The sequence below is a fragment of the Pseudorca crassidens genome, chromosome 8 (assembly GCF_039906515.1).
Source record: "Pseudorca crassidens isolate mPseCra1 chromosome 8, mPseCra1.hap1, whole genome shotgun sequence".
Taxonomy (NCBI): Eukaryota; Metazoa; Chordata; class Mammalia; order Artiodactyla; family Delphinidae; genus Pseudorca; species Pseudorca crassidens.
Genome location: NC_090303.1, coordinates 2,139,732 through 2,263,584, shown reverse-complemented (window position 1 = coordinate 2,263,584; position 123,853 = coordinate 2,139,732). Strand labels below are relative to the sequence as shown.

The 123,853-nt window shown below is 41.7% G+C and overlaps 2 protein-coding genes and 1 non-coding gene across 5 annotated transcripts; all 3 read left to right on the top strand.

Annotated features, from left to right (window-relative positions):
* The first annotated feature begins 2,260 nt into the window (after positions 1-2,260).
* On the top strand, positions 2,261-42,093 carry SUN3 (Sad1 and UNC84 domain containing 3). Its single transcript, XM_067745513.1, has 10 exons — positions 2,261-2,406; positions 6,373-6,434; positions 15,264-15,367; positions 19,457-19,497; positions 20,518-20,689; positions 21,968-22,052; positions 29,403-29,518; positions 30,578-30,745; positions 40,860-40,952; positions 41,974-42,093. Exons 1-10 carry the CDS (start codon positions 2,261-2,263, stop codon positions 42,091-42,093), a joined length of 1,107 nt encoding a protein of 368 aa, XP_067601614.1.
* LOC137229625 (U6 spliceosomal RNA) lies at positions 16,745-16,851 on the top strand. The gene has a single exon (XR_010945779.1). It is a non-coding gene; the product is annotated as a U6 spliceosomal RNA (small nuclear RNA).
* Positions 42,094-47,618: 5,525 nt separating the features above from the next.
* Positions 47,619-77,440, top strand: HUS1 (HUS1 checkpoint clamp component). Of its 3 annotated transcripts, none has more exons than XR_010945344.1 (8): positions 47,620-47,828; positions 48,444-48,571; positions 48,672-48,848; positions 57,362-57,469; positions 58,708-58,782; positions 63,030-63,129; positions 71,247-71,390; positions 75,761-75,880. XR_010945344.1 is itself a non-coding variant. In XM_067745628.1 (8 exons), the coding sequence occupies exons 1-8, from the start codon at positions 47,777-47,779 to the stop codon at positions 77,130-77,132; spliced, it is 843 nt and encodes a 280-aa protein (XP_067601729.1). In that variant the 5' UTR covers positions 47,624-47,776; the 3' UTR covers positions 77,133-77,440. The 3 variants fall into 3 exon arrangements, 2 of the variants coding, with proteins under 2 accessions (XP_067601730.1, XP_067601729.1); XM_067745628.1 differs by lacking the exon at positions 71,247-71,390 and adding an exon at positions 77,050-77,440 and having other exon boundaries at positions 47,624-47,828; XM_067745629.1 differs by lacking the exons at positions 71,247-71,390; positions 75,761-75,880 and adding an exon at positions 77,050-77,440 and having other exon boundaries at positions 47,619-47,828.
* Positions 77,441-123,853: the final 46,413 nt, after the last annotated feature.

Below are 123,853 nucleotides of genomic sequence, written 5' to 3'. Positions count from 1 at the left end.
CATTTTGTATCTTTTGAATTTGGGACCATTAGGTAAAAAATCAGGAATCTTGGGATTTCTTGGGATAGGTCTATACTTCACAGAGTTAAAAAGAAAATTAGTGGGACTTCCCTGGTGGTCCAGTGGTAAAGACTTTGCCTTCTAAGGCAGAGGGTGTAGGTTCGATCCCTGGTCCAGGAGTTAAGATTCCATGTGCCTCATGGCTAAAAAACCAAAACACATTTTAAAAAGTAGCAATATTGTAGCAAATTCAATAAAGACTAAAAACAGTCCACATCAAAAAAATTAACCAAAAAAAAAGAAAATCAGTGAATTATATACTAGCACTTACAAATTTACCCTGAAATCAGCATAGCAAAGACAGAAAAACCAAAAAAGAGAAAAAAATCAAAAACAAGTACGAAGGGACAGTCGAGCGCTATGGAGAATAAAACAATAGGAAGTCACAAATGTCAGCAGGTGGGCCTTCATAAGAAAAGAGCCACAGAGGAGGAGCTTCAAGATGGCGGAATAGGGCTTCCCTGGTGGCTCAGTGGTTGAGAGTCCGCCTGCCAATGCAGGGGACACGGGTTCATGCCCTGGTCTGGTAAGATCCCACATGCCGCAGAGCAGCTGGACCCGTGAGCCATGGCCGCTGAGCCTGCGCGTCCAGAGCCTGTGCTCCGCAACGGGAGAGGCCACAACAGTGAGAGGCCCACGTAGGGTAAAAAAAAAAAAAAAAAAAAATGGGTGAGTGAATTGTGATGTGTGGACAAAAAATGTTGCCAGCCATTCCAGTAAACAAAGAATATTGCCGCACCATCAGGCTACTGCGGAGAGGATCTGGGATGGAGAAAAGCAGGACACTGGCCCTAGATAGCTGAGGTGCAGATCAAAGGAATGATTTCAATGAGCCCAGACTCTTGCATCTTCCCATACATAGAAAAGCACTAAATTCATTAACTTGAGATGTCTGTTTTTTGTGATTAGCAGTAATCTTTTGATGTTCTACTACATGTTTGGGTTTTTTGTTTTAAAGTGTTTTTTAGTTAAGGTACATTTTTTTTTGTTTTTTTAAAATAAATTTATTTATTTAATTTTGGCTGTGTTGGGTCTTCATTGCTGTGCGCAGGCTTTCTCTAGTTGCCGTGAGCTGGGGCTACTTGTTGTGGTACATGGGCTTCTCATTGCGGTGACTTCTCTTGTTGTGGAGCACGGGCTCTAGGCACACGGGCTCAGTAGTTGTGGTGCACGGGCTTAGTTGCTCCGCGGCATGTGTGATCTTCCCGGACCAGGGCTGGAACCCGTGTTCCCTGCATTGGCAGGCGGATTCCTAAACACTTTACCACCAGGGAAGTCCCTAGTATTTTATTTTTTAAAAAAAAGTACTGAAGGGCTTCCCTGGTGGGGCAGTGGTTAGGAATCCGCCTGCCCATGCAGGGGACGTGGGTTCCAGCCCTGGTCCGGGAAGATCACACATGCCGCGGAGCAACTAAGCCCGTGCACCACAACTACTGAGCCCGTGTGCCTAGAGCCCACGAGCCACAACTACTGAGCCTGCATGCCACAACTACTGAAGCCCAAGCGCCTAGAGCCCATGCTCAGCAACAAAAGAGGCCACCGTAATGAGAAGCCTGCACACCACAACGAAGAGTAGTCCCTGCTCGACACAACTAGAGAAAGCCCTCAAGCAGCAACGAAGACCCAATGCAGCAAAAATAAATTTTAAAAAGTACTGAAGCAAACACAGTGAAACATTGATTTGTTGTAGCAGAATAGTGGGTATGGCGACTTCCCTGGCAGTCCAGTGGTTAAGACTCTGCATTTCCACTGCAGGGGGCACAGGTTCGATCCTTGGTTGGGGAATGAAGATCCTACATGCCGTGAGGCATGGCCAAAAGAAAAAAAAATTAATAAAAAAAAATTGAGAACAGTGGGTACGGGTACCCTGGCATTTCCTGGTATGTTTGGGAGATGCTGCCGTAAAGCACTGTGATGTACACTCAGGACGTGTGCTGGCTGGTGGAGGGGGCCGCGTGCACCCGCTGCGTGGGGCTGGGCCATTGTGATGCGTCACAGAAGGTGATGCAACAGAAGAGCCCGAGGCATCTCAAGGTTTGTTCACTCGGTTTCCTCCTCGAAGGACAACCACCTGAGAAGTAAGAAGACAAAACCCAAACCAACACAAAGCGCATTATGGATCGCATCATGTTTTCTATCAAGTAGCAAAGAGACAGCGGACGGTATTCCATCTACCAGCAATTTGTTCCTCGTGGGGAAAATGAGTGGAAGACCCAGGTCGAGGTGGAGCGCCTGGCTCTTCAGGGCTCCTTCTGAGGAAGCCAGCAGCGGCCCAGGCAGGAGCACTGTGCTCTCCGAGCAGGAAAACCCTGACGCCAGCGGGTGCATACTTGCAGGGGGGATTCGGTAAGATCTGGTGGTATACGTGTCACGTGTCCTATGTGCTCTGTTCACCTGGAAAATAACCCTCCTTTATAGAGAAAGCGTCTGAAGTTTCTCTGAATCCCAGTACTTTCTGTGGACTGCTGTCTTCTTTCTACGGCAGGGTTTTTAGGTGAATTGCAGCAAGTGGGAGACAAGGGTTATAAAAGAGAAGACATTCTTTCTTAATGTCACTTTGGCAGCAGTGTGAAATTATGTGATTGTAACCTGCAGCATCTCCGGTCATTCGTCAGTGGCCTCTTGCCCGGTCTCTGTCATGTGCAGTGTCCAGCGCTGAGCTTTACGACTCTGGACACAGAGGGCATTTGTTACGTCCTTGGGTGAGAATTGACTACACAGGCTGTTAGTGGGTACACATTTTGAGCTAATAACTGTCTCCTCTAGTTAGAGCACGTGAGGAGACAGCAGGAAAGCCCCGGCCACTTGGGTGGCCCAAAGACCCAAGACCCTTCACCTGCCCCCTTGGAGCTGCCTGCTGGGAAAACAAAACAAAGAGTAATGAAGTAACCGTCCCCATGGTAACAGCTAAGGTTTAATCAAAAAGCTTAGTTAACCTTTGGTTAATGAGGTATGTGGTAATTTTCACTAAGCCAGTCCCTCGGGAGGGGTCCATGACCTGAGTAACTCTCTTTAGACAGTGGATCCGCCAGGTGACCAGTGAGATTTCAAGGTGGTTTTAAGACTGCACGTTTGGAGAAGAGGGCTGGGAAGACCTTCCTCTCTGTTGCTTTTAGCACATTCTCACCACCCTGGATGGACAATAGACATGATTGCTTTTTGTAGATGGATAAGCCACTTAAAGATTCTACATGGGGGGAATTAGGTGGCTCATTCTGTAGAGGAACAAAATTTGCCCCCTCCCCCATAAAATATGTCTCTTTGGCATGAGGGCTCATTTAGGCCGATTATTTTGAAGAAACAGAAGACTCAGGAGGTTCTTTTTACCTTCCCCTTAGCTGTGTAAAGAACTGAGATAAAGGGACCGTCCCTGGAACAGAGCTATCAGCAGGGAGGGATGTCTGCAAAGAATTGGGGCAAGGGGTGGGGACTGGCAGGGCCCAGACATCAGAGTCCACTCTGTGTCCCACTGTCTCTGCTTTTATGTACCAGACACTTGCTTTTCCATCCCCATGTGAACTGCCTCCCTCCCCTCTGAAGTCCCAACCCTGACCTCCTCTTCTGCCTTTAGCTGAAGATGGTAGTTGAGGTGAGGGTCTCAGCCATCTGGGCGAGCGACTTCGTTTTCCTGGCTTCCCTCACACGTACCTGTTATAAAACTTGTGTTTGCTTAATCTGTCTCAGGTCCATTTAATTCTTAGACCAGCCAGAGGAACCTAGGAGGGGAGAGGAAAATGTTTTCCTCCCTGACAGTCCTGAGTCTATACTCCCCGCGGGGTTTGAGCTGCTTCGGGAGCTGTCAGGTTACAAGCCCAATGGACAATCCAGCTCAGGAGCAGATCCCTGAGGGAGTAAATCTGTCCATTTGGTCAACTAGCTCAAACGAATTCAGGAAATCTGTTTCCTGTCTGGTTCGCATAATGTTAAACAGCAATGTTACTTTCTGTGGCCTGGGGTTTTAGGGTAATTACAGCAAGTGGGGGACAAGGGTTCTGAAAGAGAAAGACATTCTTTTTTAAAAAATGCACTTCGGCAGCAGTGTGAAATTATGACAGTAAACTGCAGCCTCTCGAGTCATTCATTTGTCAGTGGCCTCTTGCCCGGTCTCTCTCGTGAGCAGGGTCCAGCACTATGAATGAAGCAGCTTCCAGACTTGAGGTCCCTTGCTCAGCCATTCTTCATTCGCCTGGAGCAGGGAATTCTGCCTTTCTGTTGATGGAAACTAGCTCATAACAGGTCAAAACCCCAAACTCAAACTGCTCAAGGGACTTGCTGAAACTCAGGCCCAGCAGTGTCATAGGGGCGGGGCGGGCAGCAGGCCGTTGCCGCCAGACTGTGGGCACACGTCCGTCTCCAAGGGTCCGAGGGACCTGGTCCCCATTTGCGTGGCCTGAGGAGGCTGAGGGCCGGCTGGGTCCTGGGCACCTGGCTCCCTCAGTGATGATGGCTGGGCAGGTCTGGGAACCTGGCCCTGTGGGCACTGCCAGCTGAGATTCCTCAGCGGGGCCTGGGCACTGGCAGGAAGACCCAGACTGTGTGCTGGATGAGCGCCCCCTGGCAGGGTGACCGGCCCGCACAGGGACCCCCGTCCCCTCAGCCATGGCCTGGACCTCGGAGGGCGAAAGTCAAGACGTGGGACCTGAACAAGTAAGATGTGGGGTGATGATGCCGCAAGGGCGCATGGAGAAGGAATTTAATGCCTGTCTTTCTCTTTCTTGTCTACGACCTTTAAGAGCATTACACCTTTAGATAAAAACTTGCAGGACAGAGGATAACATTTGTTTTGATGGAGGTTTATAGGAACATCGTGACCTGACCTTCCCGGACAGCTGTGAGAACAAAGGCTCTGACACCAGGAAGCCTGCAGCCCTTTCCTACGAAAGGGCTTTGCTGAAAGGCTTCAGGGAGTTCTGGGGTTTTAAGGCGTGAGCCACCCGTCTCCTTCATCGGCCCTGAAATAAAACTTTATCTGCTCCACGCTCCAACGTTTCTGTTTCGTCTGCCCTCACTGTGCATCGGGCCCACAGACTTGCGTTCAGTAACAACGCCCTCTTTCCTAAGTTGTGACTCAGTGCCTCCCCTGCTACGTCAAGGTGCCATCTGTAATTAATGAGTGATTCATCTTTACCTAGTTTTTCGTACGTTTTAAATAGAAATTTCAGTCTGCCACCTTAGAGTACTTTGTCCCAAAGCTCCTAGCCTTCTGTCTTAACGAGATTAGCCTATTTTAGCCATTGTCTTTTTTTTTCTTTTTAAACAATCTTTAAAGTTGGATGTGAAAAGGTTATAACTGGGATCACATTGTAAAACTCTTTGGAAAAATCTACTGCGGCTGACTGTGCACAGACTCTACCACCCAGCAGTTCCTCTCTTGGGAGTTCACCTAAATGAAATACACACGGTGCGTTCATCAAAAACCACGGACAAGAGCGCTCACAGCAGCATCGTTCGTAAGACTGTAACGGTGTTGTGCATCACGGCCCCTAATGCCCACCAGCATTAGGATGGTACCCGTCTGTGCACTCACACAGTGGGGTACTCTGCAGTGATAAGAATGAAGGGGCTCCAGCCACGCAGCGTGAGGCCATGGATGGCTCGCGAACATTCAGAGGATCAGCCACACATATGTTCCGTTTACGATTCTTCCCAACCAGGAAGCCTACTCAGTGGGCACAGAGCCTGGGAGAGAGGTGCCCTTCAGGGGCGGGAAATGCAGGGTCTGATGGGGGCCCAGAGGGGCTGCTGACCAGCCGCCGTGCTCTTTCCTTGTTCTGGGTGAAGTTACATGGATACGTTCATTTTGTGAAGGTCCACTGAGCTGTGTGATGGTTTGTGCTCTTTTCTGTGTGTATGTTGTACTTCAATAAAAAGCGGGAAAGAAGGTTAGGATTGCTTTCAAGAATTTTATCAGATAGTTGCTCATTGTCGTAGTTCTTTAGCTGAATACCGAATTTCCACAAAATCAGACTCTGACTTTTCTTTTTTCTCTTTGGCTCACACTACATTGCAGGCCTCTAAGAAAACAGACCTCTGTTTTCTTCTTTATAAGCATTTATAGGCATAAAAACATGGAACAGCATGACAGTAATGTGTGTGAAAGAGAGGGGTGTGTATGTATGTGTGAATATGTATATGCACCAGCCTGCATACTGTTTTCCCTCAATTTCACAGATAGTGGATTAGGAATTAAATTAACTCACATACTCAGCCTAGTCCTGTTTCTTTACTTGGTTGTAGAGGTTAAAGTTCAAATTAAAGGTTAAGGGTGGTGTGTTGTTAAATTCTTTTTGCTGTTCTTCTTCTTCTTTTCAGGTTAACTCGATCATGGAAGACTGTCACGAGTGTGGTGTTTATACTGACATTTCTTCTTCTAGGTGAGTCCTCCTAAATAATGATCCTTGAAGCCATTTCACAGGATGTGTGTGGTGAGAGACATCACAGTGGAATGACTCACATTTGTAATAAATGCCACAGGAGCCTGGAAGCGACTGCACGCTCTTGAACCATTCCTTTTTTTTTTTGTCTTTTATTTCTGATCGTAAAAGTAATATGGGCATCTTTGTGAAAACTTAGCAAGTACTTTATTTCTCTTAGAATCACAGTTTAAAATGAAAGAAGTTGCTGTGAAGTTAAGAATCCTTTATATTTTTATTGCAAACACATACAATTGACCTTTCCTAAATCTGGGTGACTCATCTTATGGGATTTTGACAACCAAAGGCTCTGGCTTATCATAGGATTCTTGAAGAAATGATGGAGCATGCAGTTTGCAGTTTTCTGACTGTAAATATCACCCATCACAAACCCTAGCACACCGGAAACCTGCTCTGTGGTATGCAGACAACCTGAAGTGTAGACTGCCCATGAAAGAGTTCCACCCAGTTCCACCACGAAATGCTGTTTTACATGGCACTGGGGGCTATTTAGCTGGGACTGCATGCAGATACCTGGACCGAGGGCTCTGTGAAGCTTGTACCAGCCTTCCTTTAGCCGCATCTTAGTGCCCTGAGCACCCACCCCATCTCAGCAGACCTCTAGACTAGACTTTGAACATTCCAGTTCCTACCGAGAACTGCACGCTGCCTGGCTCTGCTGCTTCCAGCTGTCTGGTCTTCATCTCTGCTGATTTCAGTCTGTGAACCTCAGGGGGCCGCCCCCGCACCCCCGACCCCTTGCTGCTGCCCGCCCCTGACTCATGAACCCTCTGTGATGAGATTTCCCACAGCTCCTCCCTAGCCCCATGTACAGTGATCCACGTCTGCTCTTCTTAGGCTCCACCTCCCTGCCTGTGTCAGGAACACGCCATGTGAACGGTAGAACTATTTGTGCTCAGGATTTTCCTTGTTTTGGAAATGAATACCCTATATTCCTTTGATATCTTTTAAGATACATCTTCACAGTGCATGCAAACTTCTTCTTTGTCTTTCCCCACTGTAAGCTTGCCCACTTGCCCACAAAGGGGCCAGATCCATTTTAGACACCACTGATGTGTGAATGATTTCAATGGAATTAAAGTGGACTCAGATCCTTTTTTTTTTTTTAATTTATTTTCGGCTGCATTGGGTCTTCGTTGCTGTGCACGGGCTTTCTCTAGTTGCAGCGAGCAGGGGCTACTCTTCGTTGCGGTGTGCAGGTTTCTCATTGCAGTGGCTTTTCTTGTTGTGGAGCACCGGCTCTAGAGCGCAGGCTCAATAGTTGTGGCACACGGGCTCAGTAGTTGTGGCTTATGGGCTCTAGAGCGCAGGCTCAGTAGTTGTGGCGCACGGGCTTAGTTGCTCTGCGGCATGTGGGACCTTCCCGGACCAGGGCTGGAACCTGTTGTCCCCTGCATTGGCAGGCGGATTCTTAACCACTGCGCCACCAGGGAAGCCCCTCAGATCCTTTTTTTTAATCTACTGGGGTGAAATCCACATAATATAAAATTAACCATTTAGAAGTGAACAGTTTAGTGGCATTGAGTGCATTCACAGTGTTGTACAACTACCACTTCTAATTCCGAAACATTTTCATCAACCCCAAAAGAAACCCCACACCCATTAATCAGTCACTCCCCATTGCCCCTCCCCTATCCCCTGGCAACCACCAATCTGCTTCTGTTTCTAAGGATTAACATGCTCTGAATGTGTCATATAAACGGAACCATACAATGGATGGCCATTTTTGTCTGGCTTCTTTCACTAAGCATCATGTTTTTGAGGCTCACCCATGTTGTAGACGAATAAGTGCTTCATTCCTTTTTGTGGATGAATAATATCCCATTGTATGAATAGACCACAACTTGTTTATCCAGTCAACTCTGGATGGGCATCCACTGCTTCCACCTTTCGGCTGTTTGAATAGTGCTTCTATGAACATGCGTATACATGTACTTGTTTGAATACGGTAAGTCCTCTACATACGAGCCTTCACGTTGTGGACTTCCAAAGATTTGAATGTACGTTCACATGTCCAATCACATAACTTAGTTCACATGTCTGGTGTACATTGTCATGTGTGTGCATCCTCTATAAGTGGTTGTGCTTTTGTGTACTATACAGTACTGTATAGAGTACTGTAGGACAGTATCTTTATTTCTTGCCTGTTCCCTCGATGCCAGCCCCTGTATGCCAGCTGTTGTACTACTGTACTTTTCAAGGCACTATACTGTAGAATTTAAAATGTTTTCTTTATTTTTTGTGTTTGTTTGTTTTTTATGTATTTTTTGTGTGAAAAGTATTATAAGTATTTGGACTTATGAAAAAATTGAACTTATGAACTAGCTCTCAGAACAGAACTCGTTCACATGTAGTGGACTTACTGTACCTCTTTTCAATTCTTTGTGTTATATTCCTACTAGCAAGTTGCTAGGGAGGAATTGCCAAACTCTTTTCCAGAGAAGCTGCACCATTTCACTTTCCCACCAGCAATGTATGATGGTCCCAGTTTCCACACATCCTCACCGACACTTGTTATTCTCCATTTTTTAGGATTGTAGCCATCCTGGTGGATGTGAAGTGCCGTCTCATTGTGGTTTTGATTTGCATTTCCCTAATGATTGATGTTGACTAATATTGAGCCACTTTTTATGTGCTTGTTTGACATCTATATATCTTCTTTGGAGAAAGTCTCTTCTAGTCCTTTGCCCATTTGATTGGGCTTTTGTCTTTTTGTGGTTAGACTTGTAAGAGTCCTTTATATTAATATATTCTGGATATTAGACCCTTCTCAGATATATAATTTGCAGCTATTTTCTTTCATTCAGTAGGTTGCCCTTTCACTTTTTGAGTAATGTCCTTTGATGCACAAAATGTTTTAATTTTAATGGTGTCATATCTAAGAATCCATTACTAAATTTTCGGTCATGACAATTTACTTCTATGTCTTTTCTGAGAGTTGTATGATTTTCACTCTTATATTTAGCTCATTGATCCATTTTGAGTTAATTTTTGTATATAGCATGAAGTAGGGATCCAACTTCATTTTTTAGCAAATGGACATCCAGTTATCTCAGCATCATTTGTTGAAAAGACTATATTCCTCATTGAATGGTCTTGACACCCTTGTCAAAAAATTCAATCAGCCATAGATGTATGGGCTTATTTCTGGATGTGAAATTCTATCCCATTGGTCTATATGTCTATCTCTATGCCTGGACCACATTGCTGGAATTTGACAGGGATTGCTTGAAATCTATAGACAGTTTCAGGTAGTATTCTCATCTTAACAATAGTAAGCATCCTGATTTATTTACATCTTTAAAAAATACCTTTCAGCATTCTTTTATAGTTTTCAGTTTAGGTTGTAAAATGTGTCTCCTGTAGGCAACATATAGTTGGATCATGTTTTTTTAATCCATTCTGGCAGTCTTTATTTTGATTGGAGAGTTTAATCCATTTACATGTAAAGTAATTACTGATAAGAAAAGAATTCCGCCATTTTCCTATTGTTTTCTCTGTCTTATTCCTTGTTTGGTCCTCATTTTATTCATTATTGCCTTTTGTGTTTAATTATTTTTTGTGTTTTTTTTTCTTGGCTGTGCCGCACAGCATGTGGGATCCTAGTTCCCTGATAAGGGATCAAACCTGCACCCCATGCAATGGAAGCACACAGTCTTAACCACTGGACCACCAGGGACGTCCCTGTAGTGTACTGTTTTGATTTTCTTCTCATTTTGTGGATATGTTTTAGAAGTTTTCATGGGGACTACCCAGGAGATTACAACTAACACTCTGAATTCATAAAATACAGCCTGAATTGGTACCAACATAACTTCAACAGCACATAAATACTCTGCTCCTATACAGCTACATCCCTTCCTCTTTTATGCTGTTGTCAAAAATTACACCCTTTTTTTTAACACCTTTATTGGAGTATAATTGCTTTACAATGGTGTGTTAGTTTCTGCTTTATAACAAAGTGAATGAGTTATACATATGTTCCCATATCTCTTCGCTCTTGTGTCTCACTCCTTCCCACCCTCCCTATCCCACCCCTCTAGGTGGTCACAAAGCACGGAGCTGATCTCCCTGTGCCATGAGGTTGCTTCCCACTAGCTATCTATTTTACATTTGGTAGTGTATATATGTCCATGCCACTGTCTCACTTTGTCACAGCTCACCCTTACCCCTCCCCATATCCTGAAGTCCATTCTCTAGTAGGTGTGTGTCTGTATTCATGTCTTACACCTAGGTTCTTCATGATCTTTTTTTTTTCCCTTAGATTCCATATATATGTGTTAGCATACGGTATTTCTTTTTCTCTTTCTGACTTACTTCACTCTGTATGACAGACTCTAGATCCATCCACCTCACTACAAATAACTCAATTTCATTTCTTTTTATGGCTGAGTAATATTAAATTGTATATATGTGCCACATCTTCTTTATCCATTCATCCAATGAGGGACTCTTAGGTTGCTTCCATCTCCTGGTTTTTGTAAAAGAGCTGCAATGAACATTTTGGTACATGACTCTTTTTGAATTATGGTTTTCTTAGGGTATATGCCCAGTAGTGGGATTGCTGGGTCGTATGGTAGTTCTATTTGTAGTTTTTTAAGGAACCTCCATACTGTTTTCCATAGTGGCTGTATCAATTTACATTCCCACCAGCAGTGCAAGAGTGTTGCCTTTTCTCCATACCCTCTCCAGCATTTATTGTTTCTAGATTTTTTGATGATGCCCATTCTGACTGGTGTGAGATGATATCTCATTGTAGTTTTGCTTTGCATTTCTCTAATGATTAATGATGTTGAGCATTCTTTCATGTGTTTGTTGGCAGTCTGTATATCTTCTTCGGAGAAATGTCTGTTTAGGTCTTGTGCCCATTTTTGGATTGAGTTGTTTGTTTTTTTGTTATTGAGCTGCATGAGCTGCTTGTAAATTTTGGAGATTAATCCTTTGTCAGTTGCTTCATTTGCAAATATTTTCTCCCATTCTGAGGGTTGTCTTTTGGTCTTGTTTACGGTTTCCTTTGCTGCACAAAAACTTTTAAGTTTCATTAGGTCCCATTTGTTTATTTTTGTTTTTATTTCCATTTCTCTAGGAGGTGGGTCAAAAAGGATCTTGCTGTGATTTATGTCATAGAGTGTTCTGCCTATGTTTTCCTCTGTGCGTTTTATAGTGTCTGGCCTTACATTTAGGTCTTTAATCCATTTTGAGCTTATTTTTGTGTATGGTGTTAGGGAGTGTTCTAATCTCATACTTTTACATGTACCTGTCCAGTTTTCCCAGCACCACTTATTGAAGAGGCTGTCTTTTCTCCACTGTATATTCTTGCCTCTTTTATCAAAGATAAGGTGACCATAGGTGCGTGTGTTTATCTCTGGGCTTTCTATCCTGTTCCATTGAGCTATATTTCTATTTTTGTGCCAGTACCATACTGTCTTGATTACTATAGCTTTGTAGTATAGTCTGAAGTCAGGGAGCCTGATTCCTCCAACTCCATTTTTTGTTCTCAAGATTGCTTTGGCTATTCGGGGTCTTTTGTGTTTCCATACAAATTGTGAAATTTTTTGTTCTAGTTCTGTGAAAAATGCCAGTGGTAGTTTGATAGGGATTGCATTGAATCTGTAGATTGCTTTGGGTAGTAGAGTCATTTTCACAATGTTGATTCTTCCAATCCAAGAACATTTTATATCTCTCCATCTATTTGTATTATCTTTAATTTCTTTTATCAGTGTCTTATAATTTTCTGCATGCAGGTCTTTTGTCTCCTTAGGTAGGTTTATTCCTCGATATTTTATTCTTTTTGTTGCAGTGGTAAATGGGAGAGTTTTCTTAATTTCATTTTCGATTTTTCATCATTAGTGTATAGGAATGCCAGAGATTTCTGTGCATTAATTTTATATTCTGCTACTTTACCAAATTCATTGATTAGCTCTAGTAGTTTTCTGGTAGCATCTTTTGGATTCTCTATGTATAGTATCATGTCATCTGCAAACAGTGACAGCTTTACTTCTTCTTTTCCAATTTGGATTCCTTTTATTTCCTTTTCTTCTCTGATTGCTGTGGCTAAAACTTCTGAAACTATGTTGAATAAGATTGGTGAGAGTGGGTAACCTTGTCTTGTTCCTGATCTTACAGGAAATGGTTTCAACCATTTTTCACCATTGAGGACGATGTTGGCTGTGGGTTTGTCATATATGGCCTTTAATATGTTGAGGAAAGTTCCCTCTATACCTAGTTTCTGCAGGGTTTTTATCATAAATGGGTGTTGAATTTTGTCGAAAGATTTCTGTGCATCTATTGAGATGATCATATGGTTTTTCTCCTTCGATTTGTTAATATGGTGTATCACATTGATTGATTTGCATTTATTGAAGAATCCTTGCATCTCTGGGATAAATCCCACTTGATCATGGTGTATGATCCTTTTAATGTGCTGTTGGATTCTGTTTGCTAGTATTTTGTTGAGGATTTTTGCATCTATGTTCATCAGTGATATTGGCCTGTAATTTTCTTTCTTTGTGACATCTTTGTCTGTTTTTCATATCAGGGTGATTGTGGCCTCATATATTGTATCCACTAACATAGATCTATAATTATTTTTATGCATTTGTCTTTTTAATCATGCAGGAAATATAAAGAGTTACGAAGCAAAAATACAATAATACTGGCTTTTATATTTACTTATTAAAACTTATAGTTGCCTTTACTGGAGATATTGATTTTCCAGATGACATTGACTCTCTAGTGCCCTTTCACTTCAGCCTGAAGGAGTCCCTTTAGCATTTACTGTAGGGCAGGTATTCTGGCAATAACTTCTTCAGTTTTTGTTTTCTGGGAATGTCTTAATTTCCTCTTCATTTTGAAAGATAATTTGGGTGGATATAGAATTCTTGGTTGGCATGTTTTGGTTTTTTTTCCTTTCAGCATGTTAAATATGTCATCCCACCAACTTCTGGCTTCCATAGTTTCTGATAATATTCAGAGATCTGATAATATTCTTATTAAGGATTCCTTGTACTTGACAAGTAGTATTTATCTTGCTCTTTTCAAGATTCTCTGTCTTGGACTTGAGGACACAGTGGGGAAGGGGAAGCTGGGATGAAGTGAGAGAGTAGCAATGACATATATACACTACCAAGGGTGGGAGGGAGGCTCAAGAGGGAGGTGATATGGGGATATATGTATACATATAGCTGATTTACTTTGTTGTACAGTAGAAACTAACACAACATTATAAAGCAATTATACTCCAATGAAGATGTAAAAAAATAAAAAAAATTATCTGTCTTTGACTTTTGACTGACTGATTATAGTGTGTCCTAGTATAAGTCTCCTTAAGTTTATCCTAGTTAGAGTTTGTTGAGCTTCTTGGATGCGTAGATTTATGCTTTTCATCAAATTGGGAAGTTTTCAGCTATTATTTATTCAGATATCTTTTGCTCTGTCTTCTTCTGGGACTCCCATAGTGTACATTGATAAGTTTGAGGCTGTTTTGCAGGTCTCTCAAGCCCTGTGTACTTTCTTTATTCTTTCTCCTCCTCATCATCATACTTGATAATTTCAATTGTTCTGTCTCTGAGTTCATTGATTCTCTCTTTTGCCTACTCACATCTGCTGTTGAGCCCTTTCAGTGAATTTTTTCATTTCAGTTATTGTACTTTTCAGCTCCAGAATTTGTATTTGGTTCCTTTTATAATTTTTCTATTGGTATTATCATTTTATTCATACTTCATTTCTTTGGTTTTCTTTAGTTCTTTGTCCATGGTTTCCTTTAGTTTTTGAGCATATTTAAGACAGATGGGTTATAAAGTTTTTTTCTAGTTAGTCCAATGTTTGGGCTTCCTCAGAGATGTCATGGCCAGTTTATATCTTGAAATCTTTCAACAGATATTGCAGCCTCCCAGAAAACTGTTCTAGCCCAAGGGAGTGGGTAGAAACAAAGGTCAGCCTCTGCACCAGCTAATCAGGGGAACACTAGGCAGGTCAAAACTCAGAGTCACACTAGTTGAAGAACAATGTCTGTATTAGACCCCTGGCACAACAGCTGCACCAGAAACATTGGCTGCCATCTGCACAGCCACTGCCACCATTCTGGGGAGTGGGAGATGGTAGGGCAAGTGAGCAATAATGCCACACTGTTCTCTTTCCAAAACTAATCTGCCCTTTTCTTCAGTCCTCTGGTTGCTGTAAGTTTGAGATTAGATTTCAGAATTCCAATAAAGTTGGTCCTGTTAGTCTTTGCAAGCTTATGATTGTTTCAATGAAGGAACACGTTTTTGAGCCCCTTATGCTGCCATTTAAAATTATTGTCACCCAAGAATCTGATATAGCTTCCCTGCTTAGAGAAATCTCTATTAATATATGTTGTCCACAAAAATTCAATTAACAATCAGGTTAAGAAGGAAAAAGAGGAATTTTATTCAAGGCAAACTGAGGATTATATCTCAGGAGACAGACTCTCAGTAGTTCTGAGAACTGTTCCACCTGTTAGAAGTCGAAGGCACATATACATTTTTGAGACAAAATCTCATACGTCAAAATGACATGCTGATATTTATATAAAGTTCACTCCCGTCTTTGAGGAGCCCTGGTTAATGTGTAATGCAGATGCACACTGCATATTAGGCAGGGAGGGAGAAGGCCCAAATGGACACAGAAAGAACTTAAATTTTTTTTTTTGTCCTGCCTGAAAATATAAATTTTGTTTCATCAATGTAAAATATCTTATAACTGTTTCCAGATAAACTATTTAATCAAAGTCAATCTTTTCCTTAACAGGATTTAGAAATCACATGAGGCTTAAAGAAAAAGAGTTTCCTCAAAAATCCAGACAGTTTTATGCTGTAATTGCAGAATATGGTTCACACCTTTACAATTACCAGGTGATGTTTTGTTAAATCACTTTGTATGTCACTCATTTAAAATCTAATACACTAGATTTGTGATTCATTACCCTTTCTTTCTTCCCTGTTTCTCCCTTTTGCAATGGCAATGTCTATCCTATGCTGCTATGTTTGAAAGCAGTTAATGTGTTTGATTTCACAGCCTCATAGCTGGAGGGGAATTTGCTTCAGGATGAATTGTACCTGGGGTCTCACCCATATATGACTTGGATGACATTTAGTTGAGGCTTTGGACTTTAGACTTTTAAGTTGATGCTGGAATGAACAAAGACTTTTGAGCTGTTGGGATAAAATGGATGTATTTTGTATGCAAGAAGGACATTAATTTGGGGGGCCAGGGTTAGAATGTCATAGGCTGAATATTTATGTCCCCCCCCCCCAATTCATATGTTGAAACCTAACCCCAGGTATTAGGAGGTGGGGTCTTTGAGAAGTGATTAAGTCATGAGGGTGGAACCCCCATGATTGGGATTAGTGCCCGTTATAAAAAAGATAGCCCAGGGACTTCCCTGGCAGTCCAGTGGTTAAGACTCCACAGTCCCACTGCAGGGTGTGTGGGTTCGATCCCTGGTCGGGAAACTAAGATCCTGCATGGCACATGGTGTGGCCAAAAAATAAAAAAAGATACCCCAGAGGGTTCCCTGCCCTCTCTCTGCCATGTGAGGACACAGTGAGGAGACACTGTCTATGAACAGGAAGTGGTTCTCACCAGATACCAAATCTGCTGGTGCCTTGATCTTGAACTTCTGTCTCCACAACTGTGAGAAATAAACTGTTATTTATAAGCCAACCAGTCTCTGGTATTCTGGAGCAGCCTGAACAAAATAAGCCAGCACCCCAAGGGAAGCTTCAGCACATGGAAAATGGCAACTAACACTTCAGTTAACCACGGCCTGGAGCTGTGGACAGAATGGCCTCCCATCTGTCCTGAAGCTAGTTAGAGCAAAAGGGACTGAGCCTGAGACCAGACACTGGTGTCCTCTCTCTGGTGCACCCCAGCACTCCAGATGTTACCTTGTTTGTCCTATGCTTTGGCCTCTGAAGATGAGAGAAAGGAGGAAGGACAGGAGCTTCAGTCAAGTCAACCACTGCTCCACAGAAAGAAGCAACAGACCAATGAACTCCATCCAGTCAGTGACCTTGGACCTGAGCTTGTGCCCTCTTCCCTGGAAGTTATAAGGTTTAAAATTAGATAACTTGTGGCAGTTTTGTTATAAAAAAAAAAAAAAGTACTGACCACGTGGGGCATTTGTGAACACTTGCATCCAATTTGTCACAGCTCGAAGTATTGGAGCCACATTCTCAGAATCTGACTGAGCCACATTCTCAGTCGACATTACCTGTAAAAACAAAACAGTGCTCACCGAGGCAGTGCACATACAAAAAGTGGACCAGTACAGAGAAGATCAGCAAGGCCCCTGAGCAAGGATGACTAGCAGATTCATGAAGGCTTCCGTATTTTTAAGAGTAAAATAGTTAACAATGACTAACAAGGCTGTGACCCTGCCCACAGCTGTTTCTCTGCCTTTTCTACTCAGCCCTGTCATTTCTCAGGAGGCTGTTGATTCCACACCTGTCCAGTTGACTGCAGATGCCAACTGGTCCTCCTTCAATGGGCATGTTTTGGGTCAGGCAGCAGGTGTTTCATCAGGAGCTCTGTTGGAGATGCTGTGCAGTCCTACTGAAGGCACTGGACATCTGTCCTAACCTTCCATGGGGCTCTGTACACCTGCCCGGAAGGAAGCTCCAGAAAGGTTCTTAGGAGCCCCAGCACCATTCTTATCACAGGACCCTCGTGGAAGGGATGGATCACCAGCCGTACCCAAAGCAGCCTCTGCTGCATCTTTGAGGTTTTCATTTTTCCCTGTGGATGCCAACCCATCTTTCACGTGTTATCTTCCTTTCCCAGTCCTTCTTTTCTCTTCACGTTCATTTCCTCACTTTTTTTTGGTCTGATGGCTTTTTATTTTTTAATTTATTACTTTATTTATTTTTGGCTGTGTTGGGTCTTTGTTGCTGTGCACGGGCTTTCTCTAGTTGCGGCAAGTGGGGGCTACTCTTCGTTCCAGTGTGCAGGCTTCTCATTGTGTTGGCTTCTCTTGTTGTGGAGCACGAGTTCTAGAGCACAGGCTCAGTAGTTGTGGCACATGGGCTTAGTAGTAGTGGCTCATGGGCTCTAGAGTGTAGGCTCAGTAGTTGTGGCTCATGGGCTCTAGCGTGCAGGCTCAGTAGCTGTGGCACACAGGCTTAGTTGCTCCGCGGCATGTGGGATCTTCCCAGACCAGGGCTGGAACCCGTGTCCCCTGCATTGGCAAGCAGATTCTTAACCACTGTGCCACCAGGGAAGCCCTGGTCTGATGGATTTTTATACTATATTTGCTCCTATACTGGAAGCCACCTAAAATCCTTTTGGAAATGAGGCAAATAAAAATGCTTTTAAAAATCCGGAAAATGTTAGCTTTCAAAGAACTCTCAAATTTATTTATCAGCAAATTAATGAAGGCATATTTTCTGTATGTTCTTTTAAGGTTAGAACAGAAAAAAAGTAACAGAAATGCAACACACTGCCTCTACCGACAGGAAACCTATTCAAACAGAAACTGAAAAACTAGAAATAAGAATTTCTCCCTACCAAAAATAAGCTCCCACATCCACATCCACATCAAAAGAAAAATGTTGAGGAGAGCCTGTAAGAAATTAAATTGTCCACTAATGAGAACCTGCCATTTAGCACAGGGATCTCTACTCAGTGCTCTGTGGTGACCTAAATGGGAAGGAAATCCAAAAAAGAGGGGATATATATATATGTACAATTTGATTCACTTTGCTGCACAGCAGAAACTAACACAACATTGTAAAACAACAATACTCCAATAAAATATTTTTAAAAATTAAATTGCTCAGCAGAAAAACAAAAGCGAGGTAATTGCTTACTGTGTGGCGTGCTGTGTTCCACTCCACTCCATTGTCACACAACAGTGTGGATGAGATGTCCCTCCTGCCTTGCACCATTTGGGCAGAGCAAACTGATGGGAAGTCAGAGTCTTTGAAACAAAAAAGCAAACTTGTCCGTTTAGAAGGATGGAACATTATTTCCCAGATAACTCATGGTTGGTCACTGCAGTGGGTTGAAAGTGACCCCCAAGAAGCTATTTCATGGCCTGACCCCCAGAACCTGTGCATGGAACCCTTATTTGGAAAAAAGAGTCTCTGCAGATGTAATTAGGGCTCCTGAGATGAAGTCATCCTGGATTTCCCAGATGGGCCCTAAACCCATTGACACGTGTCACACAGCTGATAAGAGACACACAGAGGAGAAGCACCTAGGGGAGAAGGGCGTGTGGGGACAGTGCAGCCACAGCAAGCCCGGGAGCCTCCAGAAGGTGGAAGAAGCAAGAAATGGAATCTCTCTTGAGCCTCAGAGGAAAGTGTGGCCCTGCTGACACCCTGATCTCGGACTTCTGGCCTCTAGGGCTGTAAGAGAATCCACTTCTGTCATTTTAAGCTGCTGGGTTTGCAGCCATTGGTGGGGAGCCTGGAACCCACGAGGTTCGTGGAACTTCGCACACAGAGGAGCTGGCAGAAGGAAGTTGGGTGGGCAGGGGCTGCAGCCTGGGAGCAGACCCTCTGTCCGCTGTCCCATGTGGACCTCCTCTGCCATGCCCCATGTGCATCCTAAACGGCAGCAACGTCGTCAGCCTGGCTGGGCACCCCCTGATCAAACGTGAGACGGTCCTGTTGGGACACCCTGCCGGCATGAGGTAGGGGCCTGCAATGTGTTTGATGGCATGCTAATGGAATCCAGCCATTGGCTTCCTTACAGAGAAAGGGGATGCCCCTCACTGTTTACAGGAACAAACCTCAGGTCTGGATGCCTCCGCATCTCCTCTAAATATAACTATTTGCAGGAAGATGCAGGTGTCTTAGAGGCTGTGGGTCCCACTTGCCACACGTCTCTATTGAGGGTGGCAGTGTGATTTCCTTCCCCTTTACAAATAGGAAAAATAACTCCACCTGAGTAGGCAGGATTTGGAATGATTTTGTTTTGTTTTGTTTTGTTTTTTTCAGGCCAGGCTTCGAATGCCAAAAGAGCAACTGGAACTTTTAAAGTGAGTGAGATGTTCTCATGTGCGGGACTTTCTGGTGTGGGTCCAAACACTGAAATGCTTTTGTAAAATTATAAAACTAATTTCTACTTCTGTGGATCATTCTTTAAGGAAATATACACTGGGAGGTGCTTTCAATATTATTTACTATTTTTTTAAAAAAGGAAACAACCAAGATGAGAAAAACAGGTAGAAGGTTAAACATGTGGAATGGAGAATTATGAAGCCATTAAAATAATTCTAAAATATGTTTACTGATCTGGGAAGTGCAGTGGGACACAAAATTGTTTTGTAACAATGTTTTTGCATGGAATAAAAACTGTTACAAACACACCAAAATTTAAGGTTTTATTTCTTCAAAATTTTATATTTTTTCACAAATTGGGAGAAAATACTGGATAAGTAGTGCTTCCATTTTTTTCAGCATAAAGAAATACCCATTGGCTTGACATTTTCTTATTCTTTCTAATAAGTTTCAAACTGTACAAGTAGCAGAGTCCATACTTGGAAAGTAAAATCTTGCACCCTGGAGCTGGTGAAAGGCAGCTGCCCCCCACCTCCACCCATGGCTGGATCCTCCAGCCCCCTGCCTCGCCCACCCGAGGCTGGTCCACAGAGTCTCAGGGCTTGTCTGGGAATCTCCAGCTCTGTACCCCACTCAAAGTACAAGGTGTTCCCCATCCTAAGGAGGTGAGAGGGGGATTTAAGATCCACACTGTGAGATCACCCAGCTCAGGTCAGGGTGGCTGCACTCACTAAGGGAGGGATGGGATGTGCCTACACAGAGCACGCCCCAAGCCCTGGGATGTCCTCAGGACAGCTTCCCTGAAAGCCTTTGCTTTTCACATGTAGGGAAGGGCAGTGCTTTAGACGAAGGGGCATCTCCTGAGGGCCCCTCACTTGGGGTTTCTCTCTTCTGCAACGTAAAGCACCTCTTTGTTTTGCTGGCCCTGAAGCCCAGCCCTGGGGGGCAGCAGGGAGCCCACCGCTTCCTCCTTTCACAGTGAGGGTCTCCATTCACAGGAAGGAAAGCCAGACTTTGGAAAACAACTTACGTGAAATTCTATTTTTAATTGAAGAAATAGATGTTCTGAAGGCCTTACTTAGAGATATACGGGATGGTCTGCACAGTTACAGCTGGACTGCAGATGGAGACTCCGCTGAAGGCTGGGACCACACTGAAGTTGTGGACGAGGTGATGTGGGCATTGGCAGGGAGGCGGGGCTCGTCCGACCTTCAGTTGTCACATCCACAGCTTACGTGAGTGGGGAATGGTGTGACAGCTGGGGTGTGGTCTGTGTCCTCTTGAAAATTCTTCCCCGTCAGTAGCTTACATTCACTAAAGCTTGCCCCTGGAAACACACTTTTTCATAATTGCTGTGTCACAGGGAAGATTTTGTATTTCAAGAAAACTGACTTCCCACCCAAATAAGTAACAGATTCTGTCTTATTTTGCAGTTAAAAACAAAAGAAGACAAACAAAAGCTCATTTAGAAATGATAGTCTCTGAAAGTCCATACACAAATACTCAAATAGTAAAATATTTTTATTCAGGGACCTAAAGCTCGTGTATTTGACCTACTTAGCACCAGGTCGGGCAACATTATGATGAAGACCAAAGAGATTGGTTTTGCCTCTTCTCCCCCCTTATTAGCACTAGCTTCTTTCCTTTCCTTAGGTTCTGCTTTTTGAAAGACACAGAAAGCTGACACTGACCACCACTGCCTCAAGGCCCCCACTGCCACGGCCCTGGGACAAAGTGCTTCCTCAGTTAGAACTCAGACTGTTATGTTCTCTCAGGACACTTGCTTTTCTAGACTCAGAACATCCTCAAGAACCCAATATTAATCCAAATGATGAATAATTTCTCACACAAGCAATCACGTACTCTATGTAAACTGCCTTGATCCCCAAATACCTACAGGGAATTCCCTGGCGGTCCAGTGGTTAGGAATCTGCACTTCCACTGCAGGGGGCACAGGTTCGATCCTGGGTTGGGGAACTAAGATCCCACAAGCTTCAAAAAAAAAAAAAAAATATATATATATATATATATTTAACCAAATATTTACAGAACATTCAAGTCTTTATTATTAAGCAGAGACACTATAAGGGGCACCCAGCAGGTCACACGCATCCGCATTTGACTGCCCCACCGTGACAGCATGATGGAGTAGTTGTCAGGCCTTCAGGAGGGGCTTAAGTCCAGCCTTGCTCTGTGGCCTTGGTGAACAGCCGAACATCACAGGTTGGATAACTCAGCTGCCTGAGAAACACCGAGCCCACTGACCTGGGAAGGTGATGTTAAGAATCTGTATGCGGTGCTGGGCTCCACCTGCAGCTTGGTCAATGTTCAGTGTTGTTATCATTTTGCAGATTAGGGAATTTGGGTCCAAATAAACAAAGTAAATTGTCAAAACTCAAGCAGTTGACAGAGATTGTTAACAGGAAACTCTTTTTAAAATTTGTACAGGAAATGTCAAACTTGGTAAATTATGTACTTAAAAAGTTGAGAGAAGATCAAGTCCAGATGGCCGATTACGCCCTTAAGTCTGCAGGTGAGTAAAGGAGTGACAAGGTCAATATAAAAAGTCGAGGCTTCAAAAGCATCCATGTCCTCTGTGTTTCTTTATCTGGTGTTTATCTATCTGGTAACTGGAGAGGGAGGAAAAACTAACAAACCTAGACAGTAAAGAGGAGAATAGAAATAGTTGTGGGTGAGTGCAGATGTGTAGGCAAAAGCACCACAGAGAAGGTGCACCTGCACAGGGAGGCTGGGGATGCGTCACAAGCATTATAACAGTCTATCCTCTATATACTAAAACGACTACTAATGACTAATCTAAATGCATTATTAGCGATTAAGTGATAGTGTCTCAAGACTGTATGTAATGTTCTTAGTATCCTCCAAAAATATATTCTTAAGTGCTTAGACTGTGAATCGTTAATCTTAATATTGCCTAGAAGCCCCTGCCTGTGGCAGTGTATGACCATGTGCTCAGTGAAGCATTGGGGGGGGGTGGGAGGGAGGAGGGGGAAAGGATGCAAGAGAAAGAGGGGGGAAATACAAAGCACACAGAGGAGCGCTAATTTTTATCAAGTGACAAAAGCCAAACTAATATTGCGGAAATAAATTTGTGTCCTGCATGGAGCAGAGAACATTTGAACCAGCATGATTATTAGTCGTGTGTGTGTGTGTGTGTGTGTGTGCGTGCGCGCGTGTGCGCGTACGCGTGTGTGTGTGTGTGTGTTGAGAGACAGAGCAAAAGGACAGACATCTGACTTTGAATTCCCTGAAGCCTGAGAGGCATGAGCTTAAATAAGGTGGGAAGGTGACTCACAGAATGCTTTTTTTGTTTGTTTCCTTGGGCATAAATTTATTTATTTATTTTTGGCTGCATTGGGTCTTCATTGCTGTGCACAGGTTTTCTCTAGTTGCGGCGAGCGGGGTCTACTCTTCGTTGCGGTGTGCGGGCTTCTCATTGCGGTGGCTTCTCTTGTTGTGGAGCATGGGCTCTAGGTGCGTGGGCTTCAGTAGTTGTGGCACGTGGGCTCAGTAGTTGTGGTTAACGGGCTCTAGAGCTCAGGCTCAGTTGTTATGGTGCATGAGCTTAGTTGCTCTGTGGCATGTGGGATCCTCCTGGACCAGGGCTCGAACCTGTGGTCCCTGTGTTGGCAGGCGGATTCTTAACCACTGCACCACCAGGGAAGTCCGAGTCTTAGCATTCTGATACAGCCTTTTGATGCCTTCTTCCTATTCTGTTAAATATACTTGCAATTCCATTTGGAAAAACCATAATGACAAAGGTCCGTAGATACCCTGTGTAAAACAAGGAATGGCAGAAAATGTTATGGCTTCTGAATAAATGTTAGCATGATGCACAGCCAGCTTCTGGTTAGGATGAGATGGAGAAAAGCCCAGGGTAGCCTTTCTTCCCTGCTGATGACATACAACTAAAAGAGTTGGACAAAATATAAAAAGCAGCTACCTGAGTATGATGAAAAGTAAACAAAAGAAGGCAGATTGTGGAGGGAAGTAAAAGACTGGAAATGTGGCCCATGCGGGGGTGAGTTTACTGTTTTTCTTTTCTCTCAAAGCTTGAGCTGAGGCTTGAGCTGCAGTGACAGAGCCGCAAGGTGGTGACAGTGCGGTGGGTGACTAAAATTATGAGAGAAACTCCACCGTTCTAGAAAGAACCAGAACAAAATAGTCCTGTTGGCCAGAGAGTGTAGGAGGAAGGCTTGAGAAGGCCGGACAGGAGAGCAGACGCCCTGACCTCATGTGTGTGGCCTGCTGCCAGCTTGCCTCATAGCTTCTCTTTCACGGAGATGGACCCACGGCAGCACAGCAGCGGCTCTGAGATTTTGACAGATTTAGCCACAGCTCGGGTCTTAGACTGTCCACTGAGGGGCACATGGGCAGAACATGCCTATTGTAAAGGCTCTGAAAATGGAACTGAGATTGTTACCACCTCCCACAGAAAAGGAGGGGCATTTATGGTCTGAACATTTCTGGTTGATTGTGTGATGAAACAAACAAAAGCACCCAGAGTCTCACAATATAATATTCAGTATGTCTAGGATACAGTTCAAAATTAGTCGACATACCAAGACCTAGGCAAATGTGACCAACTTGCAAGGGGAAGGAGAACCAGCAGATGCCAACCCACTCCATCAGGACACAGATGTTGGATTATCACACAGAGACTCTGAAGGCAGGTAGTGTAACTAGGCTTCACGTGGTAAAGGTAAGTACAGCTAAAATGAATGAAAAGATATGATCTCTCAGCCAAGACAGAGAAACTATAGAAAATAACCAGATGAAAATTTGAGAAATGAAAATACAACACCTGAAAAAAATTCATTATATGGGCTTAATAATAGGACAATGACAAGAGAAAAGAATTAGTGAAACTGAAGATCGGTAGAAATTATCCAATCTGAAGAAGTGGGAAAAAATGGAAACAATTTTGAAAAAATGAAACAGCTTCAGAAACCTATGGGACATATATGAAAAGGTCTAACGTTCTCATCCTTGTAGTCTCAGAAGCAAATAAGAGATAAATGCAGAAAAATAATTTATTTGAAGAAATAATAGCTGAAAACATCCCAAATTTTGTTAAAAAAGTAAATTTATAGAGTCAAGAAACTGAGGAAATCAGAAACAAGATAAAGTCAAGGAAAACTATATCCAGACACATCATAAATTTCACAAAACCAAAGATGAGGAAGTCTTGAAAGCAGCTAGAGGAACAAAACACACACATTAATATGGGAGAATAATGATACAAATGACTGCAGATTTCTTATCGAAAACCAAGGAGACCAGAAGAGAGGGGAACTACACTGTAAAGCACTGAAATAAAGGAAATGCCAATGCAGATCCAGTAAAAATATCCTTTAAGAATGAGGATGAGGGACTTCCCTGGTGGCGCAGTGGTTAAGACTCCATGCTCCCGATTCAGGGGGCCCAGGTTCAATCCCTGGTCAGGGAACTAGATCCCACATGCATGCTGCAACCAAGAGTTCACATGCTACAACTAAGGAGCCAGTGTGCTGCAACTAAGGAGCCCACCTGCCACAACCAAGACCCAGTGCAACCAAATTAAAAAAAAAACAAAAAGAGAATGAGGGTGAAATGAAGTCATTCTTAGATGAAGGGAAACCAAGGGACTTCTTTGTCAACAGATCTGCTAAAGGAAGTTCTTCAGGGCTAAGGGAAATGACACCAAAATGAAACTTGGAACTTCAGGAAAGAAGAAAGAACAACAGATAAGACAAATATCTATAACTATGAGACAATTTTCTTAAGTTCTTTAAAATAGGTATGACTGTTGAAAAGAAAAATTATAACATTAGCTGATGGGGTTTTAATATATGTAGATGGACAACTCTTAAGGAAAGGTCAATAGGTGAAGTTAAAGGGACCTCTTGGTAAAATATTAGCTCTAAATTGACTTTGAAAGGTTAGTTATGTGTATTAAGATTGCCAGAGCAACCACTAAAAAAAGACAAAGTATGTATAGAGGGAACACACCTCAACATAATAAAGCCATATGTGACAAACTCAGAGCTAACGTCATACTCAACAGTGAAAAGCTGAGCACTTTCCTCTAAGATCAGGATCTAGACAAAGATGCCTACTCTCACCATTTTTGTTCAATGTAGTATTGGTAGTCCCAGCCACAGCAATCAGAGAAGAAAAAGAAGTAAAAGGTATCCAAATGGGAGAAAAAGAAATAAAACTGTCGCTATTTGCAGATGACATGATACCATATACAGAGAACCATAAAGACTCTACCAAAAAACTATTACAACCAATAAATGAATTCAGTAAAGTTGCAGGATACAAAATTAATACATAAAAATCTGCTGCATTTCTATACACTAATAACAAATTATCAGAAACAGAAATAAAGAAAACAACTCCATTTACAATTGCACCAGAAAGAATAAAATGCCTAGGAATAAATTTAACTAAGAAGATGAAAGAACTATACTCTGTCCTAGTCAACACTGTACTAGAATTCCTAACAGTAAATTAAGACAAGAATCAGAGAGAGAAGGGGAGGGAAGAGTGGGGGTGGGGAGGGGAAGAGAGGGAAAGAAGAAAGAAGCAAGCAAATTGGAGAGGAAGAAATAAAAAACTCCGTATTCACAGACAACATGATGATTTATGTAGAGAATCATCAAAAAATCTACTAGAACTAATAAGTGAAGTTAGTAAGTTCAACTGTATATATATAATTTTTAGATGCTAGTAATAAGAAATTGGAAAAATAAATTTTAAAAACAGTCTTATTCACAACAGCAGTGAAAAACATGCTAAAAGCAAAAAAAAAAAAAAAAAAAAAAACCACTAATGAAAGAAATAACAGAAGACCTAAAAAAGCGGCCAGATCTTCCAAGTTGTGTATTAGAGGCACCAATATTGGTAAGATGGCAATTCTTCCTAACCAGTCTATTGATTCAACACAATCCCAGTCAAAATCTCAGCATGATTGTTTGTAGAAATCTATAAGCTCTTTCTAAAATAGCCAAAACAGTTTTGAAAAGAAGAACAAATTTGGAGGACTCACACTGATTTGAAAGCTTACTATAAAGTTACAGTAATGAGAGAATGTGATGTTGATTAAATTAATGAAACATAATAAAAAGTCCAGAAATAGTCCCACACTAATTAACTTTTGACAAAGGAGAAAAAGCAAGTTGATGGTGCTGGAAGAGTTGGACATTCGTATGCAAAAATAAACCTTGGCTCACACCTTACAAAAGTTAACTCAAAATGCGTTAAATGTAAAAAGTATGATCTAAATATAAAGCTTAAAACTATAAAACTTCTAGAAGAAAAAATAAGAGAAAGTTTTTGTGACTTTGAGTTGGGAAAAGATTTCTTAGACACAATACCCAAAATGTGATCCGGAAAAAGAAAAGAATGGATAATTTGGACTTCATCTAAATTTAAAACTTCTGCTTGGAAAAAGCCATTGAAGAGAATGAAAAGACAATTCACAGGCTGGGAGACAGGATTGCAAACCAAATACTTGACAAAGGACTTATACCCACAATTTATAAACACTCAAATTTCAATGGTAAGAAAACAGCCAATCCAATAAAAAGTGAGCAAACGATTTGAAAGCCACCTCATCAAAGAAGATATATACATGTCAAAAAAGCACATGAAAAAATGCTCATCATTTGTATCCATGAGTGAAATGTAGATATACCCATTAGAACAGCAAACAAACAAAACCTGACGCGTGAAATGGCGGCAGCAATGGAAAGCAAGCAGAACTCTTACACGGGGCTGGAGAGAATGTAACGGTGGTACAGCCATTTTTGGAAAACCATTTGCCAATTTCTTTCTTTCTTTTCTTTTTAAAATTGAAATATAGTTGATTTACAATGTTGCATTAGTTTCAGGTGTACAACACAGTCATTCAATATTTTTATAGCTTATACTCCATTTAAAGTCATTACATATAAAATATTGGTTATATTCCCAGTGCTGTGCATTATATCCTTGTATCTTATTTATTTTATACCTCGTAGTTTGCACTTCTTAATCCCCTTCCCCTATCTTGCCCCTCCCCCCAGCCCTCTCCCCTTTGGTAACCACTAGTTTGCTCTTTTGTATCAATGAGTCTGTTTCTGTTTTGTTATAGTCACTCACTCATTTTATTATTTAGATTCCACATATAAGTGAAAACATACAATAATTGTCTTTCTCTGTCTGACTTACTTCACTAGGGTATGACATTTGACAATTTCTTATGAAGTTAAACATAACATGTATGAGCCAGCAATTCCACCTCTATGTATCAATATTTACCTAAGAGAAGTTTAAACTTATGTTCACAATAAAACCTGTCTGAGAATGTCTACAGCAACTTTATTCATTGTCACCAAAACTGGAAATAGATGAAGGAATAGCTAGGTGTGATGTATCCATACGGTGGAATGTTACTCAGCAATAAGAAGGAACACATTCATTATACCTGCCAGGAAGCTCAAATGTATCAATTGTGCTAAGTGAAAGTAGCCATATTCAAAAGGCTACTACTGCGATTGACTACAAAGAGACAGCAAGAGAGAAGGTCCAGAATAGGCAAATGTAGATAGCAAGTAGGTCAGTGATTGCCTAGGGACGAGGTGGGGTTCGGGGGAGTGACCGCTGAGTGCAATAGGGTTTCTTTGGGTGCTGATTGAAAGTGTTCTAATGTTGATTGCGGTCGTGGTTGTGCAACTCTGTGAATATGCTAAAAACCACTGAATTGTACACTTTAAATGAGTAAATTGGGTAGTATGTATATCTCAATAAAGCTGAATAGAAACTTAAAAAATGAGAATGAGAAAAGTGAATTTGAATTACTTAAAAACCCTACCTGCCACAATTAGCGTTTTCTGAACTAGATTATGGCTGGGGTGGGGTCAGTCCTCACATCAGTATGTGGAAGTTTAATTCCTGTCCAACCAGTCAGCCCAGCAGGAAAATTCATTGACCAAGCAGACCATATCAGCACTCAAAAACAAGGTACTCACAGGGTTGCCAGGTAAAATAAAGGGTGCTCAGTGAAATTTGAGTTTCAGGTAAACAGCAAACAATTTTTTAGTATATGTCCCAGATATTGTATGGGACGTAACTGTACTAAAAGGTTATTCATAGTTTATGTAAAATTAAAATTTAACTGGGAATCTTGTGTTTCTACTTGCTAAGTCCTGCATCCCTGGGTACATTCACTATTTCAAATCCTACCATCTTAGAAAAGGCACTGGCGATCTGATATTCACCACGTATGTGTCTTTTTAATGTTGTATTGTGATATCCAGATGGAATTTAAGGAAGTGATTTGCATTTTCTTTATTTCTTATGTATCAGATACATTTGCTTCTCAAATGAAGTAACCTGAGGGATAATATTTGATGAGTATATTTTATATTTCTTTGATTAAAATGAAAGCTCAATAAATCTTCAGAATGGCTGTTATGAATACAACTTGTTAGTACATTTATGACATTGCTGGTCATTCTGCTTTTGTTTTTGATTGAATTGGGCTTATTTATCACATGACTTGTTGGAGTATGGGGATCCATATGTCTCCTTAGCTAATAAATACAGTACACATAATATTTCCATGTCTAAATCAATTGCTCCAGATTTCAATTTTTTATTGTAATATCAGTTCCAAAAGTTTTGTGAAACCACACAGAGTAAGAATGGTTTTCTCAAAGTGACAAAATTTCAGTGGTAGTGAAAGCTGAGAGTCATATTTTTCTTATCAGTTTCCTGGTATGAATTTTACCTTATTTGTAAGTTGCCCAGTAATAGTTTCCCAACAACATTAAAATCTAAATGGTGTTTTGAATTGTGTGATTTTTTAATTTTAAAAATTATTTTATAATTTCAGGAGCCTCTGTTCTTGAAGCTGGGACCTCAGAAAGTTACAAAAATAATAAAGCAAAACTCTACTGGCATGGGATTGGGTTCTTAAATTATGAAATGCCTCCAGATATCATTCTCCAGGTAAAAGCTAGATTTAAAATAACCTGTTTATATTTTAGCATTCTGTTCCTATCACTTATCAGGAAAAATTTTAATGTCTGAAATGGCAACAACTCTGAACTTGTCAGGGAAACTGAAACTGTACTCTTGCATTTTTACAGTCATCAAAGTACGTGAAATATTTCCTACTTATGGGCAATGAACTATGATTAATTAATTAATTAATAATTATTTATTATTCTAAGATCAGTGAACTACAGTATGTACTTCTCAAATAAAACATACACATTCCATATCTTTTCTTTAAGTTGATTCTGTGGTCTTCCTTTTCCACTGAAAACTTCAGTCACTCAACAAACACTTGTTGAAGATGCATGACCCCTAAGTGCAAGTACTGTGCTATGTGCTGCTCAGGCCAACACATTTTTATAAAGTCCAATTATAATAGGAGAAATTTCCAAGTAAGATTTTCACTATCATTTCAGTTCAATTCAAAAGACATTAGACACCAACTGACAGTACAGTTCTTCTTAACTATAACTACACACCTGAATTTATTTCCAGTTTAGAAATACCTTCAGTGGCAAATGTATAGATCTCACTCCAGAGTACAGTCTAGATCTAGAAAATGGTAGACATCATCTTTCTTCCTTACCACCAGTATAGCCAGCTTCGCTATCACCACCATTATCATCACCACTACTACCATCACCACCACCATCACCATCATCACCTGCCATCATTGTCACCACAGTGACTGCCACCATCCTCTTCATTGCCACCACCAGCACTGTCTTCACCAGTGCCTTCACCACTCATACCAACTAGCTGCCTGTAGCAACTTACAGTCTAGTTAGAGCAATGAAAGAAAACATACTCACACAATAAAAGGCTCTGATTGACATCAGCACAACCAAAACTATGGGTATCATGGAAGCTTTCCTGTTTGATACATCCCACACAGTGCCTTCATATTATAGGCATAAGCAAGTTCTTTGGTCAATAGTGATTAGCTGGCCAACATTGTAGGAGTGGATTTATATAAGCAGATAAAAGATTAATGCAGTGTTTTCTTTCCAGCCGGATGTCCACCCTGGGAAGTGCTGGGCCTTTCCAGGTTCCCAGGGTCATGCCCTAATCAAGCTTGCCAGGAAGATCATACCAACTGCTGTCACCATGGAGCACATCTCAGAGAAGGTGTCTCCCTCAGGAAACATCTCCAGCGCACCCAAGGAATTTTCTGTCTATGTGAGAAGCTGTCTAAATCTTCATTCAGAAGGGGTTATAGTAGATGATTGGTTAGGAATTGGGAGCTGGGATCTCATCTGAACTGTGCAGCTAACCATTTGTATCACTGTGAGAAAATCACTTACTTCCTGGATCTCTGTTTTGTCATCTACAAAGTAAGAGGGTTGGACCAGATGATTACTATTACTTAATTCTATTGTTTACTTTTATCAAAGTTATACGAGTGTAATTTAAAAAGAAACATTTCCATGTTTATAAGGAAACATGATTTTCCCTTGTCCCACCCCAATTTTTACTCTCTGGAAGCTTCCACTTGCAACAGTCTTAGATGCTTATGTCATTACTGACTTCATGTTTGTTTTTACTGTTATTGCTTGATTTTTCAGTTTTGATTATTATCTACTGACTTCCTCTAATGGAAAATGGAGATTAGTTCTCTTCCATGCCTCTCCCATTCTCCCAAAATGTTTATGTCTTAACTTAAAAAAAAACCAAACAGGTTTATTGAGATATAATTCACACTCTGGTGATTCAGTCATGTAAAGTGTACACTTAGTACACAACTTAGAGTTGTGTAACTATCAACATGATCAATTTTAGAATATTTTTACTATTCTCCAAAGAAAGCCTGCACCCCTTAGCTGTCACTTCCCATCCCCCACCTCACTCCCCCAGCTGCGGACAACCACTAATCTACTTTGTACCTGTAGCTTTCCCTATTTTGGATATTTTGCATAAAATGGAATCATATAATACGTGGTCTTTTGTTTTTTTTTAATTAATTAATTAATTTTTGGCTGCTTTTGGTCTCCGTTGCTGTGCGCAGGCTTTCTCTAGTTGCAGCGAGTGGTGGCTTCTCTTTGTTGCAGACCGTGGGCTCTAGGCACACAGACCTCAGTAGTTGTGGCTTGCGGGCTCTAGAGTACAGCCTCAGTAGTTGTGGCGCACAGGCCCACTTGCTCCGTGGCATGTGGGGTCTTCCCAGACCAGGGCTCGAACCTGTGTCCCCTGCACTGGCAGGTGGATTCCTAACCACTGCGCCACCAGGGAAGTACTGGTCTTTTGTGAATGGCTTCTTTCACTCAGCATGTTTCCAAGGTTCATGTATGTTATAATGTGTCAGTACTTCATATTTTTAATTGCTGGATAATATTTTCTTATATGGATTGACCCCTTTTATTGATCCGTTCATCAGTTGCTGGACATTTGAATGGTTCCCACCCATTTGACTATTATGAATAAATCTGCTGTGAGGAGCTGTGTACAAGGTTTTCTGTGGACCTCAGGCTTCATTTATCTTGGGTTTGTGCCACAGAGCGGAATTGCTAGATCACATGATGAATCCGTGTTTCATGTGTGAGACACTGCCAGACGGCTTATCTCAGTTTCAATCCATAGCCAACATTTTCACTGTGACTCTGTGAACAATATTGTTTTAGTTGAGTCATACAATGCACTGGAATACTATTTGCTTTACATGAAAATTTTGATGTTCTTGAGGATAATTGCCTCATTTTAATTTAATTTGCTTAGTTATCTATATTTCTATCATGAAAACATATCCAACCTCTTCTTCAGATGTGTAAATATCCTCCCATTCTGCCCATTCATGTCAGATACTTTATAAATAATTTCTTTTTTATTTTTTAAAGATATCCTCTGGAGCACTGCTCATCTGCTCCAACCTGGTGGCTGGCCAGGCCTAATGCACAATTGTTGTCAGGGGGTTTCATGTCCACATCTTGGGGATTTGACTTATCTAATCTATTTTTTTTAACATCTTTATTGGAGTATAATTGCTTTACAATGGTGTGTTAGTTTCTGCTTTATAACAAAGTGAATCAGTTATACATATACCTATGTCCCCATATCTCTTCCCGCTTGCGTCTACCTCCCTCCCACCCTCCCTATCCCACCCCTCTAGGTGGTCGCAAAGCACGGAGCTGATATCCCTGTGCTATGAGACTGCTTCCCACTATCTATCTATTTTACCTTTGGTAGTGTATATGTGTCCATGCCACTCTCTCACTTTGCCCCAACTTCCCCTTCCCCCTCCCCATATCCTCAAGTCCATTATCTAGGAGGTCTGTGTCTTTATTCCTGTCTTGCCCCTAGGTTCTTCATGACCATTTAAAAAAAATTTTTTTAGATTCCATATATATGTGTTAGCATAAGATATTTGTTTTTCTCTTTCTGACTTACTTCACTCTGTATGACAGACTCTAGGTCCACCCACCTCACTACAAATAACTCAATTTCATTTATTTTTATGGCTGAGTAATATTCCATTGTATATATGTGCCACATCTTTATCCATTCATCTGCAGATGGACACTTAGGCTGCTTCCATGTCCTGGCTATTGTAAATAGAGCTGCAATGAACATTTTGGTACATGACTCTTTTTGAATTATGTTTTTCTCAGGGTATATGCCCACTAATGGGATTGCTGGGTCATATAGTAGTTCTATTTTTAGTTTTTTAAGGAACCTCCATACTGTTCTCCATAGTGGCTGTATCAATTTACATTCCCACCAACAGTGCAAGAGGGTTCCCTTTTCTCCACACCCTCTCCAGCATTTATTGTTTGTAGATTTTTTGATGATGGACATTCTGACTGGTGTGAGGTGATACCTCATTGTAGTTTTGTCTAATCTATTATTTTAAAAATCTTTTCTATCTTATTTTTCTTCTTTGTTTTCTGTTCCACCTTCTGGAATATTTTATCAATTTATATTTTAAACCCTATGCTAAATTTTTCATTTCTGCTGTCATGATTATTCTAAGACTCTTTTTCTATAAATACTCCTTTTTCTAGAGTGTATATGTTTTCCTATATTACTGGATGCAATTACAGTTTTGTTCCATGTTTTTAGCTCCCTCACATCTTTACTCCCAAGTACCCCCTTTCCTATTTGTTAACAGGGGCTCCATGTTTCTTGTTAGTTGCTTTCCACATGTGTCTGGTGGCTGGCTTTTGCTGCACACATGAGAGTCAAGTCAACAGTGAGCTTCACGGCTAGATGGTCTGGTTGGAGACTGCAGAGTGTGGTATCCAGAAGTTTGACCCCAGGAATCCTGCAACCTTGTGCCCAGGGGGTTTCAGCTTGGCCAATGTGCTGGGTGTGGAGGTGCACAGCCCACCATTCATGCAGAGGTTATACCTTCACCTCTTAGTTTTGCAGGGTGTTCCTGAGGTCAACTTTCGTAGAGCTGGGGGGAAAAAGATAATCCTTTTCTGGACAAGGGCAGGGGTGATGACCAGGGTATAACTGCTTCTTAAAAAGACAGTTAGCCCACTCTCAGATGTGGGGACCCCTCAACCTCATGCTGGGCCCCATTGCACGGCCCCAGCTCTGGCCCTTTCTGGGCCCTTGCAGTAAACATCAGCACCAGCATGCTGTTGGTTCCCCCTACAGCCAGGGTAGCGTGAGTTTTTTCCAGGCCACTGTACCAGTCACCATTTGGCCATCTCCAGATGTTTTTCTCTCAGTGTCTGCTCCCATGTTTTCCTCAGAGGTTTATGCCTTACTTCAATCCCTTCGTGTTCCTATCCAAAGGAGGGCTCAGAGTTAAACAAGGGTGCTCAGCCTGCCTTGTGTGTCATTCAAACCATTAAATGCCATGGTCCTGGAGTTATAAAACACAGAGACTACTCTCCTTTGATGCAAGCCTGATGCCATCCACAGTCAGTGTCTGCAGACACCTATAGTTGAGCTATGTTGGATTTGAGCAGATCAAACCCTGTCTCACAAAAGTGTGCACAGTTGCTCATTATGGAGGGATTTTATGGATGAATACTTCAGGCAAGAATCCTTTAGTAAGAAAAATTACTTCTCATTGTTTTTCTCTAATATTAGTGAATTTATGAACCAAGTGAAATTAAAATAGAATGATAAAGAAGGTGGAAATAAAAGTAGCATGCCTCTAAACAGGCTACAGGAACTATATGAGACTTTATATATATATATAAAATGTGAAATATGTATATTGATATGTCAATATATAGATGAATGTGTATATTATATATAATATATATAATTGAATATATTATATATAATTGAATATAATATATATTAGAAATAATTGAATATATAATATATATTATATAAAATTGTGAGTGCATTATTTAGTCATGATGTATCCAATTCTTTTAATAAATTAATTTATAAATAGTTTAAATGTTGATATTATGATTTTCATTATATTGAATAAAATGACTGAACTCATGAAATCTTTATTTTGTTGTGTTACTATGATTCAAGGAACCTAACAATAAACTTTAGATTTACAGGGTAAATTAACTTCCACCAGTGTGCTCTCCTCTCAAAAATCTTCAATTTTAAAGGGTAGAGAGAAGCAAGAAGAGCTACAATCCTGCAGCCTATGGGAAAAAAAACCACATTCACAGAGAAATAGACAAGATGAAAAGGCAGAAGGCTATGTAACAGATGAAGGAACAAGATAAAACCCCAGAAAAACAACTTAATGAAGTGGAGATAGGCAACCTTCCAGAAAAAGAATTCAGAATAATGATAGTGAAGATGATCCAGGACCTCAGAAAAAGAATGGAGGCAAAGATTGTGAAGACTCAAGAAATGTTTAACAAAGACCTAGAAGAATTAAAGAACAAAGAAACAGAGATGAACAATAAAATAACTGAAATGAAAACTACACTAGAAGGAATCAATAGCAGAATAACTGAGGCAGAAGAATGGATAAGTGACCTGGAAGGCAGAATGGTGGAATTCACTGCTGTGGAACAGAATAAAGAAAAAAGAATGAAAATAAATGAAGACAGCCTAAGAGACCTCTGGGACAGCATTAAACACAACGACATTTGCATTATAGGGGTCGCAGAAGGAGAAGAGAGCAAGAAAGGACCAGAGAAAATATTTGAAGAGATTATAACCAAAAACTTCCCTAACATAGGAAAGGAAATAGCCACCCAAGTCCAGGAAGCGCAGTGAGTCCCATACAGGATAAACCCAAGGAGAAACACGCCGAGACACATAGTAATCAAACTGGCAAAAAATAAAGACAAAGAAAAATTATTGAAAGCAGCAAGGGAAACATGACAAATAACACACAAGCGAACTCCCATAAGGTTAACAGCTGATTTCTCAGCAGAAACTCTACAAGCCAGAAGGGAGTGGCATGATATACTTAAAGTGATGAAAGGGAAGAACTTACAACCAAGAGTACTCTACCTGGCAAGGATCTCATTCAGATTCCATGGAGAAATCAAAAGCTTTACAGACAAGCAAACACTAAGAGAATTCAGCACCACCAAACCAGCTCTACAACAAATGCTAAAGGAACTTCTCTAAGTGGGAAACACAAGAGAAGAAAAGGACCTACAAAAACAAACCCAAAACAATTAAGAAAATGGTCAAAGGAACATACATATCGATAATTACCTTAAACATGAATGGATTAAATGCTCCAACCAAGAGACACAGGCTTGCTGAATGGATACAGAAACAAGACCCATATATATGCTGTCTACAAGAGACCCACTTCAGACCTAGGGATACATACAGACTGAAAGAGAGTGGATGGAAAAAGATATTCCATGCAAATGGAAATCAAAAGAAAGCTGGAGTAGCAATACTCATATCAGATAAAATAGCCTTTACAATAAAGAATGTTACAAGAGACAAGGAAGGACACTACACAATGATCAAGGTATCAATCCAAGAAGAAGATATGACAATTAAAAATATGTATGCAGCCAACATAGGAGCACCTCAATACATAAGGCACTGCTAACAGCTATAAAAGAGGAAATCAACAGTAACACAATAATAGTGGGGGACTTTAACACCTCACTTACACCAATGGACAGATCATCCAAAATGAAAATAAGTAAGGAAACAGAAGCTTTAAATGACACAATAGACCAGATAGATTTAATTTATATTTATAGGACATTCCATCCGAAAACAGCAGATTACACTTTCTTCTCAAGTGTGCACAAAACAGTCTCCAGGATAGTTCACATCTTGGGTCACAAATCAAGCCTCAGTAAATTTAAGAAAATTGAAGTCATATCAAGCATCTTTTCTGTCCACAATGCTATGAGATTAGAAATGAATTACAGGGAAAAAAATGTAAAAAACACAAACAGGGCTTCCCTGGTGGTGCAGTGGTTGAGAGTCCACCTGCTGATGCAGGGGACACGAGTTCGTGCCCCGGTCTGGGAAGATCCCACATGCCACAGAGCGGCTGGGCCCGTGAGTCATGGCCACCGAGCCTGCATGTCCGGAGCCTGTGCTCCACAACGGGAGAGGCCACCGCAGTGAGAGGCCCGCATACCACAAAAACAAAAAACAACAACAACAAAAAAAACCCACAAACACATGGAGGCTAAACAATACATTACTAAATAACCAAGATCACTGAAGAAATCAAAGAGGAAATCAAAAAATACCTAGAGACAAATGACAATGAAAACATGATGATCCAAAACCTATGGGATGCAGCAAAAACCTTTCTAAGAGGGAAGTTTATAGCTATACAAGCTGATCTCAAGAAACAAAAAAAATCTCAAATAAACAATCTAACCTTACACCTAGAGGAACTAGAGAAAGAAGAACAAACAAAATTCAAAGTTAGCAGAAGGAAATAAATCATAAAGATCAGAGCAGAAATAAATGAAATAGAAACAAAGAAAACAATAGCAAAGATCAATAAAACTAAAAGCTGGTTCTTTGAGAAGATAAGCAAAATTGATAAACCATTAGCCAGACTCATCAAGAAAAAGAGGGAGGAGACTCAAATCAATAAAATTAGAAATGAAAAAGGAGAAGTTACAACAGACACCACAGAAATACAAAGCATTCTAAGAGACTACTACAAGCAACTCTATGCCAATAAAATGGACAACCTGGAAGAAATAGACAAATTCTTAGAAAGGTATAACCTTCCAAGACTGAACCAGGAAGAAATAGAAAATATGAACAGACCAATCACAAGTAATGAAATTGAAACTGTGATTAAAAATCTTCCAACAAACCAAAGTCCAGGATCAGATGGCTACACAGGTGAATTCTGTCAAACATTTAGAGAAGAGCTAACACCCATCCTTCTCAAACTCTTCCAAAAAACTGCAGAGGAAGGAACACTCCCAAACTCATTCTATGAGGCCACCATCACCCTGATACCAAAACCAGACAAAGATACTACAAAAAAAGAAAATTACAGACCAATATCACTGATGAATATAGATGCAAAAATCCTCAACAAAATACAAGCAAACAGAATCCAACCACACATTAAAAAGAGCATACACCATGATCAAGTGGAATTTATCCCAGAGATGCAAGGATTCTTCAATATATGCAATCAATGTGATACACCGTATTAACAAACTGAAGAATAAAAACCATATGATCATGTCAACAGATGCAGAAAAAGCTTTTGACAAATTCAACAACCATTTATAAAAAAAAACTCCCCAGAAAGTGGGCATAGAGGGAAGGTACTTCAAAATAATAAAGGCCATATATGACAAACCCACAGGAAACGTCATTCTCAATGGTGGAAAACTGAAAGCATTTCATCTAAGATCAGGAACAAGGCAAGGATGTCCCCTCTCACCAATATTATTCAACATAGTTTTGGTAGTCCTAGACACAGCAATCAGAGAAGAAAAAGAAATAAAAGGAATACAATTTGGAAAAGAAGAAGTAAAACTGTCACTGTTTGCAGATGACATGATACCAAACATAGAGAATCCTAAAGATGCCAACAGAAAACTACTAGAACTAATCAATGAATTCGGCATTGCTGCAGGATACAAAATTAATGCACAGAAATCTCTTGCAGTTCTATATACTAATGATGAAAAATCTGAAAGAGAAATTAAGGACTCTCCAATTTAACATTGCAACAAAAAGAAAAAAATACCTAGGAATAAACCTACCTGAGGAGACAAAAGACCTGTATGCAGAAAACTATAAGACACTGATGAAAGAAATTAAAGATGATACCAAGAGATGGAGAGATATACCATGTTCTTGGGTTGGAAGAATCAATACTGTGAAAATGACTGTACTACAGAAAGCAATCTGCAGATTCAATGCAATCCCTATCAAATTACCAATGGCATTTTTTTACAGAACTGGAACAAAATGTCTTAAAATTTGTATGGAGACACAAAAGACCCTGAATAGCCAAAGCGGTCTTGAGGGACAAAAATGGAGCTGGAGGAATCAGGCTCCCTGACTTCAGACTATACTACAAAGCTACAGTAATCAAGACAATATGGTACTGGTACAAAAACAGAAATATAGATCAATGGAACAGGACAGAAAGCCCAGAGATAAACCCACATACCTATGGTCAACTAATCTATGACAAAGGAGGCAAGGATATACAATGTAGAAAAGACAGTCTTTCCAATAAGTGGTGCTGGGAAAACTGGACAGCTACATGTAAAAGAATGAAATTAGAACACTCCCTAACACCATACACAAAAATAAACTCAAAATGGATTAGATACCTAAATGTAAGACTGGACACCATAAAACTCTTAGAGTAGGAAGAACACTCTTTGAGGTAAATCACAGCAAGATATTTTTTGATCCACCTCCTAGAGTAATGGGAATAAAAACAGAAATAAACAAATGGGACCTAATGAAACTTCAAAGCTTTTGCATAGCAAAGGAAACCATAAACAAGATGAAAAGACAACCCTCAGAATGGGAGAAAATATTTGCAAATGAATCATCGGACAAAGGATTAATCTCCAAAATATATAAACAGGTCATATGGCTCAATATTAAAAAAATAAACAACCCAATCCAAAAATGGGCAGAGGACCTAAATAGACATTTCTCCAAAGAAGACATACAGATGGCCAAGAAGCACATGAAAAGCTGCTCAACATCACTAATTATTAGAGAAATGCAAATCAAAACTACAATGAGGTATCACCTCACACCAGTTAGAATGGGCAGCATCAGAAAATCTAGAAGCAACAGGTGCTGGAGAGGGTGCGAAGAAACAGCAACCCTCTTGCACTGTTGGTGAGAATGTAAATTGATACAGCCACTATGGAGAACAGTACGGAGGTTCCTTAAAGAATTAAAAATAGAATTACCATATGTCCCAGCAATCCCACTACTGTGCATATAACCTGAGAAAACCATAATTCAAAAAGACACATGCACCCCAATGTTCATTGCAGCACTATTTACAATAGCCAGGTCATGGAGTCAACCTAAATGCCCATCAACAGACGAATGGATAAAGAAGTGTGGTACATATATACAATGGAATATTACTCAGCCATAAAAAGGAACGAAAATGGGTCACTTGTAGAGATGTGGATGGATCTGGAGACTGTCATACAGAGTGAATTAAGTCAGAAAGAGAAAAACACATATCATATATTAACGCATATATGTGGAACCTAGAAATGGTACAGATGAACCAGTTTGCCAAGCAGAAATTGAGACACAGAAGTAGAGGAAAAACATATGGACACCAAGGGGGGAAAGCGTCAGTGGGGTGGGGGTGGTGGTGTGATGAATTGGGCAATTGGGATTGACATGTATACACTGATGTGTATTAAATGGATGACTAATAAGAAAAAAAATATTTGATAGTGGAAAAAAATAAATAAAGGTTAGAGAAGGAAGGTCAAAAGCACAAGGGTAATTGCATACACAAATTAACAAAAGCTTACTTTTTGGATGGAGCTATTTGTGTGATCAAAGTTTGGCAAACTGGTTAAGTTTCACGCATATTGGGTCAATATGGGGACTCATTTGGTGTTTATTTTATTCAAAGTATAGCAAATACATTTATGAGGCCAAAGTCAATTTTGGAATTTGCTCTGTCATCTCTCTTTCTCACCTCTTTGTTTATCTCTCTATCTGAATCTATTCGGCCCTTTGATTAGCCTGTTTCTTGCCTAAGGGCTGCCCCACCAGAGTTAAACACCTTTTGGGTTTATAGGGCAGTACTGGCAGCTAGCATAGCGCTGTGCCCCGGAGGACACCCAAAGATGTCTGGAGAATAGTTGCTACTTGAACAGACACTTGCCTCCGTTTACTGTAACTGAACACCCATTCATTACAACCTCTGTGTCTGTTGTTTTCTTTACAGGGCGTCTCGAAACAATGTGAAGGAGAAGAAATTTTCCTAGGTCAGTTTATATATAATAAAACAGGAACCACCGTTCAAACATTTGCGCTCCAGGTAATGAGACCCTTGGGAAAAGATAGGGTATCAGTGACTCCATCCCCGGGAGGGATTTGTTGGGATTGCTTGATGCAAAGTGGTGTGTGTGAGAATAATTCTGACAAAAGTATGCGATAAGCAAAGCTTGTCTGAATTTAAATTCTTAGCTCCAATCATGTACATAAGTTTTAATGCAAAAAATAGGCAAATATAAAATTTATTTCTAAGCCAAATTCGTCATCATTTGCTATCACTTATATATATATATATATATATATATATATATATATATATATATATATATATATATATATATTCTCTTTCTCATCCTTATCTTACTTATTAGATTCCCTTGATAAGATTAGGTGTGATGGTCACTATCATCTTCCTTCCGTAAAAGGGATGGGGATGATGATGGTACAAAATGAGATGGTTGGGGGCAGAGAGGAACTTGGAGAGAATAAATATTTAATACCAAATAATATAAGTAACACTTCTCACCCTAACTCAATGGGGAAAGAATACCAACTGGTAACTTAGAAACCCTTGAAAGTCATTAAGACATATGAAATATATTTAATCATTTCTCATTAGTCACAGGAAGTAATGAAGAGATGCAGAAGGCATCTCAAACCATGTAAAAACAAGTGTGTCACTACACTTCTCGGCCAATGGTGAGAAAATCTAAGCTGAAAGCAGTATATGTGTCAGAAATGAACGTACTTGTAGAGTTTCACATTCAGTTGTTTACCCACATCCCTCCCTGGGGCAGCCAACAAGGAGCACCATGGAGGCTGGACAAGGCAGTGAGAGGCCTCGAAGTATAGACCACCATGTTATCTCCCTCCCCTGTATTTGCCTTTTTATGAGCTCTTTACTTACAGTAGCTCATTACATCATCCATTAGACTGGTACTTGAAAGCACTTGACTTAGAAGGAAAGACAGTGTTTTAATTTTTTATTACATCAGCATGACTCAGGGTTCTTTGAGAAGGTTTATTTTATAAGACATTAATTTCAATCTTTTCTGTATTTTCAGCATGAAGTTCCTGAATTCTTATTATGTATGAAACTTAAAATCCTTAGCAATTGGGGACACCCGAAGTATACTTGTTTATATAGATTCAGGGTTCATGGCACCCCAAGAGATGACACCTAGAAGAACTGGTGCAGAAGCCCATGACCACATGTCCAAAATATTCAAGTGATTCCCTTAGTTTACACCACACCTATAGGAATCAAACATCAGAAGTGAGAAAGAAACCTCCAAGTGGTTCCTACCTGCCAGTAAAAAGTGAATGAATTTTACTAATAAAAAAATAAAAAAGTAAATTCAATCTCTCTGCATTACTGTGTTTTTTAAAAATTTTTAGCCACAGGGCATGTGGGATCTTAGCTCCCCAACCAGGGATCAAACCCACACCCCCTGCAGAGGAAGCTCAGAGTCTTAACCACTGGACCGCCAGGGAGGTCCCATGTTAGTGTAGCTTCTGAGGATGAATCATGTTGTTGAAGCACTGAAAAATGAGTTTGCATTTAGAAGAAGATGGTATTTTTCAACAGTCTTTCACATAATAGCATCTTTGCCTTCATTTATTATTCATCCATACCGGGAATGGATGTTTGCTGTTAAAACTGTTATTTAACACTGATCTGGATACACTGTCAGCGCAATTAGAGAAGCTAATAAAATTAGAGGTAAAAATTAGTGAGGAAGTCCGACCATGACTAATTTGCAGATGACTTGATGAATTCCTTGAAATGCAATAAATTCGATTAAAAAGTACATTACAAACACAGATGGAGACAAAATTATCATATATAAATCAAAATCATTCATAAATGCAAACCACAACCAGTAAGAGGATATAATTTACAAACGCCACAACAAAGATTTAAAAAAATCAAATGAAAGAATTAAACTGTATGAAGAGCCAATGAAAGAGAAGTGGATAATGAAAAAAAGACTTCAATAAATGGAAAGACATAACTCATCTGTGGATGCAAAAACTTCACTGTCAAGAAGTCAGTTCTCTCTAAATTGATCTACAAACTCAATTTGATCTCAATTAAAAGCCAGAAAAAAAGTATGGTATTTACGAGACAATTATGGAATATTAAGGAATTGTTTTTAAAAACAATAGGTTATTATGGTATTATGATTTTGTTACAACAAAGAATTCTTATCACTTAGATTTATAATATATGTTTTAAAATTTACAAATGAAATGATATACCTGGGATATGTTTCAAAATAATATAGGAGGAAATGGGTGGGAGGATCAATGAAAAAGATTGGTCATGAAATGATCATTGCAGTCAGGTGTTGGTCCACAAGGTTTCACTTAATACTATTCTGTCTACATGTATATATGTTTGACATTTTCAGTTTTAGAAAGGTTTAAAAAGATTAAAACACATATGCATAAGAAACCAAAGGGTTGTGTTTTCAACCAAACTGACTCAAGTTTCCATGGAAATATAAACTTAGTGAGAAGCTAGGAAACCCCTGAAATTAAGACAATCAACAAAGGGAAATAGCTCTAAGACTGTTATACTGTGATTTACAGTAAGAAATATACATTTGTTTTTCTCCCCAGTTTATGGTGCAGAGCTCCTAAAACCCTTGGAATTTCCTGAGCATAAGAGTGATCAAGGTGTCTTTGTTGTGTCAGTGAGGTGACTTTGGGGAAGGATGGGGGCTGGTTGCCAGGAGAACCAACCACTGATTAGAGAGTTGGAAATTTCAGTCTCAACCCTCGACATCTGGGGACAGGAGAGGAGCTGGATGCTGAATCAAATGCCAAAGGCCAGTGATTAAATCAAATCAATCATGCTTATGTAAGACACCTTCATAAAAATCCAAAAGGATGGGGTTTGGAGAGCTTCCGGTTTGGTGAACCCATGGAGATTAGGGAACAATGGCCAGCTCTGAGGCAGTAGGGAAGCTTTGAGCCCCTTCATCATGCCTTGCTCTATTCATTGCTTCCATTTGGCTGTTCCCGAGTTATATCCTTTTACAATAAACCAGTGAGTAAAATGTTTCTCTTGTAACTAGTAAGTAATGTAACTAGTAATGATTCTCTTGAGTTCTGTGAGTGGCTCTGGCAAAACATTCAAATCCAAGGAGGGGATCATTGTACCCCAATTTACAGCCAGTTGATCAGAAGCACAGATGACATCTGGACTGTGACTGTCATCTGAATGGGGGGGGCAGTCTTGTGGGACCTGTGGGGTCTGATGCTATCTCCAGGTAGGTAGTGTCAGACTTGAATCATAGGACACCCAGCTGGTCTTGGAGAATTTCTTGGGGTGGGGGAAAAAGCCCCACACATTGGAATTGGTGTCCCAGAATTATTAATGACATAGATATAAATAATTTAAACTGTGTGACACTGGAACATTGACAGACCAATGGAACAAACAAAAAATTCTGTTTCTGATATTCAGAAATAGATTAATATCTATGTTGGAACATAGTATATATGATAAAGATGGCATCTCAAAAGGGATGGGAAAAAACAAATGGCTTGGAACAATTATCTCCTCATTAAGAAAAGAACATTGCATCCATACTTCTCAGTTTGAAACATGATGAATTCCCAATATGGGAAAAGATTTACAGGTGTAAAAAAAACATAAAAAAAAAATAAAAATATAACAAGAAAACTTGGAAAACTCCCGTATGGCATTGGATAGAGGAACACCTTTCTGAATATGACTCAGACTTCAGGAGTCACAAAAGAAAAAAAAAAGTTCTACTACATCAAAATGAAACACAGAGTCACCCAACAAACGTCTGTCTTCCCCCTCCTGGGTGGAGGAGCCCCCTCCTCGGAGCACGAGCCCCAAGCACTGTACCTGACACTTCTAACAGGCTCCACAGATGTCAATTTTTTAAAATTATGAAATGTATTGAAGTATTTTTCCTTTAACATCTAAAAGATGACAAGAGTCTTTGAAGAATTGTTTAAGTAAAACCCACCCTTAAACTAGTATAATTCTCGAAAGAGATTCACTCATGCCACCCCTGCAGTATGCTTTCCCTCATTTTACAGTCTTCCCATGTAAAAGAAAAAAAAAGACAAATATTGCCCATCAGGACTGATGTAGAATCTCTGAGCTATGCCAGTATCTTTCCCCTTGGGTAATTTTTCCAACATTAACTGGTAACAATAGGACTGCAAATAGCCTTCCCCGGGACTGCAGGGGGAAGCAGGTACCTGACAGACACTGGCAGATGCAGCTTTGGGTGACAGCTACTAAATGCATGATACTTATCTAGGTGGAGTTTACCATCTCTGCAGCTATAAAAAGGTTAGTTCCTTACTTCCAGCTCCACACCCTGACTGATGTTTTGTATGCTTCACTCATTGTATTTCCGTTTTCAAGATGAGGGCATTTCCTTGCACAATAAACAAACATAATGAATAACATCAACACTGCTCCCCGGATCTTATAATCATATACATTAGAAGACTATGTATTAGCTAGACAGACAACAATATGACTACACATTGCATTAGAAAACTCAGTACCACACAGGCTTCTAGAGAGCTCTGGTGACCTCATTCCTTGCCTTCAAAACGTTTGGAAGAAATGTAAGGAAGTAGTGTCAATATATTTAATTATCAATACTGAAATTATTGAATTATTTTTTCTAAGAAGCATGCAAAAAGTCCATTTTTATTGATTTATAATCATATTATCGTATGGATTATGACCTTCATAAATAAAGATGGATCCAGGATGGCATGCCTCTCTGAGAGATGGTATGGCACAGAGCAAACCACAGCAAAAAGGTCCAAAAGATTGAAGCAAGACACAGCCTCATTAGTGTAATGAAATTCAACTCAGTTCATTAAGTATGTATTGATTATCAACTAATACCTATAATTAGAGAGATATCAAAATATAAATTAGTTTACTTTGGTAAAATTGATCCAAATACATTTATAATCATTTCAAATGCTTTAAGCTTGCCAATTCTCCCTGTACCAAAGACTATTATCTAGTTTCTGGACCACCAATCTTTGCTACTCTTTCAAGAATGGGAACCAAGTAACAATAGCACTTGAGTCCTAACGACAGGCTTAGCCTGAATTATTAATTTGCCAAACCTATTTAGGAAAACTGCAAGAAAACATAAGATTCCTATTATCTTTCAAGAAAAGATCATTTCAACTTAATTTTATATTTGTTGGGTCAAAATTCCCTATATTATTTGGGCCTTTGTGCAGAATGTATACTGACGTATCTTCTTAGGAAGTTTAAAAAAAATCTTTTTTTTTTTGGTTAATATTGCCAAAGAGCTTTAATTTTTTTCCTCTTGAACAAAACAACTCATCATCCATGGTTAGACAATTTTCCCCACAACACCCAACACCATTGATGTTGTTATGACTAAACAAATCGGGTTTTTTATTTTATGGCAAAAAAATAAGTGATTTGAAGTAAATATCAATATATTATGAAACATTGTTTACAAAGCTTACTTAGCATTTAATCATATTCATGACCTCCATAGCAACCACCTCATTTAATGATTTATCTATTTTAAAATTAACTTGTGAAGTACTAAAAAGCATGTTTTGTTACTAAAAAATTTAAATGTGACATTAATCACGTTTGGCTTGGCAAACACTTGTAACAATGTAGATTGGAGTCTACCTTGTGCTATAGTCTTAAAATAGGCAGAACTGCTTATAATTTTCGTATTTTGCACTTTTAAAAGGATCTGTTATTACTGTTTATCATATCTTGATTCTATACACCAAGATAAAAACAAGGTTGTAGGTTTCTATTTGCAAAGCACATTAAAAATAAAACATTCTTAACAGGGACAATCTTGTCTCTGAAAAACCAAGTTGGAGACAATTGTTCTATTTCTCATTTTGTTTTTCAAAATTCTACCACATTATTTATATCATTTGTGCTGTGAGATTTTTTAAAATTAATTAATTAATTTGTGGCTGTGTTGGGTCTTTCTTGCTGCATGGGGGTTTCTCACTGTGGTGGCTTCTCTTGTTGAGGAGCACCAGCTCTAGGCGTGGGGGCTTCAGTAGTTGTGGCACGCGGGCTCAGTAGTTGCAGCACAATGGGCTCCAGGTGCGTGGGCTCAGTAGTTGTGGCTCGCAGGCTCTAGAGCGCAGGCTCAGTAGTTGTGATGCACAGGCTTAGTTGCCCTATGGCATGTGGGATCTTCCCGGACTAGGGCTCGAACCCATGGCCCCTGCATTGGCAGGCTGATTCTTAACCACTGCGCCACCAGGAAAGCCCCTCTGCTGTGCGATTTTTTTAACAGGCTCTAGTGAAGTTCATCTTGAGATAAGACTACAAAATTACCACTTAGCATCAGTGTTCTTTAAACATCCTGCGTTTTGCACAGTTTAAAAGTTTAAATTTGAAACAATTTCACAGCATCATCCAACGTGGTCCCGCACCGCTGGGGTACTAGTGCGAACGTCTGAGCCGAGGGAGGTTCTAAAACCCCCCTACCCCAGAGAGATGTGTATTTAAGCGGTAACTCTACTCAATACTTTATAAACAAGGGATTGATTTTATTTCTCATGTTGTAAAAAAGAATTGGAAATAGGGATCACGGAGGTCAAACTTCAAATCGTCAGAACCACTTCCGGTACCTGCGGGCGGAGGACGCGTCACTTCCGGCAGAGGTCGCGTCACCCAGGGGCGCGACCCGAAAGCCCTCCTCTCCTCAGCGGCTGGCGTCAGGCTGAGCCAGGCGGAACCCAGGCCAGCGGTGGCGTTTCTGGCGGGCAGCGTAAGGCTGGGGTCCCTGGAGTCGGCCGCCTACGGGCGCCCCGCACGGGCTGCGTCCCGCCATGAAGTTTCGGGCTAAGCTCGTGGATGCGGCCTGTCTGAACAACTTCACGCGTGAGTGGGGGCCGCGTCGGCCCAGGGCGGCGGGGAGGAGGGCAGAGGGGAGGGCGGGAGGCCCGGAAGGGGCAGTGCAAGCGGCCGGGGCCCCGCGAGGAGGATGGGGGCGCGCTGGGCTGGCGGGCCGCTGGAGGATGGGGCGGGCGCAGATGCCGAGGGTTGTCCCTGCAGATTGAGTCCTATCTCGTGTCTTTTCTTAACCCGGCCGCTGGCGGCACAGACACCTTTATCTGGCGCAGACCGCCCTTCACAGCCCGGCCCAGTTGGTTCCCCCGCCCCCTGCGGCGCCTGGCCCTGCCCCGATCCCTGCAGCACCCGGCGGCCCCGAGTGGACGTGGGAGGGCTGAAGGCGGCCGGTAGGCGCCAGTTCACTTCCGAATATCGCGGTTTCCTTATTCCAGCCCTGATGGCTGGTGATGTGAACGGCGCAGGGTTGGTGGGAGGCTGGCGTGACCTCAGCGGCATTAAAGGCTTCCCGGTGGGTACCAGCGTAAACGTGATTTTCCCACCGGCAAGCTCGTCGGGCCGAACTGGGAGTTCTGCGAGCTAAGTTAGCGTCTGGGATACTTGGCGTGCTTCTTAGTAATTCCTTACTCGAATCCTTCGCTGTAGGAGTTAGTAGCATGATAGCCAAGCTTGCCAAAACCTGCACTCTGCGTATCAGCCCGGATAAGTTGAATTTCATCCTCTCTGACAAGGTGGCCAGTGGAGGGGTGAGCATGTGGTGTGAACTGGAGCAGGTGAGCGGAGGCTCTCTGAGGCCTGCAAACCGCCCCCACCCTCGCCCGCCACGAATGCCGCCGGAAAGAGCACAGATGTCCCCCCTTTTTCTTCCCTTAGGAGAACTTCTTCAGCGAATTTCAAATGGAAGGTGTCTCCGCAGAAAACAATGCGATTTATTTAGAGCTAACATCGGAAAATTTATCTCGAGCCTTGAAAACTGCCCAGAATGCCCGAGTCTTGAAAATCAAGCTGACTAATAAACACTTTCCCTGCCTCACAGTTTCTATAGAGCTGGTGAGTACGACGGGAGCGTTTCTGAAACTTCCCAGAGGATTCAAAAGTAGTTATAAGCCTAGGCTTTCTAACAGTATGTGGAAAGCTAATTGGTTTTATTAAAATGAAAGATCTGCACGTCAGTATTTGTTTTCCCTTGGAGTCATGTCCTCCTCATGTTTAAATAGCATTATGATCCCATAATATTCAACGAGGATACTCCTTTTCCTATGAAATAACACTTCTGCGTCTTTCTTCTCTATCTGCGTAATCCCAGCATCTCCATTTCTTTTACTGGTTTTGTCACCTAGTCTAGAAACCATGGTTTCTCTCCATTTTCACTTTTGAAGCATTTGTGTGTCCCTCCCCTATCCCACGCCTCTGTTGCTGACACCTTTAAAATGACCTCTGGTTCTCGAGGAATACATCTTTCTTCCACGCTACTACCAGATGAATCCAACGCGCAGCTCTCTTCAGGACACATGTACCCCACAGGCTGTCACTGCTCACAGAATGAAGTTCACTTTTCCAACTTACTGTCCGAAGCCCTTGACATGTGGCCCAACCCATTGTAGAGCCAAATTGCAAACACCTGCCCTCTGAGTGGTTCCCCAGGTGTGTCCCGTTCTTTCCCAACTCCCAGGCTTTGGGGATGCTGGGTCTTCTCCTTGGAGTCTCTCCTCTTACTCTTTGAAGCCTTAACTTCCTTTAGCGCCAGTGCTGCCTCCTCCCTGGCCTTCCCTCATCCTGGCACCTCTCCTCCTTGTGATTTGTGGACTTTATTTTTCGGGTGAGTGTTGTATTCAGTTTAATGCTCTTTATGGAAGAGGATTTCTCAGCTTTTCTTTTTAATTGAAGTATAGTTGATTTACAATGTTGTGTTAATTTCTGCTGTACAGCAAAGTGACTCAGTTATACATATGTATGCATTCTTTTTTTTTAATATTCTTTTCCACTATGGTTTATCTCAGGGTATTGAATATGGTTCCCTGTGCTATACAGTAGGACCTTGTTGTTTATGCATTCTGTATGTAATAGTTGACATCTGCTAACCCCAAACTCCCAGTCCATCCCTACCCCACCCACTCTCCCCCTTGGCAACCACAAGCCTGTTCTCTATGTCTGTGAGTCTGTTTCTGTTTTGAAGGTAGGTTCATTTGTGTTATGTTTTAGATTCCACATATAAGTGATACCATATGGTATTTGTCTTCCTCTTTCTGACTTCAGTCACTTAGTATGATAATCTCTAGGTCCATCCATGCTGCTGCAATGGCATTATTTCATTCTTTTTTTATGGCCGAGTATTATAACATTGTATGTTTATATATACCACGTGTTCTTTATCCATTCATCTGTCGATGGACATTTAGGTTGTTTCCATGTCCTGGCTATTGTAAATAGTGCTGCTATGAACATATAGGTGCATGCATCTTTTTGGATTATAGTTTTGTCTGGATATATTTTCGGCAGTGGGATTGCTGGGTCATATGGTAATTCTATTTTTAGTATTGTGAGGAACCTCCATACTGTTCTCCATAGTGGCTGCACCAAAACTTACATTCCCACCAACAGTAGAGGAGGGTTCCCTTTTCTCCCTACCCTCTCCAGCATTTGTTATTTGTAGATTTTTAAATTATGGCCGTTCTGACTAGTGTGAGGTGGTAGCTCATTGTAGTATATTTTGAAAATTAATCCCTTGTCGGTCACATCATTTGCATATATTTTATCCTATTCTGTGGGTTGTCTTTTGGTTTTATTTATGGTTTCCTTTGCTGTGCAAAAGCTTGTAAGTTTGATTAGATCCCATTTGTTTGTTTTTGTTTCTATTTCTATTGCCTTGGGAGACTGACCTAAGAAAATGTTGCTATGATTTATGTCGGAGAATGTTTTGCATATGCTCTTTCCTAGGAGTTTTATGGTGTCAATGTCTTACTTCTAAGTCTTTAAGCCATTTTGAGTTTATTTTTGTGTATGCTGTGAGGGTGTGTTCTAACTTCATTGATTTACATGCAGCTGTCCAAGTTTCCCAGCACCACTTGCTGAAGGAGCTGTCTTTTTCCCATGGTATATTCTTGCCTCCTTTGTTGCAAAGATTAATTGACTCTAGGTGTGTGGGTTTATTTTTGGGCTCTCTGTTCTGTTCCATTGATCCATATGGCTGTTTTTTTGTGTCAGTACCATGCTGTTTTGATTACTGTAGCTTTGTAGTATTGTCTGAAGTCTGGGAGGGTTATGCCTCCTGTTTCATTCTTCTTCCTTAGGATTGCTTTGGGAATTCTGGGTCTTTTATGGTTCCATATGAATTTTAGGGTTATTTATTCTAGTTCTGTGAAAAATGTCATGGGTTTGATAGGGATTGCATTAAATCTGTAGATTGCTTTGCTTAGTATGGCCATTTTAACAATATTAATTCTTCCAATCCAAGAGCATGAGATATCTTTCCATTTCTTTGAATCATCTTTAATTACCTTTATTAATGTTTCATAGTTCTCAGCATGTAAGTCTTTCACCTCCTTGGTAAGGTTTATTCCTAAGTATTTTATTGTATTTTTCTTTGATGCAATTTTAAAAGTTTTTTTTTTTTTTTTTGCTTTTTTACTTTCTCTTTCTGATATTTCATTGTTCGTGTAAAGAAATGCAACAGATTTCTGTATGTTAATCTTGTATCCTGCTACCTTGCTGAATTCATTTATCAGTTCTAGTAGTTTTTGTGTCAAGTCTTTAGGATTTTCTATGTGTAGCATCATGTCATCTACATATAATGACAGTTTTGCCTTTTCCCTTCCAATTTGGATGCCTTTTATTTCTTTTTCTTGTTTGATTGCTGTGGCTAACACTTCCAGTAATATGTTGAATAGAAGTGGTGAGAGTGGGCATCCTTGTATTTATCCATATTTTAGTGGATAGGCTTTCAGCTTTTCATTGTTACTATATTGGCTATGGGTGTGTCATAAATAGCTTTTGTTATGTTGAGGTATGTTCCCTCTATACCCACTTTGGTAAGAGTTTTTATTATGAATGGATGTTGAATTTTGTCAGATGCTTTTTCTGCCTCCATTGAGATGATCATGTGGTTTTTGTCTTTTCTTTTGTTCTTTTTTAAATTTTAAATTTTTTTTTATTTTTTGGCTGTGCTGTGTGGCATGCGGTACTTAGTTCCCTGACCAGGATCAAACCCATGCCCCTATAGTGGAAGCATGTAGTCTTAACCACTGGACCGCCAGGGAAGTCCCAGTCTTTTCTTTTGTTGATGTGGTGTATAACATCAGTTTGCGTATGTTGAACCATTCTTGTTAACTTGGGATGAATCCCACTTGGTCATGGTGTCTGATTTTTTTACATGTTATTGGATTCGGTTTGCTAATATTTTGTTGAGAATTTTTGCATCTGTGTTCATCAAAGATATTGGCCTGTAATTTTCATTTTTGCTGGTATCTTTGTCTGGTTTTGGTATTGGGTCAATGGTGGCTTAATATAATGTCTTTGGGAGTGTTCCCTCCTCTTCAGTCTTTTGGAAGAGTTTGAGAAGGATCTGTAAAAGTTCTTCTTTGTATGCTTTGTAGAATTTGCCTGTGAAGCCATCTGGTCCTTGACTTTTGTTTGTAGGGAATTTTTTTTTTTTATTACAGATTTTATTTCACTTCTAGTGATCAGTCTGTTCAAATTATCGATTTCTTCTTGATTTGACTTTTGGTGGGCTGTATGTTTCCCGAAACTTGTCCATTTCCTCTAGGTTGTCCAGTTTGTTCAAATATAATTGTTCATAGCAGTCTCTTATGTTTTTTTCTGCAGTATCAGTTGATAGTTCTCCTTTTTCATTTCTTATTTTGTTTGGTTTCTCTCTCTTTTCTTCTTGGTGATCCTGGCCAGACGTTTGTCAATTTTGTTTACCCTTTCAAAGAACCAGCTCTTGGCTTTATTGATTTTTTCTATTTTTTTACTCTCTATTTTATTTATTTCCCCTGTGATCTTTATTATTTCCTTCCTTCTGCTGACTTTAGGTGGTGGTCTTTTTTTGATTCTTCTAGGCAGTAGGTTAGGTTGTTTATTTGAGATTTCTCTTGTTTTTTTGAGGAAGGCCTGTATTGCTGTGAACTTCCTAGAACTGCTTTTGCTGCATCCTTAGATTTTGTATGGTTGCGTTTTCATTGTCATTTGTCACAAGGTACTTTTAAATTTCATTCTTGATTTCCTTCTTGACCCATTGGTCTCATAGTAGCATGTTGTTTAGTCTCCATGTAATTGTTTTTTTCTCATTTCTTTTGCTGTGGTTGATTTCTATTTTCATGCCATTGTGATCAGAAAAGTTGCTTGAAATAATGTCTGTACTCTTAAATTTGTTGAGGTTTGTTTTGTGCCCTAGTATGTTGTCAGTCCTAAAGAATGTTCCATGTGCACTTGAAAAGAATGTGTTTTCTTTTATTTTTAATGTAATGTCCCCAAAACAACAATTAAGTGTAGCTGTTCTGTTGTATCATTTAGGATCTCTGTTGCCTTATTGATTTTCTGTCTCAAAGAGCTGTCCACTGATGCAAGTCAGGTGTTAAAGTCTCCTACTATTATTGTATTCCTATCAGTTTCTTCCTTTATGTTTGTTAGTATTTGTTTTATGTATTTGGGTGCTCTGATATTAGTTGCATATATGTTGACGAGTATAAAGTCCTCCTCTTGTATTGATCCTTTTATCATTATATACTGTCCTTATTTATCCTTCTTTATGGCCTTTGTTTTAAAGTCTGTTTTGTCTGATACGAGTGGTGCAACTGCTACTTTCTTGTCAATTCCGTTTCCATGAAGTATCTTTTTCCATTCCCTCACTTTCAATCTTTGTGTTTCTTTTGCCCTGAAGTGGGTCTCTAGTGGGTTTTTTTGGCCACACCATGCCGTGCTGTGTGCAGGATTTTAGTTCCTAACCAGGGATCGAACCTGTGCCCTGTAGTGGCAGCACAGAGCCTTAACCACTGGACTGCCAGGGAAGTGCCTGAAGTGGGTCTCTTGTAGGCAACATATTGCAGGCTCTTTTTTATCCAGTCCGCCACTTTGTCTTTTGATTGGAGCATTTAGTCCATTGACATTTGAGGAAATTATTGATAAATATGTATTTACTGCCATTTTAAACCTTGTTTTCCAATTGATTTTATGTTTCTTCTTTGTTCCTTTATTTCTCTTCTTGTTTTTCTTTTTGTGGTTTGATTCCTTTTATTTTATGCTTGTGTTCTGTTCTTTTTGGTTTTTGTGAATCTATCGTATGTTGTTGGTTTGTGGTTACCCTGTTTTTCAAGTATGTTAACCCCTTTCTATATCTACTTGCTTTAGGCTGATAGTCATTGTAGGCTCAAACACATTTAAAAAAAAATCTACATTTTCTAATTCTCCTCCCCTACGTTTTATGAATTTGATGTCTTTACATCTTCATGTTTATTCTTTTAGTTTGTTGTGGTTATCATCGCTTTCACAGATAGATTTAAAAATTTTTTTTTCTTTTTAATTTGTATGTTGGCTTAAGTGATTTACTTTCCATTTGTTATTCCCTCTTTCCTATAGCTTGTTGCTTCTTTTCTATTTAGAGAAGACCTTTCAATATTTCTTTTAGGCTAGGTTTAGTATCACTGTATTCTTTTAGATTTTGCTTGTCTGAGAAATATTTTCTCCTCCTATTCTAAATGATAATCTTGCTGGGTAGAATATTCTAGGTTGCAGATTTTTTTCCCTTTCAAGACTTTGAATATATTTTGCCACTCCCTTCTGGCCTGCAACATTTCCATAGTGAAATCAGCTGATAGCCTTACGGGGGTTCCCTTGTAATTAACTCCTTGTTTTTCTCTTTCTGTCTTTAGAATCCTCTCTTTAACTTTTGCCAGTTTTTTTTTTTTTTTTTTTGCAGTACGCGGGCCTCTCAGTTGTGGCCTCTCCCGTTGCAGAGCACAGGCTCCAGATGCGCAGGCTCAGTGGCCATGGCTCACGGGCCCAGCCGCTATGCGGCATGTGGGATCCTCCCAGACCGGGGCACGAACCCGTGTCCCTTGCATCGGCAGGTGGACTCTCAACCACTGTGCCACCAGGGAAGCCCAACTTTTGCCATTTTAATTGTGTCTTGGTGCACGTCTGTTTGGGTTCACCTTACTTGGGACCCTCTGTACTTTCTGTACCTGGATATATGTTTCCTTCTTTAGGTTTGGGAAGCTTTCAGCCATAATTTCTTCAAAACATTTTTGATCCACTTTTCTTTCTTCTTCTTCTGGAATCTGTATTATGCATTGATTGGCATGCTTTATATTATCCCATAGATCTCTTATCTTGCTTTCATTTTTTTTTTTCTTTTGGCTTTCTGTCTGTTGTGATTGAGTGATTTCCATTATTCTGTCTTCCAGCTCACTTGTTCATTCTTCTATGTTATTCATTCTGTTATTCGTTGCCTTGAGCTCAGCTTTCATCTCGGCAAATTAATTTTGTAATTTTTCTTGGCTCCTCCTTGTTGTCTCTAGTTCTTTTTTACAGTACTCTGTCTGCACTTCTGTCAAAAGCCTTTCTTAATACCTTCACTATTATCATCACCACCTTTTTGAACTTTTTCTCTGTTAGACTGAAGAAGTCTGTTTCATTGTTTGTTCCTTTGGGGAATTCTCTCTTGGTCTTTTAACTGGGAGTGGTTCCTCAGCTTCTTCATTTTATTTGTATTTCTCTTTCTCTGAGCTTAGGAGAAACAGTTACCAACTGTGGTCTTAGAAGGCTATTTATATGCGGGAGTGTCCCTGTGTAGCTTATGTAGGTTTAATATTTTTGGTGTGAGGGCTGCCTTTAGTATGGATGCCTTTTGCCGCTCCTCAGCACGTGTTGGCCACTACCCCCTTGATGGGGAGTGTGCAGATGTGGCGGCTTTTGCTTGTTCCCGGAGCCGCAGCAGTGAGGGCAGCTGGTGCCCCCTCCTGGAGTTCTCAGCGGTGGTGGCGGCTGGCACCTGCCCACCCAGAGCCCACAACAGAAGCTCATGTGTCTTCCCAGAGCCTGCAGCGGTTTGCACGTGCTCTTGGAGCCTGCAATGGCAGTGGCAGCTGGCGCCCACTCCTGACACTCTCAGCGGCAGCGGTGGCTCACGCCCGCCCCAGGGACTCATATAGGTGGTGTTGTGTTGCCTGAAAGTGCGTGTGCACGTGGAAGGAAGCTCCTGTGGCGGCCCCGCCCCTCCCTTCACACGTCCTCCAACAGTGGCACGTTGCCTCTCTGGTGGGCCCAGGTACGCCCTTGGTCATGGCCACATCACACTCCAGCCCCTTCAGGCAGCCCACCCCAATCCTCTCCCTGGGTCTGAGCTCCGAAGCCTGCGCTTCAGCACCCAGCCCCCACCCACCCTGGCAGACACGTGTCTCAGGCTGGGCAGTGCAGGGCGGTGGCATCTCCCGTGTGTGCAGGTCTCTCTCCATTCTGCCTTCTGTAAACTGGTTGCTGGATTCTCCTCCAAGGTTCTACAGCTCCCCCTCTGTCCAGGCTGATCTCCCTGCCTGTGAGGGGACATCCAGGGTGTGGGCACCTTTCCTCTTTCACAGCTCCCTCCCTGGGGTGCAGGCCCCATCCCAATTCCCCTCTCTGTTTTCTTCTTTTCTCTTTTGTCCTACCCAGTTGCGTGGAGGTTTTCTCGCCCTTTCTGAAGCCTGAGGTCTTCTGCCAGGTTTCAGTAGGTGTCCTGTGAGCACCGTTCTGCATGTGGATGTAGTTCTGATGCATCTGTGGGAGGTGGCGAGCCCGCATGCTGCTCCTCCACTGTCTTGATCACTCTCTTCCTCAACCTTTCTTCCTTTTTCTCAGCTCTTTGCAGTCACGCAGTTCTCAGAGCTAATCTGTATTTCACCTCACAATATAAGTGTGGTGTGGTTCTAAAGTTACTTAGGGAAAAGTAAGAGAGTAACATATCATGCTTTTCTTTCTTAAAGTGCAGAATATGTTGGGCTGTGGAGTCTCAGAGGAGCCCATGCACATGGACAGGTCGAGTTTTATCCTTCCAGCAGCACACGAGTGTCCTGTGCACACAGAACAGTCTCTTGGTCCCTTCTGCATAGCAAGTCACTTGTGCTTCACGACTTTACACTGCTCTTCTCCCTGCCTGGGAGAACACTGTCCCCCTCGTCTCTATTTTCCCATGACTGACAGCTCATCCTTGTTCTGGTCCTATCTGAAACGTCACCTCTCGGAGAAGCTTTTCCTGACTTCCCACTCTAAGACCCTCCTCACACGCTCACCTGGTTGCTGTTTTGCTTTCTTCAAATCTGTAGTGATTATATGTAGTGCACCCAGCTTGTATAGTTTGTGTTTCCTTCCTTACCCACCTGTACCTCTGGAACAGAGGGAACCTTATCTTATTCTTGTTCACCACACTTCCCAGCTCCTAACAGGACCCCAAGCTGGATACGCACACCATAAATATTTGTTGAATTGAGAACATTCCACTTAGATTTGGTATCAACTTTTTTAGTCTTTCAGTTCTTTTTTTTAAGTGTTGACGGGATGATACAAATAATTTTTAATTTTTCTGTTGGCAGTTATCCGTGTCAAGCAGTAGTCGTGTTGTGACACATGACATCCCTGTAAAGGTTATTCCTCGAAAACTGTGGAAGGACTTACAAGAACCGACGGTCCCGGACGCTGACGTGAGTGATGCCTGGCGTCCTGTCACTCACCACGTATTAAATGGTGTGATTTGAATTCTCTGACTTTAGATAAAGTCTTGCCGTAGGTTTTATTTGAAAGTTGTATAGTGCCTGAAAAGACATAGTCTTTTCTTTTTTTTTTTTTTTTGCGGTACGCGGGCCTCTCACTGTTGCGGCCTCTCCCGTTGTGGAGCACAGGCTCCGGATGCGCAGGCTCAGCGGCCATGGCTCATGGGCCCAGCCGCTCCGCGGCATGTGGGATCTTCCCGGACCGGGGCACGAACCCGTGTCCCCTGCATCGGCAGGCGGATTCTCAACCACTGCGCCACCAGGGAAGCCCAAGAGATAGTCATTTTTAAAGGACACTCCCAGAAAAAAAAAAAAAATTGCAGTATTTGTCTTTAGTTGTTCACATAAAACATCCTAAAGTAGCGTTTTACATAATAGGAATGCCCCATTCTTTACAGTTAGGAGAGAGAAAGTCTTGCCCAATAATGCTTAAGTAAAACTAAGGTAGTATTTTGGAGGACCATCGCATTTATCGGGAGTAGCGGTCCTAGGCGCCAGCTTGGGTTTCACAGAACGTGGTTTTTTCCTTTGTCTCGTAAGGAGTGATGCCCAGGGTGTGTGGGAGAGCCTGCTTTAGTTCTCCTGACAGGATTCCCAGAGCCACTGGAAGTAAAGATGATGCCCAAGGGTCAAACTCTTGCTCACGATGTATTGAAGAAGAGACCGTGAAAATACAGTGAATGGAATATTTACTTGGCTTTTGCTAGAAGACATCTTTGCTGGGAAAAAGCCAGCATCGTACCAAGTACTGCTGCAACCCAGTCTGGGCACTGCTGCAGAGACTGGCCCCCAGTGTTTCTGCACAGGGTAGGAGGCAGACCTTGAGCCTGGGTGTGAACCCCTGGAGGACGGCCTCCCCCGGTGCTGAGCCTTAGTCCCCTGGGGCACGTGCAGAGGGCATCTTGGCTGCAGGGCTGCAGTCTTGGAAGCAGGGAATGCCTGCAGGGACATGGTCACTGATGTCACCAGAGGCAGGCATGAGTGAGTGAAGTTGTAAACTTGTTTTTCTTTTTATATTTTAAAAAGGACCTGTATTCAGGCAATTTAAAAACAAGATTCCAGAGCTTTTAAGCGTACACACATTGTGAACAGGTAATGAGCACCTGTCAGTACTTGACTATGTTATGTCAATGTGTTAATACTCCTGATTTTTCTCATTTGCTTTATAGGTTAGTATTTATTTACCAGTCTTGAAGACTATGAAGAGCATTGTGGAGAAGATGAAAAACATCAGCAATCACCTTGTAAGTCCTAACTTCTTGGAAAAGAGCTCCCAAGTGTGTGGTTTTGGCTGCGTGTCCTGGGAGGAGCCTCGTCTGATGGAGTCTTGGTGCCCTGCCATTCACCATGTGGTGTCCGCGTGGGACGTCCCTCACCCCCTGGCTCTGGGGGCCTGGCTGGTTGTTGAGAGCCTGCAGTTTTACAGGTGCCTGTAGCAACCTGCTCAGGTCTTCTCAACTTTCCTCACTCGCATTTGCCCTAGTCCCTCATATCTATATTAATAGTATGTTAAGGATATATTCAACAGTTCTGGCTTTCTTTCCATATGTTCTGGACAGCATATTACATGTTTTATCTGATAATGTTCTGGACAGCATATTACATGTTTTATCTGATAATGTACATATTTTCTTATGATCACTGATGCTGGCCTCTGCTGCTGCCAGATGTCTCTGTGAGCCCAGGACGGAGATCCCCCAGGACACACCCCTCTTCCTGTAGGCAGCTCTTAGGTCAGCTCGAGGGTCATGTTTACTTCCCTGTTTTCTTCTGTGAAGGTTTTCTGCCAATGTCATGAAACGCTATATGTGACAGTGACAGTGTTGGGGGATCGTGTGGGTCATTCTCCTTCCCTCCCAGGGTTCTCCTGAGTTCTGCACTCACCCCCAAAACTCATTCGATTGTGTCCCTCTATGTTTCATTATAGAAACCCCGGTCCACCTGGTGAAACCTTTGCTCTTCGGTGTCTGCAGGCCAGTTACCTGCCACATGGCTGCCCCCTCCCTGCAGAACTCCTCTAGACTCTTGTCCATCCCCACAGCACCGGTTCTTCCCAGGCCCCGTCTCTGCCGTTCACACTTGGCTGCTTCTCTCCCGTTGTCCCCTGGAAAGCACTTAGCCCTTCTCACTGCTCATCAGAATTCCCAGACCTTCTCCCACCACACTGGCTGTAAGCCCCTCCTCTGCCGAGCTGCTCTGTTCAGCACTACATAAGTTACCTGCTAGCACCTGGGAACCCCTCCTAAAGTGGCAGCTTCCTGAAAAGGGAAATTGTCTTAACCGTCTCTGCGTGACAGCCACCCACTGTGGGGTTGCCAGTCAGCACGTGGGTAATAGGTGTTTGCGCATGGACCTGGAATGAAACTTAGTTTCAAGAGATCTTTGGAATTACAAAAGTTTCCTGAAGCCTAGAAAACGTTGATGGGCTGTTTTATCACCGCAGGTGTGCTCGCTTGAGAGTAATTTTCTTCCATAACTTCATCTTTATAGATTTCACTTTAATTTAGGATGGCTTCAGATGAAGCAGTGTGTCCTAGGCAGACATGGGTGTTCTGCTCTGCCTGCCTTGATGTTGATCCAGTTGTCAGGCTGGGAGCTTCCTCTGAGGATACCCTGGGGACCTCCAGAGAGGTTCGAGAGGCCCAGGAGAGAAAAGGCAGGGCGAGTAAGTCAAGGATCCGATTGTTTGTTCTTTTGGTCCAAGGGAAATGAGTCAGCAAAGTCGCTTAGATAAAATCATCAAAGGTGTTTTTCTCTTCCCTGGAGTGTTTAAAAGCCAGAATTTTGTGGAAGTGGTTCCTGCACTGTGAAATACTAAGGGGAAAGTTATCAAGCACATGGAAAGTTGGAGTAGCCAAATGCATAACGAGATCTACTTGAGTAACCAGAATTCTGTGTCTGAAGATTACAGGCAGGAGACCTAAGGAAAATGACTAGGACTTAACACATTAAAAATATCCCTGTCCCGCCAGATGCCCCAGCGGCCCTTGATGAGATGCCATCCTTACCTTACTTCCTTTAATGAGAGACGTGGCCAGTGGGGGTGGGTTGCATGTACGACTCAGGTAGGAACAGAAAAAACAGGCATGGACTGACAGAAGTCTCCGCCAGGTTTTAAGACATTGGGCTCCCCTCCAACCAAATGCCAGTTCTGGTTCAGGAGGTCTGTGGTGGGGTCAGGCTGAGTTTCTGACGGGCGCGCAGGGATGCTGTTGCTGTGGTAGACACGTGGGTCGGCGGTGCTTGGTGGTTGGAGCAGTGCTCTGTTGCTTACACCTTATACGTTGTCTCAGCCTCAGAGGAGCCGAGTCCTTGCAGCCACCCTGGGCCCCCTGCTGAGCGGTGCGCCCCGGTGCTGGGTGTTATCCAGCACGAGAATGGCAGCCTAACTGTCACAGTGGCTCTGTGACTTTTTGTGAATCGAGATCATTTATGTTAGGTTCCCAGTGCGTTTAGCCACTCTTCCGTAAATGGTGGGTAATTATCACTTGGGGAATCTCCGAAAGAGGTAAGACTTTGTCCAAGTCCCTAAGAAGCAAAGTATGTTGACGTGGCTAATACTCTGGCCATCGCTCACAAAATAAACACGGCGACCAGTGTTCAGAGTGTTGCTCGTGAACTCCCTTGGCAAGTTCTGTTTGAACACTGCCCCACACCAGGCACCGGGTGTGGTCAGAGGTGTGGAGCTACTGTTTGATCACTCAGGCGGTGGGGATGTGAAGAAAGTTGCGAGAGTGTTTGAAGTCTGGAGTGAATCTAGAACCTTGCAAGCTGCCTTCTTGAATAAATCTGTATTTATATAAAACCTGTTTTTCAAAAGCGGGGAGAATTTACAGGTAGATACTGAGTGTGTGCTTACTCAAAGCAGACGGGCCTGTGTTAGCTTTAGAGTCCCGGTAAGCACAAGGATTGTTTTACATATTTCAGTCAAGTATTGTGTCCAGATAAGAGAGCGGGCTTAGAAACATCACCGTGTGTTTCTGGGTAGTGAAAGAATAATGAATTCTTCTCATCCAGAGGTACGTTTACTAGATGATGCAGCAAGGAAATGTAGAGGCTGTTTTCTGTGTAATGTCAAAGCCTTAGAAATGAGAGCTCACTCAAGTTAAAAACATTTTTTGATTTTGTTACTAGGATGGAAACTATTCAGAGTTCACTAATTTTAAGGAACAAGAATAAGGTCTGCTAGGTGACACTCCGAAGTAAATCTGTCTGAGATTTAGCTGCAGCTGAGCCCTGCGGAGCAGGCCGTGCTCCGCTCACCCATGGCCTCTGCCCCTCTTGCCGCGCCTCTGGAATGGCTCCTCGGCCAGACGACCACCATCACCTGTGGCGGCTCGGTGGCCTCTTGCATTGTTGGTTGAGCAAAATGCTGGCTTGCATGCTGCTGCACGGGCTTTCCGAAGACCTGCCAGGCTTTAGAGATGGCCAGATACTGACGGTAAAAGGCGAAGTGCAGCGTGCCCTGGGCAGATTGCCCGAATCTTGGTACCTTATCATGTCGTGGTACCTGTATCTTTCTCTGAACTTAATTTCTAGATTCTGTCCCGTTTAGAGACCCTGTTGGTTGGTGGAGGGCAGAGCTTGAAAGGAAAGGGCCCCTCTGATCTTGGGAGAAGTTCCAGGCACTGTTGGGGCGGGGGGAGGTGTGGCCGGTACGGGCCACGGCAATTGGTCACCAAGCCCAGCTGTCCTCTGAGTACGGAAAGCCCAGCGGCCACGGGGCCCCGCAGCTTGTTGGAGTCCTGGACACCTGACGGCATCTTCGGGCCTTTCTGAATTTGGAAATCTCACTTCCCAATGTCTGAGTTTATTTTTCAGGTAGATGGTTATGTTCTCCTGATATTCTGAAGGCTTTCTGATTATGTGGAATTGGCAGTTGTAATAGATGGTTTGGTCCATTTATAAAGATAAGGCAGGTGGGGCTTCCCTGGGGCTTCCCTGGTGGCGCAGTGGTTGAGAGTCCGCCTGCCGACGCAGGGGATGCGAGTTCGTGCCCCGGTCCGGGAAGATCCCACGTGCCGCGGAGCGGCTGGGCCCGTGAGCCATAGCTGCTGAGCCTGCGCGTCCGGAGCCTGTGCCCCGCAACGGGAGAGGCCACAACAGTGAGAGGCCCACGTACCGCAAAAAAAATAAATAAATAAGGCAGGTGGTGAGCTTCTAACTTCACGTTCTCTTCCGGTTCTCCTCCCTCTGTTTTGCAGGAGTCACACAGTGTCTGTGTTGTCAGAGCTGCTAGCAGGGACCCCCAGCCTCACCTGTTCTCAGGTTTTCCCACGGCGCTCTGCACGTGGAGGGGCTGCTCTCCGGGGATTTCTGAGTCCCTGGCTCTCAGACCTTGTCTTCTTGCTGATGCCATGTGGGGCTTGGTGCTGTCAGGAGTGCCCTGCGTCTGGGGGGGCTACCTTGTCACCTGGTTTGTTGGAAGCTGATGTTCACTTTTTTATTTCCTTTTTCCTTTTCTTAACACTGTAAAATACTCAATTTGCAGATTATTGAAGCAACCCTAAATGGAGAATTGAACTTGAAAATAGAAACTGAACTAGTATGTGTTACAACTCATTTTAAAGATCTTGGAAATCCTCCATTAGGTAAGTTTCCTGCTGGGTTATTTCCTCATCCATAAAACCTGGGCTTGGGCTCAGTCTCCAAGAGCCCTTCCAGCTCTTCACATCCTGTGCCTTCTCCCAAAGATTGTAGTTTCTCACATGGGGTGGAGTTAGACATGTAGATGACACTCATTTTCTCCTACTTGTGTGTGTATTAAAAAGTAAGAAGTTTTTCTTTCTTTCTTTCATTTTTTTTTTTACATCTTTATTGGAGTATAATTGCTTTACAATGGTGTGTTAGTTTCTGTTTTATAACAAAGTGAATCAGTTATACATATACATATGTTCCCATATCTCTTCCCTCTTCAGTCTCCCTCCCACCCATCCTCCCTATCCCACCCCTCTAGGTGGTCACAAAGCACCGAGCTGATCTCCCTGTGCTATGCGGCTGCTTCCCACTAGCTATCCATTTTACATTTGGTAGTGTATATATGTCCATGCCACTCTCTCACTTTGTCACAGCTTACCCTTCCCCCTCCCCATATCCTCAAGTTCATTCTCTAGTAGGTCTGTGTCTTTATTCCCATCTTACCCCTAGGTTCTTCATGACCTTTTTTTTTTCTTAGATTCCATATATATGTGTTAGCATACAGTATTTCTTTTTCTCTTTCTGACTTATTACTTCACTCTGTATGACAGACTCTACGTCCATCCACCTCACTACAAATAACTCAGTTTCATTTCTTTTTATGGCTGAGTAATATTCCATTGTGTATATGTGCCACATCTTCTTTTATTCATCCGATGATGGACACTTAGGTTGTTTCCATCTCCTGGCTATTGTAAATAGAGCTGCAATGAACATTTTGGTACATGACACTTTTTGAATTATGGTTTTCTCAGGGTATATGCCCAGTAGTGGGATTGCTGGGTCATATGATAGTTCTATTTGTAGTTTTTTAAGGAACTTCCATACTGTTCTCCATAGTGGCTGTACCAATTCACATTCCCACCAGCAGTGCAAGAGTGTTCCCTTTTCTCCACACCCTCTTCAGCATTTATTGTTTCCATATTTTTTGATGATGGCTATTCTGACCGGTGTGAGATGATATCTCATTGTAGTTTTGATTTACATTTCTCTAATGATTAATGATGTTGAGCATCCTTTCATGTGTTTGTTGGCAGTCTGAATATCTTCTTTGGAGAAATGTCTATTTAAGTCTTCTGCCCATTTTTGGATTGGGTTGTTTGCTTTTTTGTTATTTAGCTGCATGAGCTGCTTGTAAATTTTGGAGATTAATCCTTTGTCCGTTGCTTCATTTGCAAATATTTTCTCCCATTCTGAGGGTTGTCGTTTGGTCTTGTTTATGGTTTCCTTTGCTGTGCAAAAGCTTTTAAGTTTCATTAGGTCCCATGTTTTTATTTTTGTTTTACTTCCATTTCTCTAGGAGGTGGGTCAAAAAGGATCTTGCTGTGATTTATGTCATAGACTGTTCTGCCTATGTTTTCCTCTAAGAGTTTGATAGTTTCTGGCCTTAAATTTAGGTCTTTAATCCATTTTGAGTTTACTTTTGTGTAAGGTGTTAGGGAGTGTTCTAATCTCATACTTTTACATGTACCTGTCCAGTTTTCCCAGCACCACTTATTGAAGAGGCTGTCCTTTCTCCACTGTACATTTCGGCCTCCTTTATCAACGATAAGGTGACAATATGTGCGTGGGTTTATCTCTGGGCTTTCTATCCTGTTCCGTTGATCAATATTTCTGTTTTTGTGCCAGTACCATACTGTCTTGATTACTGTAGCTTTGTAGTATAGTCTGAAGTCAAGGACCCTGATTCCTCCAGCTCCGTTTTTCATTCTCAAGATTGCTTTGGCTATATGGGTTTTGTTGTGTTTCCATACAAATTGTGAAATTTTTTGTTCTAGTTTTGTGAAAAATGCCAGTGGTAGTTTGATAGGGATTGCATTGAATCTGTACATTGCTTTGGGTAGTAGAGTCACTTTCACAATGTTCATTCTTCTAATCCAAGAACATGGTATATCTCTCCATCTATTTGTATCATCTTGAATTTCTTTCATCAATGTCTTATAATTTTCTGCATACAGGTCTTTTGTCTCCTTAGGTCAGTTTATTCCTAGATATTTTATTGTTTTTGTTGCAGTGGTAAATGGGAGTGTTTTCTTGATTTCACGTTCAGATTTTTCATCATTAGTGTATAGGAATGCCAGAGATTTCTGTGCATTAATTTTGTATCCTGCTACTTTACCAAATTCAATGATTAGCTGTAGTAGTTTTCTGGTAGCATCTTTAGGATTCTCTGTGTATAGTATCATGTCATCTGCAAACAGTGACAGCTTTACTTCTTCTTTTCTGATTTGGATTCCTTTTAATTCCTTTTATTCTCTGATTGCTGTGGCTATAACTTCCAAAACTATGTTGAATAAGAGTGGTGAGAGTGGGCAACCTTGTCTTGTTCCTGATGTTAGTGGAAATGCTTTCAGTTTTTCACCATTGAGGACGATGTTGGCTGTGGTTTTGTCATGTATGGCCTTTATTATGTTGAGCAAAGTTCCCTTTATGCCTACTTTCTGGAGGGTTTTTATCATAAATGGGTGTTGAATTTTGTCAAAAGCTTTTTCTGCATCTATTGAGATGACCATATGGTTTTTCTCCTTCAATTTGTTAATATGGTGTATCACATTGATTGATTTGCGTATATTGAAAAATCCTTGCATTCCTGGAATAAACCCCACTTGATCATGGTGTATGATCCTCTTAATGTGCTATTGGATTCTGTTTGCTAGTATTTTGTTGAGGATTTTTGCATCTATGTTCATCAGTGATATTGGCCTGTAATTTTCTTTCTTTGTGACATCCTTGTCTGGTTTCGGTATCAGGGTGATGGTGGCCTGGTAGAATGAGTTTGGGAGTGTTCCTCCCTCTGCTATATTTTGGAAGAGTTTGAGAAGGATAGGTGTTAGCTCTTCTCTAAATGTTTGATAGAATTCCCCTGTAAAGCCATGTGGTCCTGGGCTTTTGTTTGTTGGAAGATTTTTAATCATAGTTGCAATTTCAGTGCTTGTGATTGGTCTGTTCGTATTTTCTATTTCTTCCTGATTCAGTCTTGGCAGCGTTGTGCATTTCTAAGAATTTGTCCATTTCTTCCAGGTTGTCCATTTTATTGGCATAGTGTTGCTTGTAGTAATCTCTCACGATCCTTTGTATTTCTGCAGTGTCAGTTGTTACTTCTCCTTTTTCATTTCTAATTCTATTGATTTGTCTTCTCCCTTTTTTTCTTGATGAGTCTGGCTAATGTTTTATCAATTTTGTTTATCTTCTCAAGGAACCAGCTTTTAGTTTTATTGATCTTTGCTATTGTTTCCTTCATTTCTTTTTCATTTATTTCTGATCTGATCTTTATGATTTCTTTCTTTCTGCTAACTTTGGGGGGTGTTTTTTGTTCTTCTTTCTCTAATTGCTTTAGTTGCAAGGTTAGGTTGTTTATTCAAGATGTTTCCTGTTTCTTAATGTAGGATTGTATTGCTATACACTTCCCTCTTAGAATTGCTTTTGCTGCATCCCATAGGTTTTGGCTCATCCTGTCTCCATTGTCATTTGTTTCTAGGTATTTTTTGATTTCTTCAGTGATCACTTCGTTATTAAGTAGTGTATTGTTTAGCCTCCGTGTATTTGTATTTTTTACAGATCTTTTCTTGTAATTGATATCTATTCTCATAGCGTTGTGGTCGGAAAAGATACTTGATACAATTTCAATTTTCTTAAATTTACAAAGGCTTGATTTGTGACCCAAGATATGATCTATCCTGGAGAATGTTCCATGAGCACTTAAGAAAAATGTGTGTTCTGTTGTTTTTGGATGGAATGTCCTATAAATATCAATTAAGTCCATCTTGTTTAATGTATCATTTAAAGCTTGTGTTTCCTTATTTATTTTCATTTTGGATGATCTGCCCATTGGTGAAAGTGGGGTGTTAAAATCCCCTACTATGATTGTGTTACTGTCGATTTCTCCTTTTTTGGCTGTTAGTATTTTTCTTATGTATTGAGGTGCTCCTATGTTGGGTGCATAAATATTTACAGTTGTTATATCTTCTTCTTGGATCGATCCCTTGATCATTATGTAGTGTCCTTCTGTGTCTCTTCTAATAGTCTTTATTTTAAAGTCTGTTTTGTCTGATATGAGAATTGCTACTCCAGCTTTGTTTTGGTTTCCATTTGCATGGAATATCTTTTTCCATCCCCTCACTTTCAGTCTGTAGGTGTCTCTAGGTCTGTCGTGTGTCTCTTGTACACAGCATATATATGGGTCTTGTTTTTGTATACATTCAGCCAGTCTGTGTCTTTTGGTGGGAGCATTTAATCCATTTACATGTAAGGTAATTATCGATATGTACGTTCCTATTCCCATTTTCTTAATTATTTTGGGTTTGTTATTGTAGGTCTTTTTCCTTCTCTTGTGTTTCTTGCCTAGAGAAGATCCTTTAGCATTTGTTGTAAATCTCGTTTGGTGGTGCTGAACTCTCAGCTTTTGCTTGTCTGTAAAGATTTTAATTTCTCCATCAAATCTGAAATCCTTGCTGGGTAGAGTAATATTGGTTGTAGGTTTTTCTCCTTCATCACTTTAAATATGTCCTGCCAGTCCCTTCTGGCTTGCAGAGTTTCTGCTGAAAGATCAGCTGTTAACCTTATGGGTATTCCCTTGTGTGTTATTTGTTTTTCCCTTGCTGCTTTTAATATGTTTTCTTTGTATTTACTTTTTGACAGTTTGATTAATATGTGTCTTGGTGTGTTTCTTTTTAGATTTATCCTATATGGGACTCTCTATGCTTCCTAGACTTGATTAACTATTTCCTTTCCCATATTAGGGAAGTTTTCAACTAAAATCTCTTCAAATATTTTCTCAGTCCCTTTCTTTTTCTCTTCTTCTTCTGGAACCCCTATAATTCAAATGTTGGTACGTTTAATGTTGTCCCAGAGGTCTCTGAGACTGTCCTCAGTTCTTTTCATTCTTTTTTCTTTATTCTGCTCTGCAGTAGTTATTTCCACTATTTTATCTTCCAGATCACTTATCTGTTCTTCTGCCTCAGTTATTCTGCTATTGATCCCTTCCAGAGTATTTTTTATTTCTTTTATTGTCTTGTTCATTGTTGCTTGTTTCATCTTTAGTTCTTATATGTCCTTGTTAAATGTTTCTTGCATTTTCTCCATTCTATTTCCAATATTTTGGATCATCTTTACTATCATTATTCTGAATTCTTTTTCAGGTAGACTGCCTATTTCCTCTTCCTTTGTTAGGTCTGGTGGGTTTTTATCTTGCTCCTTCATCTGCTATGTGTTTTTCTGTCCCTCATTTTGCTTATCTTACTGTGTTTGGGGTCTCCTTTTTGCAGGCTGCAGGTTCGTAGTTTCCGTTGTTTTTGGTGTCTGTCCCCAGCTAAAGTTGGTTCAGTGGGTTGTGTAGGCTTCCTGGTGGAGGGGACTAGTACCTGTGTTCTGTTGGATGAGGCTGGATCTTGTCTCTCTGGTGGGCAGGTCCACGTCTGGTGGTGTGTTTTGGGGTGTCTGTGGACTTATTATGATTTTAGGCAGCCTCTCTGCTAATGGGTGGGGTTGTGTTCCTGTCTTGCTAGTTGTTTGGCATAGGGTGTCCAGCGCTGTAGCTTGCTGGTCGTTGAGTGAAGCTGGGTGTTGTTGTTGAGATGGAGATCTCTGGGAGATTTTTGCCATTTGATATTACGTGGAGCTGGGAGGTCTTTTGTGGACCAGTGTCCTGAAGTTGGCCCTCCCACATCAGAGGAACAGCACTGACTCCTGGCTGCAGCACCAAGAGCCTTTCATCCACATGGCTCAGAATAAAAGGGAGAAAAAGTAGAAAGAAAGAAGGAAAGAAGGAAGGAAGGAAGGAAGGGGACAATAAAATAAAGTAGGATAAAATAAAATAAAGTTATTAAAATAAAAAATAATTATTAAGAAAAAAATTTTTTTAAAAAGTAAATAAAAACAAAGCAAAAACAACCCTGACGGATAGAAACCTAAGACAGATGGTGAAAGCAAAGGTATACAGAGAAAATCTCACACAGAAGCATACACATACACACTCACAAAAAGAGGAAAAGGGGAAATAATAATAAATCTTGCTCTCAAAGTCCACCTCCTCAATTTGGGATGGTTTGTTGTCTATTCAGGTATTCCACAGATGCAGGGTACATCAAGTTGATTGTGCAGATTTAATCAGCTGCTCCTGAGGCTGCTGGGAGAGATTTCCCTTTCTCTTCTTTGTTTGCACAGCTCCCGGGGCTCAGCTTTGTATTTGGCCCCGCCTCTGCGTGTAGGTTGCCAGAGGGCGTCTGTTCTTCGCTCAGACAGGACGGGGTTAAAGGAGCAGCTGATTCGGGGTCTGTGGCTCACTGAGGCCGGGGAATGGGAGGGACACGATGCAGGGCGAGCCTGTAGCGGCAGAGGCCGGCTTGACGTTGCACCAGCCTTAGGCGCGCCATGCATTATCCCCCGGAAGTTGTCCCTGGATCCTGGGACCCTGGCAGTGGTGGGGTGCACAGGCTACCTGGAAGGGAGGTGTGGATAGTGACCTGTGCTCGCACACAGGCTTCTTGGTGGCGGCAGCAGCAGCCTTAGCGTCTCATGCCCGTCTCGGGGGTCCGCGCTGTTAGCTGCAGTTCACTCCCCTCTCTGGAGCTCCTTTAAGCAGCGCTCTTAATCCTCCTCACACACCAGGAAACAAAGAGGGAAGCAAAAGTCTCTTGTCTCTTTGGCAGATCCAGACTTTTCCCCAGACTCCCTCTGGGCTAGCCGTGGTGCACTAACCCTGTGCAGGCTGTGTTCACGCTGCCAACCCCAGTCCTCTCCCTGTTACATTATTTATAATAGCAAATCACCTGCTAATGTTGGAGGGTCTCCTGCAGAGGCAGGGGGTGGCTGTGGCTCACCGTGGGGACAAGGACATTGAGAGGAGAAGTTCTGGGAAGTACTCCTTGGCGTGAGCCCTCTCATTTTTTTTTTTAATTGTTGGAATATAGTTGCCTTACAATGTTGTGTTAGTTTCAGGTGTATGGCAGAGTGATTCAGTTATATGTGTGTGTGTGTGTGTGTGTGTGTGTATACACACACACACACGCACACACACACATATATATATTCTTTTTCTGATTCTTTTCCCATATGGGTTATTACAGAGTACTGAGTGTAGTTTCCTTGCTATACAGTAGGTCCTTGTCATTTATTTTATATATACTGGTTTATATACATTAATCCCAAACTCCTGGTTTATCCATCCCCTTCACCTATTCACTCCTGTTTTAGGGAGTGTCCTAATTTCATTCTTTTACACGTGGTTGTCCAGTTTTCCCAGCAGCACTTATCGAAGAGACTGTCTTTTCTCCATTGTATATTTTGGGATTCTTTATAAAAGATTAATTAACCACAGGTATGTGGGTTTATTTCTGGATTTTCCATCCTCTTCCATTGATCTGTATTTCTGTTTTTGTGGCAGTACCTTACTGTTTTGATGACTGTAGCTTTGTACTATAGTCTGAAGTCAGAGAGCCTGATTCCGCCAGGTCCATTTTTCTTTCTCAAGATTGCTTTGGCTATTTGGGGTCTTATTTGTTCCCATCCAAATTTTAAAATGTTTTGTTCTAGTTCTGTGAAAAATGTCATTGGTAATTTGATGGGGATTGCATTGAGTCTGTAGATTGCCTTAGGTGGTATAGTCATTTTGATTCTTCCAGTCCAGGAGCATGGTATATTTTTCTGTTTGTGTCATCTCTGATTTCTTTCATCAACGTCTTATAGTTTTTGGAGTGCAGGTCTTTGCCTCCTTAGGTAGGTTTATTCCTAGGTATTTTATTCTTTTTGATGCAGTGATAAATGGGATTGTTTCCTTAATTTTTCTTTCTGATCTTTTGTTGTTAATGTGTAGAAATGCAACAGATTTCTGTGTATTAAAAATCTTGTGTCCTGCAACTTTACTGAATTCATTGATGAGCTCTAGTAGTTTTCTGGTAGCATCTTTAGGATTTTCTATGTATAGAATCATGTCATATGCAAACAGTGACAGTTTTACTTTTTTTCCAATTTGGATTCCTTTTATTTCTTTTTCTTCTCTGATTGTTCTGGCTAGGTCTTACGAAAGTATGTTGAAAAAACGTGGCAGAAGTGGACATCCGTATCTTGTTCCTGATCTTAGAGGAAATGCTGTCAGCTTTTCACCGTTGACTATGATGTTAGCTGTGGGTTTGTCATATATGGCCTTTATTATGTTAAGGTAGGTTTCCTCTGTGCCCACTTTCTGGAGAGTTTTTATCATAAATGGTGTTGAATTTTGTCAAAAGCTTTTTCTGCATCTGTTGATGCATGTTGGGATGGTCATATGGTTTCTTTATTTTTTGTTAATGTGGTATATCACACTGATTGTTTTGCGGATATTGAAAATTCTTTGCATCCCTGGGATAAATCCCACTTGGTCATAGTGTATGATCCTTTTAATGTGTTTTTGGATTCTTTTTGCTAGTATTTTGCTGAGGATTTTTGTGTCTATGTTCATCAGTGATATTGGCCTGTAATTTTCTTTTTTTGGTATCTTTGGTTTTGCTATCAGGGTAATGGTGGCCTCATAGAATGAGCTTGGGAGTGTTCCTTCCTTTGCAAATTTTTGGAAGAGTTTCAGAAGAATAGGTGTTAACTCTCCTCCTCTCTGTGTTTGATAGAACACACCTGTGGTCCTGGACTTTTGTTCATTGGAAGATTTTTAGTCACAGTTTCAAATTCAGTACTCCTGATTAGTCTGTTCATATTTTCTGTTTCTTCCTGGTTCAGTCTTGGGACATGGTACCTTTCTAAGAATTTTTCCATTTCTTCTAGGTGCTCCATTTTATTGGCGTATAGTTGCTTGTAGTAGTCTCTTATGATCCTTTGTATTTCTTTGGTGTCTGTTGTAACTTCTCCTTTTCCATTTCTAATATTATTGATTTGGATCCTCTCCCTTTTTTTCTTGATGAGTTTGGCTAAAGGTTTATCACTTTTGTTTATCTTTTCAAAGAACCAGCTTTTAGTTTCATTGATCTTTTCTACTTCCTTCATCTGTAGTTCATTTATTTGTGCTGTGATCTTTATGATTTCTTTCCTTCTACTAACTTTGGGTTTTGTTTGTTCTTTCTCTATTTGCTTGTTTTCATATCCATTCAGCCAGTCTAAGTCTTTTAATTGGAGCATTTAATCCATTTACATTCAAGGTAATTACTGGTATGTATGTTCCTATTGCCATTTTGTTAATTGTTTTGTGTTTGTTTTTGTAGGTTTTTTTCCTTCCCTTCCTCTTTTGTTCTTATGTGATTTGATGGCTGCCCTTAGTGTTGTGTTTGGATTCCTTTTTCTTTTTTGTGTGTATATGTATTGTAGATTTTTGGTTTGCAGTTCCCATGATGTTTTGATATGGCAGGCTACATATATACAAAACTGTACTCTTGTCTTCTCACGATTGCTGGTTTTCATGTCATATTTGTGTGTGGATGATTTCCTACTTTTACTGTATGCTTGCCTTTACCAGCAAGCTTTACCATTCCTCATTTTCTCGTTTCTAGTTGTGACCTTTTCTTTTTCGCCTGGAGAACTTCATTTAGCATTTGTTGCAAAGCTGGTTTGGTGATGCTGAATTCTTTTAGCTTTTGCTTGTCTGTAAAGCTTTTGATTTCTCCACTGAATCTGAACAAGACCCTTGCTGGGTATTCTTGGTTATAGGTTTTCCTTTTCATCACTTGAAATATATTGTGCCACTCCCTTCTGGGCTGCAGAGTTTCTGGTGAGAAATAAACTGATAACCTTATGGGGATTCCCTTGTATGTTATTTGTTGCTTTTCCCTTATTGCTTTTAATATTTTTTTCTTTGTCTTTTATTTCTGTCAATTTGATTACAGTGTGTCTCAGCAAGTTCCTCCTTGGGTTTGTCTTGTATGAGACTCTGCACTTCCTGGACTTGGGTGACTATTTCCTTTCCCAGGTTAGGGAAGTTTTCAGCTATTATCTCTTCAAATACTTTCTCAGACCCTTTCTCTCTCTCTTCTCCTTCTGGGACACTTATAATGGGAATGTTGGTGTTTTTAACGTTGTCCCAGAGGTCTCTTAAATTGTCCTCATTTCTTTTCATTCTTTTTTCTTTATTCTCTTGTGCAGCAGTGATTTCCCACCATTCTGTCTCCCAGTTCACTTATCTGTTCTTCTGCCTCATTTATTCTGCTATTGGTTCCTTCTAGTGTATTTTTCATTTCAGTTATTGAATTGTTCTACTCTGTTGTTTATATTTTTTAGCTGTTTGTTAAACATTTCTTTTCTCTTCTCGGTGTGTGCCGCCATTCTTTTTCAGAGATCTTGAAACATCTTTACTGTCACTACTCTGATTTCTTTTTCAGGTAGATTGTCTATCTCCACTTAACGTAGTTGTTCTTCTGGGGTTTTATCTTTTTCCTTCATCTGGAACATATTCCTCTGCTTGTCCCATTTTGTCTAACTTTTTGTGTTTGCGATCCCACAGGCTGCGGGATTGTAGTTCCTCTTGCTTCTGATTTCTGCCCCCTGGTGGGTGAAGCTGGTTTGGAGGCTTGTGCAGGTTTCCTGGTGGAAGGGATTAGTGCTTGCCCACTATCAGGTGGAGCTGGGTCTTGTCCATCTGGTGCGCAGGGACTTGTGGAGGGGTGTGTTTGGAGGCGGCTGTTGACTTAAGATGACTAGGCAGCCTGTCTGCTGATGGGCGGGGCCATTCCCCCATCCTGTTGCTTGTTTGTGCTGAGGTGTCCCAGCACTGGAGCCTAAGGCTGTTGGGTGGGGCCGGGTCTTGGTGTCAAGAAGGCTGCCTCCAGGAGAGCTCACGCCGATGAGTACTCAGTGTTACCTCTGCCACCAGTGTCCTTTTCTCCACAAAAGTGAGCCACAGCCACCCCCCACTTCCTCGGGAGACCCTCCAAGACCAGCGGGTAGGTCTGGCCCAGGCTGATATGAAGTCACTGCAGTTTTCCCTGGGTCCCGGTGTGCATGAGACTATGTGTGCACCCTTCAAGGATGGAGTCTCTGTTTCCCCAGTCCTGTGGAGCTCTTGCACTCAAGCCCCGCTGGCCTTCAAAGCCAGGTGCTCTGGGGGCTCCTCCTCCCGATGCTGGGCCCCCAGGCTGGGGAGCCTGATGTGGGGCTCAGAATTCTCCCTCCTCTGGGAGAACCTCTGCGATAATAGTTATTTTCCAGTTTGTGTGTCACCCACCCAGCTGGTGTAGGATTTGATTGTATTGTGAATGTGCCCCTCCTACCATCTCCTTGCGGCTTTTTCTTTGTCCTTGGATGTAGAATATCATTTTGGTAGGTTCCATTCTTTTTCTGTTGATGGTTTTTCAGCAGTTAGTTGTGATTTTGGTGTTTTCATGAGAGGAGGTAAGGAGGTGAGCTCAAGTCCTACTCCACTATCTTGTCTCCAACCCCACCCACTTTTCCTACTTTACTCTCTTTGGTACTTACAGAACTATATTAGCAAATATTAGCTTTTCGTGCGTCATCAACTTTCTTGTCCCATACAAGGTGGTAAGGGACTAGGAATCAGTTCAGCAAGCAGTGGATGAGGGGTGGTTGAGCGGATTGGCTCAGGAATCAGAGTCCTGTGCTGTGGAGCTCACGGTGGTGGGCAGGCTGTGGGAGGGAAGCTCCAGCAGGGAGCGAGGCAGAGGCCCTGGGGACGGTGCTCGCTCTGTGAAGGCCGTTTTAGTCACTCGTGTGTTCCAAAGTAGATCTAGTAAGGCTCCTGCCACTTTTAGAATTAAAATTCGTTACTACAAGTTTGCTTATTAGAGACACGTTGTAGCTTACCATTGTGAGGGAATTTTACTTCATAGTGATGGGCATGCTTCTGGAGCAAAGTGAAATCCATGTGAATAAAGCTTTGACAACAGTTGTATGAAATGACTTATTTTGGTGTTCCTCATTTTGTTTATTTTAGTAAGTAACAAAGAGGGTCTTTGATACCTTCCCAGAGATGAAAGGATGTTTTCTTCCCATTCATTCCACTTTATAATGAGAGGCCTTGCTTTAGGTGTATATGGTCTTTTTTTTGGGGGGGGGGGGGTTTATTTGGCCATGCCATGAGGTATGCGAGATCTTAGTTCCCCGACCGGGGATTGAACATGGGCCCTCAGCAGTGAAAGTGCAGAGTCCTAACCACTGGACCACCTGGGAAGTCCTGTATATGTTTCTAAGAGAAACTGTTTTCTTTGACCTTAAGAAGGAGATTGGGTCATATTTCAGGTCCCTATAATCAAAGATTCCCTTTACATTAGCGTAGTATTTTTGTGGGGCTGTGACTCTTGTGGGATCTTAGTTCCCTGACCAGGGATTGAACCCTGGCCCTCAGCAGTGAAAGCATGGAGTCCTAACCACTGGACCGCCAGGGAATTCCTCTTCCTTAAAAGAGTCAGTACTTAATAAATGTTTGTTTAGTGAGTGATTGCATTTATATCATGCAGTATTTCTCTAGGCTGCTAAAGTGAGTGGTCATGTAAATCATTTATTTAAATGATTTATTGATAAACAGTCATCATACGATCTCTGGGTTCCCTGTTCCACTTGAAGATAATTGTATCTTAAAATATTCTGTCATTTTAGCTTCTGAAAATGCTTCTCAAAATAGAAACTCAGAGCAAATGGCTGAAGTGCACATAGACATTAGGAAGCTCCTACAGTTCCTTGCTGGACAACAAGTAAATCCTACAAAGGCCACATGCAGTAAGTTTGCATTTTGATTCGTTTTTCACACTTCAAGTACTTTCATCAACTGTAGTCTTAAGCGTTGTGTGCAGTTTCGTAAATGCAGGGAACAGCTCGGTCACTGGTGGACTCCAGTTTTCTGGGGTAGTCGGGTATTTGGGTTTTCCCGGCCAATGGGTGTGGGCTGCTTTGCCTGGCATCATGTGTGAGTCTGCACCTGGAGAGAAGCTGCATGTGGGCAGGGACGTCCAGCCCAGTCTTGCTGTGTTCCTCTAACCTTACGTATGTGGAGTCTCTGATACCGCTGGGCTTGGATTTAAGTTTCCATCTCAAAGCATTTCTTTCCTTCCTGTGTCTGAGCCTGACTTGTTGCAGTAGTCCAGTGTCTTGCCATCTGTGCTTCCTCTTGACTCCTGACTTTTAACAGTGGTTGGCTCTGCTGCCCGCCTCTGGGGAGCTCTCCCCGCCGCCCTCAGTCTCCACCACCACCTCTGTGTGTGCAGCATGTCTTCTGAAGTGTCCTTCTGCTGGTCCCCTGTGTCCCTTCCCAACCTCCCATTCTCTTGGGACTGGTCTCTCAGCAGCCTGGGCATGTGCTCTTTGTTTGCCTTTCTCCTGCTGCCTGGCTCGTTCTAGCTTCAGCCAGCTTTCCTCAGGTGTGGCCTTCCCCATGGCTCCCCCTGCAGCTCCTGCCCTCGGTGGTATGGCCCTGGCAGCTGGGCTGCTTTCATGCTGTGGCCACTCCTCTTCCTCTTGTCTGGCTTCTCTTTTTGGTCTTGGGCCCCATGCCTCGGTGCTCACCTTAGGCTGCATGGTGCCTGCCCTTGCAGGCTGCCTTCTGCTCTCTAACAAGGCCCTGCATGCTTGGCTCTTCTCAGCACACTCAGGGCACCTGCTGATGGGAAGCTGCTTTTTTCCTGGAAGGATGGTGACTTGGGTACATGTGGCTTCTGGGAAGTCTGCCCTGTGGGTTTTTCCTTGGAGACCTTGGCCTGTTCCTCGGCAGCAGGTGAGCCAGCCTGGGCCAGGCCCCTGGTTTGGCATTGGCTGGGCCAGTTGAGACCAGTCACCTTGGGAGGGCCTGGGTGCTCCAGGAGAGGCTTGGGGGAGAAACTGCTACAGTGTTCAGGGTTCAAAGTGTGTGTGCGGAATGGGTCTCGATGGTAATGGATTTCCTCTCTGCCTAGATATTGTGAAGAACAAGATTGTTCATTTTGACCTGCTCCATGAAGACGTCTCCCTGCAGTATTTCATCCCAGCGTTGTCGTAACCCCACCTATGGGATCGGGGAGCTCAGGGACTTTGGTCTGGACCTGAAGAGGCCGTAGGGCGATGTGTTCTAAGTCATTTGTCTCTGTCCCAACAGCAGTGAAATCCTATGTATTTTTACTTTTTTTCCCCTTCTATAATATTTTAACTAGAAATTGAATTAATGAATTAATGAAACACAGTTGGATAAACATTTCTTCATATTATTTCTTTATTATGTCTGCTTTGTTTTGCCTTTAAGACGTTGAAAACAAAAGTTAAAATTTATTTATTCATACTTTAAACTTTCTTATTAAAGTTGTAAAAATCCTCCTGTGTTTCAAATTGGTGTAGTAATCAAAACTGGCAAAGATAATGTTTGCTGAGCCTGGCACTTTTCCCCAAGGCACTGTCTCCAGCTCAGCATGTCACTGTGGGAACAGACCTGGGGCACTTAAGTTTCCGTGTGCTTGGAGCTCAAGAAGGTGAGGACGGCCCTCCTGCCACCTCTGTCCCACAGAGCGGACCCCGCAGAGCATCTTGGGGTCGGGCTGCACTTGGTGCGGCCTTGTCATGACGCCCATGGACACTGGAGTTGGCCCCTGTGGTGCCGTGAGGTGGTCCCGCTGCCCCAGCTCCCAGTGTCTCCCTGAGGCCGGTGTGGTCTCAGTTGTCATCTCACAGTTCTTTCTTCCACAGTGCATTGAGTCTGCCATTCTGGAAAGGGGAGAAGCAAACGAGACTTCGGTCAGGGTCAGTAGTCAGTGAGGACCCACATTTGTGTTTGGACGTCACAGCTGGTGCAGGTCCTGGCAGGCCTGCATTCTTCTCCTCCCAAAGGCATCCTGCATCATAATTCCTGTCATGATTGAGTTGCGCTTGTCCTGTGTGGGTGGACATCATAAACACCATCTCAGCATCACACTGCAGAACTGAGAAATGAGGCAGTTGCTTAGGATAAGAGGAAGAAATGGAACATCAGCAAAATTGAAAAATTATTTTATGTGTTTTTCCTATTGTTTGGTAAAAACCAGTGTATTTGGATGACTTCCAGTGCTCACTAATGTTAGTTCCAATGGGATGTAATATTCTGTTAAGCTAACACTTTAAAATCAGAATCAGGATATTATTTGAATTTTGAAGCCTCTCTCCTGTCTGTGGCTTATAGCAAACTAATTCCAGTTGCGGTGATAAAATTTAAAACTCATTACGTACAATGAAGCAACACTTGAAAGTAGTTTTATAAAACGTAGATTTCTGTTAAAATGTGGTAGCGACTCACCAATCTGGAAAACTCGCTATTTCTGATTGTTTAAATGATGATTTATAACGTATAATGAAGATAATCTAGGACTCTTCAGCATAAGTTAATAATAACGGAGCACATCTCCTCATCTGCATTACACAACATGCCTTCAAGTTTTGTCTCTCAAGAATTTAACATGCATCCTTTGGCCTCCCACTGTCCGGGGTCAGATATGGTGGTCCTGAGGAGGACGCGTGGGCAGGACCTGTCCCGATCAGAGCAGTATGGACCCTGAGGAGCTCGAGTGACCTGCCCTGCGCCACACCGCTGGTGGCAGGGGTGGGATTCGAACACAGGGATTCTGATTTCCCTTTCCCTCGCTTCTGCTACGTGACCAGAATAGAGAATAATACGTTTCAGAGTTAACAGTAACCAACCATTTTGGGAATCTGGAAAGAACGTCTTAGTTTTTTTGTTTTTTTTTTTAACATCTTTATTGGAGTATAATGGCTTTACATTGTTGTGTTAGTTTCTGCTGTATAACAAAGTGAATCAGCTATACATATACATATATCCCTATATCCACTCATTCTTGTGTCTCCCTCCCACCCTCCCTATCCCACCCCTCTAGGTGGTCACAAAGCACTGAGCTGATCTCCCTGTGCTATGCGGCTGCTTCCCACTAGCTATCTGTTTTACGTTTGGTAGTGTATATATGTCCATGCCACTCTCTCACTTTGTCCCAGCTTACCCTTCCCCCTCCCCGTGTCCTGAAGTCCATGCTCTAGTAGGTGTGTGTCTTTATTCCCATCTTGCCCCTAGGTTCTTCATGACCATTTTTCTTTCTTTTTTTTCTTAGATCCCACATATATGTGTTAGCATATGATATTTGTTTTTCTCTTTCTGAATTACTTCACTCTGTATGACAGACTCTAGGTCCATCCACCTCACTACAAATAACTCAATTTCGTTTCTTTTTATGGCTGAGTAATATTCCATTGTATATATGTGCCACATCTTCTTTATCCATTCAGCTGTTGATGGACACTTAGGTAGTTTCCATGTCCTGGCCATTGTAAATAGAGCTGCAATGAACATTTTGGTACATGACTCTTTTTGAATTATAGTTTTCTCAGGGTATATGCCCAATAGTGGGATTGCTGGGTCGTATGGTAGTTCTATTTTTAGTTTTTTAAGGAACCTCCATACTGTTCTCTATAGTGGCGGCACCAATTTACATTCCCACCAACAGTGCAAGAGTGTTCCCTTTTCTCCACACCCTCTTCAGCATTTATTGTTTCTAGATTTTTTGATGATGGCCATTCTGACTGGTGTGAGGTGACACCTCATTGTAGCTTTGATTTGCATTTCTCTAATGATTAGTGATGTTGAGCATCCTTTCATGTGTTTGTTGGCAATCTGTATATCTTCTTTGGAGAAATGTCCATTTAGGTCAGCTGCCCATTTTTGGATTGGGTTGTTTGTTTTTTTGATATTGAGCTGCATGAGCCGCTTGTATATTTTGGAGATTAATCCTTTGTCCGTTGTTCATTTGCACATATTTTCTTCCATTTTGAGGGTTGTCTTTTTGTCTTGTTTATGGTTGCCTTTGCTGGGCAAAAGCTTTTAAGTTTCATTAGGTCCCATTTGTTTATTTTTGTTTTTATTTCCATTTCTCTAGGAGGTGGGTCAAAAAGGATCTTGCTGTGATTTATGTCATAGAGTGAAGAATGTCTTAGTTTTAAATCTGCTATGATAAAGTAAGTTTACATGCAATTTTTTTTTTTTTGCGGTACGTGGGCCTCTCACTGCTGTGGCCTCTCGCGTTGCGGAGCACAGGCTCCGGACGCGCAGGCTCAGCGGCCATGGCTCACGGGCCCAGCCTATCCGCGGCATGTGGGATCCTCCCAGACTGGGGCACGAACCCGTGTCCCCTGCATCGGCAAGCGGACTCTCAACCACTGCGCCACCAGGGAAGCCCTACATGCAATTTTTAAAATGTCATAAAACCAGATATAATTTCCCTCAGCTCTGCATAGTGTTCATTTAGGGAGACCTGATTTGGACTGTTTTATGGATGGCTTAGGTTTTCTCTGCATGGACGTGGCCGAAGGGGGCCTTCCTTGGAGTGGCAAAGCCGGGTCTCCTTCTGACTGTCAGCAAGTCTGGCAGCTCAGTGTCTGCCTCAGCCGTTGCTCCCGCAGAGCTGCTCAGAGCTGCTGAGTGAGGGTGGCCCTTCCTCCCATGGGGGAGGTAGCAGACGTGGCGACCTGGGGAGACAACGGTGCTGCTGTACAGAACAAGTATCCCAGGGCAGAATATCACTAGGTCACGAAATAGCAGTTTAGTCCGTTTAGAAGAAAGAATATAATTTGAGAAATTAACTTATTTCAAGACTGACATCTCCCGATGTTGAGGTCTCTTCTTAACCTGCTCTCTGGGTTTTAGAGACATGCTTTGGCTGGCTGCGATTGTGGAAGGAGCTGCTGTGTGGAGGGCTATCCTGGGTGGTCCTGCTCAGGCCCACGTTGCTTTGGGCACATGTCTGGGCTAAGTTTGGGGGCCATCCTGTGTTGGGTCCGGGATGTCTAAGAATCCAAGCACCTCATCCACCTACATGCGGGGCCCACCTGCCCACCGTGATCCCCAGGGCCTGGTGGAGGCGGCCTGGAATGTGGCTTCAGCATCAGTCCTGCGCTGGAATTCTGGCTCTGCCCCAGGAGCGGGAGGTGTTTGATGGCTTCGTGTCCTTGGCGGATGCTGTCCGATGAGCAAGAGCGTCGTTTTGAAGAGATGCGGTTGTGTCCCTTTATGTGGATTCTAGTGAGGGTTCGAAAGGAAGCTTGGGCGTTTCTGTGTTTTTACAGCTTCTTCTCAGTGCAGGGGGTAAGAACCACCTGTTGTGAGGTGATCAGGGAGATACGTCGTCCCCTCAGACACTGCTATGGGAGTGTGACTTGATAGCACTTTTTTTGGAGTCCAGTTTGGCATTTACTATATATGGAAAGCCTTAAAATGGTATGTACTGTTTGATTAAATACTCATTAAATACTCCTTATAGGAATTTACATACATATTCAAAGGTGGTTTTTATACTCTTATACTGAAAAAAACATGAAATAGGTGATTGGTTAAACAGTCTCTATTTCATACTCTGAAAGTAATGTTACAGGGACTTCCCTGGTGGTCCAATGGTTAAGACTCTGCACGTCCAATGCTGGGGACATAGGCTTGATGCACGGTCGGGAACTAAGATCCCACATGCCACACAGTGTGACCAAAAAAATAAAAGTAATGTTACAGAAAAAAATATACTGATATGGCAAAATGTTTATGACTTAAAGTTACAAAAGCAGACCAGGCATTAGTGTGTACCATCTGATCCCAGTTTGAAGAATACTAATGTACCTGTGTATGTATGAGAAAAAGATTGGGGAGATAGGCACCAGTATTTAAACTTGGTTATTTCTGGATGTTTTATTTCAATTTTTGTAAATTAAGTATTTTCTAAAACCTTTATAATTTTCTTTGTTGGAACATATGTATATGTATAACTGATTCACTTTGTTATAAAGCAGAAACTAACACACCATTGTAAAGCAATTATACCCCAATAAAGATGTTAAAAAAAAAACAACAACAAAAGGTAGCATTAGTAACAGCAGCAATAAAAGACTCAAATTTTTACTGAAAAAAAAAAATTTGCTTTGTGACAAAAACATTTTTAAGGGACTGAGTAATAATATTTATTATTTGAATGCAGTGCATAATCAACTGGCAGTTACAGTTTCCTTAATATTGGACTTTAGACTTAATTTTCACGGCACGTCCTTATTCACAAGTAGAAAACTAAACTTGTTTGTCATGTTGAAATTACCACGGGTTTGAAATACTGAGTCTGGATCAATATGGTAAGATCGCTTCACAGAATAATCTCTTATCGTGGGCCCATCACGCATGAGGCTGAGTCAGTGTATGTAAGAAAGTCTTTGTAAGACAGTTCAAGTTCCAGGCCAGGGGATTTGGGGAGAAGTTCCAGGCCAGGGGATTTGGGGAGACAGACTCCTGATGACATGAAAGAAGACCCCAGGGATAGCAGGGGAATAGGAGCCGCCCTGCTGAGAGCCAGGACTCTCCGTTGTCGCTGTCCCCGGAGTGAGCCGTGTTCTGACCATGCTCAGCGCAGAGGGAGCCCTGTGTCCACAGCCCGAACCTGGGGGAGACGCCGGCCCTTCCCGGCATCCGCATCCTGGGCTTACTAGAGAACAGCCTCTGGAGTAGTGACTGACGCGCTCCCCCCGGTGGCGTGTAGAGGAAGTGCAGCTCTAGGCACTTTTCTAAACTGGGAATCTGGTCAGAACACGAGAAACGGTACTGTTCCTGACAGTCTGCTGCTGCCCAGCCCTGTGTTTTAAACGGCTTCAACATTTAGGCGCTTGGAAAGCACCTAGGAGCCTTCCTTAGGGAGGGAAACCTTCCTTAGGGTGAGGAACCCCAGGTCAGGCTTTCTGGGTGGAAGAGAAGCCAAGGAGCAGACAGTGACACCCCGACTGGGCCTGGGGCTCCCTCGTGAGCTGTGCTCTCTTCTGTTCCTTCCTCTTTGCTTGAGTAAACCCGGCAGAGGGGCAGGAGGAGGCGGGGTGCAGGGCCTCACTCACCTCACCAAGGGGGCCGAGCCCCTTCTATGCAGGCTTCCGCAGCATCCCTGCCTCAGGGCTTCACCGTTTCTGCAGCAAGCGGACCTCCCAAATCAAGAATATCATGCTCAGCGTGATGTGGGGTGTTCCTAATGCCTCAGGCCGACCTCCCTTCACACCGGGCGCGTCTGAAGTGACCCGGAAACCGATGGCTCGATTTCAGCTCCGGCCACCTGCTGGGGACCGTGGCCGCATCCTGAATCTGCACGACAAACGACAAACGCAGAGTTTGACTTGCATCACATGGTTAGATTGATTTAAATGCGAAGGTTTCTAGAGATGATTTCATTCATATTTTATGATATTAGTTACATCAAATAATGTATTTGGTGTGGCTTTAGATGTGGATTTGGTTTTTCTAATTCCTTCTCATTTTGCTTATCTTACTGTATTTGGGGTCTCCTTTTTGCACGCTTCAGGTTCATAGTTCCCATTGTTTTTGGTGTCTGTCCCCAGTGGCTAAGGTTGGTTCAGTGGGTTGTGTAGGCTTCCTGGTGGAGGGGACTAGTGCCTGTGTTCTGGTGGATGAGGCAGGATCTTGTCTTTCTGGTGGGCAGGTCCACGTCTGGTGGTGTGTTTTGGGGTGTCTGTGGACTTACTATGATTTTAGGCAGCCTCTCTGCTAATGGGTGGGGTTGTGTTCCTGTTTTGCTAGTTGTTTGGCATAGGGTGTCCAGCGCTATAGCTTGCTGGTTGTTGAGTGAAGCTGGGTGCTGGTGTTGAGATGGAGATCTCTGGGAGATTTTTGCCGTTTGATATTATGTGGAGCTGAGAGGTCTCTTGTGGACCAGTGTCCTGAAGTTGGCTCTCCCACCTCAGAGGCACAGCACTGACTCCTGGCTGCAGCACCAAGAGCCTTTCATCCACATGGCTCAGAATAAAAGGGAGAAAAAGTAGAAAGAAAGAATTAGTAGAAGTAGAAAGAAAGAAAGAAAGAAAGAAAGGAGGGAGGGAGGGAGGAAGGAAGGAAGGAGGGAAGGAAGGAAAAAAAGAAAGAAAGAAGATAAAGTAAAATAAAGTAAGATAAAATATAATAGAATTATTAAAATAAAATAATTATTAAGAAAAAAAGCGGAGGGGTAGAACACTAGGACAAATGGTGGAAGCAAAGCTATACAGACATAATCTCACACTGAAGCATGAACATACACACTCACAAAAAGAGGAAAAGGGGAAAAAACCATAAATCTTGCTCTCAAAGTCCACCTCCTCAATTTGTGATGATTTGTTGTCTAAAGGAGGGAAGCAAGGAAAGAAAGAAAGAAAGAAAATAAAGTAAAATAAAATAAAGTTATTAAAATAAAAAATAATTATTAAGAAAAATTAAAAAAAACATGATTAGTGAGTTTAATGCATTTAAATTTAAACTAATGATTGATTGTAGTTATAGTTATTAATACTTTTGTCTTTTAAATATTTAACTAGGGTTAAAAGTGATTTGTGCACTACCATTACAGTATTGCATTGTTTTTTATTTGTCTATATATTTACCAGTAAAATTTATACTTTCTTATGCTTTTGTGTGGTTGTTTAGTGTCCTTTTGCTTCAAGGACACTTTGTTGCAGTAGCTTATTAAAAGAAAAAGCCAAAAATGAAAGAGTTAATCCTTTAATCGCCTACTGTGATGTGTACTGTTGATGTGTAATCAATAGTACAGAAATGCAGAAAATGCCAACTGCTTCTATTTAGTTTGGCCCCCTAGAACAGCACACTAGTTGAGGGTCATATGGATCAGCACAGACATGAGGGCCATCTCATTGTGGAGGGGGGCCCCAAAAATATGGCCCAGCAGCTTTATAGACACTAGGGTAATGGAGAGGCTGAGGTTGAAGGACTAGGAGTGGAAAAGTACTCAGAGTCAATAAAAAATGGCTTCAAGCTTTCCCCTATCTCCTTCCCCCATATGGAAGCCTCAGGAGAAATGCCTGAGGAAGACATATGTGCAAAGCCTCAGAGGAAGCAACCTGGGAATGGAGGTATCAGGGCTGGAAATGAAAATATGCAAAGAGGGACTTCCCTGGTGGTGCAGTGGTTGAGAATCCGCCTGCCAAAGCAGGGGACATGAGTTCGATCCCTGGTCCGGGAAGATCCCACATGCCTCAGAACAACTAAACCCATGCGCCACAACTACTGAGCCTGTGCTCTAGAGCCTGCGAGCCACAACTACTGAAACCCGTGTGCTTAGACTCCATGCTCCACAATAACAGAAGCCCTCGCTTGCCACAAATAGCGAAAGCCTGTGTGCAGCAACGAAGACCCAGTGCAGCCAAAAATACATACATGCATACATACATACATAAAAACATACATAAATAAATAAATTTAGAAAATATGGGAAGAGCACGCCTGGCCAGAGGGGCCTGAGGGCAGCTTCCACCATGAGGCCAGTTAGATAAAAGCCTTTGTAATTACCTGTGGTGAAGCCTAAAACATCACACACAGTGCATTCATCCATCCTGGCTGCTATAACAGAATATCTTAGACTGGTTGTTTTACACAGCAAACATTTATTTTTCACAGCTCTGGAGGCTAGAAGTTCAAGATCAAGGTGCTACAGAGTCAATTCCTAGTAAGAGCTGCTTCCTGGTTCATTGACGGTCATCTTCTCATTCTGTCCTCACATGGTAGAGAGGGGCTATGAGCTCTTCCTTTTCTCACAAGGTCTCTTCTTCCTCGTCCTCATCACTAATTTGCACGTGGGGGCTCCACCCTCATGACCTCATCTAAAACTAATTTTTTGGGGCCTCCCTGGTGGCGCAGTGGTTGAGAATCTGCCTGCTAATGCAGGGGACACGGGTTCGAGCCCTGGTCTGGGAAGATCCCACATGCTGCGGAGTAACTAGGCCCTTGAGCCACAACTACTGTGCCTGCGCGTCTGGAGCCTGTGCTCCGCAACAAGAGAGGTCGCGATAGTGAGAGGCCCGCGCACTGCGATGAAGAGTGGCCCCCACTTGCCACAACTAGAGAAAGCCCTCGCACAGAAATGAAGACCCAACACAGGAAAAATAAATAAATTAATTAATAAACTCCTACCCCCAACATCTTCAAAAAAAAAAGAATAAAACTAATTTTTTATTTTTTGTAAATTTGTAGAGGTAAGTTGAGGCCTAAAACATCTTCTTTAGGTCTTTGGCAGGGGGCACCATCAATCTGGAATCTTCTTAATCCAACTTTGGAAACTGAGATTATTGTGGGAAACAAGAAAGGTCAAGTTGAGTTGCAGTCTTCACAAGAGCGTAATTATTTCTGGTTCACCTTTATTTTGATAATGTGGTTTGTTCAGCATCCCACTCCAAATTGCTGGAAAGGGGATTACAAACATTCCAGCCTTATTGGGTCTGGATCCAAACATTTGTCCCCCTCGCTCTATGCATCTGTCAAAATTGAAGGTCAGTCTCTCATTAGCCTCTCCTATATTTACAAAGGCAGTTTCGAAATGTCAGATTCAACTCTCTGGATTTCTAGTCTACCTGAGATCTTGGCCTAGTAATTCTTCATTACAGTGTTAATTCTAAAACACATTCCTGCAGATGTTTTAATATAAATACAGATGGAGAAAATGAGAGAGAAAGAGGTATCTCACTTTGCATGGTTCCAGTGTGCAAAATGTTCAATAACTGTAGCTTAGTTAAATGACACCAATACCCTAACAATGTGGTTCATATTTCAGTTTCCACAAATTATCATCTGTAATTGCATGAAGTACAAAGCTTGCTGCTGCCTGTTCAGTCTGCAGTCTCTACATAACTAACAAATGTGTAACATGATCAGTGAGCAGTCCTCTTTCAGAGCCTTTTGTTGATTGCTAGGTGTGTATCTGTTTTCCAGGTGGAATTGTGTTGCCACCTTGTCTCCACCATAAAATGAAGCTGAAAAGAGTTGCCCAAGAAAAAGGGAAGGGAAGCAAAGAAACAAAAAACAATGACACTAGATGTGGTTAGGAGACAGCTAAGCATGCGTATGACAATGCTGCCACCATGCATGAGGCTATAGATGTGCCATCAGAAGTACTGACTGCACGAGAGCTCAACAACATGAAAAAGGACAGGCTGAAGACATCTCAGGGAGGTGACATTGCTGAAAACTTTCCCATTCAAGGAACACTGACAGATATTTCAGGACATGGAAAGCCCAAAGGGTAAAATGTTGATCTTAACTTAGGAATGTGTGTTCATCAAGCCATAGAAAAAGGTATTGCATAAATAAGGCAAGCACTGTACAAACTACTGTTAATATATTTTTTATAAATTAATAAGATGATTTCATTGAAATGTTTTCAATTATAATAAGTAAACACTATTTTTGGTATTTTTATATTCTATACATTTTTAATTGCAAGTAAGAGGGTTTTTAATGTTTTGACAAAAGTTTTGAATATCATTGAACAATTGTATTTTTCCCATTGATCAACACGATTGCTTTTTTGAGCTTTAGCTTTCATGGTCATTTTATGGTCCTGAACTACCCTGCAAAGTGAGGACTGTGTGTAATTGTGTCAATTGTGTAATTGTGTCAGTTTAGAAAGTTGATGCTTGATTACATCATAATATACAATTCTTCATTGTTTACGTACAAAACTGTTGAGAGTTGGGAAGATTACTAGAATCTAGATAACCGTGTCAAATACACTTTGAAAACAGTTTTCACATTTTTTTTCTTTTAATCTGATTATTTTCTAAGAAGGACAGAAAGTAGAGACTGACAGATACTTGGATTCACGTAATTTTTTCCTTAGTAAGAACTACAGGGAATAAAACTAATCTCTCTTCTCTGAGGGAGATCCATAGGCAAAGCTCTATAAACATGAACTTCTTTTTACTCTTCTTCCAGTGATCTATTCATGGGTCCTTAGATGGTTTCTATATCTTGGCTATTGTCAATAAGGATGCCATGAATATAGGGGTGCATGTATTTTTTCGTGTTTTTGTTTTCTTTGGAAAAGTATCCAGATATCTACCTGGATCATAAGGTAGATTTAAATTTTTTTTTATTTTTTAGTGTTTTGAAGGACCAGTATACTGTTTTCCATAGTGGCTGTAACAATGGACATTCCCAGAAACAGTGCACAAGTGTTCCTTTTCTCCACATCCTCACCTGCCAACCCATCTTATTTGTTGTCTTTTGTAGGATAGCCATTCTGTCACGTGTGAGGTGATATCTCACCGTGGATTTGATGTGCATCTCTCCGATGATGAGTGATACTGAACATCTTTCCATGTGCTTGTTGGCCTTCTGTATGTGGTTTTTGGGAAACAAACACACAAACAAAAAAACAAAAACAAAATCAAAAAAACTGTCTGTCTGGGTCTTCTGCCATTTTTTTTCCATTGGATTTTTTGGGTTTTGGAGGTTGGGTTGTGTGTTCTTGGTCTGTTTTGGATAAGAACCCCTTATTGGATATATATTTTGCAAATCTTCTCTCCCATTCAGCATGCTGCCTTTTCATTTTGTTTATGTTTTTTTTCTCTGTGCCATAGCTTGTCAGTTGGATGGAGTTCCATGGGTGGGTTTATTTGGGGTTTTGTTTCCCTTGCCTTAAGATACAGATCCAAAGAAAATCTCGCTCAGATTGATGTCAGAAAGTGCGCATACTAATCCCTTGTTGGACACATCATTTGCAAACAGCTCGTGAGGCTTAATATCATCAAAACAAACAACCCAATCAAAAAATGGGCAGAAGAACTAAATAGACATTTCTCCAAGGAAGACATACAGAAGACCAAAAGACACATGAAAAGATGTTCAACATCACTGATGATTAGAGAATGCAAATCGAAACTACAATGAGATACTACCTCACACCAGTCAAAATGGCTAACATCAAGAAATCCACAAACAATAAATGCTAGAGAGGATGTGGGGAGAAGGGAACCCTCCTTCACTGTTGGTGGGAATGTAAATTGGAATAGCAACTGTGGAGAACAGTTTGGACGTTCTTTAAAAAACTAAAAATAGAGCTACCATATGATCCTGCAATCCCATGCCTGGGCATATATCCAGAGAAAAACATGGTCCAAGAGGATACATGCACCCCAATATTCATTGCAGCACTGTTTACAGTAGCCAAGACATAGAAGCAACCTAAACATCCATCGACAGAGGAATGGATAAAGAAGTTGTGATACATATATACAATGGAATGCTACTCAGCCATTAAAAAGAATGAAATAATGCCATTTGCAGCAACATGGATGGACCTAGAGATTCTCATACTAAGTGAAGTAAGTCAAAGAGAAATATCGTATGATATCAATTATATGCGGAACCAAAAAAAATGATACAAATGAACTTATTTACAAAACAGAAACAAACTTACAGACTCAGAGAATGAATTTACCGTTACTAGGGGGGAAGGATGGGGGGAGGGATAGTTAGGGATATTAGGATTGACAAAAGTTGTATATCACTGTATTGTACACCTGTAACTTATATAATATTGTACATCAGCTATACATCAATAAAAAAGAAGAGAAAAATAGTGCACATACTGCTTGTGTTTTCTTCTGAGACTTATGGTTTCAGGTCTCAGGTCAAATTCTTTGATCCCTGTTGAGTTTATTTTTAACATCTTTATTGGAGTATAATTGCTTTACAATGGTGTGTTAGTTTCTGCTGTATAACAAAGTGAATCAGCTATACATATTATCTCTATATCTCCTCCCTCTTGCGTCTCCCTTCCATCCCTGTTGAGTTTATTTTTGTAAATGGTGTGACGAATGAGAATGTGGAGTGCATGATCCATTTGGGGTCCCTGTTTGTCAGAGGTGTGAGATATAGGTCTGTTCAGATCTCCTGCTCATTTTTTTTTCCCCCAATCAGGTTGTTTGGTTTTTGGAGATTGAGTTGTGTAAGTTCTTGGTTTGTTTTAGATAGGAACCCCTTATCAGATACATATTTTTTCCATTTTTATTTATTTTTAAAAATACATTTATTTATTTGTTTATATTTTTGGCTGTGTTGGGTCTTCATCGCTGTGCGTGGTCTTTCTCTATTTGTGGCGAGCGGGGGCTACTCTTCATTGCGGTGCACGGGCTTCTCACTGAGGTGGCTTCTCTTGTTGCAGAGCATGGGCTCTAGGTGCACGGGCTTCAGTAGTTGTGGCTCATGGGCTCTAGAGCACAGGCTCAGTAGTTGTGGCGCATGGGCTTAGTTGCTCCGTGGCATGTGGGATCTTCCCAGGCCATCGAACCCGTGCCCCCTGCATTGGCAGGCGGATTCTTAACCACTGTGCCACCAGGGAGGCCCTATTTATTTTTTAATGGCAGTCATTGGAAGTTTAGATAGGAACCTCTTATCAGATATATATTTTTTTCCATTTTTATTTTTTTATTTTTTAATGGCAGACATTGGAAGTTCTACAACTTGAGTTTGGCTGGTTGTTTTGTTTTGTTTTTTATTGGACTACAGTTTATCATCATCATTTAACATATTTCAAGCGCATACAACACACAGTGTTGTATTATATAGATGTACTGGAACTCGGTTTATAGTGGATAGCTATTGACACACACACACAGTTTCCCCCCTGTTATTGTGGTAACTCATGTTGAAATCCATGTTCTCATGACCACAGGTGTATTTTCCCCAGTGTCCCCCACACACCCACTTGCTGTCTTTGGACTTTGTCACGGTCTATGCAGAGAGAGATTTTATTTCCACTTGTATGGGTTTAGCGTATCTTTTCGTTTCTAGCTTCTGGGCTTTCCGTCTGCCTTCGAAAGACCTTCTCCGTTGGAAAGTATGGAATCAAAACCGACTCATGCATTGTTGTTCTTTGAGCACTTGTTTGGTTTCTGTTTCACATTCCCCATCTTCCCTTCCTCTCCGGAGCCAGGGAATCGCGTGGGGAGTGTGTCTCCACGGCGGCAGACGCCAGCCAATATCTTCCCAGCCTCCTCCCCCTGCCCCCTCTCCCCCTGTCTGCTGCCTGGGTCGGATCATGCAGTGATGTGCCATGCCAAACCTAGAGCTAACTCCCACGACGATGCCTCAGGGCCGGGGCGGACGCCCTCCACCCGCCCCGGGACAAGCTCTGGCTTTGGGGCGGCCAGCGCTGCGTCCTCGACCCCCGGGCGTTCAGGATCTGTCCCGTTTACGTTTGCGCCGGTTGTCTGGCGCCATCTGGCGGTCTCTTTTATATCGTCTCTTCCCTCTGGAGCTCTGGCGACCTTTGCGATGGATGGGACTCGGCCTCCGAGACCACCGAAGAAGAGTTCCCGGAGGCCAGCGGCGCTGGCAGCAACTGTCCTGGTCGCACAGGGATGTGGGCGTGTCATGCTCTCGCCGGAGACTGGGAGTGCAGGCTTATGGGGGAGTGATGGGCGCCGCACTCCCGCCTGGTTTTTTGCACCTTCCTGGTGTGTGTCTTGCAAGTGGCCTTCCCTGTCCTGGGGAGAGCCCTCCCACTGCTGTGCAGCATGCCCCCCTTGGTGTGTGAACCTGTGTCACCTGTTCTCTGTGGTGATCCTGGAGTTGTCCAGGTTGTACCTCAGGTGCTAAAAGCCAAGCAGTGCTGTTTCCCATTTGTATCACAACTGTGATGGTGTGTCCTGTGAGTAGCATTCTTGGGGGCCTAGGTAAAGGGGGCACAAAAGTGGGACAGGTACCTCATCGTGGTCATCCTCACTGTGCTGGGGGGACTGACTTGGCAAGGTGAATGCCATGAGTACCTTCTTTGCCAGGATACATGACCAATAGTGGCAGGCTGGGCAATGCAGAGGGGGTTCAGTCAGACTTCAGAAAAGCCCTCTTATGTGACAAACAGGTGAGCCTGAGGCAGCACAGAGTCCTCACCATAAATACTCAGGTTGACCCTTTGCTTACTCATACCACAAACACCCCAGGTGCAGCCCAGTCCTGCCATCTCTTGAAGTGCTTCTGCTGGCCTGACTGTGAGATGAGAATGAGTGTAGGAGAAAATGTGCCCTTGCTGAGAAAGTCTCTAGTGATCAGAGAGGCAGCCTTGGAGTGCTAGACAACCCCCCCACCAGCTTCTGCCCTTCCAAAGTATACAGTAGCCACTGCTGCAACTGGCACAACATGTGGGCAGAGCCCCTCACCTTCCTGTGAAGTGTATGCTGGCCCTGTGGTGGGGCTGAGCATGGCGCTTTGTCTAAACTAAACTGTGCCTCCCCACTCTGAGTCAGGGCAGGGTTCTGAGAGGTTGGCATCCAGTGTAGGGCTGTGTGTCTGTATGTATGTGTGCTTCCCCCATGCTGTGCTGGGGTTTGGGGGGGTGGAATGCTGCATCCTGACTCCCCTGTCCCACTGCTGTGAGCAACTGTCCTGCCTGTTCCTGTCCAGAGTCACAGCCTGTGGTTGTGCATGGATTGGGCTGTGCCTTGCTGGAGGCCTGTGACAGTGAGACCTGGTGTTGTGCCCTGGTAGCTGACTTGTGTCCAGGTTGTTTAGACGGCCCCAGACTCCTTGCAGCAGCACTCAGCCTACCTACTCCACTGCTTTCCCAGTGCCTATCCTCAATGCCAGCCTTCTCTCCATCTGTCCACTCTGCCAGCCTCAGTTCTGTGGCCTGGTGTATCTTGCTTCCTGGGCCCACCATGGCCCCTCTCCATGTCCATTGCTGCCCTGGACAGCTGGCAGCATTATGGGTGAAGGACTGCTGTCCCTGACTTGCCTGGCTCTTGTGGGCTCTCCTGAATGTGAGTGCAAGCTGGGTTCCAGCTAGTTTTTGTGATTGGCCACTATAGCCGCACTGCCCCCTGTCCACACAAGAGCAAGGATGTGCTGGCTAGACTTGAGGAGACTGCCTGGTGCCCCAGACCCACTCCATGCTACAATGGGGGACTGTGCCTGGGGATGCCACCAAGACCTTTTTGTTTGCTTGTGGGTGGTTAGCCATCCTTGTCCTGGGCAGGGTAGGCGGTCAGACCCTGGGCAGGGTGTTGGCCTCCCTCACCTTGAGGAGAGTGCTGCCACCCACTGCTGGATTCCCAGTGCCCTGTGTTCCACATGCTTTAGAGCTGGCTATCTCCCTCTGGTTCTTTGCAGTGTGCCCATCTACCTGGTTGTTTCTGCCAGTAGCATACGCTGCTCTCAAAGATTAAGGCATGAATGCTGAGGTATGCGTGGGTGTGAAACTGAATGGCTCATTAAATCAGGTATGGTTCCTTTGTTCACTCGCTCCTCTCCTACCTGCATAACTGAGGCAATTTCAGAGCTAATACATGCCAGTGGATGCTGATCACCTTCATGGGGGAATGCATGCATTTATCAGACCAAACCACCACACTCAGCCTCCCCATGACCCTCCCTGGGGGGCAGGCGCCATTGGCTTTGGTGACACTAGGTAACTCGTGCCAATCACACACCCTCCACCATGCTGGTGACTCATTCAAGCACCTGCCTGATCAGCATTTGATGGTAGTTGTCATACCTACCATGGCTGCAATGGGTGATGGGGAATCAGGGTTTGAGTCTGGAGCGGGAGCCTGATAGATGGCCACCACATCCAAGAAAGGTAGCAGGCGTGCAGCTGACACACCCCTGGCCCAGGAAAGTAGAAATACAACAGGACCCTTTCAAGGCCTATAAATGGAACGGGCCCAGTTTAAATCCTTCCACAAGGATCCCTTGGAGGGCAAGCAGTAATTCCAGCTCTAATGCTGCAGTTGAAAAGCTTGTAGCTGGATCTTGGGAACGGGCAGTGGTGCACCACACAGTGAGTCATTGCCCACCCCTGCCCCTTGCCTCTCGCTGCTCCCTCAATGTTCCTAGCTGAGTGTCTGTGGGACCAGAAGCATTTACTTTGAAAAAAACTTGAGTGTTCAAAGCAGGTCTGATCCCCTGGAATGCTAGAGCTAGGAACAGTGGACTGGGACTGTGGTCTTATTTTGTTGGTTTTCAAAACAGGCCATGATTAAGAGACACGTGGGATGGTCACATTGTGCCACTATAGGTGAAATTCGTGGACTGGTGCAAGATGTACCAGAGTGAAAACATTTGCCAAGTGTTTTCATTAATCATGAATGAAAGTCGGAGGTTCAAAGAGGACCAGATAGTCATAGTTCTGACCATAAGTGATGCTGAGTGGTGATGTGGTGGCATTATTCCCATGACGTGCCAGGCAGCTTCTGGAAAACAAAAGTTTCTGGGTTCTGGAGGGAGTATGGTTGCAAAGCTGAAACTTAAAATGATGAAAGAGTACCACGAGGAGTGGAGCCTGTGTCTTAATTTGACTCAACACGGGGAGAGACGGGGTGGTGTGAAGGGACTGGGGAGAAGGCTTCTTGCCTTTCCCTGCTGGTCTCCCCCTGTTCCTCCTGGACCCCCTGTCCATGAGGCATGTCTGGCATGTCTCTCCTGGGAGGTGGGTGGAGGTTTTGGGGGCTGTGCCCCCTGTACTTTTGTTTCTAGCCTGGTCACCCCTGTGAGTTGTGACCAACCACATGGTGACTTCAGTACTTCTTGCGTTGTGTGGTGCAGTGGTGGAGGTCTCGCAGGGCCTTGACTGCCATGGGGCTGCCACTGCCTGCTGCTGCCCACACTGGGCTGGTTCCCTGGTCATCAGCTCTGATCCTGCCCCCCGTTTCTCCTTGCCCTCTGAACCTTGGGCCTGCGCCTGTCTGTCTGTATTCCCCTCGTGCCCTGCTCACTTGTGTGCCACTTCCTGTTTTATAGCTCCCACTCTGTTGTAAGACCTGGGGGTGGGTGCAGGGAGGCCTGGGAGTTGAGGGGAAAGGAGCGTATGGGCATTAGTGTGTTGGGGTGGCATTGGAGAGCAGCAGGACTTGGGAAGGGGTTGGATAGTGCCTGGTGGGTCCCTGTCACAGGCCTGCAGTGCTGAGGTCTGCTTCCCTTGGGTGGCCACAGGAGTGTGGCTGTCAGTGGTGAGACAGAGGCGGTGGGGTGCCCCCAACCCTGCCTTGCCTGTCTTCCTCTTTCTAGGGACCTTGCATTACCCAGGTGTGGAGGGAGGTTTAAAAGCCCTTGAGGGTCACCCTCCTGCCTTGGTGTCAGGAAAGTCTGGCCCAAGGGTGTTGGGAAGCCTGTCCCCTTTCCCACAGACCATGCCTCCACACTGGGTGCCACACTGTGACCGCTGGGAGAGATCTACACTGCATCTTTGGGCCACACTGTGTGCACACATGCTCTCTGTCTGGGGACGCTGGTGGGGACCCCAGGGTGCTGGTGGGGCATCAGAGTCTACCCCAGGGGTTGGGCTGGGTTCCCTGTCCTGAAACCTCTGCCCTCTGCTCTGACTTTTGTCAGGTGTGGCTGGCAGGGACACCCCTCCAGGGGATATGCCATTCTTGGGTAGGCTTCCCCTCTGGGGGGACCCTGCCAAAATAAAAAGGGCTTGTAAAATCAGCAGTGGATCACTTGGCTCCTGTGTTCATTAGAATGTGGCAGCCTTGAGAATTAATGTGCATTGCAGGATAAAATCAATGGTCATTGACACTTCAGACACACTGGTGGCCTGGGTTCTTTACCTGCCTGAGCATCCCGTGATCAGTTACCCTCTCATGCTGTGTGCCTTTGTGGGGTTGTGGGGATGGTGGTGACTGGAGGGTTTCTGTGCCCTCAGTCCCCATAAGTACAGCCATAGTGCCCCCAACCCATGCCCAGTTTCCCTTTGGCGTGACACTACTGCCTGCTTGGTATTGTGCCATGTGGGAGGTAAGGGTGATAAAGCCCTGGGGTGCCTGCAAAGAGAAGAGAGCTCATGCTGGCCCTGTCTGCCATGCATCCAGTCAGCCCTGACCAGGTCTTCTGTGATACGGAGTCCCTACGTTCCCCCACTCTTTGGTGAGCCCTGTTTGGGTGGGTGGCTCATGTTGATGTTGTGCATGGCTGTGCCCCAGGGCTGTGTGGCTGGCAGTGATGTGTGGGATGCCTCTCTGTTCATCACCACATGCTGTTCCCTCGGTTGTGGCCATACCACACTTCATGCTTGCCAGCCCAGGGCTGAGGGTGTCTGGTGTTCATTGCTCATTGGGGTGTCTTACAGCTGCAAGGGGGACATGTAGGAGGGTTGGGTGGTGTGGGAAGAGGGTCTGGCAGTTGGGGTCTACCACTGGGTTTCCCTCCCTGCTGCAATGTCTCAGGCCATGTGCAGCATCGTGTGACACCCCCACCCCCCACCGACCTGTGTTTGAGTGAAGGCCAAGGTGTTTGATTGTGGCTTGGCCTGGTATGCCACCAGATGTGGAGGTCCTCCTCTGAAGCCTGCACCAGCCTCTCTGTCCCTCTTGTGGGCTCTCTTAGCCATGCATGGATTAGTGACTGGGAGCCCCTTCTGTCCATGTGTGCACCAGGTGTGCGTGTACCCACCTTCCATTCCCCTCTGCCCTCTGAGATGTGACCTCAGGTCAGATGTAGAGACTTGCTGAATTTAGTGACATTGGCCAGGGGAGGAAAGGAACGTAACCAGATTTCCCTCAGTAATGGCAAGTGGGACCCCGAAATTTGGTGGGCAGAAGGTCCACAGTCTAGTGTTGCCCATGGGGGCCTCAAGGGCTTCTGATTGTTGCCCGGCCTCTGGATTGGGTAAGGGTGGAAGTGGCCACTAGTGTCCCAGGCCTGTGTCTCCCTGGAATCAGGTTGCCTTGGGCATGCAGCCCAGAGTGGGAGTTAAGTTCCTTGTAAGGCTCAATGCTGGCAGGATACCAATAGTCAAGTACTGTAAGAAAAAGATGAAAACTTTATAGAGGGGTCAAGAAAGCAGCAAAGCCATTATGATGTAAACAGGTGGAGTCTGCACAGGTGATTCAACCCAGTGGTATCTCTGGCTGTGTCGGTGGCCCAGCAGATCTTCCCTGGTCCCTGTTCCCAATGATCCCTCCACCTGTCCTCCCTCCTCCTACTTCCCCCCCTAGAGTTTGGGATTTGTGGCAGTAGGTGGTTGGGGCCCAGGGTGGGCTCAGTGGGGGCCACCCCCTGAGGGTGACTGGCCACATTCAGGTGCATTTTTCTGCTGCGGAAGCGCAACACATTTGGCTCTGGGACAGCTTGGAAGGCCACTGGGAAAGGTGTTTTGGGGTGAATCTTTTCCTCTTTCTCAAGAGGAGCGAGGGTGGCAGGCCCATTCCCTGAGTATTACAGGCCCACTGGCAGTGGCTAGGGAGCTAATCTTATCCCTCCCTAGTGACTGTGCCTGCCGGTTTCACAAAGGGAGCTGGGCCACCTCTCACGAGAATGACTGTTCTTATATATATGTCTTCCTATATATGCCTTCCTAGAAACTGAGCAGTCACAGTGAAGGGCACACACGGGGTCAGCCGCAGTATTGGAAAACCTGCCTGACCTATCTTGAGAAACAAACCACAGAGTGTGTAACACATGTATGAGTAAGGGTGTAGGTGAAAGCCGAGAAGGCACAATGAAGGGAAAGGCTGCTCGGTGGTTGAGGTGGGATCCTGAATGTGCAGCAGAGGTCCAGGTCAAAACACCAAGCTGGGGAGGTGAAGCATGAGCGCACATGCAAAGATAACTAAAGATGATGAACGATACCTTGGCAGGGTGAAGCGAGAGGAAAGCCTGGTGGAGGACCATAGCACTCCTGACATACCAATTGGTCCTCCAACCTCAGTAAAGGGGAGAAAGGCAAATTGAACCACCTAATAGCTGGTCCTCAACAAAGTTTCCATCAGGAAAGCTGGCGCTCTCACTAAGGCCCATGGAAGCTTTACTGTAAATAAGAAACAGGATTTTCAATCTACTCTCAAACTTCAATGGTGAAGAAAGCTGGCTCACTGGAATGCCAGTAAAAGTCAAGGCCTTGTAAGGTCCCAGGTGCTGTGCTCCAATGCTAACCATCTTCCTCTTGTGACTGACCTCCAACCTGACCAAAGAGGGAAGTCTTGGATACAGGAGAAATTCCGTGGCACCACTGGCATCTCAAGCTTCTTGTTCCCTGACCCTTTCCCTGGCAACTCATTCAAATGGACCTCTCACCACATAGCACATTCTGACAACGTTTACACAAGTCCATGATGAGTCCATGATGTCTCAAGCACCCAGAAGGGAAGCATCAAGAGAAAGAGCTTCCCATTGCTTAAGCCAGATTGCATCTGGATGTGGCCCCTAAGAGGAAATTAATCAAGACCCTCAAATGCAACTGAATCCATCCTACTTTCTAGAATGCCCGGTTCTCAGGCCAGTCATTCTCCAGCCGTTATCCTAGGGTAGGGGTTTTGTTGCAAGAGTGCTTGTAGAGTGTTCCTCAGACTCAGCTTCAGAACAAGCTTCCTTCTCTTGTGATCCTCTTGAGAGGATGCAAGGGAAAACTATGGTGGGGGGGGTGATTCCATAGAGATGTGAAACTATGGTGCCCTCTCAGCTGTGGTCATTGTGACCTGTGGAAGACCTCTGGGTCCAGAGCTGACTCTGCATATGGAACAAAGTTGGGTACAGTGAAAGCCATGCTGAATGGGACCCTGGTGGTTGAAGCTATGCTTACTATTAGACAAGATGATCATTGAGGTTATGGGTCAGGTTATCCCTACCACTCACTGATAATCCATAGAAATCCGTGCCAAAACAGAAACAACAACAAAAAAGGAAAGCCCTAGAGAAACAGGGCAACAAGGTAGAAGGAGGTCTCCATCTTATGGATGCCTGGGAAACACCCTTGATGGCTTCTACAAGACTTACTTTGATCTCTATGCTAATGAGAGAAGCCTGTCTTATGGCATATCATAGGTACAGGGCACATCTGCTTTCACGATTTGAAAGGAAAGGAGACAAAATAAAACCAAAAACAGAACAAAATACGGAACGTGTTATTCAGTTATTTTGAAGATCCATGTTCAAGGTAAGGACCAATGTGCTACCCTTTCTGATGGCACCCCCTGCTCTACTCCTCGGAATCGGACTTTCACTTTGTAGGCGTCAAGGTCATGCTGACTTGCTGTGGGTACATGCTGTTCCTTCTCCTTGAAAGCCCTGAAGTCCTGGACCCTTTCCCAGTTGATGTTTGGTCTTTGTGGTGATAAGGAATAGCAGTGTGTTGGTTTCAGGTGGTCCGAAGGGAGCCGGGCGGGATGACCAAGGTGGGTGTTGTTTCAGGCATGTCCCTGAACCCCTGAGACCTTTAATTTCCTGAACTCTCTCCAACTCTGGGACCAACACCACCCTTATCCCAAGGAATACCTGTTAGCAGCTGCCAGCCCGTGGTCTCAAGGTCTTCCCTGGAAGGGGCCAGGCAAGGGTTTCAGGCCCCAACCAAGACTTCCTTAACAGGGGCCCTTGCTTCTCTTGCCAGCTCCAATGATAATTCTTGGAAATAACTCACGGAGCCACGGAGTGAAGTATCTTATTGCAGACATTGCTTTTCTAAGTCTCCCCCACCTGCCCACATTGTACTCCAGGGGAAGACAGTTCACGTGCTTCTGGAATTTGTGTCTCTTGGGCTCTAGTTTTCAGTTTCACTCAAGGAACACTCTCTTCCCATCTTCATACGAATTGGATGTTGTGCATTTCCAGTGATACAATAGAAATTAGCCAGTTCAAATGGAAAACAAACCAAAAGAAAACAAATCAATAGAGGAGCTATTGAGGGGCAGCAGGGTTACCAACTTAGATAAAGTGCTGAAGCCACTGTCCACCATGTTGCCGGGCTGATTCCTGAAACACGGCCCTGGTGAGATCTGACCCTGCAGCCTCAGTGCTCATTTATGTCTTGATGATCAACCCTTGGGAGGGCATCAAGGCATTTGGATGACCCCAACCACAGAGCCCAGAGGCCGAAATCAACATACAGCTTGATGAGCTGGGTGAATCCACGATTCACACAGATGGCACAAAAACTGCTGGCCGACTGTTCAGGGGCCAGGTGCACAGGACTTATAAAGGACACAAGGGTACCCTGCTCCTATTTATGTAAATAGCTGCCCTTCCTTCAAAATTGAGGACCTGGAAGGAGTCCTGTGAAGCAAGGGGGCAGTGGGATGAAAGGCAAATTCAGAGGTTCACAGGAATTTTTGGATCTGCTGCTATTGTCAATCATTGTCCCCGGTGATTGGGTTCCGTCTTCACACATTTTCACATTCCAAAATTCGCTTGCCAGAAAATAATGGAAATTCTTTTTATTTATGGGTAATTCTGAAACAGCTTGATAAGGTATGTCGTTCTCCATGCTCTTTATTTCATGAAGACGTCCATGCAATGACAAGAAAATCAACATCGTGATTCAGTAGTGGCACTGAAAGTGTCATGATGCCATCCTGCAGCGATTCTTTAAAGGCCAAATAGTTTTTGGTTCATTCTTACCTAAAACCTCCACTTTTGATAGTATGATAAAGGAAATGTAATCACACACAGAGGTGAAAAATAAAAGAGTTCAAACACCCAGCTACAAAGCGACTAGCCTGTAGGAGGAGGAGACAAGTTTTCCTATGTAAACCAGTAAATGACACTAGACTCCCCTGGGTGTGACCTTGATGGGAAAGCCTGTTTTTCAAGAAGTGAGCATATACAGTCGTTGATGTTCAGATGCCTGTACCAGATTATTAAATGAAGGCATCCCGTGATTGTACAATTGCCGTTTTGGGGAATAAAAATTCTATAACTCTTTGCTGTCTGTGGAGATTGTAGTGTGGTCCTGAGAGTTTACGACCTCGGTGATGTGGCTGGTTGCAGGAATATACGAAGCTAAGGGAGGCCCTGGGAAATACACTCCAAGTGATGTTTAAATAGTCCATATTATATTCTGTATATTTTACCATGAAAACCGTCGTGGAATTCAGAAAAAAAAAATAGACCTACTTTAAAAAAATATATAGTTCTTTCCGAAAATACATATATGGCTAAAAATAGACCCAGATGTCCGGACAAGCCGACCATGAAACTGCACTCGCATCCTTTGATGTAAGGTGTGAAAACGAGGTGAGAGAGAAGGTCCCTTGGTGCGAAAGACTCACGGAGATCACGTGATCTTAAAGCCCTCTATAGGTCTGCAGTCAGGAAGGTTCCCCACTGAAACTGTCCCTGCCACCCTGGAAGCTGCACCTCCTTCAGGGGAGTTTTCCAGCACCCACCTTGCTCAGGACCTCATAACGGGTAGGAGAATCAGGGCTGAATTTCAGGTTGGTTTCTTATAAATTTGCTCTTCAGCTTATGCATCTGAGTAATAGAAGAGTACTCCAATTAGTTCGTGACCTGTGTATGGGAAATGGACTATGGGTGTTGCTTTGTTTTTTTTTTTTTTAAATATATTTACCTGTTTTTGAAGTCTTACGTAGGCCTTAGTGTTATAATGGAAGAATGGTTTTATATACACAATGCTTATCTGAATGTCTCTCTTCCATACACACGCTCCACCCATCATTCATACTTTCGATCTGACAGCATGCTCCTCAAGACATTTACTCGTTGTGTCCACCCCCACAGACACTTCCATGAAGTTATGCCCAATTCTGTCCTGTGTATCTTTAGCTTGTTTTTGGAAGCTTGTTTTCTTTATTGAATTTAAATTCATGGTTTCTTTTCTTGGCGTTTCTCCTACCAGTGAGGGTGCATGTATGTGTCTTCGTCCATTCAAGGTTCCTCGTTTTTCTGAAATCAGGCTAGATTCCATCCTGCTTATGGTTCAGTATAATGAACATGGCTACTTTATTACTAGTTCTTCATTTATGCATTTATCCATGGATGGGCAGCCATACGAAGGACTGCATCACCTAATTTTTCTTCTAGATATGGTACTGATTCTGGTCCTGTTTTGCAGCCTTAAGTTTCTTTCATGTGTGTTTCGGGTAGTTGCAAGAGTGTAACCCAAATTCTTCCTATTTACAGGTAATTGGGAAATCATTCTCCATGGCATTGCCTTCATGAATGATGGCCTTGAAATGACGTTGAAATCAGCAACTACAATTCATAACTGGCACTGGAAGAGCCGTGATGCAATGCTGGAGAAAATATTTTCTATAAACTTTCAAAAGCCAAAAACACAGTTTATTCATTCCTACCTCTTCATTCCTACCTCTTCATTCGACCGTACAACAAAGGAAATGAACTTGCAAAGAAAGGTAAAAGATCAATTGAAAGAGTTCAAGTACATGGCTGTGAAGCTCTACTAGTCTATAGTGGAGGAGAAAAGCTTTCCTTAAGCACGCCTGTAAATGACAGTAGACTACTCTGATGTCATATGGGAAGACTTATTTTTCAAGAAGGAAGCATACTCTCTTTGATTTCCAAAAGCCCTTGCCAGAACATTAAATGAAGCCATCCCATGTTTTTATGATTCCCGTTTTTGTGAATAAAAATGCTATTCGATTAGATGGTGGTGTGTTCGTTACAGTGTAGGAACTCAGTGATGTTGCTGGTTGCAGGAGTATATGAAGATAACGGAAGCCATGTGAAACACACTTCAAGTGACATAAGTAGTAAATATCGTATTATGTATATTTTTACCATGATAAACGTTGTGGAATTCAGAAAAAAAAAAGGCGTATGTAAAAAGTAATTAGTTGCGCTTTCCGGAAATAAATGTACTGGGGAAATGAGACACAGTTGTCTGGCTAAGCCTAAAGGTCATGAAAACACTGCAACACAAATTGCAGTCCCATCCTTTGATGTAAGGTGTGAAGAAAGGTGAGAGATGAGGTTCCTTGGGTGAGAAATTCTCAAGATCACGTGACCTTAAAGCCCTATAAAAATCAGCTAGGCAAGGTGTTTCCTCGTTAATCCTGCTTGAGTCCTTTGGTTGCTACACCATTTCCAGTGGAGGTGGTAGAGCACCCACTTCTCTGAGAACCTATTGACACATAGGAGAAGCCGAGGTGCATTTAAGGTTGGTTTCTTCTAAATAAGGTGGTTCCCCTTATTCCTCAGAGAGGTAGAACAATACTCAAAATAAGTAGTGAGGTGTCTTGAGGCAATGGAGTAACGCCTTTTGATATTATGTTTTTACCTAGGAATCACTGGAACAGTAGTCTAGAGGTTTCATTTTTACAACACTGTATTTGAAATTCTTTTTTTCATATACATGCTCACCAAAAACCAAACAAGCAAACAAAAGCACTTTGTTTCTTTCTGATATCATACTGTTATTCTCCAATTTCTCATAGGGCACTTCCTTTGAAAATCTTCCCAGTAGAAATTCAGGGTTCAGCCCTGTGAATCTTTAAACTTGTGTTTTTGTAGTTTGATTTTTTTCATGACTACTTTTTTCTTTTCTTTCTTTCTTTCTTTCTTTCTTTCTTTCTTTCTTTCTTTCTTTCTTTCTTTCTTTCTTCTCTTTCTTTCTTTCCTTCTTTCGTTCTTTCGTTCTTTTGTTCTTTCTTTCTTTGTGGTCCCCATACCATTTAAATAATAGATAATTTGTCTTCTGCTTCTGACTTATTTTGGGACCATACTACATTCTAAGTCCGTCATTTTTTGGTATCCAGAGAGACTTCATCTTTGTTCTTTTTCCTTTGAAGATGTATTTGTTAATTTTTTTTTTAAATCCATTTATCCTCAGATGGACATTTTTGTCAAGGACCATAGGAACTGGCTTTTATTTTAGGAATGTTACAGATTCAGGTCCTTGATTCGGGTTTTCATTGGTATGGAGTTGAGTTTTGTGTGTGGTGCAAGTTAAAGAACAACATTCTTTCCTTTTAAAGGGATTCTCAAACAGATAACTGATAAAATACAAAGTACACCCTGTCTTACAGCTGCAAGGTGGACATGTGGGAGGGTTGGGTGGTGGGTATAAAGGGTCTGGCAATTGGGGTCTACCACTGGGTTTTCCTCCCTGCTGCAAAGATTCAGGCCAAGTGCAGCATCATGTGACCCCCTTACCCCTCAGCTGCCCGTGCCACCAGAATTGAGAGAAAGCCTAGAGCCTAGATTTCCTTGTGTATGTTTCCCACATCTCTCATCATCTCCTGGTCCTCACTGCATCCCATCCCTAAAGCATTTCCTTTCCTGGGCTTTGAGTTCCTGATAATTCATATACTAAGTTTGACTGCTGAGACAGGGTCTACTTGTTAGTCCTCAACAATTTGGGGCTTTTTCAAGTGTGATCTGAAGCCTGCCCCCTTGCTCATGTACCATGGAGAAACTCGAGAAGGGGTAGACCACACAATATTGGTAGGAGGTAGGTGTCACAAGCCAAGGAACTTTTTTCCAATGTTTGTCCTGGGTGGCCGCAAGATGAGTAGGTCTTGCTCCACCAGTCCATCATCATCTTAAAGAAAGTTTCTATAGAGACCTGAAGAGGGTCCAGTCACCTATACGGCACAAAGGTGTGCACCTATCCTGTCCACCTCATTGTCTCAGAGCTGTATTGTTAAGCCTGTCTGTCCTGGGGAAGCAATTCCAAAAGCTCTGGAGGGGGTTGAGGTGCCTTCAGGGGCCTGGGTCCATCTCTTGGTTCTACCAAGGTCAGGGTCTCTCAAGGAATTGAAAAGACACATGGCCGGTGGCTGAGGGGACCCCATCCTCAGCCAATACAATGTATTCAAAAGCAACGTTCCCTGACAAAACCTTTCAAAGAGGAGGAAGACCTAATCCTTTCATATTTGGCTGGCAGGGAACCAGACTACCTGTAGGTGCTTACTCCTTCTCTGGACTGCTCTAGTTGGAGAAAGACCCCAAAACAGATGAGTGCAATGAAGAAGGGTCATGGCACAACCACCTGGGAGAAGGGAAAGATGACTCTAGTGAGAGGAGAAGTACAGTGATAACCATCCAAGATAGACTGAGTGTTCTATGAAATGAAAACAGAAAGAAGACCTGAAGTGCCAATTTACATGAGAAGGTAGTGTGGTTTCAAAAAGAAAAAAAGGAACAGAAACAATAAGCAAGAGCAGCAGCAGCATAAAGCAACTTAGATGATGGATGATGACACAGCTGGGTTTGAAAGGAATGCTGTGTATTCAGAATACAACCAGCCCTAAATTTTCATTATGTTTAGGCTCTGGAAAATTGAAAAAGATTAAGGGAAGAACACACACAGACACATAACCATCTTTCATGAGCATTCTTTCATGTGTTTGTTGGCAGTCTGTATCTCTTCTTTGGAGAAATGTCTATTTAAGTCTTCTGCCCATTTTTGGATTGGGTTGTTTGTTTTTTTGTTATTGAGCTGCATGAGCTGCTTGTAAATTTTGGAGATTAATCCTTTGTCAGTTGCTTCATTTGCAAATATTTTCTCCCATTCTGAGGGTTGTCTTTTGTTCTTGTTTATGGTTTCCTTTGCTGCACAAAAGCTTTTAAGTTTCATTAGGTTCCATTTGTTTATTTTTGTTTTTATTTCCATTTCTCTAGGAGGTGGGTCAAGAAGGCTCTTGCTGTGATTTATGTCATAGAGTGTTCTGCCTATGTTTTCCTCTAAGAGTTTGATAGTTTCTGGCCTTACATTTAGGTCTTTAATCCATTTTGAGCTTATTTTTGTGTATGGTGTTAGGGAGTGATCTAATCTCATACTTTCACATGTACCTGTCCAGTTTTCCCAGCACCACTTATTGAAGAGGCTGTCCTTTCTCCACTGTACATTCCTGCCTCCTTTATCAAAGATAAGGTGACCATATGTGCATGGGTTTATCTCTGGGCTTTCTATCCTGTTCCATTGATCTATATTTCTGTTTTTGTGTCTTGATTACTGTAGCTTTGTAGTATAGTCTGAAGTCAGGGAGCCTGATTCCTCCAGCTCTGTTTTTCTTTCTCAACATTACTTTGGCTATCCAGGGTTTTTGTGTTTCCATATAAATTGTAAAATTTTTGTTTCTACTTCTGTAAAAAGTGCCATTGGTAGTTTCATAGGGATTGCATTGAATCTGTAGATTATTTTGAGTAGTATAGTCATTTTCACAATGTTGCTTCTTCCAATCCAAGAACACGGTATATCTCTCCATGTGTTTGTATCATCTTTAATTTCTTTCATTACTGTCTTACAGTTTTCTGCAAACAGGTCTTTTGTCTCCTTAGGTAGGCTTATTCCTAGGTATTTTATTCTTTTTGTTGCAATGGCAAATGGGAGTGTTTCCTTAATTTCTCTTTCAGATTTTTCATCATTAGTGTATAGGAATGCAAGAGATTTCTTTGCATTAATTTTGTATCCGCTACTTTACCAAATTCATTGATTAGTAGTTTTCTGGTGGCATCTTTAGGATTCTCTATGTATAGTATCATGTCATCTGCAAACAGTGACAGCTTTACTTCTTCTATTCCAATTTGGATTCCTTTTATTTCTTTTTCTTTTCTGATGGCTGTAGCTAAAACTTCCAAAACTATGTTGAATAACAGTGTTGAAAGTGGGCAACCTTGTCTTCTTCCTGATCTTAGAGGAAATAGTTTCAGTTTTTCACCATTGAGGATGATGTTGGCTGTGGGTTTGTCATATACGGTCTTTATTATGTTGAGGTAGGTTGCCTCTATGGCCACTCTCTGGAAAGTTTTTATCATAAATGGGTGTTGAATTTTGTCAAAAGCTTTTTCTGCATCTATTGAGATTATCATATGGTTTTTATGCTTCAATTTGTTAATATGATGCATCACATGGAGTGATTTGCATATATTGAAGAATCCTTGCATTCCTGGGATAAACCTAACTTGATAATGCTGCATGACCCTTTTAATGTGCTGTTGGGTTCTGTTTGCTAGAATTTTGTTGAGTATTTTTGCATCTATGTTCATCAGTGATATTGGCATGTAGTTTTGTTTTTTTGTGACATCTTTTCTCGTTTTGGTAGCAGGCTGATGGTGGCCTCGTAGAACGAGTTTGGGAGTGTTCCTCCCTCTGCTATATTTTGGAAACGTTTGAGAGGGATGTGTGTTAGCTCTTCTCTAAATGTTTGATAGAATTCACCTGTGAAGCCATCTGGTCCTGGGCTTTTGTTTGTTGGAGGATTTTAAATCACAGTTTCAATTTCAGAGCTTGTGATTTGTCTGTTCATATTTTCTATATCTTCCTGGTTCAGTCTTGGAAGGTTGTACTTTTCTAAGAATTTTGTCCATTTCTTCCAGGTTGTCCATTTTATTGGCATAGAGTTGCTTGTAGTAGTCTCTCATGATCCTTTGTATTTCTGCAGTGTCAGTTGTTCTTTTTCCTTTTTCCTTTCTAATTCTGTAGAATTGAGTCTTCTCCCTTTTTTCCTGATGAGTCTGGCTAATAGTTTATCAATTTTGTTTATCTTCTCAAAGTACCAGCTTCTAGTTTTATTGATCTTTGCTATTGTTTCCTTCATTTCTTTTTCATTTCTTTCTTATCTGATCTTTATGATTTATTTCCTTCTGCTAATTATGCGTGTTTTTTTTTTCCTCTTTCTCTAATTGCTTTAGGTGTAAGGTTAGGTTGTTTGGATTTTTCTTGTTTCTTAAGGTAGGATTGTATTATTATAAACTTCCCTCTTAGAATTGATTTTGTTGCATCCCATAGGTTTTCAGCCATCATGTTTTCATTGTCATTTGTCTCTAGGTATTTTTTTATTTCCTCTTTGATTTCTTCAGTGACTTCTTGGTTATTTAGTAGCATATAATTTAGCTTCCATGCACTTGTATTTTTACAGATTTTTTCCTGTAATTGATATCTAGTCTCATAGTGTTGTGATAAGGAAAGATACCTGATACAATTTCAATTTTCTTAAATTTACCAAGGCTTGATTTGTGACCCAAGATATGATCTATCCTGGAGAATGTTTCATGTGCGCTTCAGAGGAAAGTGTATTCTGTTGTTTTTGGTTGGAATGCCTTATAAATATCAATTAAGTGTACCTGGTCTTATTTGTTATTTAAAGCTTGTGTTTCCTTATTTATTTTCATTTTGGATGATCTGTCCATTGGTGAAAGTGGGGTGTTAAAGTCCACTACTATTCCTGTGTTACTGTTGATTTCCCATTTTATGGCTGTTACCATTTGCCTTATGTATTGAGGTGCTCCTATGTTGGGTGCATAAGTATTTACAGTTGTTATATCATCTTCTTGGATTGATCCCTTGATAGTCTTTATTTTAAAGTCTATTTTATCTGATTTGAGAAATGTCACTTCAGCTTTGTTTTGATTTTTGTTTGCATGGTGTATCTTTTTCCATCCCCTCACTTTCAGTCTGTATGTGTCCCTAGGTCTGAAGTGGGTCTCTTATAGACAGCACATATATTGGTCTTGTTTTTGTATCCATTCAGACAGTCTGTGTCTTTTGGTTGGAGCATTTAATCCATTTACATTTAAGGTAATTATTGATATGTATGTTCCTATTACCATTTTCTTAATTGTTTTGGGTTTGTTATTGTAGGTCTTTTCCTTTTCTTGTGTTTCCTGCCTAGAGAAGTTCCTTTAGCATTTGTTGTAAAGCTGGTTTGGTAATGCTGAGTTTTCTTAACTTTTGCTTGTCTGTAAATCTTTTAATTTCTCTGTTGAATCTGAATGAGATCCTTGCTGGGTAGAGGAATCTTGGTTGTAGGTTTTTCCCTTTCATCACTTTAAATATGTCCTGTCACTCCCTTCTGCCTTGCAGTGTTTCTTCTGGAAGATCAGCTGTTAACCTTATGGGCATTCCCTTGTATGTTATTTCTTGCTTTTCCCTTGCTGATTTTAATATTTTTTCTTTGTATTTAATTTTTGATAGTTTGATTAATATGTGTCTTGACATGTTTCTCCTTGAATTTATCCTGTATGGGACTCTTTGTGCTTCCTGGACTTGATTATTTCTTTTCACATGTCAGGGAAGTTTTCAACTGTAATCTCGTCATATATTTTCTCAGAGGCTTTCTTTTTCTCTCCTTCTTCTGGGACCAATGTAATTTGAATGTTGGTGTGTTTAATGTTGTCCCAGAGGTCTCTGAGACTGTCCTCAATTATTTTCATTCTTTTCTCTTTATTCCGCTCTGATGGCAGTTATTTTCACCATTCTATGTTCCAGGTCACTTATCCATTCTTCTGCCTCAGTTATTCTGCTATTGATTCCTTGTAGAGAATTTTAAATTTCATTTCATCGTCGTTGTTCATCATCGTTTGTTTGCTCTTTAGTTCTTCTAGGCCCTTGTTAAATGTTTCTTGTATTTTCTCCATTCTATTTCAGAGATTTTGGGTCTTTACTATCATTACTCTGAATACTTTTTCAGGTAGACTATTTCCCTTTCATTTGTTTGGTCTGGTGGGTTTTTACCTTGCTCCTTCATCTGCTACATATTTCTCTGTCTTCTTGTTTTGTTTCAGTTACTCTGTTTGGGGTCTCCTTTGCGCAGGCTGCAGGTTCATCATTCCTGCTATTTTTGTGTTTATCTCCAGTGGGTGAGGGTGGTTCCGTGGCTGTGTAGGCTTCCTGGTAGAGGGGACTGGAGCCTGTGTTCTGGTGGATGGGGCTGAATCTTGTCCTTCTGGTGGGCAGGGTTCCATCCAGTGGTGTGTTTTGTGGTGTCAGTGAACTTAGTATGATTTTAGGCAGCCTCTCTCTTAATGAGTGGGGTTGTGTTCCTGTCTTGCTAGTTGTTTGGTATGGGGCATCCAGCACTGGAGCTTGCTGGCCATTGGGTGGAGTTAGGTCTTAGTGTTGAGACGGAGATCTCTGGGAGAGCTCTCGCCAATTAATACTACATGGGGCTGGGAGGTCTCTAGTTGTCCAATGTCCTGGACTCGGCTGTCCCTCCTCAGAAGCCCAGGCGCAACACCTGGCTGTATCACCAAGACCCTACCATCCACATGCCTTGAAAGAAAAGGAAGAAAAAATGCAGATAGAACCCCAAAACAAATGGTCAAAGCAAAACTAAACAGATAAAATCAAACAAAGAAACATACAGACACACACACTCATTAAAAGAAAAGACAAACAAGCAAACAAAAAAAACAAAAATAACAGAAAAACGAACAGACAGAACCCTAGGTTAAATGGTAAAAGTAAACCTAGACAGACAAAATCACACGAAGAAACATACACACACACACACACACACACACACACACTCATTAAAAGAAAAAAAAGGAAGAGAGCAACCAAACTCATAAACAAATCCACCAATGATAACAAGCACTAAAAATTAAACTAAGTTAAGCATAAAACCAAAAACAGATGCAGAAAGCAAACCCCAAATCTACAGTTGCTCCCAAAGTCCACCACCTCAATTTTGGGAACATTTATTGTCTATTCAGGTATTCCACAGATGCAGGGTTTATCAGGTCGATGGCAGGGATTTAATCCACTGCTCCTGAGGATGCACGGAGAAATTTCTCTTTCTAACCTCTGCTCGCACAGCTCCTGGGGTTCAGCTTTGGTTTTGGCCCTGCCTCTGTGTGTAGGCCACCCTCAGGTATCTGTTCCCGGCCCAGACAGGAAAGGATTAAAGCAGCGGCTTGTTAGGGCTCTCTTGATCACTCAGGTCGGAGAGGGGGAAAGGTATGATAGTCATAATTGGAATGCGGGGTGAGCCTGCAGGGGGAGAAGCTGGCTTGACATTGCAACAGCCTGAGGCGTGCCTTGTGTTCTCCTGGAGAAGTTGTCCCTGGATCATGGGACACTGGCAGTGGCAGGCTACACAGGCTCCTGGGGGAGTGTGGTAGTGTCCTGTGCTTGCACACAGGATTTTTGGTGGCAGTGGCGACAGCATTAGTGGTCCGTGCCTGACTCTGGGGTTGCACACAGGATTTTTGGTGGCAGTAGCGGCAGCATTAGTTGTCCGTGCCTGACTCTGGGGTCTGAGATGATAGCTGCGGCTCATGCCCATCACTGGAGCTTGCTTAGGCTGTGCTCTGCTGTCTGTGGGCACACAGAGCAGGAAGCGCCTCTCCTCGCGCATCCCGAAACAATGGTTTCTGGCCTATTAGGCAGGTCCAGACTTTTTCCTGGACTCCCTCCCGGCTAGCTGTGGTGCACTAACCCCTTCACACTGTCTTCACGCCGCCAACCCCTGTCCTCTCCCTGGGATCTGACACCCGATCCTCAGCTCCCTGTCCCCAGCCCCCCCCGGCGGGTGAGCAAAGCATCTCAGGCTGGTGAGTGCTGGTCAGCACCGAGCCTCTTTGCAGGAATCTCTCCGCTTTGCCCTCTGCACCCACTGCTGCACTCTCCTCCGTGGCTCTGAAACTTCCCACACACACATCCCGTCCCCATCTCCGCCAGTGAAGTGGCTTCCTAGTGTGTGGAAACTTTTCCTCCTTCACAGCTCCCTCCCAGAGGTGCAGGCTCCATTGCTACTCTTTTGTCTCTGTTTTTTCTTTTTTCTTTGCCCTCTCCAGGTACATGGGGATTTTCTTGCCTTTTGGGAAGTCTGGGGTCTTCTGCCAGCGTTCAGTATGTGTTCTGTAGGAGTTGTTCCACATGTAGAAGTACTTTTGATGTATTTGTGGGGAGGAAGGTGATCTCCACGTGTTACTCCTCTGCAATTTGAAGGTCTCTCTCAGATTTTTTCTTAATGGAAAACACGTTTGTTCTTTCACTCTTAGTCTCATAAAATACTATACGTTTTTTGGATAGTATTCATCACAGAAAAATATGTTATTGTGAGATTTTATTTCACATCTCTCTCCTCAGTACTTTGTAAGCTCCATGATAACAAGAATCAAATTTCCTAATGAATACCTAGTACTAAATTTGAAATACATAAGCATCTTGCTAAGATAGGAATTCAAAAATAATTCTATTGAATAATACTGATTTTGTATAAAAATATTTATAGAGGCATTACTTATAAAAGCAAAGGACAATAAAAAATGTAAGTATAAAAACTGGGGAAAGATGGAGTAAATTAAAGTTTACACCTAGGATTGAATTCCAGTCATTCACTACACATAGTGTTTCAGAAGAAATATTTAACAGCATTAGTATTCTCAAGCATGAGAAAACATTATACTGTTTTGGTTATAATTTTCCTCTGGGCACACAACCCTCCCTATTGACAAAACTAAAATGAAATAGAATATTCTTATCATGAGCTGTCCAGACACTGAAATAAATACCCAGTGTAATTTTTTGCTCTTCAAGGAAACCTGAAGTCACATGGCTCAGTACCTGAATAGTCCAGAAATGAAGTACAGACATATATAGACCATCCAGTTTTACAGGGGGTTATCATAAAAGAGGACAGAATGGAGTAAAAAGCACTTAGTTTTCTGTAAAACTAGACCACAGAGATGCTTGACGTATGGAATTACTGTGGATACCCCTGGAAAACTGTCCTATATAGAATCTCTTCACAAGCACCCTCTGGGTTTTCCAGAGGGAATAGATGGGGAATATGATTATATTATTTAGAATGCTTTTGGATTAATTAATAGGAATTCTGTATAAACTTGCTAAAACAATGAGATCATCTATTGTCTCATAAAACTGGAAGTTGGAGCAGATTTCTAAGCTCACTGAATACATGACTTAATGAGGTCATCAGAGTCATTGGTTTTATCTGTCTTTTATCTCTTTTGTCCTCAGATTAGCTTTATGCTAAGACTGGTTGCCCTCAGGGTTACAAGGTGACTGCCAGTAGCAATCAGTTTTAGAGGCTTATTCCTGTTCCTGACTGAAGAGCAAAGAAGAACTTTCCCAGAAGCCCTTAGCTGACTTCCCAATTCTTTTAATTCTCAGTAAATTCCATGTCTATTTTCCAACCAATCACTGATAGGTGTAAAGATAAATATTGTGATTGGTTTAGACTAAACAGAGCCCACTCAGTCTCTACTAAGTTATATAAGCTTCATAGAATGAACTGGATATTTGGGGAAAATGAATTCAGTTTCTAGTAGGGAAATGAAGGGGGAATATGGAATATAAATGGTTAAGCAACAATTAAAATCCAATATTACAAGCTCTTTGGCTATCCAAGAACTTATTCCACATACATATTTTCATTCCACACATTCTACAATACATTTAAAAAAAATTCGTGCCCACTTGAAATATGTCTTAATTCCTTCCCAGGGAGAAAATCCAAAGTCAATTACTGCATTTATTCTGAAGTACAAGATCTCTGGGTAGTATTCAGTCCTCTGACATGGCTCCCAATGGTCCAGTGATAAGGTGATTTATCTTCCTTAACTGTACACAAAGTGGTAAAAAGCATGATAATTACAATAAAGAACTCCCTTTCGTAAAGGTGGACAACGGGAAAATATGCAGTTGTCTATAATATACTTTACTTGTTGGACAGGGATACAAAAACTTCCTGTTCTGTCAGTGAAGTGATTTTCATAGCTTGTGAATCAGAGAGCTTTTATTCTCCTCTCTCAGAGTATAGCCATGTCTGTTGTCTCTGTGACCTTAGAGTGGACAGTGTAAAATTTCTTTTCTGGGTCTGCACCACTTTAGCAACGTACTTCCTGTAGGTGAAAATTCTTGGGACTAGTGTTTACTTTAGAAGGTTTAGCAATCATATACTCTAACCAGGCTTGGGGTCACTTTGGTATACATTTCTTTTAAAACTAGTTATACAGTCTACTTGTTTTCAATTAACTGCATGACTACTAATACACAATCAGCAATTATTTGGGCCTATGAATCTGGAAGTTTCTGGTTTATGATAACAAGCTCTGTGCTCTGTCTGTGCCATGAGACCTTAATGTAACACTTTCCTTTCCTCCTGGTCTCAGTTACCAGGTGATTTAACCAACTGCCTCTGGCACGAATATCGCTGCTTTAGACAGCTGTATCTTCACAATAATCAGACTGTGCCCTTCATCAGTCACACAATGCTTTACAGGAGGTGCTTGGAAGAGGTTTGGGGGAGGACAAGTGTTTTGTTCTAATCTTATTTTCTCTCAAATTCCCAAACGTTTACAGTATCGTTCTTACAAGACTTAGCTTTTCTAAATCATCCAGGCCCCTGATTACTAAACTTCCAAATGTTTTGATTATAATCCATAAGTGAAGATGACCTCTCTTAGCAGAGACATATGTTTCTCGCTCAGATTTCATATGAGTCACTTGCAGACAAAAGTTTTCTCATATTTAAGGTGTTATGTAATGCCAAAGAAAAGATTCAACCTAGTTCAATCTCGTAAATATTTCCTACTAGGATTCAGGATGACTCAGCCATCATCAAAAGTTGATACATCTCAATATATGATAGGCAATAGTTAAACAGAACTTTTCTGTAGAATAATAGTATTTTCAGATTCCTGTGACAGAAAAATATTATCGTTATTGCCTTGTATCAATTTTACTCAATTCCATATTTTAGAATGTTATTTTCAGATTTCCATTTCTAACACAAAAATTTTATTCATTTAGGATGCTGACTCAAGGAACTCTGATTCAAACAGCTTAAATATGATTGCTATGATTAAGCTGATACAGAAGAAGTCTAGGAGAAAGACAATCTTCAGAATTTATCAATTTAGGAGCTCATTAGTATTATAAAGGCTCAAGTTTTACTATCTCTCAGCTCTCCTGGCCACAGTATTGATGCCACCCTAAAATTGGTTCTGTACATACTTGTAGAATTACTGCCAAGAATGATCATGGTTACCTGCATTTTCCTTCACATCAGTGATAGAAGAAGAAATGTTTCTGGAAATCATTGCTAATTACAGAGAAATGATTTTTCCAAAAGCAAATTTCTTTATGATTCTCTGTGATCTGAATTTCACTGCATTTCTATTCCTGAAAAAAAAAAAAAGATCACTGACAAGTAGAATGACAGCTTAACCAGAATGTTTGATGAATGGCATGTTATTGGTTTCCAATGTGTCATCCACAGCCTATGGATATCCAAGCTGCCTGTGGGAAGGTTGATATCTAATCAAAATCAGAGTTGTATGTAAAAGGAAGCAATGCTATGGCTTAAGTAAACAACCATATCTACTGTGAGGACACTAGGAAATTACTGGATTTCTTGATAAAAAAATGTATTAAGGCTTAGGACATGAAGATTGATAGAACTGATGGGAATGTAAGAGCAGTACTACCCCATAGGTAAGTACAGTAATCATAGGGACTCCATATATAGTTTTTCATGATTACAAGACATTCGGGAAATTCAACTAACTTTAGATGTATTTTCTTTGGAGAACTATGTTGTATTTCTTCCTACGTTGTTTTACTATATTATTAACAGATATTGTTCCCAAGAACACACATTAATAGCTCTACTACATACAAATCTCATATTCTTAGACTCTGTTTCCAAGGGAATTTTATCTGCTACAGAATCTGATTGGGTCAATTAGATATTATCGCATTATCCAATACATGGTGTTTCTAATAGGATGAGTTTCTGATGATGAATAAAGTCCTGGTCTTCCTTATGCCTGTCTGTACATGGTGGATTTTACCAAGGTGCTAAAAAGAAAAAAAAAATTGATATTAAGAATATAAACATACCTTTTACAAACTATATAAATAAGTGTATTAGAGTAGGTCTTAAAAAGAATACCAGTCCACAGTATTACTAGAGAGAGGATAAAATAACATAAAAGTTAATACATTGCTGAGATTGTAAGACGATAAGGCAGGCAATTAAGTTCTCCCACCAAAGAAATAAAACACAAAACAATAAAAATAACAAAAGATGACTTGTAATCAGAGAAGTGATTTTAGTCAAAGAAATCTGAGACTGTCTTAGAGGCAAATTCAATATCAGTTTAGGAACAACTGACTAAATCATGGACTTTTGCTAAGTTGGGGATGAATCTTACACCTGTATATTAAGCACAGAGTCTCACTGGGGGCTAAAACAGGAGGCTACAAAAATGTGCCTATCACTAATGGAAGGCTGTAAGAAATCATATTTTTATGCTGTGGCTGGGGGTTAATAATAATATGCCCTGCATGTTTGCAATTACAGATCTCACTTGGGTCTGAAGTTCAAATTAGAAGTAGATCTCTAATCATAAAAATCATATATTGATAAATTGAAGCTAAGCTCAAGATAGTTTCCCAGGTTAATAGTGTTCCTTGGAACCCAGAAGAAGCACATTTAAACCTATTTTAGAGGAAATTATCTCTACTTAAGCCCTCAGAATTTCAACAAACTAAATTGAAAAAAAAATGACCTCAATATCAAATATGAACTATAGATGAAGTGAAGTCAAACATAAATAAAAGTCAGCTAAAAAAAAGAACTGATATACATACCATGTCTTTCAATAAATCCAGTGATTTTTGAAAATTCAGTTCTAAATGTAAAGAAATTATATAAAATATTTTATAAAATAAAGACAAAATCAAGAAAAAGTCTATATCTATTTGCAAAATATCCAATGAAGTTCTTAAGAAAGAAAAATGTTAAAATTAAAATCACAATAAATACATTAAACGTAAGATTTAATTTAGCTAAATAGACAATTATTATTATTTATTTATGACATACCCAATTTAACAGGACATAGAAAGTCTGAAGTATAAGTGACAGAAAGAATCTAAGGGGAGAATACTGATCAAAAAGAAATGGATTTAGTTATAATAATATCAGAAAAAGAAGTCAAAAATACTATCAGGGATTAAAAAATATTTACTATGATAAAATGTATGAATCATTAAGAAGACCTAGTAACTCCAGCTTCTCAAGCTTCTATAAATATAGCAACTCAGTCTTCACAAGGGAAAATTGAAAATCCACAAACTGGGAAATGTTCTCACACTTCTTTCACTTAATGCTATGTCAAAAAGTATTTATAGATATAGATAGGTAGATGACAGATAGATGAATGAATGGATGTGTGTGTGTGTGTGTGTGTGCACGTGCACATGCATATGTGTATCTTATAAGAGTCTTGAATCAGCAACTGAATTATTGAATCTGACACTGACCTGGAGTAACATTCAGACACTTCAAAAACATCTAGATAAGTGGTCTGAGGTATCAATAACATCTATTAAACAGAAATGATACCCTCTCAAGTTGTTAGCATGAGAGATATGGAGGTCAGGTGATAAACTGAGTTCTGACCCAAGCCCAACTCACAGTGTGCTCACTGGTTCATAATGAAATTTGTGGATATTTATCCTGTTCCTGATATATAAGTGGGGAAAACACAGTTAGTGATAGAACACCCCTTGTCTTGCTTTTCAAATTTGTGTAGGAAAGCCAAATGAAACTAAACTGAACTTGTCTCCCATTCCAACAAGCTTGAAATCAACAGCAATACTGCATTTCTGGAATTATTGAAGAGATGTGTATTACTGTCAAAGATATGAAAAATGTAGTAGTTGTGATTCCTAGATATCCCCATTTAATTTGCTTACATGGCTTTAGCACAACAGTGATGGATCATGGCACATAAACATGGACTCCTGTATATTTAACAGGTGGTAGCTTGACTTTGAATTGAAACTGCTATGTCTACATATGATACCCTGACTAGAAAAGCTTGTCATAGACATTATCATTGGAGATTTAGGTGTGCATCTATTGGTTTGGAAAACAATAAATATGTAAATTTTCAATCTCCATTAAGTGTGTGTGTGTCTATGTGTGTGTGTTTATATGGTAAGGACCAAGGACGATAGTTCCACCTTCATGGTTTTATATAAGTATTATGTCAACTCTCTTGCTTTCTATATAATACTGTATATAGGGCATTTATGATCTCAATAATCCATAGAAGATACCAGTAATTTGCTATATTGATTACATCAGAGTGCTCATTTAACCCCTTTGGGTCCCCACGGGAGTGGAGGAAGACTGGACAGAGAGGGAGAAGGGGCCATTGAAGGTACAGTATTTACTATGGGATTTAACTCCTCAAAGGCCTCCCAGTAGCTTCAGATCTTCTCAAGAATCCTTCATGTCCTGCTGGTTTGCAGCTAGTGGCTCACAGCTTCAAGGCCTCCTCTGCCAGATGGAGAACTATTTCAAACATCCTGCCTCTATTTTGTACTGTAGCGATGCAGACAGCAAACCTGACCCCATTTTCAGGTTCTAAAGAGAAATTCTAAGTACCTGAAAGACTGAGGATCATGGTGGCTTTTATTTAAGGTGTGGAGATAGAGAGCACATACCTGGACTTGGGCCTGCAGCAGCACCAAATTGCACCAAGAGTTCCCTTTATTTTCTCTCGCATCTCTGTTTCTCATTTTCTCTCTGCTGGATTAGCCACGGGGACTCCAAGTTCTTCATTGTGTGGTCCTGGTACCAAGATTCTCCTGGGAATTATAAAGCTATTCACCTTCTACATCGAGCACTTTTTATTTTTTCCCCAGCAGCATAAGTCATCCTTAAGAGGGGTCAGGGTGCTAGCTCTTAAATATATTTTAGGCATCCCTTTGTACATTAAATTCTCTTTCTTGGAGACTGCTCCTGACATGGGGTTCACCGTGCTCCCAGCTGGCCTCCTGAAGTTCTGCCCTGCCTTCCCCACCAGGTACAGTTCAGGAGCTGCCTACCTCAGGGTGATAGGTTCTTTTCTAGTTGCTTTAATTCCTTTCCGTTTTACATTTAGAGAGTATAATTGGAATACATAAACTTCTCTGTGACCAGAGCTTTATTTGCAACCCACAGGTTTTGTTATGGCATATTTTCATTATCATTCAATTAATAAAATTCTAATTCCCATTGCGACTTTATCTTTGACCTACATAATGATCAGAAGTATGTTTTTAATATCCAACTATTTGGTAAAATATTGGTTGTATAGTTTTAAATTTCTTGCTTATTCGGAGTCTTGTTTTATAACCAGAATGTAGTCAATTTTATAAATGTGCCATGCGCACCTAAAAATTTCTGCGTAATATATATATTCCATCATTGTTGGTTCAGTGTTTTATGTAAATTTAGGCCAAAGTTTTTAATGATGGTATTCAGATCTCCTATAATCTGCTGATTTGTTGCTGTGGTTCTATGTTACTGATCTAGGTAATTCAGATTTTTCTATTTCTACTTAGATTTTTGGAATTTCCCTTCATATATTGCATTGAAGTTTAGATTTATAATATATTCCTTGTAAAGTAACAGTGGGTTTTATTATCCTGCCTTATCGCCAGTGATACTTTTTGCTTTCAAATCTATGTTAACATTAAAAAATCTTCTTCAATTTTGCTTACTGTTGTTATGACATAATTTTTGAATCCTTTCATTTTCAATCTGACTCTTGTCTCTTGTAGGTGGCATAGAATTAGGTTTTTTGTTTGTTTCAATAATCCTTGTCCTTTAATTTGAGTATTTACAGTTAATGTATTTTCTTATAGACCGTTTACTCCTTGTTTACTATTTGTCCCACCTTGTTATGTTCCTTTTGCTCTTCTTTCTTCCTTTGAGATTTCTTCAAATTCCATTTTCCCTTGTATTAGCTTGTTATTTTTGCATAAGTAGCAGTTACACACGTACCATGACTTATTAGCTCTTTTACTGCTTCTCAAGCAATGCTGCGATCTTAAATTTCTTTTACTACTTTTTCCTCTTCCATTTGTTTTAATGCATTCTAATTTTTGATATATTTTATTATTACTCTTTTGTGCTGTTAGATTTTATTTAGGCTTATCCACTTATTTATCCTTTCTGTTATACATAATTCTTTATACAGTCCTTATTTTCATCTGTGATAATCTTCCTTCTGCCTGCAGGTCTCCCTTTATAATTTAATTCAGTCAGTTCTGATGAGAAAATATTTTCTAAATTTTGTTTGTCTGCAAATTTCTTTATTTCATCTTTCCTTCCAAACAACATTTTCTCTGCCTCTAGAATTCCCAATGGGAAGTTCTTTTCTTTAGCACTTAAAAATGTTATTCCATTATTTTCTAGTAACCATTCAGTTTCACTGAGAAGTAAGCTGTAATCTTAATCCCATTGTTCCTTTGAAAGTAATCTCTCTCTTTTTCGTCTGGCTGCTTCTAAGATGTCATGTTTTTCTTTGCCATTCATGAATTGTACTGTGGTGATCTTAGGTGTGGTTTTCTTTGTGTTTGTTCTTGTTGCGTTTTTTTACTGCTTATTGAACTTATGGCTCCATATATTCTTTTTAGTTTTAGAGAACTCTCAGCTGTTAACATTTCTGAAATATTGTTTTCACCCCAATCTCGGTCTCCTTTTTTCTTTGGACTCCAGTTTACACATATGATAAAAATGTTTACTGTGGCCCATATGTCTCAAATGCGCTTTTGTGTCCTTTTTATTCTTTTTGTTTCCCGTGCTTTAGTCTTAATATTGTTACTACTCTATCTTCCAGTTCACTTATCTCTCTTTACCTGTGTCCAATCCACTACCGAGTTTTAAATTTCGTATAATTTTTAATTCTATCAGTTCAACTTCAATCAGTTTATAGTTTCTAGTTGTCAAGTTAAATTCTTCACCTTATCATCTATTTTCTTGAACTTGATAATATTTACCAAAATATGTATGAAATTTAATGTTTAGGTCATCATGATTCTGATTCTGTTTTGTTTTTTATTCTAATTTTCCTTTTCTTGGTAGTCTTGGTTGTTCATCAGTGAATACCAGATTTGGGATATGACACGTTGTAGAGAATCTGAATGACATTACTGTTGCCCTTTGAACAACCTGGGTTTGAACTGCACAGATCCACTTATACATGGATTTTCTTTTCAATAAGTAATACAGTACTACATGATCTGTAGTTGGTTGAATCCTCAGATTCAGAACCACAGATAAGAAGGGCCGACCATAAAGTTATATGTGGATTTTTGACTGCACAGGGAGTCAGCGTCTCTAACCCCTACATTGTTCCAGGGTCAACTGTATTTTCTTGAGGAGAGAATTTCCTATTCTTAGGTAGGGAGCAGAGGGGAAGATCACCTCAGTCACTGGACCAACTGCATACTCACTTTCCTAATTTTTAATATGGACACACGAAAAAAAGTTCCACCTGTATATGCCACCTAACTCAAGCTTTTGGTAAGGATCGTATGAAGTAATATGTGAGTGTCCTCTAAAAATTATAGGACTTTAAAACATTACTTTGTAAATCTATCTTACTTTTTTTAATATGAAACCTTTTAGGAATACCACAGTATGGTTGAAACATATTGGAGTTTAGGTTCTGAAATTTAGGATTCACATTTTATTGGACTTACCATGAGCCTTTCTTATAATTGATGCCAATAATGAAATAAATAAGGGAAACTACTGTAATCATGCAAAGTAATTTTAAGTTGTTAATAGAAACAAAATTATTGTGTTATTCTATGTCAGAAATGCTGATTATAATATAAGCAATTAAACAGTGTTGTATTAATAGAGGATAATTGTATTCAGTAAATAGAACCCTTCTCATATTAAAAGGTTGAGTATGATTGTTTTGGGGGGCATTGAACCATGAGAATTTCCATCAAATTTATTTTAAATGGAGCAAAAACTTGCCTGAAAAAGTCCTTATATATGAGTGCATAAAAATAATATAGTTTCAATTTCAAAACACAATTTTTTTAATTTGGGTTATTTTATTTCTAAGAAACCCTTATTCAAGTTTCAGTCACTATATTTCTATATAAAAATTACAAGTGACATGTGTTGCTTCTGCCTAGATAATTTAACAGAGGGAGTGCCTTTAACTCTCTCTCTCTATCTCTCTGCTCCCCCACCCCCTGCATCTGCCAGCTGGATGTCATTTACTAAAAAACAAAAAAATCAGCAGCTGTATGTTGAGGATGATCCGGTATCTACCATCCCCACTGACTTGCTTTGGACTCTTATGTGACCCAGGAGTAAATCTATTTTGGGGTTAAGCCACTGAGAGGTGGGGGTGGCTTATTAAAGCTATTGGTATACCCTAATTCTTAAACACCTTATCTTCATTTAATCAACAAATATTTACTGAGCATCCACTAGGTGACAGGCACCCAGGGGAAAGGAGAGGACAAAACAGACAAGATTCTGCATTTACAGGGCATAGCTTGTGTGGAAGATACAAACATATATTTATGTAATCGAAAAAATTTTAGATTATGACTCAACCCATGAAATAAGTAAACCAGGTTATAGAGTAGCTTGGTATCCTTTGCCTGAGCAAATGCATTGTTTAGCTACAAGGGGACTTTGAACATAGCATATAAGTGATAGGTCTAGTAAAATAAGTATTTATTGAATTGAAATTATTTAATCTCTTCTGGATGAGCCACCATTCCATTTGTAGCAAATCACAGCTGTCAGACGTTTTCTATCCTTCTCTTTTCACCCTGTATCTCCATTCTAGAAGTGATCAGTGAGCATCTTTCTGAAGTCTTGCAGAGATGTAGAACAGAGCAGCAGGTGAAATATTAATTTCAGGATATGGGATATGGGAACTGGCTAGAAAAATATCAAAGATTGGTCATTTTTTCCCATACTTCCCTAGTTCCACAAATATACCTGTTTACTGCCCCAGAGCTTAGCTAAAAGGGAGAAAAGGAAAGCAGGAATATATACTTTAATTTTGTAGTTACAGACAGAGGAAAACTAAACATGGCTCTAATTGTGATGTGGGAAAATTTGCCTTTTTTTTTAACCACAAATTTTTTGTTTATTTTTATTTATTTATCTTTTTACCACTTACACCCTGTTGTTTTGTGGACTTTCATATGAAATGTTTGAGACAAAAAATGTTTTAATTGGAGATAGGAATAATTTTGTTTCCCTCATTCTGGATGGATAGTGACATAAAAAATTATCTTGTATTTGGACAATTACTTTTATAAAGCCAGTGACTGTTATCATATGACTGGCATTTAGGTAGAGATTTCATTTTAAGTGCTCTCTTGTGGAAAGAAGAAACACATTATTGCACTGCAGGTTAGAGTTGGTGCTTCTTCATTTAGAAAGCTATTTTACTAGATTCTCCTTTGGACCAGTTAGCTGAGAACCAAGTCTTTGGCTTTGCTGCCAGCAAATAATAGACTCTACAAGGATTGTTTTTAAATCATTTTTTATCTGACAGAAGTGTCATGTTAACATTGTCAACTGAAAAAAATGTGCAGCCTAAAAGTTGAGAATTATGTTTTATTTGGTGGACAAAATTGAGGACTTAAGCTGGGGACACAGCATCTCAGATAGCTCTGAGAGACCGCTCAGAAGAGGTAAGGGAGAAGCCAGGATATACAGGACTTTGCAACAAAGACCAGGCAGTTTGAATGTGAAAAGATTACTGTTAATTAAAGAAAACCAGGTATCTCAAGTTAAGGAATTTAGTGCTTTTCTGTGTATGGGAACATGCAAACGTCAGGGCTCATCGAGATTATTCCTTTGATATGCATCTCAGCTATCTGGGGCCAGTCCTGTGCTTTCTCATCCTGAGTGTCCTCAGGATGCACCTTCAGGGGGTGGCTGTAGCAGTTGACTGGTAGATGGCAGGCATCCTGTTTCTATCCCGAGTTCCCTCAGGGCGCACCCTCAGGCTGCTGTAATGTAATGGCTTGAGGCTGCAACATCCTTTGTTTACTGATATGGAAGGCAACATTTTTTTTCATTGATAACATTAAGTTCAAAAAGTTGTTTTTGTTTAAATCAGTTTATATCCTTATAGTATTGAGATGAATATCGCAGTTCCCCAAATAAAGGATATCAACTCTCTTGGCAAATGTATTCTGTTTTTCTGGTAGTATATGGTTATTTATTCATGAATATTTGATAGCTTAAATATATTTTGAATGCTCATTAAATATTCATATATTATGCATTCATTGTGTGATAAATTTAATACATGTTAAAATGAATACAACTTTCAATTGAAATAAACTACCTGCAGGTCTCATCCAGAAGCTTTGGTTTTATAGATTGCCCATGTAAGAGGAAAAATCTCAGAGTGCTTGTGGATTCGTGAATGTCATAAATTTCACTGGGAAGAACTGTTCAAGTGCTTCTGCCTGTGGAGTTAATGGCTGGCCTACTCCTCAGCTCCTGCAGTGCCAACCCCTATAGCCCCGAGCCTACTGTGTTCACAGAGTGGGTCTTTACTGAATGTGTAAGTAGACCCTGAGCATTCGCTGTGGGCAGCCTTGTGATACAAAGCCTCTTTCTCAGATTTAACAAAAGATGCTGCTGTGAGGAAAGGTGTTAAGAGGTAGGGGA

Bases quoted from the DNA above. Each gene is read 5' to 3' on its own strand.
- SUN3 (XM_067745513.1), top strand. From the start codon at position 2,261: ATGAGTGGAAGACCCAGGTCGAGGTGGAGCGCCTGGCTCTTCAGGGCT. The intron at 15,368-19,456 runs GTGATGTTTTGT...TGTTTTTTTCAG, and splicing joins CACACCTTTACAATTACCAG to GCCAGGCTTCGAATGCCAAA. The intron at 19,498-20,517 runs GTGAGTGAGATG...CTCCATTCACAG, and splicing joins GAGCAACTGGAACTTTTAAA to GAAGGAAAGCCAGACTTTGG.
- HUS1 (XM_067745628.1), top strand. From the start codon at position 47,777: ATGAAGTTTCGGGCTAAGCTCGTGGATGCGGCCTGTCTGAACAACTTC. The intron at 48,849-57,361 runs GTGAGTACGACG...TTCTGTTGGCAG, and splicing joins TCACAGTTTCTATAGAGCTG to TTATCCGTGTCAAGCAGTAG. The intron at 63,130-75,760 runs GTAAGTTTCCTG...CTGTCATTTTAG, and splicing joins TCTTGGAAATCCTCCATTAG to CTTCTGAAAATGCTTCTCAA.